The sequence below is a fragment of the Nicotiana sylvestris genome, chromosome 4, assembly GCF_000393655.2.
Source record: "Nicotiana sylvestris chromosome 4, ASM39365v2, whole genome shotgun sequence".
NCBI lineage: Eukaryota > Viridiplantae > Streptophyta > Magnoliopsida > Solanales > Solanaceae > Nicotiana > Nicotiana sylvestris.
Window position 1 is genome coordinate 117,922,012 of NC_091060.1, and position 144,179 is coordinate 118,066,190.

At 38.4% G+C, this 144,179-nt stretch overlaps 6 protein-coding genes across 12 annotated transcripts; 4 read left to right on the forward strand and 2 right to left on the reverse strand.

The window, feature by feature from the left end:
- Positions 1 to 34,282: 34,282 nt before the first annotated feature.
- Positions 34,283 to 35,679, forward strand: LOC104247571 (uncharacterized). Its single transcript, XM_009803627.2, has 3 exons — positions 34,283 to 34,432; positions 34,496 to 35,243; positions 35,384 to 35,679. The coding sequence occupies exons 1-3, from the start codon at positions 34,283 to 34,285 to the stop codon at positions 35,677 to 35,679; spliced, it is 1,194 nt and encodes a 397-aa protein (XP_009801929.2).
- A 4,393-nt stretch (positions 35,680 to 40,072) lies between these two features.
- Positions 40,073 to 41,025, forward strand: LOC104247570 (protein DETOXIFICATION 56-like). The gene is made up of 2 exons (XM_009803626.1): positions 40,073 to 40,291; positions 40,483 to 41,025. Exons 1-2 carry the CDS (start codon positions 40,073 to 40,075, stop codon positions 41,023 to 41,025), a joined length of 762 nt encoding a protein of 253 aa, XP_009801928.1.
- An 18,723-nt stretch (positions 41,026 to 59,748) lies between these two features.
- On the forward strand, positions 59,749 to 77,106 carry LOC104247568 (uncharacterized). 7 transcript variants are annotated; one of them, XM_070172200.1, is made up of 5 exons: positions 59,749 to 61,992; positions 66,531 to 66,617; positions 76,121 to 76,327; positions 76,414 to 76,481; positions 76,572 to 77,106. In XM_070172200.1, the coding sequence occupies exon 1, from the start codon at positions 59,813 to 59,815 to the stop codon at positions 61,979 to 61,981; it is 2,169 nt and encodes a 722-aa protein (XP_070028301.1). In that variant the 5' UTR covers positions 59,749 to 59,812; the 3' UTR covers positions 61,982 to 61,992; positions 66,531 to 66,617; positions 76,121 to 76,327; positions 76,414 to 76,481; positions 76,572 to 77,106. The 7 variants fall into 7 exon arrangements, with proteins under 7 accessions (XP_070028301.1, XP_070028300.1, XP_070028299.1 ...); XM_070172199.1 differs by adding an exon at positions 67,130 to 67,206 and having other exon boundaries at positions 59,749 to 66,617; positions 76,121 to 76,481; XM_070172198.1 differs by having other exon boundaries at positions 59,749 to 66,617.
- Positions 68,892 to 73,106, reverse strand: LOC138889046 (uncharacterized). Its single transcript, XM_070171616.1, has 2 exons — positions 70,637 to 73,106; positions 68,892 to 70,540 (listed from the first exon to the last, which is right to left on the reverse strand). Exon 2 carries the CDS (start codon positions 70,426 to 70,428, stop codon positions 69,778 to 69,780), a length of 651 nt encoding a protein of 216 aa, XP_070027717.1. The 5' UTR covers positions 70,429 to 70,540; positions 70,637 to 73,106; the 3' UTR covers positions 68,892 to 69,777.
- LOC104247567 (protein ALP1-like) lies at positions 71,443 to 72,592 on the reverse strand. The gene is made up of 3 exons (XM_009803618.2): positions 72,305 to 72,592; positions 71,961 to 72,186; positions 71,443 to 71,879 (listed from the first exon to the last, which is right to left on the reverse strand). The coding sequence occupies exons 1-3, from the start codon at positions 72,590 to 72,592 to the stop codon at positions 71,443 to 71,445; spliced, it is 951 nt and encodes a 316-aa protein (XP_009801920.2).
- Positions 77,107 to 78,141: 1,035 nt separating the features above from the next.
- On the forward strand, positions 78,142 to 80,073 carry LOC104247569 (protein FRIGIDA-like). Its single transcript, XM_009803625.1, has one exon. It carries the CDS (start codon positions 78,142 to 78,144, stop codon positions 80,071 to 80,073), a length of 1,932 nt encoding a protein of 643 aa, XP_009801927.1.
- Positions 80,074 to 144,179: the final 64,106 nt, after the last annotated feature.

Genomic DNA, 144,179 nt, shown 5'->3' on the forward strand with positions numbered 1-144,179 from the left:
CTTTGCCACTAGTGCTGCTACTCGGGGCTGAGCCTTCCCCTATCTCAGCCTCTAGCACGGCCTCGGTCTCTCCCTCTGCCCCTCATGGGAGCTGCTGCTGGGGGCTCAGGCTGCTGAGCGGTAGATGAGGAAGCGCGTGTTCTCGCCATCTGTGAAAGAACATAGTAGAAATTCAGTTAGTATTGGGCAACAGAGCCGCACGACAAGAAAGAATAAATGTGAAGTTTTTCCTAACTTTGTAGCCTCTGGGGATAAATAAAGATGTCTCCGTACCGATCCCTCAGACTCTACTAAGCTTATTTGTGAACTGTGAGACCCATGTAACCTAGAGCTCTGATACCAACTTGTCACGATCCGGATTTCCTACCCTCGGGAGTCGTGATGGCGCCTACTAGAGGAAGTTAGGCAAGCCAAACCTTAACTAATACACTTTCATTTTACTTCTTTTTAACAATTACTAGACGATAATGTGATAACAACGGAATTAAATAAATAAGCAGAAGTCAACAATGTTCATAACTCAAAACTACGTCTATTACAGCTTTCAACACCTCAATACCCAGAACCTGGTGTCACAGTGTCACAGACTATCTAAGAGTCACTACAAACAAAGTCCGAAGAAAATACAATAAACTGTTTCTGCACAAAAGAAAATGAAACAGGGAATAAAGACAGAGGGAGACGCCAGGGCCCACAAACGACTGCAGGTCTACCTTGGGTCTTCGGGACTGAAGGAAGCCCTCCTACTACTGTCCATAAGCTGCTCCGGGACCTGCACACAGTGCAAAGTGTAGTATCAGCACAACCGACCCCATGTGATGGTAAGTGTCTAGCCTAACCTCGACGAAGTAGTGACGAGGCTAGGACCATACTACCAAATAAACATGTGCAGTTCAAATATATATATATAATATACACACACACACACACACAACGAAAAAAGAAATACAGATAATAACCAATTAATGTGGGAGGGGGAAACATGTTGTGGGGGAGATAACAGTTCCGAATAGAAAACATTAAGTAAGGAGAGAAGCAACAAAACTGGAATATCAACAAGAATCAGAAATTAACAATGTGCATGGCATCACCCTTCGTGCTTTTACTCTCGTCTTCACCCAAACAATATTTATGATAAAATGTGCACGGCATCACCCTTCGTGCTTTTACTCTCTTTCCTCGCCATATAATCAATGATAATCAGTGCGGAATGGTACATCGTACGACGCGACATCACCCTTTGTGCTTTACACTCTTTCCTCACAATAGTAAACAATGCACGGCATCATCCTTCGTGCTTTTACACACTTACTCACCCAAACAACAATCACAAACAGAGGGGCAAAGGAGTAAACAAATGATGATGGAAATCCCGGCAAGGGAACACAATTAAACATTTAAATCTCGGCAAGGAAACAATATCAATAACTCTTTCTCTTTGTTTCACTTTTACTTCACAACTCACTTTACCGTTTGAGCCAATGCTCCCAAGGGTTCAATCATCTCATGTACTTTCACACTTCATAATATCACTCAGCCAATGCTCCTCGAAGTTCAAAGATCACAATTTCTTTCACAAGCTATTTTTACAACATATAGAAATCATCATTTAGGCATGAAAGTTACAACAAAATCAGGATATCCGCAATATAAAGACTCACGGTCATGCTAGACACTAACGTATAGATACTCGTCACCATGCCTATACGTCGTACCCGACAATTAGCACATAGCAAATAGGACTCAACTCCTAATCCCTCAAGCTAAGGTTAGACCAAACACTTACCTCAAACTTCCACGGCCAAATCAATCCTCAATTACCGCTTTTCCTCTCGAATTCGGCTCCAAATCAATTGCATCTATACATAAATCACTTCATAACATCAATACATGCTAAACAATTCGAATCCAATGCCTAATTATAGCTTTCCAAGCATTATTCCCAAAATCCCAAAAATCGACCCTGGACCTGCTTGGTCAAAACACGAGGTTCGGACCAAAATCAAATAACCCATTCACCCACGAGCCCGAATATATAATTTGTTTTCAAATTCGAATCCAAAACGGGGTCTAAATCAAGAAAAATCAAAAAGCCCTAACTCTACCCAATTCCCTAATTTATAACCTTAATTACATATTTTAGGCCTAGAGTTTCAATAGATGTTGATGGAAAATGAAGAAAACGAGTTAAAGATTACTAACCCAAGAGTTAATGGTGAAAGGATGCTTCAATAGTCTCCCTAGAACTTTGGTGAAGAAAGAGTTTGTGAAGTTTTATGAAAATCCCGTAATGGTTCTGTTTTGGAACTTTAAAATAACTGGGCAAAAATAACTCTACGCGTTCGCGATAGATCTCTCGCGTTCGCGATGGGTCAGGATTTTGGCCTTCGCGTTTGCGGATAGGGGGCTCGCGTTCACAAAGCTATAGCTACTCGAGCCCTCGCGTTCGCATCCTCAGGGTCGCGTTCGCGTAAGGTGTTCTACCCATTCCCCCTGCCCAGGAACTTGGCCTTCGCGTTCGCATAGCCAGGAACGCGTTCGCGAAGGTCTAGCCTCCCGCTGCCTCACATTCGCGATCTGGTCTACGCGTTTGCCTGGAAAGAAATTTCCTTCAGTAAATTCACTCATCGCGTTTGCGAGGGTCCTCCCGCGAACGCGAAGAAGACCATACCGGAACTGGAAACCTGCAACTTTCATAAGTCTAAAACCACTCTGAAACACCTCTGAAACACTCCCGAGCCCTCAAGGCTCCTAACCAAACACATGTGCTAACTCAACATCATCATACAAACCTATCCATGCAATCAAATTGCCAAACTAACCTCAAAAACAATGAATCAAACCTCAAAATTAAGAGTTTTTCCAAAAACTTTATCAAGTTTCAAATTTAGAACTTCAAGTACGAAACACGTCAAACGACGTCCGATTTTAACCAAACTTTACAGAAACATCTTAAATCATATATAAGACCTGTACCGAGCGCTGGAACCAAAATATGGGTCAGATACCAATACGTTCTAGTCAAATTTCATTTCAATTTTCCTTAATAATTTCAGAAAAACAATTTCTTTTAAAAATTCATTTCTTGGGCAAGGGACCTCAGAATTCGATTCCGGGCATACGCCTGAGTCCCATATTTTCCTACGGATCCTCCGGGACCGTCAAATCATGGGTTCGGGTCCGTTTACCCAAAATATTGACCGAAGTCAAATTTATTTATTTTAAACTCAAAACTTAGCGTTTTTCACAGAATTTCATATTTAAGCTTTCCGGCTACGTGCTCGGACTGTGCACGCAAATCGAAGCAACTTTAAATGAGGTTTTCAAGGCCTCGGAAGTACATAATGGATAAAAAAATAGGTGATGACCCTTTGGGTCGTCACAATTTCTATCTTGTTATAACCAGAATATGCATCTAAAAAACATAAAAGCTCGTGACCTGCAATAGAATCAATTAATTGATCTATATGCGGTAAAGGAAATGACTCACTAGGACAAGTCTTATTAATTAGTATAATCTATACAAACTCGCCATTTTCCATTCTTTTTTGGAACCACAACGGTATTAGCTAACCAGTTAGGGTACTTTACATTTCATATTTAACCAAATTTCAAAAGTTTTTGTACCTCATCCTGGATCACTTAAGTTTTGAAGGCCCCTTGCTTCCTTTTCGTTTGCTTGATAGGTGGTGTAATGGGTCCTCATTTAGCTTATGAGTCATCACCTTTAGTGGTATACCTGTCATAATTGAATCCGACCAAGCAAAGCAATATGCGTTAGCACATAAAAATTCAATCAACTTACCTTCATTTCTAGGTTCAAATTTGCTCCGATGTAAACTTTTTTGTCTAGCCAGTAGACAAATAGTATTACAGCTTTGAGCTCTGATAACTAGGGATTTGACGCATTTTATACTCCTTCTTGCTTATGCTTTGATTAAATATTCATACAAAATAGTCCCAAAAGGCTCACAAGTTGTGCCTATTGCAGGTTTGATCAGCAAAGTGACAAAATGTCAAAGATCGGCTCAAAAGGAATGAAACTTGCACAAGTGCCAAAGACAAGGCAAGCTCAGGAAGAACAAGCCCAGTGCGTCCGCACACCACTTTGTGCGGTCCGCACTAGGAGATTCAGAGAGGTCAAACTCAAGGCGCAGAGGCAGTGCAGCCGCACTGTCTTCGAAGGAAAGAAGAACAATACACAAAACTAACTAAATAGATAGCCAAAACCGTTAGGTCCCCGGCAATGACGACAAAAAGTGACTGCAGCCTACTCTGCACTACTAATAATTAGCGAGAGAGGGTCGCAATAGCTTTTACCCGATTTTGGATCGGGATCGATATATACAGAGAGCTAGAATTGGAGTCGAGTGTCTATTTAGTTCAGGATTGCGTATATGTTCCAAATTGCATTTCTAATCATTTTTGGGGTTTTATTTATAATTCTACTTTTATCAACTACAAATTGTAAGTTAAGCTAAGAGTTAAATGCTACGGATTGTTCAAATAGTATAAAAGGCACTAGGGTAGTGACATCTGTAGACGTGTAGTTTTTGACCCTCCCCATGATTTTTTTATATTTTAGCGTGTAAATATTTAATTTAGGCCTAATATAGCTATTTCAACTCATTTTAACTCTTTTATGTTAATTTCTTACAAGAAAAATAAAAATTACAAACAAGTATTTTAGTTTATGTACTTTTCATAAAAAACAATTTTGAAAAAATAGTACCTTATTTTTATCTTTATATAATTTCGAAAACACAAAAATAGTTTATATTTAGTTTAATTAATTAGGATTAATTTTGGTATTGTGCAATATTTCTATCTTATTTTAAAATGCATTATGTATATTTCAGATTATGAAAAAATACAAAAAATATATATATATATTGCATCTGCATTTTGGATTTTATTTTACATTTAATTAAGTAAGTTGTTGTTGAAAAAAATAGAAAAAGATCATAAAAAATAGTCATGTTACATTTTACTCTTTAATTTTCAAATTTTGGCAATTTTCTTTTAATTTGGTTTTTAATTAGTTGTAATAATTATTAGAGTTAATTAATTTAATTGTCTAAGATAATTTGGGGATAGAAATTAATTTAGGTTTTATTTAAAAAAATGAAAAAAGAGTCTTACCTAACTAATTAGGAAGCTTCTATATTGGTAGGGTAAAACTAACACTAATGAAAATTAAATAATAACATTAACTAGTGAATAATTAAAGAAGTTAAAAGTATAATTTGTAATGGAAGATGCACTAATTTGATGCCTATTTAGAGATTAGAGAGCTGGAGAAAGAGGGAGAGGGGAAGTTCAAAAGATAGAGAGGAAAAAAAGATGGCTTCTTCTTAACGGAGACAGGGGGTATACACTAGATATACAGTCAGTATATATTCTATATACACTAGAGATACTCTCGATATACACTGGATATACACTGACAGCCAATGAAAAGAGGGTCTTCTTCCTCCTAAAAATTCTACATCTAGAGCTTAACATCCACCATGAAAGATCCATGAGAGCTCATCTTCTCCACCTGAAAAACACCCCATAAAACGCCCCAAATAGTCCACTTCCAAAACTGTTCCGGCGAGTTTCGAGGTCGTCGAAGAACGTAGTTCTGAGGTTTCCGGTTCGAGGTCTCGATTTTGCTTGCGGTTCCTGTTTGACTTGCCGCTGTTGTTTTGTTTGAATTTGGAAGATAAGGTCAGCTCCTATTTTCTAGCACTTTGATAATACTACTGTATCAGTGTTGATCTTCTCAGCTAGTTTGGTTATTGTCGATTTTGCATCCCTGTATTTGTTTGACGTAAAATATTTTATTATCTTTGGTTAGTTGGAAACGTGAGTTTAAGTTGAAGGCCTTTTGATTTATTTGAAGGTTGCTGAAGAAGTACATGATTTCCCTTTGAATTTAAAACTCATTATTTAGAAAGTAAACAACAAAAGCTATGGAAATTGTTAGCTAAAGTTGAAAAGTATTGCTATTTATATCATTGTGTCCTTTAGATGTGTTTTAACGATGTGTTTTATGTAGTTGTCAAATTAGTGCCTTTATTTATTATATTAGCGATTAACTTTAAAGATGCCTGAATGATGTGTTGTATCGTATATCTACTTGTGAAATGGCCATGTTTCATATTATTAAATCCTATGAATATTCTCACGATATTTTGTCAATAAAGAATTTAATATCTTTTGATCTCTTCTATTTTGGTTTCACCTGAACCTATGTCAAACAATTTTGATATGCTTGTTTTCTGCACATATTGGAGCAAATGTTTACTTTAGCAGTAATGTACCGCAGATGTATCCACAATAGTTCTCCTATTGAAGATGGTTTTCCACAATATATTTTGTTCATAATCCATAGCCCGCATATAACTAATTTTAACCCTTTAGAAATCGAGGCGTGCCATTAGTTGAATTTTTCATGGCCCTCGCAAATTTAAAAGTGTTTAGTTGCTTTAAGCGTGTTATTTTAATAATTTATCTTCCTAAACTCGGGTGCGCATTTATGTGACCCAAATCTAAATCTCAACAATGTTGGATAAAATACGTCACGGACCGCGGGTGCATTTATGTGACGGGGTTCAAGACGTGTTTTAGATGACGTTGAATTTTTCTTAAAAAATTAAATAAAGAAAAGCGGTTTAAGTTAAAATTTGCACATAGGTTTAAACATGTACTAAAATCAGATAATAGGCCAATTATAACAGTTGAGCGACCGTGCTAGAATCATGGAACTCGGGAATGCCTAACACCTTCTCCCGGGTTAACAGAATTCCTTACCCGGATTTATGTGTTCGCAGACTGTAATACAGAGTCAATCTTTTCCTCGATTCGGGATTTGAACTGGTGACTTGGGACACCATTAATTATCCTAAGTGGCGACTCTGAATTTTAATTAAAATAATCCTGTTTCGATTGTCACTTAAATTGGAAAAAACTCCCTTTATTATACCCTCCCTAGGGTGTAGGTGAAAAAGGAGGTGTGACAGCTCTGGCGACTCTGCTGGGGACATTAACCCAGAACCACTGGTTCAGGGTTAGAAATTTGAGCTTGGAATAATTGTTATATTGGCTTTATTTATTATCTGATTTTATTACATTTTTTTCATCTAATGTGCTAAATGTTGCTTTTACCGCTTTGTTATTCTGTGAATTGTATATAAATTGTTACGAAACCCATCTTCTCTCTGAGTCTTCTAAATCACGAAGAAGGGTGCACTTCGTGTGACTTCTTTTATATTTAGAGTCAATCCCATTTTTTAGAACGAGGTTCAGATAAGTTGCTAAGCCGGTGAAGCTTCCGTATTCCCGGTACGCTGTCTCCTCCTCGGCTCGAGTTGTCCTCTCAGGTAAGCCAGGTTTAGAACAATACACTCAGGTTTTAAACCTAGTATGACAAAACCACATGCCGGATCCCTAGTAGGAACATTTGTTTGCATCATGTGCATTTGACTTTGGAGACTCAACACATGGGTCTGTCTAAGACAGGTGTACCTGAAATAAAGTTTGCTAACCAAACAAAGTATTAAGATGATATTAAATTTTTATACCACCCTTATACCTTCTTATACCTCTTACCAAACGACCCCTAATTGTAATATTTATTTATCCCTATGGAAGGTGAGATAACTTATCCCGAAATAACTAATCTCAGAATAATTTGTTTTCGAACAAAGCCATCCTTAAGAGTAAAATCTAAACTACTTAAGACAGAGATATTTTGCCTTGCAATAAAAATAAAAATAAAAATAGCCAATGAGAAATTTATATTACATGAGAAGTCAAACCCCCTTCTCCTCCAAGGAGGATCATTGCACTACTTTAATAATATGTGAACATGTATGCACATGGTTACAGGGGAAAAAATACACTCTGAACTTGTCTTCAAGTTACAAATTTATATTTTGTGGATGACCTTTTATCCTCTGTACTTATCCAAAATATATCTAATTTGGTGATTGAAGAGAAATTTGAGATGGATGAAGAAAGAGAGAAAGTCAATATTCAATTATCGACCAAGATTTTGGGTAAGTTGGCCAACACTTTTTTCAAGTTTAAAGAGTAGAGTGTGAGAAAGTGGATGTGAGTGAGAGGAGATATATATATATATATATATATATATATATATATATATATATATTGCTCCAACAAGGAATTGGGAATTGGGACGTACTCAAGAAATTGATAGCCCCAATTAAAGGGTTAAACCTCGAGAGAGTAATACCCGATTTGAACTCTAAGTTGCTTGTGCAAATTTACATACCCATTGGTCTTAAGAAAGTCAATTGGGCAAAATCACTTGAACCACCGAGAGGTGTAGAGTGGATAAAATAGTGCAACGGTTATATCATACTCCCCCATCATGTCAATTGTGCCTTAGACTCAAGTACCCATCAGTTGACCACCTAGGCGGATGTTGTCACACCTCCTTTTTCACCTACACCCCGGGGAGGGTATAATAAAGGGAGTTTTTTCCAATTTAAGTGACAATCGAAACGGGATTATTTTAATTAAAATTCAGAGTCGCCACTTGGGATAATTAATGGTTTCCCAAGTCACCGGTTCAAATCCCGAATCGAGGAAAAGATTGACTCTGTATTACAGTCTGCGAACACAGAAATCCGAGTAAGGAATTCTGTTAACCCGGGAGAAGGTGTTAGGCATTCCCGAGTTCCGTGATTCTAGCACGATCGCTCAACGGTTATAATTGGCCTATTATCTGATTTTAGTACATGTTTAAACCTATGTGCAAATTTTAACTTAAACCTTTTTTCTTTATTTAATTTTTTAAGAAAAATTCAACGTCATCTAAAACACGTCTTGAACCCCGTCATATAAATGCACCCGCGGTCCGTGACGTATTTTATCCAACATTGTTGAGATTTATATTTGGGTCACATAAATGCGCACCCGAGTTTAGGAAGATAAATTATTAAAATAACGCGCCTAAAGCAACTACGCACTTTCAAATTTGCGAGGGCCATGGAAAATTCAACTAATGGCACGCCTCGATTTCTAAAGGATTAAAATTAGTTATATGCGGGCTATGGATTATGAACAAAATATATTGTGGAAAACCATCTTCAATAGGAGAACTATTGTGGATACATCTGCGGTACATTACTGCTAAAGTAAACATTTGCTCCAATATGTGCAGAAAACAAGCATATCAAAATTGTTTGACATAGGTTCAGGTGAAACCAAAATAGAAGAGATCAAAAGATATTAAATTCTTTATCGACAAAATATCGTGAGAATATTCATAGGATTTAATAATATGAAACATGACCATTTCACAAGTAGATATACGATACAACACATCATTCAGGCATCTTTAAAGTTAACCGCTAATATAATAAATAAAGGCACTAATTTGACAACTACATACAACACATCGTTAAAACACATCTAAAGGACACAATGATATAAATAGCAATACTTTTCAACTTTAGCTAACAATTTCCATAGCTTTTGTTGTTTACTTTCTAAATAATGAGTTTTAAATTCAAAGGGAAATCATGTACTTCTTCAGCAACCTTCAAATAAATCAAAAGGCCTTCAACTTAAACTCACGTTTCCAACTAACCAAAGATAATAAAATATTTTACGTCAAACAAATACAGGGATGCAAAATCGACAATAACCAAACTAGCTGAGAAGATCAACATTGATACAATAGTATTATCAAAGTGCTAGAAAATAGGAGCTGACCTTATCTTCCAAATTCAAACAAAACCATAGCGGCAAAGTCAAACAGGAACTGCAAGCAAAATCGAGACCTCGAACCGGAAACCTCAGAACTACGTTCTTCGACGACCTCGAAACTCGCCGAAACAGTTTTGGAAGTGGACTATTTGGGGCGTTTTATGGGCTGTTTTTCAGGTGGAGAAGATGAGCTCTCATGGCTCTTTTATGGTGGATGTTAAGCTCTAGATGTAGAATATTTAGGAGGAAGAAGACCCTCTTTTCATTGGCTGTCCGTGTATATTCAGTGTATATCAAGAGTATCTCTAGTGTATATAGAATGTATACTGACTGTATATCTAGTGTATACTCCCTGTCTCCGTTAAGAAGAAGCCATCTTTGTTTCCTCTCTATCTTTTGAACTTTCCCTCTCCCTCTTTCTCCATCTCTCTAATATCTAAATAGGCATCAAATTAGTGCATCTTCCATTACAAATTATACTTTTAACTTCTTTAATTATCCACCAGTTAGTGTTATTATTTAATTTTCATTAGTGTTAGTTTTACTCTAGCAATATAGAAGCTTCCTAATTAGTTAGGTAAGACTCTTTTTTTATTTTTTTAAAATAAAACCTAAATTAATTTTTATCCCCAAATTATCTTAGACAATTAAATTAATTAATCCTAATAATTATTACAACTAATTAAAAACCAAATTAAAATAAAATTGCCAAAATTTGAAAATTAAAGAGTAAAATGTAACATGACTATTTTTTATGATCTTTTTCTATTTTTTCAACAACAACTTACTTAATTAATCTAAAATGTAAAATAAAATCCAAAATGCAGATGCAATATATATATATTTTTTTGTATTTTTTCATAATCTGAAATACTACATAATGCATTTTAAAATAAGATAGAAATATTGCACAATACCAAAGCTAATCCTAATTAATTAAACTAAATATAAACTATTTTTGTGTTTTCGAAATTATATAAAGATAAAATAAGGTACTATTTTTTAAAAATTATTTTTTATGAAAAGTACATAAACTAAAATATTTGTTTGTAATTTTTATTTTTCTTGTAAGAAAATAAAATAAAAGAGTTAAAATAGCTATATTAGGCCTAAATTAAATATTTACACGCTAAAATATGAAAAAATCCTGGGGAAGGTCAAAAACTACACGTCTACAGCTGCCCCTCTTTGACTAGAAACAAGAAGAGTTTTTCGACAAAGAACGACTAGACATGTTTTGACCCGACCCTTATTCGGAGAGACTAAAACTAAAGGAAAGAGAGAGATTGTGACCGAGTCCGGGTATCTGAGCTGCCTACATATCCTTGGCTATAAAGGAATCAGGTCACGTGTAGTTCAGAAGTGAGTAAGGTGATGGAGTATACCGAGGTGAAGAGCCGATCGAGGTTCCGTTCCGTCGAGGTTCCGGTCCGCGGTCCTGCTATTCCATCAAAATCAAAAACATGAAAAAGACTAACTAAGCCTATGAGCTACTAGTTACAAGATTTCTATCTATGAGTCTTCTGAAGCTTGATCTTGAGTCTTGGTTGGTGCTTCATGCGTACTCTGATCTGAATCTTGATGCTTGTTAGCTACATGTGTTGGTTCAATCTTCTTCAGCTTTTTCATATCAGGACGGGACATGCGGAGCTCGTGACTTCAATTATGTCTTGAACATACCACATCTTTTCTCCACTTCTGCACTTTGGATTCATTTTTTTTATTTATTTTTTATTTTTTATTGTGACTAGCTTTTGTTGATCATTGTTGTCTTCCTCTCGATTTCTGAACTTGAATTTATGCTGGGGATTTTTGTAGTAACCCTCCGCTCTCCGGGAGGGCTCATGACTTTAACAACTTAAAAAGTAACGCCTCCGTTTTACGGGTGGGCTCCCGAATGCAACAACCTAAAAGTAACACCTCCGTTCTACGGGCGGGCTCCCGACTGCAACAGCTTTAAAAAAGTAATGCCTCCGTTCTACGGGCGGGCTCCCGACTTCATCAACTTAAAATTTAACAACCTCCATTCTACATGCGGGCTCCTGACTTCTTCAACTTAAAATTTAACAACTTCCATTCTACAGGCGGGCTCCTGACTTCTTCGACTTAAAATTATAACAACCTCCGTTCTACAGGCGGGCTCCTGACTTCAACAACTTAAAATTTAACAACCTCCATTCTACAGGCGGGCTCCTGACTTCATCAACTTAAAATTTAACAACTTCCATTCTACAGGCAGGCTCCTGACTTCTTCAACTTAAAATTTAACAACATCCATTCTACAAGCGGGCTCCTGACTTCTTCGACTTAAAATTATAACAACCTCCGTTCTACAGGCGGACTCCTGTCTTTTTCAACTTTTAAAATAAACAACCTCCATTCTACAGGCGGGCTCCTGACTCTAACTTAAAATTTAACAACCTCCATTCTCCAGGCGGGCTCCTGACTCCAACTTAAAATTTAACAACCTCCATTCTACAGGCGGGCTCCTGACTTCTTCAACTTAAAATTTAACAACCTCCATTCTACAGACGGGCTCCTAACTTCTTCGACTTAAAATTATAACAACCTTCATTCTACTGGCGGGCTCCTGACTTCATCAACTTAAAATTTAACAACCTCCATTCTACAGGCGGGCTCCTGACTTCATCAACTTAAAATTTAACAACCTCCATTCTGCAGGCGGGCTCCTGACTTCTTCAACTTAAAATTTAACAACCTCCATTCTACAGGCGGGCTCCTGACTTCTTCGACTTAAAATTATAACAACCTCTGTTCTACAGGCGGGCTCCTGACTTCTTCAGCAATTACTTCCCTCAAACTAGTGTTTTCACTTCTCTGAAACCTGCCGGGGATAACACTGCTGGGGAATTATCTTCCTTCTTTACGACTAGTTACTTTCCTCCTTTTAACAATGGTGGGGATGATACTGATTCAAAGACCACTACCCTTAAAACTTGGGTTATCTTGCTTCTTCCAAGATTGCTTTCTTTAAAACTTGTATTGCCTTCTCCCGTAAACTGTTGGGGATTCCACTTCCTTCAAAACTTGTGTTATCTTCCATCTTCCCCAAGTGGGTATCTGATTTCAAGAGAATTTTCGCAATGAGAGAAAATTTTCTGCCCCAGTTTGATAATCTTCTTTGTGGCCATGTCTTCCCGCTGTCAATAACATTTTCTTTCCTTGCTTCAAATCAAAGAAAAAATTGTTAGTTTAAAACGTGGTGAGTGGTCGTGCCACTCCTGCTGGGGATGGTTTTTCCCTTTTTCCTTTCCCTGCTTTGCCTTTTATTACAAAACTTGCTGGGGATGATATTATTTGCTGGGGATGATATTCCTGCTGGGGATGGTTTTTCTTTTCTCTTCCTTCCCCGCTCTGTGTTGTCCGACCATCGCGGAATTTGGTCGATAATCTGTCAGAATTGTTCCTGCATCTCGCAAATCTGCTGGGGATCTTCTTGGATTTTTATCCATAACTTTTCAACTGTTGTTTTTTCTGTTTTTCTCCAACTTCCCCTGGAAATTTGGTCCTCTTGGAATCTAGACCCATTCATCATTTGGTCTTGCGATAAACTTCTTTTCGCTTTATCGCCTTATGTTTGGCCTGTCCTATTCGCATTTTGCTTTGCACCGTTTTGGCAACTGGTAGTAAGCTTTGAAAAATCTTTCTCAAAACAAACTGCTGGAGGAAAAATTCTTAAAACAAAAGAAATGAAAAGTGATGATTTCAAAAGATGGAAAAAGAAGAAGTCTTTCTGAACGAATGCTGGGGAGAAGAAAAGGAAAAGGACTTATTTGAATGATATAACCAATCCAACGATCATGTCGTACATTCCGAATTAATCAACCCAGTCTATTTGTATCAATCAATCTTTCTGGTGGCCTCATTTTGCTGGGGGATATGCAGGCGCCGAACTCTTTTTGCCAAATCAACACTTTTGCATTACTTGATGCCTCGACGGATCCTTTCCGCCAATCTTATCTTGTCACCTCATAGTGCCCTTCGAGGTGTTTTCACTAATAAGACTCTCTCATTTCTCTCAACTCCCGTCACCTTCTGGTGCCTATGAAGGTTTTCACCATAAGACTCTCTCATTTTGTTTCTCTCAGCTTTCGTCGCCTTACGGTGCCTGTGAAGGTTTTCACCATAAGACTCTCTCATTTTATTTTCTCTTTCTCATCTGGGGATTGGAGTGTTGCCGATAAGATTCTCTCTACTAGGGATTCCTTTGACTATCAATTCCGTCGGTTCATAATCCTTTTTCAGTCGGGGATCAGTGTGTTATTCTCGGCTTTCATTTGCCTGGTCGGTATCTCTCGGATACTGATCGGGAGGTCTCTTTGGACATCAAATATGGGTTTTTGTGTGGGTCTAAAAGGAAAAGGATATCAAAAGATTCCAAATAACTTTAATGGGTAAAACATTACAACTCTCGGAATCAAACCTTTTTTCACAATTTAAAACGTAAATTCTGCCCCAGTTTTCTTGTTTGGGGGATTTTTTGATTTTTGTTATACTATGACCGAGTCGTGAGGCTCCTACGTATCCTCTTTGAGGAATCAGGTCGAACGTAGTTCATTCGATTCCTTTGTATTTCTTTTTCTTGTAGCTTTCCTTTTTGTTTTGTTATTATTTTTTCTTCCTTTTTTTTTTTATTTTCATTAGTGATTCCAAGAAAGGGTATGAAAGAATAAATAAGGCTCAAAGGGGGAAGCAAAGGTTAAAGTGTTTGGATAGAAGAAAGAATTGTCTCCGTCATTTCATTCTCCGATAAATGCCAAGTACAAACAGACAAACATCAATTGCAATCAAAGGAATTACACATAATATCTCTTGACTGCGTCAGAATTGATAGCCATGTCGATGCATCTTCCCTCGACATCTGTCAGACATAAGGCGCCATTGGATAACACTCTGGTCACAATAAACGGCCCTTGCCAATTCGGGGCAAACTTGCCCTTTGCTTCGGCCTGATGTGGCAAGATTCATTTCAGCACCTGCTGTCCTACTTCAAATTTCCTGGGACGCACCTTCTTATTATATGCTCTTGCCATCCTCTTTTGATACAACTGGCCATGACATACTGCTGCCAATCTCTTTTCATCAATCAAGCTCAACTGCTCCAATCGGGCTTTGACCCATTCATCATCATCAATCCCAGCCTCAGCGATAATCCGGAGGGATGGAATTTCTACTTCTGCCGGTATCACTGCTCCAGTTCCGTATACCAACCAATAAGGAGTTGCACCTACTGAAGTGCGGACAGTAGTGCGATATCCCAACAATGCAAATGACAACTTTTCGTGCCATTGCCTGGACCCTTCTACCATCTTCCTCAATATCTTCTTTATGTTCTTGTTGGCTGCCTCAACCGCGCCATTCGCCTTGGGACGATACGGGGTGGAATTACGGTGTATAATCTTGAACTGTTGACATACTTCTTTCATCAAACTGCTGTTAAGATTAGCGCCATTGTCCATAATGATCACTTTGGGGATCCCAAATTTACAAATGATATGGGAATGAACGAAATCCACCACTGCCTTCTTGGTTATCGACTTGAAAGTTTTAGCCTCAACCCACTTGGTGAAATAATCGGTGGTGACCAGAATGAACCTATGACCGTTGGAAGCTGCCAGCTCAATCGGTCCAATGACATCCATGCCCCATGCAACAAATGGCCATGGTGCTGACATTGTATGCAATTCTGTTGGCGAAGAATGAATCAAATCTCTGTGTATCTGACACTAATGGCATTTTCGCACGAAATTGATACAATCACGCTCCATAGTAAGGCAATAATACCCTGCTCGAAGAATCTTCTTCGCCAATACATATCCGCTCATATGTGGCCCACAAACTCCCGCATGTACCTCTGTCATCACTGTCGTGGCTTGACCAGCATCTATACATCTCAGCAATCCCAAATCTGGTGTTCTTTTGTATAACACTCCTCCACTGAGGAAAAATCCATTTTCCAATCTCCGAATGGCTCTCTTTTGATCTCCGGTGGCCTGATCTGGGTATATCCCCATCCTGAGGTATTCCTTGACATCATAAAACCATGGCTCGCCATCCATTTCTTCATCTATCATGTTGCGATAAGCATGCTGATCACGAACCTGGATATGCAACGGATCAACATGAATTTTGTTTGGGTGGTGCAACATCGATGCTAAAGTGGCCAAAGCATCGGCAACCTCATTGTGAACTCTTGGGATGTGTCTGAACTCCACTAATCGAAATTGCTTGCTCAGATCGTGTAAACATTGTCGATATGGTATAAACTTCAAATCCCGTGTTTCCCATTCACCCCGGATTTGATGCACCAGGAGGTCCGAGTCTCCCAAGACCAAGACGTCCTGGACATCCATGTCTGTAGCTAACTGTAAGCCCAAAATGCATGCCTCATATTCAGACATGTTATTGGTACAATAGAAACGTAGTTGTGCCGTAACAGGATAATGATGTCCTGTTTCAGAAATAAGTACCGCTCATATTCCAACTCCTTTCGCATTTGTGGCTCCATCAAAGAAGAGCTTCCAACCTGGTTCCTCAGATAATTCCAACTCATCTACATGCATCACTTCTTCATCAGGAAAATACGTCCTCAATGGCTCATATTCTTCATCAATAGGATTCTCAGTCAAGTGATCGGCCAATGCTTGGGCTTTTATGGTCGTCCTCGTCACATAGACGATGTCGAACTCCGTGAGTAATATTTGCCATTTCGCTAACCTCCATGTGGGCATAGGCTTCTGGAAAATATACTTCAGTAGATCCAAGCGTGAAATGAGATAAGTAGTATATGATGACAGATAATGTTTAAACTTTTGTGCCACCCAAGTTAGGGCGCAACACGTCTTCTCAAGTTGAGTGTACTTAACCTCATAGACCGTAAACTTCTTACTGAGATAATAGATGGCTTGCTCCTTCCTTCCTGTGATATCATGTTGCCCCAGTACGCAACCAAATGAATTCTCCAGTACCGTTAGATAGAGAATCAACGGTCTTCCTGGTTCAGGTGGGACCAACACAGGTGGGTTTGATAGATACCCCTTGATTTGGTCGAAGGCTTCCTGACATTCTGTCGTCCATTCTACCGCAGCATCTTTCTTCAGTAGCCGAAAATGGGTTCACAAGTCACTGTGAGTTGAGCAATGAACCTGTTGATATAATTCAACCTTCCCAACAGACTCATTACTTCTGTTTTGTTCTTCGGCGGTGGCAATTCCTGGATGGATTTGATTTTTGACGGGTCCAACTCAATGCCTCGCCGACTGGTGATGAATCCCAATAGCTTTCCAGATGGAACACCAAATGCACATTTGGTCGGGATGAGCTTAATATCATACCTTCGAAGTCTTTGGAAAAACTTCCTTAGGTCTGCCACGTGGTCTTCCTGACGCTTAGATTTTATGATCACATCATCTACGTACACCTCAATCTCTTTGTGTATCATGTCATGAAACACCGTAGTCATTGCTTTCATGTACGTTTCCCCAGCGTTCTTCAAGCCAAAAGGCATTACCCGGTAGCAATAAGTCCCCCACGGCATAATGAATGTCGTCTTTTCCGCATCTTCTTCATCCATCAGAATCTGATGATACCCAGCATAGCAATCTACAAAAGACCCGATCTCACGTCCGGCACAATTATAGTTCAAGATATGGATGTTGGGTAATGGAAAGTTGTCTTTGGGGCTTGCCCTGTTCAAATTGCGGTAATTGACACACACTCTGATCTTCCCATCTTTCTTCGGCACTGGCACTACATTAGCCAACCAATCAGGATACCGAGTGACCCGAATAACCTTTGCCTGCAGCTGCTTGGTTACTTCTTCTTTAATCTTCACACTCATATCTATCTTGAACTTCCTCAATTTCTGCTTGACGGGAGGGCACGCCGGGTCAGTGGGCAATTTGTGAACCACTAGATCGGTGCTTAAGCACGGCATGTTATCGTACGACCATGCAAAAACATCTTTGAATTCAATGAGTGCTTTGATTAGTTCCTTCCTGATGTTCGGGTCAATGTGGATGCTTATTTTGGTTTCCCTGACATCGTCTGCATCCCCTAAATTGACAGATTCAGTGTCGTTCAAATTGGGCTTGGGTTTCTCTTCGAACTAGCTTAATTCTCTGTTTATCTCTTCAAAGGCTTCATCCTCATCGTATTCCGATTCATCATCATAATCGACCTTTTGTACAATTAGTTCAGAATCAAATTGATTTTTTAGACTAGGCTGAAGATCCGTTGTGCATGCCATGTCATTAGAACCAGTATAAAGAGAACTGTTCAGAAAGAGAAAAGAAGAAAACAGAATTAAAACAAAAAAAAGAGAGAAAACTTTCACTTTATTAAAATGCGGGATAACAGAGTTTCACGCTTTTGTCGAATACAAAAATAAAACAAAACTGGATTACAACTCTGGAATAATCCAGAAAATAAGAAAGAAAATCCAGAGCCTACTACCAAGACTCCCCCCGGGTAGGAAGAGGAGTAGCTGTCTAATTGTTGATATTGGCCCTAGGCCCCACAAATTGTATATCTGCCCTACTGGAACCTTCTCCAGCTTCTATCACGTTGACATCGGCGAACAGCCTTCAAAACCCTGATTCAAATCTCCATCTGACCCAATCAGAGGTCCGAGAATTTTGGGGACTGACAACCTTCTGATACCTGCTCTGACAAAGGATCTGGAAAGATGTGGAACTGGCTTGGGAAGAACCCAAACTTTTTTCTTCAACTTTCGGGCCCACCTTACATCTACTGCCGTAGGCTTGAATCCTAGCCCAAAAGTGTCCAGGTTCTTGGGCAAAGAAACTGGCTGGACCATACCTTGCAGATCAACCCCCAAACCTTTTCCTGGTACAAACCCGCTGTTTAGCATTTCCGAGGCTACCATGAAGATCGCAGCTGCGATCCTAGGAAGTGGAAGGTCCTCGCCTTCAGAAATTTTATCCACTGAAACCGCGTCGAAAACCTGGTACACCCATGGACCTTTGTCGTCATCAGTTTCTATGAATGGCACAATGGCATCACTCACAATGCATGTACCGTCATCCCCGTGCACCACGACTTTGGCGGCATGGATCCAGGGTCGCCCCAATAGAAGATTTTATGATACTTCCACGTCTACCACTTGGAATTCCATGGTGAATTCTACTGGACCAATGGTCAATCCCAGTATGATATCACCCACCGTGTCGGTACCATCTCCATCGAAACCTCGGACGCAGACGTTGTTCCTGTGAATTCGGTCATGATCAACTTTCAGCTTGTTCAGAGTAGTCAAAGTACAGATGTTGGCGCTTGATCCATTATCAATCAATACTCGGGTGACCATTGAGTCTTCGCATTTCACGGTCAAGTATAGGGCTTTGTTATGTTCTGTACCCTCTGCTGGCAATTCATCATCAAAAAACGTCACTCGGTTTACCTCGAAGATTTTGTGCACTATCCTCTCCAAGTGATTTACAGAGATTTTATCCAGAACATGGGCCTCGTTCAGTATTTTCATCAGTGCCAGGCAATGATCGCTGGAATGGATCAGCAGTGATAGTAACGAAATCTGCGCTGGGGTCTTTCTTAACTGCTCCACAATAGAGTAGTCTTGTGCCTTCATTTTCTTTAAAAACTCCTCAGCCTCTTCCTCCGTCAATGGCTTCTTTACCACCGCTGGGTTGGATCTTCTTAACTTTACGGGAGCAAAACACCTTCCCGAACGAGTTAAGCCCTGGGCCTCACATACTTCTTCCACAACCTCCTTCCCTTTGTACATTACCATCGCTTTACTGTAGCTCCATGGCACGGCTTTCTCGCTGGTTATCGGCATCTGCATTACTGGCTTGATGACAACTGGCCCTATGCATGCTGGCTTGCTTGGTACCCCTCGCCCTGTTACTTTGACCGGCTCTGGATTCTTTGCAACAACAGGCGAACTCTTTCCTATCACCATTACTGGCTTGACGTCTACCTTTTCCAACTGTACCACCTCTTCTCCACCTGTCGACTTTTCTTTTGGACTGGCACGGATCATCATCACCGTCTGTGAGGGTTTCTTTAGCTCCCCTCCTTCATGTACAAGCTCGATCATATGGGTTTCGTGGTGTGCTGGCAACGAGTTCTGATTGATGTTGGGTGCCTCCGGTGTTTGAACCTCGATCTTGTTGGTGTCAATAAGATCTTGCACTACACGTTTCAACTTCCAGCACTTCTCGGTATCATGTTTGGGAGCCCCCGAACAATACTCACAGCTTACTGAGTGGTCCATATTTTGGGGAAGGGGATTCGGCAATCTGGGCTCAACAGAACTCAACAAACATAACGGCCTTAATTTGTGGAACAAAGCAGTATAGGTTTCTCCCAAATTAGTGAATGTTCTTTGTCTCTGCACCCTTTCATTTTTGAAAGCTTGATTCCCCTGGAAACCTGGCCCTACGGGATTCCTGTAGGCCCTTGGTGGTGGATATATGTTTTGTGGAGGTGGATATGTATTCTGTGGAGGTGGATAGGTATTTTGGGGAGCCGGCGCGCGCCACTGTGGGCGAGCCGGAGGTTGGGTATATGTCTGGGCTTGATGGACGGAGAAATGTGGTTCTTGTGGTGGGTAGTAGGGCTGTGGGGGTAATTTGGAGTGTGTGGGTAATTTGGGTGATGGGGTCTGGCTTGGTAGCAGGGGAAAGGCCTCTCGATCTGGACCAATTACCTGCCTCTATTGTTGCGACCTCTTCTCTTTTCTTCTTCCCGAGCGCACCTCCCGTGCCGCTCTGAATGGCCTGAGTTGTTGCTTTAATTGCCGAATAGCTCAGGATTTTGTTGGACTTAAGTCCCTCTTTAATCATACCACCCATTTTCACCACCTCGTTGAAAGATTTGCCAATTGACGTCACCAAGTGACCAAAGTAAGTTGGCTCTAGAGTCTGCAGAAAGTAGTCCACCATTTCCCCCTCTCTCATCGGAGGATCAACTCTTGCTGCCTGTTCTCTCCACCGGAACCCAAATTCTCTAAAGCTCTCTCCTGGCTTCTTCTCAAGTTTCAGCAATGTGAGACGGTCAGGGACGATCTCAAGGTTGTAATGGAAGTGACCTGCGAATGCTTGTGCTAGATCGTCCCAGGTGTACTACCTGTTCGGATCCTGTCGTGTGTACCATTCCAGTGCAGACCCACTTAGACTTTGACCAAAGTAAGCTATTAGCAACTCATCTTTACCACCTGCTCCTCTCATCTTGCAGCAAAACCCTCGCAGATTTGCCATTGGATCACTGTGCCCCTCGTATAAATCAAACTTTGGCATCTTGAACCCTGCCGGTAATTAAACATCAGGGAAAGGACATAGATCTTTGTAAGCTAAACTGACCTGATTTCCTAACCCATGTATATTCCTGAAGGAGTGCTCCAGGCTTTTAAATTTTCGAAGCACTTCGTCCTGCTCCGGGCCCTTAGCCGGCTTTTCAGCCTCTACCAGGATTTCGAAGTGAGGATTATAAGTATATGGCTCGGGTGCTTTGAGGGTAGGTTCAGGGGGTAATATTAGTTATCGTGAGCCTGAAACAACAGCCCACTGGATGATCTTTGTAACGTGGCTGGTGGGGGTGCCACGAAAACAGGAACATTTGGTGGGGGGAGGTTCTGATTGGGTGGTGGAGCTTGGGGATCATAGGGTTTCTTCCCTGATAGTAGTGGTGACTTGGGAAGTTTGTCGAAGGGTCGGGTGAAGGGTATTCCGGCGTGTGTCCTAGTGGGAGAGTAGGAGTAACGGGTGGTTCAGGCCCCTTTTGTACCCTAGCCAGGGCTAGCTGCATTTCGTTCATCTCCAGTCTCATTTTTTCCATTTTTTCCATTGCCTCTTTCAGCATCTGACTTTCCGTCCTTTCCTCTTCAACACTGTTTTCTGAGTTAGTTATGTTTTTCGGTATGGGCCCTTTGGATCTTGTTTGGTAATGGTAATCTGCCAGAACGTTCTAACAAACTAACTGGTGTGAAATCTCTGGAAAATAACAAACTTGTTAGCGTTAGAGTTTAACACATATTGCAATTGCACGTTGGGGAATGCAATGTTCCTAGGCAGTTTAACCATTTCTAACATGTCTTTACTCCGTATGCATCATCCCGGCTTATTTTACTTGTTTCCTTTAGGTGTTTCTGAAACTTTCCTTTATTTGATTTCTCTTTCTCTCTTTTTCTTTCTTTCTTTTCCTTTCTTTTATTCACTTTTTCTTTTAGCGGTGGTCGAATCTTATGTGGATTGCCTACGTATTATGTCCCCGCATGAATCAGACCGTGCATAGTTCTACCACAAATAAAGACACCAATTTTTGGAAAATTTATTTCATTACTAAAACTTCTATTACAAACTACCCATTTGGAAAAGGAAAACAAAATACAGACTCCGAAGTACTAACATAATTTGATGCCAAAAGGAAACACACGGACAGACAACAGACTTTTGAAAATAGAAAAATACAGATTTGAACTAGGAGTACATTAACGCTTTGAATTTTGGTGCCCATGGGGCATCGTTCGGCCTTTCCGCGAGCTTTGGTGCAAGGCCCCTTTGCAATATTTTCAATTCTTCCATGATTCGGCGGAAGTAACCCATGACTGAAGCAAAAAGGGTATCACGGGGTATTTCCTCACATGCTAGGCACCTCATAGTGACGTAATGCCCAATCTCCTCAATTCTACCCCTGATTCTATCCCTTTCCATGAACAGTTGCTCTATTCGTTGATTCTTTGCTCCCAGTACTTGAGTGTTGTCAGCGAGTTGATCTTGGAACCTCTCCATTTGTTCTTCCATTCGGGCCATTAAATCATAGCAGTGCCTCCTGTCCGTTCTGGCATCTCGGGCTTGTTTAAAGACCCGATCTTTGAGAGTGGAATTTGTTTCTCTTAATATTTCAATGCTCGCTTAATAATCCCTTCTCACTTTCCGTAAGTGCTTTGCTCGCGCTGTTGTACCTTTTGCCCATCTGGCCCAAATTCTTGCTATGCAGGCCTCTGATCTTGCCAAACCCTCTCGGCTTTCAATGACTTGGTTTCTCAACCCAGTTATCAGACTTTCGTCAGACCGGCTCCTTTGTTGGTTGTCGGCATCCATTCTGACTCGTTGGATTTGGGCTTTCAAGGCCTTATTTGCTTGAGTCAATCTATTCTTTTTTCCTGTGTCAGCATCGACTTGCACGCTATTTTCATATTTTAGAACCTCAATTTGCTGTTTCAGCTTGCCAATTTCAACCCGATAGCCTTCTTCTCTTGCCAGCCAGCCCCATTGTTCTTGCGAGTCATTCGTGAATTGCTAGACATGGGCTCTTTTAGCAGGCCTTTGACGAATCCGGAACCTTTTCCCAAACCATGCATCATACTTCGGGTCCACCTCACCTTTAGCTAAATCTCGCACCATAGTTTTGGGCTCAAGGAATCTGCCTTCATGCCACAATTTGCGAATTGTATCTTCCGGGACTGTGGCATTCAGTCTTAGCTTGATGGTATGCTTGCTCAAATCTTCATCATGAGGGATAATCTGGAACCTTCCCAATTGACTCAACACCCGATGGGGAGCGTATGGTTGGATACTACGGACACCCATCAGAAGAACATAACATTCTTTGGTCGACATGTATATTGCTTCAGTAGCAGGAAACCACCCAAACGCCCATTCAATTTGGTCCGCCGTTAGTGATCTCAGTCGTATAAACCAATCTCCAGTACCCTAAGGGAACGCAACACCTATTACCCGCTTCTCAAACTTTTCAATGCAGTTTAAACCAGTCAGTCCGAAGTTCATATACCCCACTCGATGGCAGAGATGTTCTTGTATCCACAACTGAAGTAATAGATTGCAACCTTGGAAAAAACTTCCTCCCTCCTTACACATGGTCAATGCTCGGTATATTTTTGATAAGATCAGGGGAACTATAGTGCTGTCAGCCCTTTTCATTGCGACATCAACCATCCCCACGAGACCTATCTCTATTTTGTTGCCATCTCGTGGGCAAACCATGATTACCAAGAATGCCGTTATGAATGCCAAGGTTCGTTTGAATTCCCACTTACCTCTATTTCCGGCGTGAGTCAGTCCCAAATTTGGCTCGTCAAAACCCCGCGGATTACCATAACACTGATATAAGAACTGAAGAGCGCAGCATCCTTTTGATAAATCATTATTTTACACAGTCCGACTGATATTTAACAAGTCTAGAAATCGGTGTGGTGATACCGGCCTTGGTGACAACAAATACTGACTTCTCAGATTCCCATTCATACCCGCATAACTTGCTACTTCCTCCAGTGTGGGTGTAAGCTCAAAATCCGCAAAGCGAAATACATTTCGGGCCGGGTCCCAAAATGGTATCAAAGCCTCGATGACATCCGTCCTTGCCTTGACATTTAGTAGACTGATGAGACCCCCAAGACTCTGAACACTATTTCTTTGCTGCTTTTTCCCAAATCGTCCCACCACATATGGAGCTGGAGAGGGACCTCGCTAAAGTCGGTGAAGGGTTTGTTTTCACTTGTTCTCATCCTGCACATTTATTAAGGTGATTTAAACAAAAGCAAAAAATTATTTGACTCAAAAAAATGATTTGACTATATTTTCAGAAAGAAAGATCCGATTTTTCGAACACGGCCTTTCAGCACTTCGGGGATGAAGATTTTAAGGCTGTGAGGATCAACCGATCAAAACTCTAAAGGATGATCAAAAGTGACCGTTTATGCAAAGTCAGCCTTCCGGCGTCCCTTTCGGGAACATTTGACTATTTTTTACAAAAACAGCATCACTTGATTTATTTAAGACCCTTTTCTTGTTTTTCCAAAATAGTAACCCGACATTGAGAACACGGCCTTACAGAGCCTCGGGGACGAGGATTCTAAGGCTGTGTGGGCTAATTGGTCAAAATTCAAAAAAAAAGACCAAAAGTGGCCGTTTATGCAAAGTCAGCTCTCCGGCGTCCTTTTCAGGAACATTTGGCTATTTTTGACAACAACGGCACCGCCCGACTTATAATAAATTTTTTGACATTTTCTAGGTATTTTTGCAAAAAGGGGAAGTTGGACCCGATGAGGGTTGCCTACGTATCTCACATCCGGTGAGAATCAAACCGATGTAGTTCGGACAAATAAAATAGACTATTTTTTTTCCTAAATAAACTATTTGAAAACAAGACAAACTTAAAATAAAGACTTTTTTTTGCTTTTTGAATAAAACAAACTATTTAAAATAAAAACTTTTTTTTTCATTTTCTAAAAAATTTGGCAGAATTTCGACACTATTCGGGCATTGGTATTTTCAAAACTAGTGATTAACTCTCTTAACCCTCTACACTGCTATTTCTCTTCTTTTTTTTCATTTTTCCCAATATTTAAAAGCCGGTCAGCATGCGAGTCCGAAGCATATAAATGCACATGTAGCAAGTAAGATGCATCATGATGGTCTTTTAGGTATAAGTTATTTCGGTGTTAATTTTAACACTGGGATAACTTATACCTTATAGAAGGTGAGGTAATTAGCACCGGTATAACTTATACCTTCTTCTTAGAAATTGTGCAATTGTCATTCTTAATACAGCATACCAAACAATGAATAAACAACAATCCCAGCATAACTATTCTCAGCATAACTTATCCCAATATAACTTATACCGGTATAAATCATATTCCAACCAAATGACCCCTTACGGGATAACTAATTCCGGGATTAGTTATATCACGATTTTATACCAACCAAATATGAAATAAACTCATCTCAAATTTAATTCCGGAATTAATTTTTTCTTATCTCTCGTACCAAACGAGCCCTCAAGGGGAAAAAACTGAGCCTAACTTATCAATCTCTTTCTCTTTTGCACAATGACTATTCAAGTAGAACGGAACAATAAATTCGAAAATAGATTTTAAAACAAAAAAGAAGGAAAATATCACATGAAACCCACAAAGCAAAGAAAAAAAAGCTTTTGGTCAATACCTCCATAATAAGGAAATGAAAAGTGTCTAACTATCTTAGGTTTTACACAATTCTTTCATTTGGATCTTTTCCTTAAAATAATGAAATTAATAATATTAATATTTGTTATAAAATAAAAACTGTAAAGTAAAGACAAGTATAGAGAGAAACTGTTATATTATTCGAATTTAAACTAACGTACATAATGAACTGAAATCTCTTCTATTTATAGAAGAAAGGAAGTTGTTGTGTAAGCTGTTACTATACCAGATATGGATAATCTTCTACTGAGAGCAATGTTTATCCATAACGGAGTACTGAAAGGATAAGCTTATTATACCCGATATGGATAATCTTCTACTAGGGGTAATGTTTATCCATAACTGGGCACTGAAAGGATAAGCTTATTATACACGGTATGGATAATCTTCTACTCAATGGGTGTACTCAATGGGTGTGCTTTGTCCATGTAAAAGCATTTTAAGACCCTTTCTGTATAGACAGATTGATGGATAAAGATCCCGTCTGCTAAATGTTCAATTTACAGACCAAGACAAAATTTTGTCTTTCCAAGATCTTTCATCTCAAATTCTTTCTTAAGATATACAATTGCCTTTTGGAGCTCTTCTGAAGTTCCAACAAGATTTATGTCATCAACATAAACAGCAAGTATAACAAATTCTGATGTCATTTTCTTTATAAAAATACATGGACAAATAACATCATTTATGTAACCTTCTTTCAGCAAATATTCACTAAGGCGATTATACCACATGCGCCCAGATTGCTTTAAACCGTACAAAGATCTTTGTAATCTGATTGAATACATTTCCTGAGATTTTGCTTCAGGCATTTTAAATCCTTCAGGGATTTTCATATAAATTTCATTATCAAGTGAACCGTACAGATAAGCTGTAACTACATCCATTAGATGTATTTCAAGCTTTTCATGTAGTGCTAAACTGATGAGATATCGAAATGTTATGGCATCCATAACAGGTGAATATGTTTCATCAAAATCGACTCCAGGTCGTTGTGAGAATCCTTGTGCAACAAGGCGAGCTTTGTATCTTTCAACTTCATTTTTATCATTCCTTTTTCGCACAAAAACCCATTTATGACCAACTGGTTTTATACCAGCAGGTGTTTGGACTACTGGTCCAAAGACCTCTCTTTTAGCAAGTGACTTCAATTCCGATTGAATTGCCTCTTGCCATTTTGGCCAATCAGATCTTTGTCGACATTCTTCGACAGATCGAGGTTCAAGATCCTCACTATCTTGCATAATATTAAGTGCAACATTATATGCAAAAATATTATCCACCACTATTTCAGATCGATTTAAATTAATCCCATCACCGATCGAACTTATTAAAAGTTCCTCACTCACATGAGCTTCGGGTTCATTGATTTCTTCAGGAATCTCAGAACTAATAAGATTTTGGGTCACTTCATGAGATCCCTTCATAGTATCATTTTGATCATTTGTCGATTTTCTTTTTCGAGGATTTCGATCCTTAGAACCCAAAGGCCTACCACGCTTCAGGCGTGCTTTAGGTTCACTAGTTCTCATGCTAGTAGATGGTCCTACTTGGACATCAATTCGGATAGGCACATTCTCTGCTGGGATATGTGACTTAGTTATCCTTTTCAAATCAGTAAATGCGTCTGGCATTTGATTTGCTATATTATGTAAAGGGATGATCTTCTGGACCTCCTGATTACATATAGGGTTACAGGGATCAAAGTGAGATAATGATGAAATTTTTCACACAATTTCTCTTTTGATTTCCTTTTTCTCTCCCCCTAATTGTGGAAAATTTGTTTCATCAAACAGACAATCTGCAAATCGAGCAGTAAATAAATCTCCTGTCAATGGTTCAAGATAGCGAATAATAGAGGGTGATTCAAACCCAACATATATTCTTATCCTTCTTTGTGGTCCCGTCTTACTACGTTGTGGTGGTGCTACTGGCACATATACAGCACATCCGAAAATTCGTAGATGGACAATATTTGGTTCATGACCAAAAACTAATTGTGACGGTGAATATTTATTATAATGTATCGGTCTGAGATGGATACGTGATGCTGAATGCAAGATAGCTTGGCCCCAAACAGTAGTGAGCAATTTTGTTTTCATAAGTTGTGGTCTTGCTATCAATTGCAGGCGTTTAATAAATGACTCTGCAAGGCCATTTTGAGTATGAACATAAGCTACAGGATGTTCAACTTTTATCCCAACGGATAGACAATAATCATCAAAAGCTTGAGATGAGAATTCTCCAGCATTATCAAGGCGAATAGCCTTTATAGGATAATCTGGGAATTGTGCCCTTAATCGAATTATTTGGGCTAATAGCTTTGCAAACGCCAGGTTGCGAGATGATAGTAGACACACATGAGACCATCTTGAAGATGCATCTATTAGGACCATAAAATATCTAAACAACCCACTTGGTGGGTGAATAGGTCCACATATATCCCCATGTATACGCTCTAAAAAGGCAGGGGATTCAATACCAACCTTCATTGGTGATGGTCTAGTGATCATTTTTCCTTGATAACAAGCATCACAAGAAAATTCGTCATTTGTAAGAATCTTCAAGTTCTTTAATGGATGCCCACTCGAATTTTCAGTAATTCGTCTCATCATTATTGATCCGGGATGGCCCAAACGGCCATGCCAAAGCACAAAAGTATTTGAATCCGTAAACTTCTGGTTTACGATAGAGTGTGCTTCAATTGTACTAATTTTTGAATAGTATAAGCCAGAAGATAAAGTTGGTAACTTTTCTACAATGCATTTCTGACCAGAAATATTCTTTGTAATACAAAGATATTCCTTGTTCATTTCATCTATTGTCTCAACATGATATCCATTTCGGCGGATATCTATAAAACTCAACAAGTTTCTTCGGGACTTGGAGGAGAACAATGCATTGTCTATAATAAGTTTTGTTCCCTTAGACAGAAATATTATGGCTCTTTCAGAGCCTTCAATCAAACTTATATTACCAGAAATTGTTGAAACATTTGCTTTTTCCTTATGCAAATAAGAAAAGTATTTCTAATCGTTGAATATGGCATGAATTGTTCCACTTCAATAACACAAATATCTTCATGATTTATCTTTGATCCAAACATAATTTGAGGGTTATCCATATTCTTCAAAATAACATAAATAAAATATATTATAGTAAACATCATTATCAAAACATAACTTTTATTTATGTACAACAATTACATAACCATACTATCTATTACAAACAACAAAAATTAAAATATTTACATTTCTACAGATTTACTACCGATTACATGACTTGTTTCTCCTTCTGGGAGTGCAAAGTAATCAGCTACATCCAAATGCATGAAGTCTAAATTATCTTCAGAAATAAAATTTGCTTCAGCATTTTTCTCTGTCTTCTTCAGGGAGGCTTGATAAAGCTCAACCAGGTGCTTTGGCGTACGACAAGTACGTGACCAGTGCCCTTTTCCTCCACATCTATAGCATGCATTTTCTGCATTTGGCGCTTGCACCGCTTCATGCTTTTGTTCCTTCCTTTTCCACTGCTGGTGGTGAGGAGGCTTCTTTGGTGCATTATTATTACCATGATTGGGGTTTCTTCCCCGACCACGGCCATGACCACGACTGGGGCCACGACCTCTTCCACGTTTAGCTTGGTGGAAGTTCGTCTCATTCACTTCAGGGAATGGACAAGAACCAATAGGTCGGCTTTCATGATTTTTCATTAATAGCCCATTATGTTGCTCTGCTATAAGAAGATGTGAGATAAGTTCAGAATACTTTTTAAATCCCATCTCTCGATATTGCTGCTGCAGGAGCATATTCGAGGCATGAAAAGTGGTGAAAGTTTTCTCCAACATATCATGATCAGTAATATTATCACCACATAATTTCAATTGGGAAATAATTCTGAACATAGCAGAATTATACTCACTGATAGATTTAAAATCTTGTAGCCTTAGATGAGTCCAATCATAACGTGCCTGTGGAAGAACGACCATCTTCAGGTGGTCATATCTATCTTTCAAATTATTCCACAGTATGACTGGATCTTTAATAGTGAGATATTCCATTTTCAGGCCCTCATCAAGGTGATGGCGTAGGAATATCATTGCTTTGGCACGGTCTTGGTTTGATGCCTGATTTTTATCCTTGATGGTGTCTTCCAGACCCATCGCATCAAGATGAATTTCAGCATCAAGCACCCAAGACATGTAGCTTTTGCCCGATATATCCAGGGCTACAAATTCAAGTTTAGAAAGCTTTGACATTATTTAGGAAAAGAAAGTTCTTACCTCTAATACTTTCAAAGTATTTGCTCGAGATGTCAGAGTCTCGTGCTTATAACGTGTTATAAAATAAAGACTGTAAAGTAAAGACAAGTATAGAGAGAAACTGTTATATTATTCGAATTCAAACTGATGTACATAATGAACTGAAATCTCTTCTATTTATAGAAGAAAGGAAGCTGTTGTGTAAGCTGCTACTATACCAGATATGGATAATCTTCTACTGAGAGCAATGTTTATCCATAACGGAGTACTGAAAGGATAAGCTTATTATACCCGATATGGATAATCTTCTACCGGGGGTAATGTTTATCCATAACTGGGTACTGAAAGGATAAGCTTATTATACCCGATATGGATAATCTTCTAACGGGGGTAATATTTATCTATAACCGGGTACCGAAGTGATAAGCTTCTTCAGAAAGCTTATTTCCAATAGAGTACTAAATAGATAAACATATTTACGGTGGAGTCCCATATGGATAAACTTCTTCAAAAAGCTTATTTACAACGGAGTACTAAATGAACATCCATAATATAATATATTTATAACAATACTCACATATAACGTAAATTGTAGTAATAGATTGACAATACTTGTACAAAATTACACATTTGGCCACCTCCCATGGGCATTGATGTGTATCTTTTTGCAGTCATGATGTACGGACAAAATAAATCGTGGTCACTTAAAATGGTCCCATGTGACTTTCAACTTTCAACATCCACTGAAATTCTGCATAGGAATGCTTTTACAAACAATTGAATTAAAAGAAAAAAGAAAAAACAAATGATCACCTCTTAAATAAAAAGTTGTTATAAATATATTATATTATGGATGTCCATTTAGTAGTCCGTTGTAAATAAGCTTCCTTAAAAAGCTTATCTATATGGGACTCCGCCGTAAATATGTTTATTTATTTAGTACTCTATTGGAAATAAGCCTCCTGAAGAAGCTTATCACTTCGGTGCACGGTTATGGATAAACATTACCCTCGATAGAAGATTATCCATACCGGGTATAATAAGCTTATCCTTTCAGTACCCAGTTATGGATAAATATTATCCCCGGTAGAAGATTATCCATACCGGGTATAATAAGCTTATCCTTTCAGTACCCAGTTATGGATAAACATTACCCCCGGTAGAAGATTATCCATACCGGGTATAATAAGCTTATCCTTTCAGTACCCAGTTATGGATAAACATTACCCCCGGTAGAAGATTATCCATATCGGGTATAATAAGCTTATCCTTTCAGTACTCCGTTATGGATAAACATTGCTCTCAGTAGAAGATTATCCATATCTGGTATAGTAGCAGCTTACACAACAGCTTCCTTTCTTCTATAAATAGAAGAGATTTCAGTTCATTATGTACATCAGTTTGAATTCGAATAATATATCAGTTTCTCTCTATACTTGTCTTTACTTTATAGTCTTTATTTTATAACACGTTATCAGCACGAGACTCTGCCATCTCGAGCAAATATTTTGAAAGTATCTGAGGTAAGAACTTTCTTTTCCTAAATAATGTCAAATCTTTCTAAACTTGAATTTGTAGCCCTGGATATATCGGGCAAAAGCTACATGTCTTGGGTGCTTGATGCTGAAATTCATCTTGATGCGATGGGTCTGGCAGACACCATCAAAGACAAAAATCAGGCATCAAACCAAGATCGTGCCAAAGCAATGATATTCCTACGCCATCACCTTGATGAGGGCCTGAAAATGGAATATCTTACTGTTAAAGATCCAGTCATACTGTGGAATAATTTGAAAGATAGATATGACCACCTGAAGATGGTCGTTCTTCCACATGCACGATATGATTGGACTCATCTAAGGCTACAAGATTTTAAATCTATCAGTGAGTATAATTCTGCTATGTTCAGAATTATTTCCCAATTGAAATTATGTGGTGATAATATTACTGATCATGATATGTTGGAGAAAACTTTCACCACTTTTCATGCCTCGAATATGCTCCTGCAGCAGCAATATCGAGAGATGGGATTTAAAAAGTATTCTGAACTTATCTCACATCTTCTTATAGCAGAGCAACATAATGGGCTATTAATGAAAAATCATGAAAGCCGACCTATTGGTTCTTGTCCATTCCCTGAAGTGAATGAGACGAACTTCCACCAAGCTAAACGTGGAAGAGGTCGTGGCCCCAGTCATGGTCATGGCCGTGGTCGGGGAAGAAATCTCAATCATGATAATAATAGTGCATCAAAGAACCCTCCTCTCCACCAGCAGTTGAAAAGGAAGGAACAAAAGCATGAAGCGGTGCAAGCACCAAATGCAGAGAGTGCATGCTATAGATGCGGAGGAAAAGGGCACTGGTCACGTACCTGTCGTACGCCAAAGTACCTGGTTGAGATTTATCAAGCCTCCCTGAAGAAGACAGAGAAAAATGCTGAAGAAAATTTTATTTCTGAAGATAATTTAGACTTCATGCATTTGGATGTAGCTGATTACTTTGCACTCCCAGAAGGAGAAACAAGTCATGTAATCGGTAGTAAATCTGTAGAAATATAAATATTTTAATTTTTGTTGTTTGTAATAGATAGTATGGTTATGTAATTGTTGTACATAAATAAAAGTTATGTTTTGATAATGATGTTTACTATAATATATTTTATTTATGTCATTTTGAAGAATATAGATAATCCTCAAATTATGTTTGGATCAAAGACAAATCATGAAGATATTTGTGTTATTGATAGTGGAACAACTCATGCTATATTCAGGGATCAAAAATACGTTTCTTATTTGCATAAGGAAAAAGCAAATGTTTCAATAATTTCTGGTAATATAAGTTTGATTGAAGGCTCCGGAAGAGCCATTATATTTCTGTCTAAGGGAACAAAATTTATTATAGACAATGCATTGTTCTCCTCCAAGTCCCGAAGAAACTTATTGAGTTTTATAGATATCCGCCGAAATGGGTATCATGTTGAGACAATAGATGAAATGAATGTGGAATATCTTTGTATTACAAAGACACTACAAGAAATTAGATTATTAGTGGCGACATATAGCAGCAACCCTATAGGTTGCTACAACTGTTATATTATTAGCAACGACTTTATAAGTCGCTACAGATGGTTAATGTTTAGCAGCGACTATTTTTAGATCGCCACTGATGTAGCTGAAATTTTCAGTCCCGCGAAAAATAAAATTTTGGCTTCATAGTTTTGGTGGCGACTTTTGGAAAGTCGCTGCTAAATCTCTGTTGCAGCGACTGGGTCGCTCCAATAGCACATATTTTTACTTTTAAAATAATTTGTAAAAGGCAAATACCTATTCTAATTAATTAAAATATTTCAGCTATACTGGTGGGTAGCTCAATTGGTATGAATGAAACATTACCTCTCAGCTAAATTCTTCAAACACAACCCTAGCATTCACCAAATAAATTCTCAGCGAATCGACCCTCAGCGAAAATTTCACTGCCCAGCGAATCATCCCTCAGAGATCTGGTGGCCTGATACCGTTTCGACTGCCCTCAATTGGTAAAATCCTACGCCCTCCCTTCTTCGTCTTTGTTTTAGTTGAGAATGAGTTTTGTTTTGATATAATTGATAATTCGGTCTAATATCTGATTTTGCCATTGTTTAAGTTAATCGATTTTGATTATTTTATCACTGTTAATACATTGTTAGCCTAATCGTTGAATTTTATTTTGTCTCTAATTAATTGTATTAGCATTTTGTTTAATTTTTGGAGTTTGGAATGCTAAATTTTCTGTTTTGTACTTGTTAAAGTAGTATGATGGTTTGGTATTGATAAAAAGTTGAGGTAGTAAAGGAATACTTGAGAGTAATTTGTGGGATTTTGATTTAGACCAAAGTGTTGAGTGTTTGTTTGTGAGAGAAAAACTCAGCCACAGTCATCAAAGATTATACTTTTTCTTTTTTGTTTTTGAGGTTGAATTTGATTTAGATTAATAAGACGTTTTCAGGGAATTGGGAAAATTTGTTGTTTGTTTATGTGGAAGAACTCAGCAGCAGTCATCAAAGATTTGAATTTTGTAGACTGAGGATATCTTGTTCTTAGTGATGAGCTGAAGTTATCCATCTGAAATCTTGCTCTTTGTTTGCTCTTTGTTTGCTCTTTGAAATATCATATATGCTGCTCAAGTATTAATAATGTTCTTGTTTTCTCTGTTTTTCTGGCTATTGCTTAGTTTCATTTCTGTTCCTAATCGATTTTGTGCATTTAGGGATAATTCTCTTTCAACTTCTCTGCTCTCAAATGTCGTTTACTCTCTCATATAATATAGATATGATGGATAAAAGTTGGTTGAATATTAGGAATAGAGTCGACCAAAGATATAGAGATGGAGTAGACAACTTTCTTAATTGGGCATTCAGTCAACCAACGGTGAACACTATGATTCAGTGTCCTTATAAAGGGTGTATGAATACCGCGTTCAAGGTAAGGGTTGATGTAAGAGGAGATTTATTAAGGAAGGGTTTCTGGGATTCTTATAAAGTGTAGGACTTGCATGGAGAAGTGTTAGTTAGAGTTGAAACTTCTAATATTGTAGTTAGTGATGAAGCGGAAGATGATAGCATTAAAGAGGATAATATTGCTGAAATGATTCACGATGCTTGTGGATATACGAATGTGGAGGATAATAATAATAATTCGGAGGACAATGAAGAGCCAAATGTACATGCAACAAAGTTCTACAAATTGTTAGAAGATGCTGAGACAAAACTTTATCCTGGTTGTAAAAAAGTTTCGAAGTTGTCTTTTGTTGTTAAACTACTTCAATTGAAGTGTCTTAACCATTGGAGCAACAAATCGTTGGATGCATTATTGAGCTTCTTTAAAGAAGTTCTTCCCGAGGGGTCATTTGTGCCTAATTCTTTCTATGAAGCAAAGAAAGTTCTTTGTGACCTCAGATTGGGGTACACCAAAATAGATACATGTCGGAATGATTGTATTTTATATTGGCGTGATTATGCCGATGTCCAAGCATGTCCTAAGTGTGGTAAGTCTAGATGGAAGTCCGAAGAACACGGAGGCAAAAAGGTAGCTCATAAAATTTTGCGGCATTTTCCAATCAAACTAAGGCTTCAAAGATTGTACATGGCAAGAGAAACAGCTAAAAAGATGAGGTGGCACAAGGAGGGAAATATTGATGATGGTGTCTTGCGACATCCATCTGACTCAATAACATGGAAATCCTTTGATGCACGACATCTGACCTTTTCAGTTGAGTTAAGAAATGTTCGATTAGGTTTGGCGAGTGACAGGTTCCAACATTATGGGAACATGAGTTCTAATCATAGCATTTGGCCAGTCGTACTAGCTACGTATAACTTGCCACCATGGGATTGCATGAAAATCCATATTTCATGATGACGCTTCTTATTCCAGGCCCAAAGTGTCCAGGCAATGATATCGATGTATATTTACAATCAATGATTGAAGAGTTGAAAGAATTATGGGACGAGGTGGAGACTTATGATGCATACTCAAAATCTAATTTTCTGATGCGTGTGGCTATCATGTGGACAATCAATGACTTTCCTGCATATGGAAATCTTTCAGGATGGTCAACCAAAGGCAAGCTTGCATGCCCTGGTTGCCATAAAGATACACAATCGACTTTCTTGCGTAGTAAGTTGTGTTATATGGGTCACCGCCGCTTCCTTCCCATGGACCATCCATGACGGAGAAGAAGGACGTTATTTGATGGGAAAGCTGAAATGGGAGTTGCACCTAACCCTTTAACAGGTGATGAAACACTTGTGCAATTACGAGCTTTGGGTAATGTGACTTTTGGTAAAGGACAAAAGAGAAATCGTGATGTTCATAGCAATGCTTACAATTGGAAGAAAAAAGTATCTTTTTCGAATTGCCTTATTGGAAGAGTCTTATGTTACGGCATAACCTTGATGTGATGCACATCCAAAGAAATGTGTCTGATAATATTATATCAACTGTCATGAATATGGTTGGAAAGACAAAAGACACATTGAAAAGTATATATGACTTGATGGATCTTGGAGTTAGACAAAGGTTGCATCCTATTGAGGATGAGAATAATATTTTGTTACCAGCAACATGCTATGCATTGTCCGCAGAAGAGAAGCTGAAGGTATGCAGTTTCTTAGCTAATCTGAAGGTTCCTGATGCATTTTCCTCAAACATTTCAAGGTGTGTCAACGTACAGGAGAAAAAGATACATGGATTGAAATGTCACGATCATCATGTATTGTTGCAAGACATTTTTCCAATAGCTATACGTGGTTTACTTCCCAAGGAAGTGTGTGATCCAATTATAGCCTTAGGAAAGTTTTTCAAGAATATATACTTTAAGTGCTTGATGATTGAAGATATTGATATCCTAGAGGCAGAAATTCCTATTATTTTGACCAAACTTCAACTTGTTTTCCCTCCGGCTTTCTTTGATATCATGGTTCATTTGCCAATTCACTTGCCAAGTGAGGCAAAGCTTGGTGGACCAGCTCAATATCGGAATATGTATCCTATTGAGAGGTAATTTATTGTTTAATAATTTCGATGTTATAGTTTTAGAATGACACACATTATATTAATAAGTCATTTTATATAGGTATCTGCGAACACTTAAGTCATATGTCCGCAACAAAAATCGTCCAGAAGGTTCAATTGCAGAAGGTTATTTGGCAGAGGAAAGCCTCACATTTTGATCACGATACTTGAATAATATCTCAACAAATTTCAATAAACCAACTAGGAATGATGATGGATCTGTGTCAAATGATGAGATGTCTATCTTTAAAAAACGTGGGCAAACAAAAGATGCCTCAGAAGGCATTAGGCTATCTTATGATGAGTTTAAACAAGCATGTATGTATGTACTTCAAAATTGTGAAGAGGTTTCACATTTCATGGAGTAAGTCTCTTATTAACTCCAAGATAGTTTCACATTGAGATAATTTGAATCCAATTTATCTTAACTAACTTAAAATGTAGGGAATATACAAGAGAGATTGAAAGCCAAAGTTCAATGAGAGCTCATAAAAATGGGTTTCTTGATTGGTTTCGCGCACATGTAGGTGTCTACTCAAATGATAATATTGATATTAGTTTATTCATCCCATCATGTTATTGGTCATAACGGTATTGTTCGTCTTTGTAGATATTTGTACTATCTGCACAAGGACGCGCAAATGATGAGCTCATAAGCTTAGCCGTCGGTCCTGCACCATTAGTACATCGATATTCAACATTTGTGGTGAATGGATTTAGATTCAATACAAAAGAGCTTGCATTGAGAAGAAAAACGTAGAATAGCGGTGTTCTTGTGACATGAGATGATTTAGACTCTAATAAGGAGTATTATGGTGTATTAGAGGACATTTATGAGTTATCTTATGTGGGAAATAGAAAAGTTTACTTATTCAAGTGTCATTGGTGGGATGTGGCTCGCTTAGGAAGAGGATATAAGATTGACAAATATGGCTTCACAAGTGTGAATACTCGGCGTGCCTTGAATACAAATGAGTCATTTGTGTTGGCATCTCAGTCAGAACAAGTCTTTTACTTGGACGACATGGTCGATAATGATTGGCTTGTTGTTGTGAAGACAAATCCTCGTGACCTTTTTTAAAATTCCTGATAATGATGATAATTGTGTAGATATTGAAGATGAATAATTACATAATGAAGAAGTTTATCAGCAAGAGGAAGTTGAATTTAATACTTCGTTCACCAATGACCAAGAAAATATTGTTGAGGTGTCTCTACATAGGGAAAATGTTGAACTACAAATTATTAATAATCATAATGAGGAAGATAATTTCATAAATGACAATAGAAATATCAGAGAGTAAAGATAGCGAAGAAGAGTTATTTGATGATGATGGTGGTGGGGAGGACACTGATACATCCTCTTGAAGACTAAGAAGCAAAAGGTGATGTTTTGTTTTCTTGTTGGGATGTTAACAGAATGTGCAACTGGTTCTGACTTTGTCGATCAAGTTAAGATTCTTCTCTCAAATTTTGGGATAGTAGACTTGGAATGAGGTTCCTTCATGTCAGAAAATGTCATATATAAGATACTCTCCTATGTAATTTCATGTAAAAAAATTCCAATTGCTTCTTTTAATTTCCTCTCTTGAAATTTCAATTTTATTTGCTTGAGTCCCTTGATTACAGTATAGCATGACTTACACACTCCTACTTTTGAAAGAACATGAAAATTTGTTTTTTATACCTCCTGAAATTAACTATTAGTTCTACTGTTAAATTATCTTTGGTTGATTGTATACCTCTTGAAATCAAACACATGTTTCTTCTAGAACAGAATAAGTGGTGAAGTAATAGAAATACATGTTTATTCTCTGTATTTAATTTCATAACAGAATAAGTGGTGAAGTAAAATTAGCGAATTGATATTTTCTCTATTCTGATCAATCATTTTCTTTTAATGTTTTGTTGAGGGAATGAAAGGAATTGGACGAGAAAAATGTGGGAGAGGCAGGACGAGCTGTGGCCATGAAATTTTTTAAGGACGTGGCAATTTTGGAGCGACGTCTCAGCCACACATACAGGTCGGACGAGTATCTGATGCATCTGTAGAGATAGGACAACCAAGTAACCCGAGTCAAGGACCTTTACAGACCGGACGAGTATCTACTAACTCTCTCCAAATACCTTCTTTAGAAACATAGTCATCACGAAATGTAGCAGAAACTGTGCATTACTCTCCAGAGGCTAAAAATTGTGCAAGTTAGTTTTTGTTTTTTTATTGTTTTGTGAAAATTATTTTTACTGATTGAGTGGAGCTACTAATGAACAATAGTATCCTTTTACTTTGTAGTTTCTTCCAGCAATAAAAAAAGAGGAAGAGGAAGAGGAAAATACAAATCTAAAAGTTTAGATGTAAAAACTAAGTATGGTGGCAAAATCAAAATTATGATTCCAGATGATATTGATAGAGCAGTAGGTTCTGAGGCTAGAGATATTGTTAATTACTGTGGTTTGATCATGAGGAGCACTATCTCGTTCCAAGATGGAAATTGGCAGAAAATAGTTCTGAAACACGGAGAACTAATGTGGTTAAAGGTCAAGGTAATAAACTGCTTTCAATATTGTATTGACTTTAAGTTGCAAGGTTTATTTATGTGGTTAGGATATTGAATATAATGTTACATTTATTGTCAGGATAAATTTGAAGTTTGCAGCGGGTTGCGAGAGCATAGGTTTCAAGCCTTTGTAATTAGCACTATGCAAAGGCTTTTTAGAGCATGGAAAGCTCGACTCAGCATTCTGTACTCTAAGTATAGTACTACTGAAGAAAGATTGTCTCATCGACGTGAAGATGTTGAGTTTGAGGACTGGAAATACCTAGTACAATATTTTGGAAGTCCTGAATTTAAGGTACTAACTTAATACCTGAAGATTGTCTCTTTGAATGGTGATTTATTAAACTATTTACTTACAGGTTGTAATAAGTGAGAGGAACAAAAGAAATAGAGAAAAGCAAGTAATTAAGCATACATGTGGTACAAAGTCTTTTGCAGAAGTAGAGGAATCTACGGTAAAAATATATTTAGTCCTCTACTATCACATATGTTTCTTTATTATTTACATATTTATATATTTGCTTATATATTTTTTCTCCGTAACTATATTGCAGAGAAATCCTATTACTGGAGAATTGGACACACCAGATAAAGTTTGGGAGATCCAACATACACGCAAGGATGATAGTGGTGAACTGGTGTGGTTGGATTCATAGTCCCAACAAATTCATGTAATTATCTAAAAACACTTATAAAGTTCTCTATTTATGTAAGTTTCATTTAATATATTTTATTATGTTTTGATTTAAATGATTATGCATAAATGCAGGGTCAACTCCAGGAAGTTGTCGCTCAACAACAATCTGAGGAGATCGAGCATCCCATGACTAGAGATGAGATTTTATCCTCCGTTGTTGGTGAGAGAACATGCTATGTTCGTGGAAAAGGATACGGAAAGAAGCCTCCTAAAAAGAGTAACATTCAGCAGGCAAACATAGAGGCCAGCGTGTCTTCTGCTATTGATATTGTGCATTAAGAGATGCAAGCCGAGATGGATAGGAAGTTGCAAGAAGAACGTGAACAAATGGCTGCTGAGTTGCGGAGTAATATGGAAGTTGAATTGGAAAGGAAGTTGGCAGAGGAACGTCAACACGCAAATGAGGAACGTCAACACGCAAATGCAGAAGCAGACAAGAGGATATCTCAAGAAGTGGAGAAGAAGATGCAGGAACAATTTGCTAGTTTCTTGACCAGAATGCAACAACAACAGGTACTTGCTCCGCTCCTTCTTAACAATTCTTCTTCTTTCTCGACATTTCTTCTTCCTTCCTTCTGTAGTGACTTCATGAATAGTGTGTTGGTATCTTTGGTTTTGGATCAGACTACTGAAATTATCTGGACCATGTTGTCTTACTACTTGTCTTGAATGGTGGCGTTATGAAATCTTGGTTTTATTAACAGTATCTCCCAAATGCTAAACAAGCAATTGGAGTTAGAGCCATTGTGTTAAATTTTGATTATTTACTCTTTTCTGTTATGCTTTCGTTATCAACGTGTGCATCTATTCGTGTGTCTAATGACCTTGGTGCAGATAGTCCTGGTCCTGCTTATCGCGTAGCCTATGTATCGTTAGCTATGAGCGTTGCCTTGGGTTTTCTTGGTGGTTCTGTTATGGCTACTGCAAGAGGAATATGGGGGCCATTGTTTAGTCATAATAAATGGATTATAAATGGTGTTAAGAAAATGATGTTGTTAATGGAATTACTTAAAGTGGTTAATTTTCCATTAGCAATTTGTGGAGGAATTGTACATGGAACGGCTAGGCCATGGCTAGGAATGTATGCAAATATTAGTGGATTTTATCTGTTAACTTTGCTATTAAGTGTGGTTTTGGCTTTCAAGATTCATCTTGGTCTTACTGGATTATTGACAGGGTTTGTGGTTGGAGTTGCATTCAATAGTTTGGTAGAATCAGGGATATACATGTGTCTAGTAGAAAATTAGCATTGAATTTGACTGATGGAACTCAAACTATTATCATCGGCCTAAATGATCAGGCTTACTTGCTCAAATTTCGCTTCCTTTTCTACTGCTTACGAGCCTGAATCCTTTTTACGATCTTTGCTTTGAGCTGATTGCAACACTGCTGAATGGTTGTTTTGCAATACTAATTTGTTGTCTGGGTTTTATAGTACATGCACAAAGTTTTTGGCTTGGGCATCGTAGCCCGCTGGATTTGCTTGTATTCTCTTGTTTTGTTGTTAATTCTAGTAGGTTGCTGAAGCTATCCATGTTTTTATCATTGATCCAAGTGTTTAATTTGGCATATTTTATTTAATTTCTTCCTATCTTTTTAAGTTATCGGACAGTGTCACAAATTACAACCAGAAATGAAGGATTGTTCCTATGAAAAAACTGCTCAGAAATTTTTGAAAGGAATGACTATATGCAGAAGCTATGAAAAAACTGTTAAATGAGCAGAGTCATGAGGCTAAAAGCATTTACTAGTAATCATAACATTCAGAATAGTAATCCAGTATGTTTGTTATAGAGAACTGCTGCTGTTGCATCATAGAAAAAGTATTATCATGGAGTTGTTCTTTCTGGTGTAGATCACACGAGAACAATTGCACTTAGTAGACTTAACATGCAAGATAGGAACATTTCCATTCATAAATCAAGACAAAAATATAAAAGAAACAACTAAGGAATAAAGCCCCATAAGAATGTTGAACATAATTCCTAGTTGTCTGCAGAAGCTATCTCACTTATGTCAGCAGAAGCTATCTCACCAATCTTGTCTTGTGTCTGGTTGATCTTGTAATTGTTCCAACTAAAAGTGACATCTAAGATTCATGCAACTCTTGCTTTGTGGTCCAGACAACTTTTGGAATTGTTAAGCTGCTTTGTAGTACACAAACTTTGGTTGCAACTTCTGGCTTTCCTTTGACATAGATTGAAATTTTTTAGAATTTTGATAGTAGTTGGATATAACAAATCTCATTATGTTCCTTATATATATCACTTTTGTCTAGCAGGGACAAGGCACTTAAACAATTATATCGTTCAAGGATGGTGTCGAGCAAGGATAAATTACAAGGCACTTAATATTTTGTCTTTTTTGGGATATGTATATGCGTACAATTACAATGAAGTGTCGGTAGTACATATGTAATTGAACTTTTTAGTAATGATAATATTTATAATATTCGGCTTGATAATTTTTTTTGATGTTTGTCAAACATTATTGGTTGCTTTAATATTAATAGTCAATTGATATGAATATCTCTATATGAAATTATAGAGAATTAGGTTCCTACTGGCATGGAAATGTATATAATTTTAGTCATTATAATTGTTGAGAAAATAGCTTTTAGTGGCGACATAGCTTTGTCAAAAAATTAGTAACTGTTGCGATATATAAGTGGCCACTGAAGGTCAATTTCTGTTGCAGCGACTTTAGTCGCTACAAAAAACATGTGTCTTTCATGGTTTAAACTTTTGTGGCCACTTTAGTCGCTACTAAAGGACATTTATAGTGGCGACATAACCTTGCCACTGAACATAAATATTTTTTGTGGCGCATCTTGTCGCTGCTAAAGGTGAATATATAGCGGCAACCCATCTAATATTTGTTCTGATGGAACTATGTTTTGTGGCAATTTTTTCAACCTTTTGTGGCAATTTTTTCAACCTTTTGTGGCAACTCTGTTGCCACAAAAAATGTTCTTTTAGTGGCGACGACAAATGTTGCCACAAATAACCTTCAGTTACGCTTTTGCTTATGGCAATATAAAAGTCGCCACTAATACTCTTTAGCAACGACTTTTAGGGATTTTGTGGCGACTTTAGTCTCCACAATAAGCGTGATTTCTTGTAGTGAGAATATTTCTTGCCAGAAATGCATTGTAGAAAAGTTACCAACTTTATCTTCTGGCTTATACTATTCAAAAATTAGTACAGTTGAAGCACACTCTATCGTAAGCCAGAAGTTTACGGATTCAAATACTTTTGTGCTTTGGCATGGCCGTTTGAGCCATCCTGGATCAATAATGATGAGACGAATTACTGAAAATTCGAGTGGGCATCCATTAAAGAACCTGAAGATTCTTACAAATGATGAATTTTTTATGATGCTTGTTATCAAGGCAAAATGATCACTAGACCATCACCAATGAAGGTTGGCATTGAATCTTCTGCCTTTTTAGAGCGTATACATAGGGATATATGTGGACTTATTCACCCACCAAGTGAGCTGTTTAGATATTTTATGGTCCTAATAGATGCATCTTCAAGATTGTCTCATGTGTGCCTACTAGCATCTCGCAACCTGGCGTTTGCAAAGCTATTAGCCCAAATAATTCGATTAAGGGCACAATTCCCAGATTATCCGATAAAGGTTATTCTCCTTGATAATGCTGGAGAATTCTCATCTCAAGCTTTTGATGATTATTGTCTATCAGTTGGGATAAAAATTGAATATCCTGTAGCTTATGTTCATACTCAAAATGGCCTTGCAGAGTCATTTATTAAACGCTTGCAATTGATAGCAAGATCACTACTTATGAAAACAAAATTGCCCACTACTGTTTGGGGCCATGCTATCTTGCATGCAGCATCACTTATCCGTCTCAGACCGACACATTATAATAAATATTCTCTGTGACAATTAGTTTTTGGTCATGAACCAAATATTGCCCATCTACAAATTTTTGGATGTGATGTATATGTGTCAGTAGCACCACCACAGTGCAGTAAGATGGGACCACAGAGAAGGATATGAATATATGTTGGGTTTGAATCACCCTCTATTATTCGCTATCTTGAACCATTGACAGAAGATTTATTTACTGCTCGATTTGCAGATTGTCGGTTTGATGAAACAAATTTCCCACAATTAGGGGGAGAGAAAAAGGAAATCAAAAGAGAAATTGTGTGGAAAGTTTCATCATTATCTCACTTTGATCCCCGTACCCCTATATGTAATCAGGAGGTCCAGAAGATCATCCATTTACAGAATATAGCAAATCAAATGCCAGACGCATTTACTGATTTGAAAAGGATAACTAAGTCACATATCCCAGCAGAGAATGTGCCTATCCGAATTGATGTCCCAGTAGGACCATCTACTAACATGAAAGCTAGTGAACCTAAAGCACGCCTGAAGCGTGGTAGGCCTTTGGGTTCTAAGGATCGAAATCCTCGAAAAAGAAAATCGCCAAATGATCAAAACGATACTATGAAGGGATCTCCTGAAGAGACCCAAGATCTGATTGTTCTGAGATTCCTGAAGAAATCAATAAACCCGAAGCTCATGTGAGTAAAGAACTTTTAATAAGTTCGACTGGTGATGGGATTAATTTAAATCGATCTGAAATAGTGGTGGATAATATTTTTGCATATAATGTTGCACTTAATATTATGCAAGATAGTGAGGATCTTGAATCTCGATTTGTCGAAGAATGTCGACAAACATTTGATTGGCCAAAATGGCAAGAGGCAATTCAATCGGAATTGAAGTCACTTGCTAAAAGAGATGTGTTTGGACCAGTAGTCCAAACACCTAGTGGTATAAAACTAGTTGGTCATAAATGGGTTTTTGTGCGAAAAAGGAATGATGAAAATGAAGTTGAAATATACAAAGCTCACCTTGTTGCACAAGGATTCTCACAACGAACTGGAGTCGATTTTGATGAAACATAATCACCTGTTATGGATGCCATAACATTTCGATATCTCATCAGTTTAGCACTACATGAAAAGCTTGAAATACATCTAATGGATGTAGTTATTACGTTGGTACTCGGTTGAGTAAGGTATCGGGTGCCCATCACGGCCCATCGATTTGGGTTATAACAAGGGGTTTCATCATCTAAAATCACGCGCCTTCTGACACGTGGTTTTCTCACTAAGGAACTTTTTTCGGTATCCTCTTCATTATCCGACCAACGTGCTTCAGCAGTTTTCCTCTTGGAGGAAGAAGAACTCAAAATACGCTCTTGTGCAATACTTATAGAAAGCCTAATTGTGGGAATATATGCCGGGTTAATGGCACGAATGGCAAACCCTAATAAAAATGGGGAAAAGTTATATATGTTAAAAGCAAAGAACAAGCAAAAAGGAAAGAAACCACGAAAATAAAGGTACCGTGAGTCTTCACTTCCCATCCGAATTTTTGTGAAAGAAATTTTCAAGATCTTTTGTCCATGGGTGCAGTAGTCAACATTTTTTCTACCCAAGCGCGGAAGTCAGGAATTTCTTCGAAAACTTCCATGGTTGCTGAAAAATAAATATATGATCATGTAAAGGAACTCAAGACATCAAAGAAAGAAAGAGAGAGAAACACTTACGTGCAAAGTTTCATTTTTCAGGGAAATGCATGTATTCGTCACCCACTAATCTACTAATGGGGGAAGCAAATAATCGGGCGTACCAGCCACGATCTCGATCATAAAACCCCTTTACTTCTAGCCACGAGAGAAAAGACATCTTCACGAAATAGTTTTAGAGATTAAAGGTGAAGCAATTGATGGCAGGTAAAAGGAGCAGAAATCAAATCCTACAAATAGCAAAGGCAAGCAACTGCCCTCCACATGATGAGACCGATTTGACCTAGGCAAACATTAAAATAGCGACAAAACTCAATGATCACTGGGTCAATTGGAGGTTTAAACCCTAAAGTAAAAGGATAGGTGTAAATAAAGGAAAAGCCAGCATGGTAAGAAGTGATTCATTGATTGGCACCAGGAATCAGAACTGGGAAATATGGTTTTTAATGGCATTCACGTCGAACTAAAGAAAGAAGTCCTGGAGTGATCAAACTTGGGTAATGTTCAGCAGAATTAAGGGAAGCTATAGAAGAAACTTCATTTTTCATGGCCTCACGGTCTGACATGAAAGAAAACTCTTGAGGAAAAATCTCAAAAATTGTAGGCTCACACATGTGTTCGTTCTAGTCTCCACTCTTAGAAGAAGATCTAGGGGTTAAAGAGGCTTTAGACCTAGAAGATGATGATTTGACAGAACTACTTTAAGGAGTAGAACTGTGAGTAGATAATTGATAGGTTTTCAATGTCTTAGCCTTATGCTTCTTATGTTTTGATAATCTAACAAATTTGTTGTGAAGAACCAGATAGAGAACCTGGCCCACATGGTATACATTTTAACTAACATGGTCTAAGTCTGAAAATCGGCAAATGAATGAACAACCACAGGGAGGAAAACAACAGGGACCTGGTCCCTTAGGGTTCTCCGACACAAGTACAAGTCAGTGATTGTCCGTAATCATTATAAAGAGGAATACAACAGGGACCTGGTCCATTGGGGTTCTCTAATAGAAGTACAAGTCAACTGTACAGCTGGAACGTAGCAGCAGAAAGTGACCATCTCGCAACTGTTACAAAAGAGGAACACAACTAGGACCTGGTCCGTTAGTGTTCTCTGAGAGAAGTACAAGTAGACTATTTAGATGGAATGCAACTACACAGAAGTGGCTATGCAGACAGTACATCCATCACTTTTCATTGGGAAGAAGCGTGTACCAAGAATTGACATCACTATCTATTGTGATGTCTTTTGTGATATAACAACCTGGTGTAAGGCACAACATTTTTGTGCATTCAGTGATACTCTCTCTTAAGCATAACAATGTTTATCCGGCATTGAAGTCACTAGTGTGTCAAGAACAAGAAGACAACTCCACTAAGGATCAGTTTCTAAAAGAGTTTATGTACATCCGTAGTTGAGTTGTAATCTTGTCATTTTGCTCTTTATTGTATTTCCTAGTTTGCTTTCTTAGAAGCTTTTGTCTTAGGAAAAAATCAAAAATCCGTAAACTTTCGAGTTTATGTTGTGACTAGGAATAGTCATAAGTTTAAAGCCTTTGTAACTAAGAGAGTTATAAAGTGGCTTGTGGTGAGAGCATCACAAGTTAGTTGAAGTCTTTGTAATAGGGTTATTGCAAAGTGGCTTGTAATAGGGAGATTTCAAGTTAGTGAAGTTAAATGCCTACAAGAGTAGGTCGTGATTTTTTAATCCCCTTGTGTGGGATTTTTCCACGTAAAAATCCCTTGTCTCCTTTTCTTTCAGTTTCTATTGCATTCTCAGCATTATTTCATATAGTACTAGGTACTATACAGTTTGGTGGACTCATACAAACTAAAAATTGGCATCAACGCAGGTTCTTTCTAAAAGGTTAACACCTAGAAAGGATCTCAATGGCTGCTCTACCCAACTTTGAGGAAGGACAATCAACTTACAGACCTCCCAGATTAAATGGTCAGTACTATGACTAGTGGAAGTCCCGCATGCATGATTTTATGATGGCAAGAGATTTATAACTATGGGACATCATTTGTGATGGTCCACATGTCCCCATGAAGAAGCTTGAAGAAACATGACCAATGGTGCCGAAAGGCAAAAAAGAGTACAACGACATTGATAGAAAAGCTGTAGAAAAGAACTATCATGCCAAGAAAATCTTGATGTGTGATATATGACCTGATGAGTACAATAGAGTCTCAGCTTGTGATACTGCCAAAGAAATATGGGAAGCATTGCAAACCACACACGAAGGAACTACTCAGGTCAAACAGTCCAAGATCGACATGCTCACCACGAAATATGAGCTCTTTAGGATGAAGGATGATGAGTCTATACAAGATATGCACACCATATTCACCTCCATTATAAATGAGCTTCATTCACTTGGAGATTTCATTCCCAGAAACAAACTTGTAAGGAAAATCCTCAGTGTTCTACCTGGTTCTTGGGAAAGTAATGTAAATGTCATTACTGAAGCTAAAGATCTACAAACTCTCACTATGGATGAGTTGATTGGTAATCTGAAGACGTACGAGATGAAAAGAAAGAAAGATAGTAAAAGAAGAGAGCCTAAGAAGGAAAAGAACCTGGTACTCAAAGCTGAAAGCAACGACTCAAGTGATGAAGATAGTGACATGGCCTATCTTATTAAGAGATTTCAAAAGATGATTCGAAGAAATGGTGGTATACCAAAGTGGGGAAGTTCAAGTAAAGCAAGGAACAACGATCTCTATCACAGATGTGGAAGGCCAGGGCATTTCATCAAAAACTGCCCACTCACGAAACAGGAGCAATACAAACAAAATCCTGACAAAGCAGCAAAAAGGAACCTGGTTCCAGACAAACGATTCAATCAAAAAAGTGTTGCTGATAATATTATTAAGCAGGCTCTTGCTTCTTGGGGAGACTCCTCTAGTGAATCCGAAAGGGAACCATATACAAAAAATAGTTCCATGATGGCATTGGAAACTGAAGCAACGAAGTATGATTCACTGTTCACGGTGATGGCGCAGTCTGATGATGATGAAGAAGATGAAAACGATGAGGTAAACTTCAGGGACGTTCAGAGAAATCTGAAATCCTACTCTTCTAAGAAGCTAAGGTTGTTAGCAAATGTCCTAATTGATGCCTATTATATCCTTGTTAATGATAAGGAGATCTGACCATAGAACAGAAGAGGCTGAACAATCTAGAGATGATCTGGTGGTCTGTGTAGTGGACCTAAATGAGACCATAGCTAATCTTGAAAAAGAAAAGAAAGCCTTGAATAAAAGAATAACTAGTGTGAAAAATGAGAGAGACGGCCTGGTGGTAGTAGTTGTTGATCTAAAAGAAACAATAGAAAATCTTAGCAATGAGAAACACACCTTAGAAGGAAATATTGCAACTACGGAGGAAGAGAGGGATGACCTTTTAATGATATGCACCGATCTAGAGGAAACCATTGAGAGACTCAATAGAGAACATAGGAATGTGAGTCTTGGGAAAGGGGAGGAAGTAGCTAGTGAGACACACATCATGCTTGAAAAGGAATTAACTATTGTGAAAACCAGTCTATGTAGTGAACTCGAGAAGAATCGGCAACTTTAAGCTGAATTGGATAAAGTAAGAATTGATCTTGAGAAATCTCTGAAGTGGACCTGGTCCTCAGATGTTGTCACTGCCATGTATCTTAACAATAGTGGAAACAGGCAGGGTATCGGGTTCCAAAGGGAGAAAACTCCTTACAACCCTCACAACAAGTATATCACTATCCCTGATAACTGGCTATGTGCCCACTATGGGAACAATGTGCATTTTCAAGAAAATTGTCAGGCCAGGGTTCAGTCTACTTAGAAAAACAAAGTGTTTACTGATAAAGTGACTACAAACAAAGGACCAGGTACCACTTGCAAGAAGCGGGTGTTGCCTGCATGGACTAGGAAATCCTTTATTCATCCTTTCTATCATAACAAGAGACCCAAACTAGTTTGAGTTCCTAAATCTAACCTTTGATTTGCATGTGCAGGGAACAATGAAAGGAAGCGGACTGGAATGGACTATGGACTGTGGATGCTCAAAGCACATGACTGAAAACATCATGAATTTCTTCTCACTGAAAGCCCTGCAGGAAAGGAATGCATCCTTAAAAAGAAAGGAGAGGGCACATTCTTAGTAAATGTAAAGTTGAAAAGTTTTTTTTTTGGCACTCAGTTGGGAATGCGTACTATGTGAATTGCCTAAAGTACGGGTACCAATCTGATAACTGGCCGAGTGGTCTCAGTGGACAAAGGAAATAAGCACATCCACTCGGTCGACTATGAATCTCCAAAAGTTGGTGGTATGAGATGGGTGAAGTCGGAAATTTGGCATGAAAGATTAGTGTATGTAAGCTTCTCACCTCTAAATAAATTAACTCAGAAAGACTTGGTGCGTGGTCTGCCAAACTCAAGAGTCACCTGGACACGATTTCACAAAACAAAGGAGGAGACTCTTGAGGTGTTAATGGTTCTTGTCAAGAAGATTCAAGTGAAAGCAAAAAAAAGGGGGATCACGCACAATTTCTCTACACCAACGACTCCACAGAAAAATGGTATTGCTAAAAGAAAGATCGGAACTGGAAGATGTGGCATGGACAATGCTCATCGACTATGGAATCTCCAAGAAATTATGGGCAAAAGCAGTAAATATTGTTTTCTACTTGGTGAACAGGTATCTGATTAGGTCCTCCTGAATCAAAACCCACTATGAGCTGCCAAATGGAAGAAAATGCCTTCTTGACTGAAAGACAACTTATCTGAGAACATTCTTGACTGAAAATGCCATGTTCTCGACAATGGGAAGGATCAACTTGGGAAGTTCAATGCAAAAAGACGAACGAAGGAATCCTTCTGGGGTACTCTCCACAAAGCAAGGCCACAAAGTCTACAACAAAGGGCTCACTAAATAGAAGAAAGTGCTCATGGGGTACTCAATAAGATACCTTCTTTTAGCCAAGGAAGAAACGGTGATGATCAATATGATAAACCAACTCTGGTCCCTTGGAAATATCTGAGGCTTCAAATAGGGAGGCTGATAAAATGAGTAAGATGAATGAGACTGGTGAAAGACAATGCAACATCATTTTTCACTTCTCACAAGGAATTTGGTACTTCACTTACTACCACTAAAGCTGAAGAAAGAGTGGAGATGCATCTCATGGCACCTCTCAAGCAACAGAACACAAAGTGTGGGGAAATAAAATTCTTCCAAATCTCCCCTACCAATCAAACTTCAGTCCCAAAATTGAAACACAAAAACTCCTATCTGTGTGACAAGTTAATCACTTTCTTTTATTCTAGAGTTAGATAAGTTTTTTAAAAAAAAACATTTTTCCTTAGTTCCTTCTATATCACCACTCCAGAATAGAATCCAAAGTGAAAGCCCGTAGGAATCCTACTTGAATGATGCCCACAGAAGTTTGAGATACCTTAAGGGAACTCAGGACCTAGTCTTGTGTTACCCCTCAGATAACAGCATTTTTAATCCAATTGGGTATGATGATGTTAACTGTGCAGGTTTTTCTGTGGAAAGGAAAAGCACTTCTGGAACAGTTCACTTGCCATGATCATGCCCCATCCCTTAGGGGACAAGGAAGCAAAACTCAATGGCCTCGTCAACAACTGAAGAAAAATCTCAAAATAAGAGGACCAAGCACATTGAGGGGTGGGATTATCTTCTGATTGTCAACATGAATAAAGGGTTGGTCTGTGGAAAGTCTTGCAGAACAGAATACCAAATTCCAGATATCTTTGTCAAAGCCTTGAGTAGAGAATATTCTGGATCAAACAAGGTGAAGATGGGGTCATAAGAGTCTAATAACCTGATCCTCCATCTGCTGGCTATGCAAGACACCATCAGGTAAAGTTTGCTAAAGTGTTTTCTGACCAAGCCTAACTCACATCAATACCGTTACAGGTAGACACGCATGATGCTCATAGAAGCTAAAGGTACAATATGAACTGCGAGAGAGGAGCTGCTAAAACCTTTTTCAAAAATTAGTCTGGCATCAGGTTCTTGTACCCCAAGTTAGTAGTAATATGCTTATTCTGCATGCCTTCTCAAACAATTTTTTTTTTTACAAAATTAACTCAACTGCCACATCATCCGACTTTTCAAAGTCTGCATGTCATGTCTTGTCTTTCAAATCCCTTCATCCCCTATGCACGGTAACGCTTTCCCATAAACCTACCACCGTTTTTAGAACTATTCAGAACATGTTTCTCTCTCCTCTCATCATTTGCCCTTCTTCTAATAAAACTTTCTTTCTCTCTCGCAGCAAGTCATGGACCTTCATCTCTTTTGTGTAGCTGCGATCCTCTCTTCATCTCCCTCTCTCACTCTGCTCGTCTTCCAAGTACTCCTATAATGTCAATCGAACAATCGCCTCCTTCTTCCATCATTAACACCATTCCATCTTCCCTATCATCCCTGAAATCATCCCAGAGCTTCACTATTTCACTCCTTCTACTACTTTACCCACACCTGGCTCCTGCTCTTTTCCTATAGTCTTTCCTTTTCAGACAAACCCTGTTTTTCTCCCATATACTAAGAACTCTATGTCTCGTCACTCCTCTGATCTCATCAAAGAACACTCAGGGTGTTTTATCTCTCAAGAGTCAGAGGTCCCTAATTACGATCCTAATCAATATATGAACTCTTTCATTTTAGACTTAGTGACTCTTAAAGAGTGACCAGAAAAAGAAGCAGTGCATAACATCATGGCTAGCGCGGTTGAGAGTCTGATGAATGAAGGAGCATATCTCTCGTTAGAGTATCAGGGGGAGAAACTCCATTCCTAGGAGATGTAAGGACCACAGTACTCCTTGAGTCTTTGGCTCATGAGATGTTCTCAGAAAAACCTTCTAAAGAACCTGATTCTCTTCCACGCAAACTCACTCCTGCACCTCCTGATCACTCTAAGCTCATAGAGTCCTCCTCCAAATTATCCTCTATCAGGTCACAGCAGCAAGAGAGTTTTGAGTCTACATTGCAGAAAAGTAAGAGGAAAGTCAAGATAAGGAAAAGGAGGATAATGAATCAAAGGGAATTTGTCACTAAAAAAAATGTTCCAGTAAGTGGTATTGACAAAAATGCTTTAAGGGAACCTAGTTCCTTAGTACAACAATCTATGAAAACTCAACAGTCTGTGGATAAAGCTTCCGAAGAAACTATTAAGCAACAAAATGGTTCATCCGTGAAAGGCAACAGTAAGTCCAAAAAGAGTCAAACTGAGCAAGCCATGTCTGAAGATGATAATGTGGGGTTAGTAAGTTGGAAAGGAAAGTCTGGTGAAGGGTCTAGCAAACGAAAACGGGAAACTGTTAAAGAACCTGGTGCACTGAGGACAATCTCCTGTGATAGTGGCCTTTGGCAGCAACGATTAAGAATTCAAAAAGTCTTGTGGGGTCGTACATTTGACACAACAATTTTGGAGATGGCCGGTATGAGACAAATTCTTAAGATTGTGGAGTTTCAACAATGGGAACACTTGTTTGAAGGGAGCATACCTCTAGTATATGAAGATGCAGTACAAACTTTTTACACATCTCTCTTCACTGTTGAGGGGGATCACATTTATGCGCTAGTAAATGGAGTAGACATTGTACTTGACGCTTCAACATTGGGAAATGTTCTTAGAATTCCATGTGAAGGGATGCCCTCAATCAAGGGTGTTTGTGGTGTAAACTTCAGGAGAGCCATCATAAAGGAGCAAGCTATTCATTAGGGGGAATAGGTGCATAAGAAGGTATTGCTTCCTGAGTATCAGCTTCTCTTTGAACTGGTCAATAAGGTGTTATTACCTCGTTTTGAGAGGCGATCTATTGCTACAAAATCAAATATGGTCTTAATCGAAGCGCTTGATGAGTTTGTCCCAATCAATTTGCCAGCAATCATGATAGATCATATGCAAAAGGTGGCAAACTTTAAAGGTGGGAATCATGGGCTACCATATGACTTTCTCCCCACTCAGGTGTTCAGATTCTACAAGGTCCCTTTGGGGAATCCCAGAGTAGGCACATGCAAGCAACCCTTCTATAAGACCACTTTAGAAGAATGTGAATGTGTAGAAAGAGTTGGTGGAAGCATCTCGACCATCTCTCAGCTGATGAACGCTCAAAATGTAGCTTCTGAAGAGATCAGAAGGTTGAGGGCTCGAAATGCCATACTGGAAACTCAGTTCAGTCAAGAAGTTAAAGGACCTGATTCTGTTAATGAAGAAGTTGCATGACTAACAAAGGAAAATGATAAACTTCGGGCACAATTACTTGAAGAACAACTGTTTGCAAATGCTCGACTGGACCTGGTTCTCAAAACCATTGTTGTTTCTTCTTCCAAGCCTCCTTCTTCTAGTATCCCCTAGGATCCTCTTAGTGTCCAACTATTTTTGCTCTAATATTTTGTGGTTGCTGTTTTATTTTTGTTTTCCTTTGTTTTTGTGATAACATGCTGGAATTCACCATTACTGCTCCTGTCTTGCTCAGTCCATTGTTTAATAAAACAGCTCCCCTTTTTGCCTGTACAATGCTGTGTTCCTCTGGCTTCTCCTTTTTATTATGTTGTCTGCACATATGTGGCATGAGCTAGCTGTGTTAGACTTCTTTATGTTACATTCCTGCTTGTGCTCTTTTTAATGATTCCAAAAGGGGGAAGAATATAGGATTAAGGGGGAATGGAACGTTGTGTGGGAATATCAGATTTCAGGAGAGCTCTAAGATTAAGGGGGAACTTTGTGTAGTTTCTGGTATCTTATCTGGTTATTTTTTCTCTAAACAAATACTATCTATGCCTAAGTTTGTCATCATCAAAAAGGGAAAAATTGATGGGTTTTCAATGTTTTGGCCCTATGTTTCTTATGTTTTGATGATCTAACAAACTTGTTGTGAAGAACCAGATAGAGAACCTGCCCCCACATGGTATACATTTCAACTAACCTAGTCCAAGTCTAAAAATCAGCAAATGAATGAACGACCACAGGGAAGAACATAATATGGACATGGTGACCTAGTCCCTTAGGGTTCTCCGACACAAGTACAAGTCAGTGACTGTCCGTAATCATTATAAAGAGGAACACAACAAGGACCTGGTCCCTTGGGGTTCTCTGATAGAAGTACAAGTCAACTGTACAGCTGGAACGTAGCAGCAGAAAGTGACCATCTCACAACTGTTACAAAAGAGGAACACAACTAGGACCTAGTCCGTTAGTGTTCTCTGACAGAAGTACAATTCGACTATCCAGCTGGAATGCAACTGCACAAAAGTGGCTATGCAGATAGTACAATGGTCACTTCTCATTGGGAAGAAGCGTGTACCAAGAATTAACATCACTATCTATTGTGATGTCTTTTGTGATATAACAACCTGGTGCAAGGAACAACATTTTTGTGCATTCAGTGATACTCTCTCTCAAGCATAACAGTGTTTATCCAGCATTGAAGTCACTGGTGTGTCAAGAATAAGAAGACAACTCCACTAAGGATCAGTTTTTAAAGAGTTTATGTACATCCGTAGTTGAGTTGTAATCTTGTCATTTTTCTCTTTATTGTATTTCCTAGTTTGCTTTCTTAGAAGTTTTGTCTTAGGAAAAAACCAAAAATCTGTAAACTTCCGAGTTTATGTTGTGACTAGGAATAGTCATAAGTTTAAAGCCTTTGTAAATAGGAGAGTTATAAAGTGGCTTGTGGTGAGAGCATCATAAGTTAGTTGAAGTCTTTGTAATAGGGCTATTGCAAAGTAGCTTGTAATAGGGAGATTGCAAGTTAGTGAAGTTAAAAGCCTACAAGAGTAGGTCGTGGTTTTTTGATCCCATTGTGCGAGATTTTTCCACATAAAAATCCCTTGTCTTTTTTACTTTTAGTTTCTGTTGCATTCTCAGCATTATCTCATATAAGACCAAGTACTCTACAGTATGGTGGACTCATACAAACTAACAATGAACCAAGACTGCAGAGTCTACCACGTCTCATACTCCTAGTAAGGGTAGTAGAAGGAACATGTTCATTAATAATCACAACCTTACGAGGGTCAGGTGTTGAGAGGACATATTTAACAAAGAAAATATAGTGGAAAGATTGAGGCGTACAATGCAAGGTTAAGGAGATGAATGCAAAGAAGAAGGAAGAGGATATCAAAAACATCAAGCATGACGAAGTATTTATAAGAAGAAGCAACCGACATCCAGGTTGGCCATTATGAACTGTCATAATAGAACCGTCACTTTGTGACTGAGGCAACCGCATAAAACCCCTAAAAAGCACTGAAAAACTGCAGAACCAATCAAGATAAGCCACGTGGCTTGTGCATTAAATGGACGTGATGTATGTCACATCGATTCTGAAGAAGGCATTATGATACTCGAGAAATGGCGGCAAAGAATTTCCCCCATAAATACTTACTACTTTTCGAATATTTAGTTGAGAATATTCAGAAAGTGGGGGACTATCTGCATTAGTGAAAACAAGGCATGACAGGACCATCAATAAGGTGACATATGACATTGAGTTAAAGAATTCAAGAATGCATGGGAGAAACACCCCTAGGATTTCTCTAGAAAAGGAACCGACTCTGACAATAGGGAAAAAAGAAATAGGAGCAGAATGTATAAAGACAGTGAAAGAAGGAAGGTGTACGAATCCGTCATAAATAAGGAAGAAAAATCGACATATAAACGTGGTTACGAGAAATTCTCAGTAATAAATACTTCCGTTATAATTATATATGAAAACGGGTAATCAAGGCAATTAATGCCATTAACAAGTCCGAATTAAGTATGAAAACCGTTATAACTGTGTACTCTTATATAAGGACTTAGTCCTCAATTGTAATGGTATTCGATTATTATTGAAAATATAACCAATCATTCTTTATTTTATTCATAAGGTTCTAACCGCAATTTCGGGAGTGCTTATCAATTTTACTTTCCTTATCAATTATTTCCATTAATTATTTTGTTCTTCAAATTATTAGAAAAGTGAAGTAAATCTTGGTTATCAGTAATCGGATTTCTTCTGTTAAGCACAACGGAGGTTGATCACATCGACCAAACATTTACTCTATTTGGAATATGTGTGTAGTAACACTTTAATGTTCAAAAAAATATGGCACCTGTAACCTTCAAATTCTTGATCCGCCTCTAATTGCTTGGTTAGGAATAAGTTATTCAGGATTATAATGACATATATTATAATATTCAAATTAAATAATAATGTGATTATATTGTAAATGTACATTATTGGTAGATAATTGGTTCATTAAACTTAAAATGGGATAAACGTGGCATGTATTTAGTTTTAATTAGATAAAATGAGATAAATTTTTATTTATAATTTTAATCTTGATTTTTTAGAAGAATTTGGGTGAAAAGCTTTAGAAATGGGTAGATAGGTCATCTTGTTGTTATATATAGTGATTAGTAATCTCAACATTATTATCACACATTGAGCGTGTATAGAAATAATACCATTATTGTAGTATAAACAGTCACTATATTACTAATGAGATTTTTACATTCCTATGCCATATAGTAAACTATATTACCCTCAATGCTTAACTTTTAATATAATTACCTTTTATATACCTAATTACCATTTATGTACATTTTAGGGGTTTTACTAGTATTAATTAGTCTCCTAATTTAACTCTACCGTATATTCCCACTCCCCCCCCCCAAGTTTCTCTCTCCAAATCTCACCCCCTCACCCACGTATCAAACGACACTCCACGATTTCCTCTTCAATCACCCACTATTCCCTCTTCTAAAACTAGCGAAAGTAACCCCTCCATTATTCACAACCATTAAAAAGTTTTGAAGCTTTGAATTCGAACTTGGGTTTTCAAAAGACATTGTTTGTTTGGATTGGATGTTGTTGCAAAAAATTGAGAATTCTCTCTATGCCTCTCTCTATCTCTCAATCCCCAATTTCAGTAATATAAAGCAAATGAAAAGAGAGCAACAATTCCAACATTGACAGCCATTAAAAAGCTTTGAAGCTTTGAATTCGAATTTAGGTTTTCAAAAATCATTATTTGTTAGGATTGGGTGTTGTTGCAATTAATTGGAAATATGGTTTGGAGTTTATATCTCAATTTTGAGGGGTTTTGGTGAAGATTAGACTTGATTTTGGCTGAATTTCAGATTGAAACTCGAAGAAGCAGAAGAAGAAGACATTACATACATTATATTGCAGAAATTGTAGAAAAATTATAAAAATATTGTAGAAAAATTGTATTCTGTTGTTTATTTATTTTTCTTTTATTCATTTAACTATTGTATGAAAGTTGAACAACATTGTATAAAAATTGTATTTAAGTGGTATTATATTGTAGTTGTATATAATTGAGTAGAAATAATATACGAAAATTGTAGATAAGTTGTATAATATATAATTATTTGTATGAAATTTGTTTTTACTATGTATAAATCAGATACAAAATATACAAAAGACATATTGTATGAAGTTTGTATTTAAGTTGTATGTTATTGTAGTTGTATTTGACTGGGTAGAAATAATGTGTGAAAGTTGTAGATAAATTGTATAATATATAATTAGTTGTACAGGCCCCCTACCAACTCGCTCCCGGTGACATTAGGCACTACCTCATTTGGACTAGAAATAATATAACTGTCGATAAAATAAATCATTGTTGTGTTTTCGGTCTCGTTGAATAAAATGAAATTTGTTTTTACTATGTATAAATTAGATACAAAATATACAAAAGACATATTGTATAAAATGTGTATAAAAAGTGTATTTAAGTGGTATTATATTGTAGTTGTATATAACTGAGTAGAAATAATGTATGAAAATTGTAGGTAATTTGTACATAAGTTGTAGATAAATTGTATAATATATAATTAGTTGTATGAAATTTATTTTTACTATATATAAATCAGATACAAAATATACAAAAGATATATTGTATAAATTTTGTATAAATTTTGTATTTAAGTTATATGTTCCATCCTCAAGGCAACCCTCGTAAACTATCCCAAAACCACCTTGACCAATTTTAAGGATTGGGGAAAAGTTCCTTGTGGCCTTGTAGATTTCTCCCATGGTGAATTTAACACTCCCTGCCTCTTTTGCGTGGATTGAATTATTTTCACTAGAATAAATGCTTCGACCTCTACTGCGTCTCTTCTCACTTCCGCCATCAGATGTAACTGATTTTTTTTATCCGTGGTTTCCGGGCATCGCTTTGCGAACCTGACTAGCTATACCCACCGGGACCCGCTGTTTCAATGCATGCACCACGGTTAGTTCCACGGGGCCCTGGAGACGTGACCGATTTGTAATGCCTCTAGTGGCCTTGTTGGGGCTCGAACTGGCGACCTGAAGGACTTTGTCCTCAGGCCTTTACCAACCGAGCTACCCCTCAGGGTTGATGTAACTGATCAATTTGCAGCCAATACATTTGTTAAGCATCTGTTTAAGTATTTACTGACTTTTTCTATTAAAAAAAAAAGAATTTAAGTGGAGTTTCAGCTTTATGGAATAGCAAAAATCACAATGCAAGAATTATTGTCAATCGAGGAAGATGGATGGCCAAGTCAGAAAAGCCCTATTTCCTGTAATCAAAAAATTAGAGAAGGAAAGATCCACCGAATTGTAACATATGAGTGGAAACATGGAAAGAGAAGAGGAGGGAAAAAAAAGGAAAAGGGTGTAACTAAATCCCTTAATTGAAGGCACTAATAATGGATTGAAAGCCTTTTAAGATGAAATGTATATATTTTGTAAACAAAACTTATATAGGCAGGGTAATTTATTAAACATGAACATTTAGGGTAATATAGTTTACTATATGACATATGAATGTAAAAATCCCATTACTAATTCCAGAATAAAAGTTATACATAACATGAAATAAAATAACTTACAATTATAGTATATTTGTTCATGCTTGTAAAATTAATTTATTTTGAAAAGTATTTTTTCTTAAAAAGATTTTTCAAAAAAGTACTTTTGGCGAGAAATAGTTTATGTCTAGCTTATCAATTTAAAAAGCACTTTTGAGTAACAATTAATGTTTGGCCAAACTTTAAAAAGTACTGTTAAGGATATTCTCCTCAAAAATATTTTTCAAAAAAGTTCTTTTAGGGAGAAACTATATTTTTCTACTTCTCAAGAATTGTTTCTACTTCTACTCAATTTTTTTTTCTTCTAAAAACTGGATCAAACAACTTACTTTTTTTTTTTCTTCAGAAAAAGTACTTTTGGCTAGAGAGGTATCAGAATTATGAACCAAGCTACCCCTAGAAATGTAACTTTAATTTACAAAAGGACTATATAAGCTGTTTAAAAAGAAATGAAAGGACTATATATGGTCAGAGGTAAATGTAAAGGACAATTTTAAACACCCCCAGTAGCTAAAAGGACCCATTTTGTCATTTCCTCTCTAGTCCCTTCTTCTCTGTGGTCAATTTTTCTGGTTCTCCACTTCTACTCCGATGAATAAGATGGGAAAACCAGCGGATTTCGCCGCTGCCGCCGGTACTACGCCTCCGTCAGAACCTCCAGAGTCGGAGTTACAACCAACACATTCCCAGGAATCGATGATTGCTAATCTCCGCAAACTCTCCGACGGCCTCTCCATGTTCCAGCGATGCTTGACTGAGCTAGAACAACACATTGATTCCGTCCGGACCTCAATCGGCTCCTCTATGCTACTACTGCGAAAGAATGAACAGTCAACTAATAACACTCCGTCAGCAGCGGAACTCCCAGCCGCACAGCCAGAACCAGAACCATCTTGTGAATCTGACCCCTCTGAGGTGGAAGATGAAAATGAAGATGAAGATGACGATGAAGATGACGATGAAGAGGAAGAGGAAGAGGAAGAGAAGGAGGAGGAGGAAGAGGAAGAGGAGGAGGAGGAGGAGGTTGAGGAGGAGGAGGAAGAAGAGGAGGAGGAGGAGGAAGCGAAACCCCCTTGTCGTTCAGAGCTGGAAATCCTGTGCGAAACGATGAACAGCATTGGTCTGAAGGAATACATGATAACGCATCTCTCAGATATAAATGGACTGCGTGAACAAGTCCCTAAGGCATTGAAACTCTCGCCCAATCCTGCTAGGCTTGTATTGGAATGTATTAACAAGGGGGGAAGCGAAAGGTATGTTAATAGCTCAAGATCATTAGCTTCTGTATTGGCTTTGGAGTGCTTGTTGTTAGCTGCTGTTGAGAATGACAAAGGGGCCAAGGAAGACGCGGAGCAGGCAGCTTTAGCATGGCGGGAGAGAATGATTTACCAAGGAGGTGTAATAAAGGCTCACGAAATGGATGCCCGAGGTTTGTTGTTGCTCATTGGGTGTTTCGGGATTCCACAAGCATTTACAAATCTTGATATCAGATATTTGGTTACGGTTAGTGATGCCTGGGTGATTTCTGGTGCCCTCAGGAGATCAAGTGTTCTCATGGAAAAGATCCCAGAAATAATTGAGTGGATGTTGAAGCAAAATATAGTAGTTGAGGCCGTTGACATTGCCTATACTTTTGGAATGGAGGAGAGATTTAACCCTCGTAGACACTTGACATCATTTTTACATAACTCTGAAGTGTCATTATTGAACAAAACTAAGGGACTTGAGCAAGGTATTACTGTGCGTTCAGTTAAAAAGAAGCACTTGTCTCATCTGAAATCTGTCAGCGAATGTTTGGGACACCACAAGATTGATCCTACGAAACTCCTTCCTGGGTGGCAAATCGACATGAGAATAATGAACTCGGAGAAAGAAATTGCTGAGTTGAATAGGCATATAGGTGAGAAAGAACTTGCTGAATTGACTATGCGTATAGGTGATCAGAAGATGGCACAAAAGAGAAAAAATGATGAGATTGAGTCGTCGTCTTCTGGTAGTTTCAGCAACAAAGAAATGAGACACTCACATTTTCCGAATCCAAATCCATGGCCACCACAACAACAAAGAGTTGTTAATAATGTTGGTGATAGCAATAACACCTTATTAGGAGGTGGTGGAACTGCTGGCCACATTTATGGTTATTCTCTATCCTCATCGGTATTGCATGGAACTGTTGCAGGCTCAATACACGAAAATGTTGTTGGCTCACTGGCAGGACCCGTGGGAGGTGTTGCGGCCATGGATGGCGCTGGTGCAGGTAAATCAGTGCAAGGAGGTTCAGGTGTTGATCATACACCCGGGCAAATAGGAAGTCATATTGGTCAGTTATATGGATCGCGTGGTGATGCAGCCGTGTATGACAAACTAGCCTCCCACAGCTATGCTTATAGGCCATCATCCTACTTGGAAGGCTCAAGCTCTACGGGATTGCCAAGCACCACACCCGGCGATGCTTATTGGCCAACGCCATACACGGAAAGCTCTAAGGCGTTTCCAAACACCATATCTGGTGATGCCAATAGGCCACCACCATACTTGGGAGGCTCTGCGGGGTTGCCAAACACCATAGCTGGTGACGCTTACAGGCCTCCACCATACTTGGAAGGCTCTATAGGGTTGCCAAACACCATACCTGCACCATATCAGTTTGCTGATACTGTTCCAGCAACTGAACTACACCGAAGCAGTGGCTCACGAGCAGATCATGTCCCATCTGCTGCAGTTGCTCATCCTTCATCCTACTTGTACTTGAAGAGATAGTTTTGTGTCAGGCAGGCATTACTTTCTTACCTTAGTTTCCCTTCTTGTAGTATAGCCAGCTTAGAAGTGATTTTGTGCAGTTTTTTTTTTTTTTTTTAATTTATATTTCATATGATTTCTTTGCTGATACTAATATTGTCTCCTTTTGTTTTTTTGTTTTCTTGAGCCGATGGTCTTTCATAAACAACCTCTCTACTCCTTCGGGTAGGGGTAAGGTCTGCTTACACACTACCCTCGCCAGACCCCAGTAGTAGGATTTTACTGGGTTGTTGTTGTTGAGCTACTAAAAATCTCTGGCCAGTGTTCAAGGCTTAGCATAATGACGTCTCAATTCAACTTGGAAAAATGTCATGTCTGGAAAGATCTAAAACTTACAATATAAAAAACCAGACAAAAGCAAATAACTGATTAACTTCCCTTTACTTTCTCCTCCATTTCGTTTCCCTCTCTTCCACCAAACATGATCTTTTAACATTTCTTTGCTTTTACTTTCCCTCGTCCAGTCAAGGTGGTCACACTGGTTCCTTGGAAAATCCAAGGTCATGGATTCGATTCCTCAAACATGCATCTTCCTCTTTTTCCAAGTGCGACATTCTTGTTTTTTCTACCGAGATGAAATTAAATGGAAAACATGGTTAGTGAGGATTCATATAGCCGACCTCACTTTGTTGGGACTGAGTTGTACAACAGTTGTACTTGTTGTTTGTTGTTTTGATGTCAATTGTTGACAGTCTATGTGGGCATGCACACTTGTATATCCTGTGTGACAATGCACGGGAGAAAAGTCTATTATTAATTGATATTCTATGTTACAATAAACCCTATTTATATGTATACATAACACATAACCTACTCCTATTACATAAGGGACTAAGACTAGTTACATATATTCACATAACTATTCTAACACTCCCCCTCAAGCTGGTGATATGAATCATATATACCGAGCTTGTTACATATGTAGTTAATACGAGGACCAATGAGGGACTTGGTGAAAATATCTGCAAGTTGATCATTCGACTTCACAAACTTTGTAGCAATATCTCCCGGGAGTATCTTTTATCCAACAAAGTGACAGTCAATCTCAATGTGTTTTGTTCTCTCATGGAACACTGGATTTGACGCAATATGAAGAGCAACTTGATTATCACACACAAGTCTCATCTGACTAATCTCACCAAATTTCAACTTCTTGAGCAACAGTTTGATCCAAATTAGCTCACATGTCGCCATAGCCATTGGTCGATATTTTGTTTCTACACTAGACCGAGCAACCACATTCTGTTTCTTACTCTTCCAAGACACCAAATTTCCTCCTACTAAGACACAATATCCAGACGTGGAACGTCTATCAGAAGGTGATCCTGCCCAATCAACATCTGAGTATCCAACGATCTGCTCATGGCCTCGATCCTCAAACAACAAACCTTTGCCTGGAGAATGCACGGGAGAAATATCTATTATTAATTGATATTCTATGTTACAATGAGTCCTATTTATATGTATACATAACACATAACCTACTCCTATTACATAAGGGACTAAGACTAATTACATATATTCTCTCCATTCATATTGGTAAATGTTGGATTTGCATCTTTTTAGCTGCTCCTTTGGTGGTATAAAATTATATTTTCTTGTATTTTGTTTTCAATGTGTTGAACTTCTTGATTTTCTTGTATGGATTGTCTGCACAAGGTTGTAATTTATTGCTTGCTGCGAAATGTCTGATCTTTGGCCATTGAGCTATTCAGCCTGAGAATCTGAGCACGATTCTCATATTTATTGTCTAGAAGATACTTTTTGTAGTTGACCTTCAACTTATGAGCCAATCCTTTTGCCTTGGGATTTGGGAATTAAATTTTTATCTGTGTTTCTTTGCTTAACTAGGTGGTTGCGTGTGTTATATTCTATTGCTGTGGATGTAGAATGGCTGAATATGTAGAATGGTTGTGATGTAGAACGGTTAAAGGTGGTTGAGTGTGTTATACTCAATGTTGTTATTCTAACTTTGCTTCTTAGTTTCTGTGTTGCAGATACACATTATCTGGAAATCATATTTAGGGGTCGTTTGGTAGGATGCATTAGATAAAATAATGCATGCATTAACTTTGTGTATTCATAATACCTTGTTTGGTACACTTTTTGAACCTATGCATTAGTTATACACCCTATTTGGTGTTATCCTATGCATAATTAATGCATAAGAAACCATAGTATTAACATTGCAATGGGGTTTAATGCATACATTAGCTTAGTTAAAGATAACATTGTCCTTCAAAATTTATGCTTGATTAAAATATGCTATTATATTAATGCAAGTTTCAAATAATCCAAGAAAGTGGAAAATAAAATTATATCCCTAGTAAATAAATATATAAATAAATACTTAGCATATTTTCTTTTTTATAAATAAATATCTTGTTATATACTACAATATAGGTAGACAAATCAAATTATTTTTTTAAAATCTTTTTCATATAAAAGCATTCCTCAACATATGTCTCTTTTAAAAAGATAAAGTGATGGACTGGTTATGAGGGTATTTTTGTAAACAAATAATTTTTTTAGAAATTGTGCAATGCTTTAATACATCAAACGAAATGGATAAGAAATATGTCAGCATAACTAATGCAAGCATAACTAATACCATCAGTACTAATACACCCTATTTAGCATTATTCTTATACACCCTGCCAAACGACCCCTTATAATTTGTTTTTGGTTTTGTATTTCATACTGGAGGTAGAGTTTGACTTCATTAACATGTGTCAGTTTTTTTCTATGCAGTCCAGCTGTTGCAATGCATACAACATCTTTATTGCTCCTGAAGTCAAAATCTTTCTTAGTCATAAAAGCACCTTTTTATTTCCTGGTGGTTACAGAGGGAAGCTTCACCTGTGTGAGCTTGCTCACATTGACTGTTCCTAAGTAGACAACCAGCAAACTAGTCAATATGGTGAATCCTCACATTACAATATAAGACAGGCTAAAATGTATCGACATGGACATTGAGAATTTACATAGCCGATCTCAACTTGCCAGGGGTTGAAGTGTAGTTGTTTGTTAGTTACAGGGGGAATTGATGGGCAAAACCTTGGCCTGAAGTGTTGAAAAGCAATCTTTGACCTCAGGATTGTCCATAAACTATACCCTTGACCATCAAGCCCACCCTTTGTGATCGTACACATTCCCACTAGTAAAAATAATGTGTAGAAATCTATTCCTGTTGGTTAATTGGTTTTGGATTTTGTAGAGAAGACAGGCAAACTATATTAAATTGATGCACTATTAGATTTTTAATGGAAGTGATTGTGCTCTGTGATATTTCCTGGTTTACTCAATGGCTGGACTCTTGATAATGAATCTTATGATGTGGAGGGTAGTTACTTAAATACTATCTTGTTGGTAATTTATTTTCTTGATAATCAAGCCCACCCTTTGTGATCGTACACATTCCCACTAGTAAAAATAATGTGTAGAAATCTATTCCTGTTGGTTAATTGGTTTTGGATTGTGTAGAGAAGACATGCCAAATATATTAAATTGATGCACTTTTAGATTTTTAATGGAAGTGATTGTGCTCTGTGATATTTCCTGGTTTACTCAATGGCTGGACTCTTGATAATGAATCTTATGATAAGGAGGGTAGTTACTTAAATGGCTTGACTAGAAAGCTTCTTGCTTGTTAGAATGTTATTTGTTACTTATATAGTACTATCTTGTTGGTAATTTATTTTTTTGATAATCTATTATCTCGTTTAGTAATATATTTAATTTCTACAAAATTCGGTGCTTCTTGCGTGAGTTTAGCATATTTGTTGGACCTTTTTTTTTCCTTATCTGGTTAATGTATTGTCTGGTTTGCTAAGATCAAGAATAGTAGGTTTAGCTTGTTAGACATTTGACATTTATTATTTTTCAGTTGAGGATAAGGCAGCAGCGTGTATTTGGCATTTGATTTTTAATTTTTTTATTAATTCAGGGGAGGGGGTAAGGGAAAGTGCTACTGATGTTCATTTCTTTTCTTTTCTTTCTTTTGAGGGGTGGGGGTTCCTACTGGATTGGTTGTACACCAGTGTGTATAAATCATTTTCATCTGAATGATTCAGGTTACTAATAGGGAAAGAAATTGCGGGTGATGGTGTGATTTAAAAATCCCTTACTTATTTATTCTGTTATTGGTACGATTGATGGAACCATCATTCAAACACCAGTGTATTTATTTGATTGTCTCTATCGCTCTATTGTTAACCAGGATAACGAGTATATTAAATTTATTAATCAATTGAATAAATTTGGCATGTCACGTGTTTGTATAATATATTCCTCATTCCGTGCTGTGAAGCAGTTTTCGTTACTATTTGTTGTGTATTCGTTGGTCACCATTGATGGTTGGTTGGCGCGAATATGAATGAGAGTCTGGTTCCTTCCTTTGGTAAGTACCAATAAATACATAGTCTTCACGTGTGTGTATTTTATCGGTATTTCTCGCTTCATGCGGTGCTACAATTTTCCTGTAACATTTGTTGTTTATTTGGTGTTTCAGGTACTAAAAGTCGCTGTCTGTTGGTTAGCAGTTTATGTTTGTTGGAAAAAATACGCATGAGAGAATTCGGGTTCCTTTATATATATGGTAAAAATCAATATATTTCATCGTGCACCCGCCTCTACTCTTTATAGTTGTGTGTTGAATATACAGATCATAGAATGCCACCATTGATTTTCGTTGTGGCAAATCCATGGCATTTCAAAAGTCCTTTTTTGCAGCGATGTATTGGGTGTAATATGATAAATCTTGACTGCTTGTTTCTCCCCCACTTTTTTTTTGGTAATGGCAATGCGTGCCAATGTGCAAGGCCTTGCTCTCTTGCTTTGTCTCCCTCCGTCTGTTTTCAGGTTTGTAATAACATAGAGGATCAGAACTATCATAAATCTTATCTTCGACAACTCTAGTATAACTTCTTATTGGGTTTCCTGACCATTATCTAGTACTTCATGATCTGGCCCTCACTGAAATACTATATTCTTGGTTTATATAGTGATTCATGGGAGTATATTTGAGATTCTCACCAGATTTGATTTGGCAAAAAGCCAACAATTGTTCAGAGCTTGATCAAATGTTATTTGATGTAAATATCCCTGCAGCTTCTGAAGTTACCTGAGATTCCAACTTTTCTATTGAAGAGCCAAGTTGGTTTACCAAGGGCAAAACTGCCATTTAGGTCAGTGATGTGCTTTTTCCCCCTGTTTTATCTCCATTTCACTCCTACGGCCTACCTATATATCTCTTTCACCAGCTTCACTGAACGGCCACCTAGACCTTTCGTTTACGGTATGTCTAGTATTTTCTTTGTTACTTATCATTTTGCTATCGATCTTTTCTCTGGTATTCAATTTTGTTCAAGTTGGGCTAAAGTCTAAACCAGCCCATAGATACTGTTACATAGATATTGTCCCCTTTGGCTAAGCTCAAAGAGAGTATAGACACCATGTAAGAGTATCTTACATTCCAATAGGCTCCCAATCATTCCAGCTACCAATGTGGGACGTTGTTCGCACACCCAACAATCTTTCCCTCAAGCTTAGTTCCACTTGGCCTATTGCCACAATCTACGGACCAATTTTCAAGATTCACTGTGTGCCACTCACATTGTTAGACTATTATGGCAAGTGAAGCCCGCAACTAACTTCTTCTTGTGTGTGCGTCTCCAAGCTTGTAAGGTTAAGTAGATCGAGCCCCACACCATCACTTCGCCATCGCCATATTAGCCCCGTCAAACTTGGGCTCTAATACTAATTGTTGGGATCAACCATCTCGAACATACTTCCAAATGGTGTAATATTATCCGTATTGGGTCAAGTCCACACGATTTTTCCCCATAAGTCCTTACACCACTAAGAGGTCCCTACACCTTATATGTAGGCTCCTAATCTTTTCAGCTACCAATGTGGGACTTTGTTCGCATACCCAACAATCTCTCCGAACTAGGTTGCACGTCCCATCACGACCCACAGGTCTCCCACGAGATTCACTGTGTGCCACCCACATCGTCAAAGTACTATGGCAACCGAAGCCTGCAACTAGCTTTTTCTTGTGTGTGCATCTCCAAACTTGTAATGGTAAAGCAAATCGAGCCCCTCACCATCACTTTGCCATCCCCATGTTCGTCTCGCCGAACTTGGGCTCTGTACCAGATGTTGGGCTTAATCAACCCGCATATAGTTTTAACATGGTGTGATATTATCTGCTTTGGGCCAAACCCGCATGATTTTCTCAATCTGACAAGGACGATAATTTTTTTTTTTCAAATCTATTAGAACAATGGGTTTTCCAAACCGATAGGGATTATGAATTTTCTAAAAATAAAAATACAAGAAAATAATTCAAGCCGTAAATAATAAATCTTCCTCTTGACTTGAATTTCTCTTCGTCAATAGGAACAACGTCTCTCTGCCTTGCCCTCAACCCTCGCAAGGGCTCTACCCATTACTCCACACATCACTCTAAGGGGTCGTTTGGTAGGAGGTATAAGAATAGTGCTGAATAGAGTGTATTAGAAATGCTGGTATTAGTTATGCTGATATTATTTTTTATTCATTGTTTGGTTTGGTGTATTAAAGCATAGCATAATTTTTTAAAAATTAGGTGTTTACAAAAGTACCCTCCATAATTTTTAACTTTAGCTATAAAAATTAACTTTATACATAACAGAACAAGAAAGGCTGAGGCTTTTTAAGTGATCCATGAACTTATATGGATCAATACCAAAATAATAATGCAAAAATAAATAAATTAGTACTATCAAAGAATCAAGTTATAACAAGTTTACTTTTTTTTTTTTTTTACAAAGGGCAAACCGATAAAATTGATAGTTGATAGTCCAACCAAAATTGAAGATTTACAGGTTCCATGGTGAATCATGGCACCTGCATTTCCCAATTCCAAGCTTGGTAGCATTCTAACTAACCTAAGATTAAGATATTAAATTACTTCATGTAAGGAAAAATTCATATCACATAACCAAAACAAAGTTGATAAAGTTGATAGCAACACCCTTCCTTCCAAAATGTCCACATAACAAGTTTACTTTTGATGCTCCCTATGTTGCTCAATGAAGTGAATTTAGGTAAAGTTATGACGTTATTCAAAGTTAGATGTTTCACACTCTTGGGCTACATTCTGTGCATAATAATCACTTGTTTGGATCGATAACATGGCCTGTCACATGGAAGTTGGTGGCCTCTTGCTCTTTGACTTCCAACCTCCTCAAGCAAACGAGAATATATAGCTCTAAAATGGAGCAACCTGCATCAACAAATTGAGAATCATGTTGTTTTCAGTAATTTATTCTTGGCAGTGGCCAAGTTGTGGAGAGAAATTCATCACTTCTTCCGTCACAAACAACTTATCAAATTATAGAAAAATTACCAATGAAAAGTAAGATTGGAGAGAAACAAAAAAGAAATTAAAGATCTGTCATAACAGCTTTACATAATTACATCATAGAATCTCAAAAGTTAAACGACTACAAAGAGTTTGAAGAACTACCATAGCAGCTATATAATTACATATGCATTTAACATTTACACTGGAGTTGAGCTATTTAATAAACATTAGTTACACAAAAAATCTAGCATCCTCGTGCCCACACCAATAACCAGAGGTATCAAAAAATGACACTATCGTCAAACTTTGAAGTTGTTAGCCAAGCAAAAAACTATCAAACTAGTGCCACCACTTATATCCACAAGTTTACCATACTTTTAAAGTTTATCATTGACGAGCATCGACATCATTGTATGGCGCTCAAATTCACCCATACGTAAAACAATTCCATCTTTTTGTCACCATCACAGAGAATCATTGAAGCTTTGATACGTTGCTCTATGGTGTACAACTCAAATACGGGAGATTCAAGGATAGAATATATCTGACCACGAATATTGGATCGGTCACGATCCCCAATCCTTTCAATCAAGGCACCCATTCTTTTGTCTTGACTTTCAGTAAAGTTTTTCATAATTTCCATCATACCTTTGAGAAATGTCTCATTATCATCCTCTACTGTTTTTTTTCTTTTCTTGCTTTTCTCTTTTTCGTTTACATTAGAAGAGGACCTTTTATCATACGCACCTTGTTTATGAGTTTGTTGGGATCCAGGATATTCATTTTTTGATGCTCCGGCACTAGGTCCAGTTGCATTTTCAGCTCCAGTAAATGCGCTAGGTTCAGTGACATTTTCAGCTCCAGGAAATGAACTAGATTCAGTGGCATTTTCAGCTTCAGTAAATGCACTATATCCAGTGGCATTTTCAGCTTCTCCAGTAAATACTTTAGGGCTATGATAAGTGTCAGCTTCTTCGTCTTCATCAATATCGATAGGAAATCCCAAATTCATTACAAACTTTTGGAGCTTGACTCTTTTGAATTTCCTTAGAAGCATCTAGCGGCCCTTCTGCGAACTCTCCGGTTGCTCTATCCTTGCCAAAAATTTCCTCCCAATCCTCAAACATCGGCCATTTCTTAGTATTCATATTTTTGGCTAGTGGATCAATCTAGAAAATAATTAAAAAAATATAGCAATGTCGTATTAGAAAAATACATATATAACGTAACAAAATTTTAATAACTTAAAGCAAAGTATTAGTTACCTTTATAAAGTCATCCCAAAATTTTGGATCGTCTACTATTATAGCTCCATCACTATATTGAAATCCCAAACCACTTCGATTTTTTAGCGAAGCTATACTTCCATAACATCTCTTCCAATATCTTATTTTATTTTTGATATGTGGATCACCTTTCAATCCGCTTTTAGGATGTTGTTTGCGTATGTAGCGCTCTAACTCCATCAAGTGCCCCGGCCTAAAGGTTCCATTATCAGCTCTCCAACCCTTAACACACAACTCTTTCAACCCATCTAAAAGAGTGTGTTCTTCTTTTGGATTCCACATCCTTCTTGTTGAAGGTGTTGAGTTGCTTGGTTTTTTTGACACCTTGTTTGAAGATGTTTGACTATTCATTTTGCCCGTAAAATCTTGTGAAATACATTACCAAGAAAATCAGGAAAAAGAACAAAACATTATAGTAGCTTCAGAAAGATTTCAATATATCATAGATGCATTTTTATACTAATACACTTTACAACGATAGAAGAATGAGCAATTAAGCTCACAAACGTCAACTGATTCAACTAGTCTTCATTATAGATTAAAACATACGACATCAAGAGATGTAGACAGTACATAAGGATGTGCAATTAAGCTCACAAAAAATTAGAAGTGTCTAGTAGCTATACAATTTATACTAGGCTAATTCAAAAGAGCTAATGAAGTCGAAAAAGTTTTATATAGCTAACAGGCTGTATTTTAGACCAATAAGCACTATACAGTGAAGTAGCACATTGCCAATGCTCTCAACTTCCATTTGAAATGGATAATTTTTTTTGTGAAATTGATCAATTGTTAGATCTTGCATTCCACATTGATTGAGCCAACTCATCCCTCCAAGTGGTCCACTCCTGGGACGATTCAACAATATCAATATTTTCATGTTGGTACTCCATTTGTTCTTCCATATCAATGTCTAAGGGATCCACTTCCATCTCTCTGCGGATAAAGTTGTGAATCAAGCAACAAGCACTAATGATCCTGTTATGAACCTTAACTGAGTACCACGAAGAACTTCTAAGAATTCCCCAACGTCCTTTCAGCAGACCAAATGTCCTTTCAATAACATTACGAGCCCTAGCATGTCTCATATTGAAAAGCTCTTCTTTACATCGAGGCAATGGATTGTCACCTTGCCAATCCTTTAGCCAATATCTATATCCTCGATAAGGTGAAAGAAAACCTTTTCCGTTCGTATATCCTCCATCGCACAAATAATAATTATCTATAATATAGAAATACAATTTAGTTACTTTCATATCTAATTCTTTTTGTGATGTAACTTGAAAGCATAGACATGGCATACCCTCGTGGATTTTTAAACCATTCCTTCTTGCTACAGCATCTCGTAATACACGATCGTCGGCAGCTGAACCTTCCCAACCAGGTAACACATAAGTAAAATTGAGGTTTCTATCACAAACTCCTAATACATTAGTTGCTATCTCTCCCTTCCTTGTCCTGTATCTTGGTTTGTACTGGGATGGAACTCTAATTTGTATATAAATACCATCTAGTGCACCTAAACAACCCTATAAGATGAATTATAGTGTTATCTCAAAATATAAAAAATCTTTGTAAAACTGTAAAAACTGCATTTAGTTAGTTTTATACATAAATTAGTAGATGCCAAACTGAATTTTCACCTACCTTAAACCATTTCCATCGATCTTCAATCTCATCCTCAAGCACCGGTTTAGGATCAACAAGTAACAATGGAGTTAGTTTGAGAATAGCACTCAAACATTCATTGAAAGCCTGACTTACGCTCCATCCCGATCTAATATAATCAACCTTGATAGATCTATTCTTCTCATGATGAGCCAAGATATTTAAAAACATTGCTAACTTTTCGCTACTTGACATACTTTTACTATCGGTCAAACGTCCAATATCCTTAGTTAAGAGAACTAAAGTGTGAAAGGCATTTCTATCCATTCTTAATTTATCGATACATACACTATCATTGTCATTTATGATAGAATGTAAGTGAGAAATAATTTTCGGTACTCGAACACTCATACAATATCTAATCTCCCGCCTGTTTCGACATCGTCTTCTTAGAGAATGACCATGACTAGCCATGAAAAGGCAAATAAGGACAACAAGAAATTGCTGGCACATTATCTCCTCAAGGATAATATATTCAGTACTTGATAGTGGTTGAAGATCCATAATAACACCTAATTTTTCCATGAACAATGAAAAGAATGAATACACATAAATTTAATACTATGCTATTTGGTAGAGAAAGAACTGTACCGAACTTGTAAAATTGGGGTAGAAAGAGAAAACAATGAGTAAAGAACAAATCATTTCAAAAGGAAGCTGCAGGAATGAAATTACCAGAAAATAAGAACCAATTTTACAAATTACCTCAAATATTAGTTCTTGAATATAGAAACACACCCCAAATAAACAAAGAAACCAGTAGTTAGTGTCTTCACTCCATGAGTCGTTCAAAAGGAGGGGGGAGGGGGGGGGGGAAGAACAAAATTACTGAAAATCCTTTTACCTGTACGCGTCACTTTGATCTCTGAAGGGGAAAATGAAGAAGAATAGGATTTGGCTGCATTCAACTGTGCTTTTCCATGGCCAAAGCGGAGGAAATTTGTTTGCTAAAAATATGAGGAAAGGATTTTATTAGGGATTTGAGGGGGGCAATTAGGTCTTTAACCATGTTTATGCAAGCATTAAAAACCCTTGCATTACTAATGTCGTGGTTTCCAATGCATTGCTTATACATAGCATAATACCAAGTATAATGTATAACTAATACAAGTATTAGTTATACATAGGTTGAAAACATATACCAAATAAGATATTAATAATACACAGAGCTAATGCTTGCATTATTTTTTCTAATACCTCCTACCAAACGACCCCTAAGTCTAGGCAATGCCTAAACTTGTTAAGAGACCCAATCTCTTTAGCTATTCCACCAATCCATCGATCTGGTTCTATACTCGAAATAGCTTCTGAATAGATATTACACTCAAGCACATCAACGGTCTCTGCAACTGACAAAGCAAATCCCACATAATTTGTATATCTGAGAAGATTTTCACCAACTATTTTTTGCCTGTGTGGTCGGTTGATCACTCCTTCTCTCTGCCTATTGCAATGCTATATGGTTTATGTTGCATATATTCATTAATATTATCATCTTGATCAATATTTTGCACCTCTTCCACTTCCTCTACTTCTGAACTACTTGGTTGAGCTAGTGGAGATTCAATTTCTAGCTCTGACGCCATGATTTGTTTTTGCTATTGCTTTCTCCCTCTGACTGTCCAGTGAGGCAGATTCCTTGAATGTCAACTGTAACTTTTCACTCCAGTTGCATATCTTAGAAATATGCACTTCTTTGCCCTCGGCTCAAGTTTGCCATCCCACAATGTTCATTTGTGTTGTTTAATCCTTTGGGTTTGATACCTTTTTTCTTTTCTTTTCTGGATTTGCTTGTTATGTAAATTCCAGGTTCTTTGTGTACATGCATGACATCTATGTATACACTCTAAAAAAAAACCATTTCACATGCATCCTCTTGCTCTTCCGCGTAGGTTCGAATTCAGATGTAAAATTAAAACAAAAGTTAACCAACACATGCACCATTATATGTGGACATTTAATTTTGACACTGCAAGCTGCTGGGATATCTGAGAATTTTTCACTTCTTTTTCTCCTTCATAGCACAAAGAGAGGGAGAGAGAGTGAAAGGTTTGTGGAGTTATCGAGATGAGCAGCTTGTGTAGGGGTCTCACAATTAAAGGAATGTTCTTTTGCTTCTATTAAATACTTTCAGATGATGGATGAATTATGCACTTGTATGTATGTATACATACTTCTGCAATATGTCAATCTGTGCCTTCAAAATTTGGGAATTGGATATGGTCTTCTAACCTCTATTTTTGTAAGATGTTATATCTGAGATACAACGTATGAAATGATAAATTGATAATTGCCGAGCATGGTAACTTCAATCTCAGCAGCATTAAGTTGCCAGGTTGTTATATACTTCAATAGATACTTTATATGTTATCCTTTATGGATTAGAAGGAGGACTAATTAGGAACTTAAACCTCATTCATTTACCCCAGTAAATGATGCAATTTCCCTTGTAGATTTCATTAGTTCTCTTACTTTATTTTAACAAACAAGTTGTTTGATCTTTGGATTTAGCTCCCTGCTCCAATTGTTGTTTTTGTACTCAGGAGCTACTCCAAACTTTTTTGTAATTATCTGCATCTTCTTGATGCCATCAATATAAGACCTTACTTCATCAAAAATAAAAATAATAATAAAAAAATTAAACCTCATTCATCATGCTCTACCTTTTTTTAGTGCCACTGCATTTAACAAAAAGCATGGGAAGCAGCTGTCTACAGATGTTCATTATCTAAATTTTAAATCCCTTATTAGTTTTCAATTTGTGTCATAAACTCCAAATCTTAAACCATAATATAGCTAAGATATCTGCTTCTGTGACTTGTATCAAATTAAAGGGGTAACGATGCACATTCACATAAACCGATGCATAAAATTGCACCACTCCATCTTTAGGATACTGTCTCAATAAGGTTTTTAAATCCTATGTGTTACATTTACGCTAATCGTATTTTTGTTATTGTACAACAGTACAAGCAATTCATCACCACCTATATATTGTTAAATAACTAATCTATATAGTACTTTCATTTCAGGTCCCTATAACCTTATTTGGATGTAGTTTCGAGTAAAAATAATTTATCATATCTTAATTAACCTATTGCGGGGATACAGCACTTTAATTCCAAAGCTTCATGATTTCAATAATTGTTTCTCAACTGTATCGTTTGCTTTGTCCGTTAAAAATATGCACTATTTTGTAAAAGTAGAAGTCAAGGAAGGAAAGCAGATCAATAATAATGCTGCAACTCTAAGCTTCTGTTCAAGTAGCTGCAATTGAATATATATATATATATATATATATATATATATATATATATCTTTCTCTTGCTAGAGTTTTCAGAAAGGTCTATCAGTTTATCTTCAATTTTTGGTACATGAATGCCTCCGGCTAGTTGTGCTTCACTGTAGATATTTGTTTCAACTAAAAACCGTGTATCTGGCATTCTTATAGTGCTTTGATTGCTTAAACTTAAGCAGCCTGAAAAGAAGCTGAATGCAATATTGAGTATGAACACCTCTTGTATGTGAAGTGATTGCCATATCAAAGTTTATACCTTTTTCCTTCTTTTAATTGGAAGATAATTTTGTTGCTGTGTAAATTAGACGTCTTGATTCTTTTGTTGATGAGCATACTAAGAGGCATGTGATCTTTGTTGTAGAAGTAGTGCATATTCTGTGTGTTATATAATACTTGCATGTTGAGTTTGTGATATGACTAACCTTACATATTAGAGGTCAAACTTTCATACATCTGCTGACCTTTCTTAATTTATTACTGTATATATACCATGACAGGAGCAAAGGAAGGTCTCTTTCGCCTACGAGCATTTGTATGAAGAAAGGAGTCTCGTACAAAGGGTTGGAAAGAAGGCCTTTTCGTTTGGTTTGAACCAATCTTTCGTCGTTTGCAGTCCTCTTTTTCTTCCTTCTAACACCGCCTATATCCCGAGGAAAAAGAAAATAGAATCTTTCTGTTGATCATCTCTATTTTTGAGGCCTGAGGTAGGACCAGTGGAACCATTTTTATCTACATGAACTTCTTTCCCTCTTAATCCTGCTTACCAATTTGGATAACTCATTTATGCAAGCATCGGTATGGAAAGCTCCAGAATAAATATATCCAACGTATTGCATGTGGACGAAAGACTTGCAGCAGGTGGATAACAACAGCATTCTACAATTTAGTTAGTTTGTTGGACAACAGTGTTTTTTAATTTAATCGTATTCTTGTTACCTCTTTTTTCAGGAAATTCTCATTCTTCTAAAACATTCAACCTGTGAAGAAAGATATCTCATGGAGAGGCAGTGATGGTTTGTTTCGTGGACAATAAATTGCCTCTACTTCAGAAAGCATCATCGTATTAATTTTGTCGAGGATTCAAATTAAAGCAACACTTCCAAGTTGGATTCAGTGGCGAGCTGTTTGCAGAAATGGAAGGACTCTTGCAGTTTAGCTTTTAAACGGGTATGTTGATAACAAGAAATTTTTCACTGTGCTTGGACAAGCTGCAAATGATTTTCATTTAGCACTTGTTGATACTGCTAAGGCAATGTTTGTGGGATAAACCCCTGGTTTCAGCAAGTTGATAGGGAGAGATTATAATGCTTACTATCTTCTTCATTCGAACTTAAAACGTCGGCTTTTCAGTTTGATGAGGAAACTCTGGCTATCTCATTGTACTCTTTCCGTAACATGGGTCTGAAGATAATTTATTTTATGCAGATAGAAGAGAGTGTCTAACAAGTTCAGCTTTCAGATCTGAAAATTAGTTTTATTGTTATTTCTGGTGTTGCTTTGCCTGTGAAAATGTCGAATGTTTGTGTGAGCTAGTATTAGTTGGTGTATATTTCCACGTGTATTCAAAGCACCAAAAAGTTGATAAAATGACCCATCTAGTTAAGTAAAAGAATGATTGAGCTAAGGTCCAATATTTTGGAGAACCAAACCTTTCTCTCAACTTTCTTCTTTATTAAAACAAGAAACGGATTTTGTTCCAATCGCTTAAAAACTGATTTTGATAGCCATTTTATTTGACAAAACAATACTTAATAATTAGGCTATTGTTGCACGTTAGTAACAAGTGTTACCAAATTATGGAGAAGTGTTATCAGAAACCTAAACAATATTGGAGTAATATATATTTTGCAATATCAAAGTAAGGATGTGAGTTCGAGTCATCCCAAGAGCAAGGTAAGGAGTTCTTGGTGGGAATGATGCCGAGGGTCTATTTTGGAAACAGCCTCTCTACCCATGGTAGGAGTAATATCTGCGTACACACTATCCTCCCCAGACCCCGCTAGTGGGATTATACTGGGTTACTGTTGTTTGTTGTTGTAATATCAAAGTAGCACACATGAGCAAATCTAAAGAAAAGGTACACTTTTTAACTCTATTTATTATGCTTATTCTTTTGGTCCGGTTCTTGTACTTATACTTTATTTTAAACAGTACAATTAAAGCTCTGTGATTTGAAAATCATGAGTTTCAAATTCAAAATTCGGCGGCAGAAATATTATGTAATTTCTTCTCATCGGTCTGCATGATTATTAAAAAACAATGATAGAGCAACTTAGAAATTGACAATGAAATGTATATAATATTACATCTGCTGTTATTAGGAGGGGAAATAATTCTATTTTTGAATTAGTAAAATATATAGATCCCCAAATGTGTAGTACCAAAAATGGGACAAGCTGAAGGGGTTCGTACGTCGTAGGTAACGTATTATTCGAGAAGTTTTTTACTTTTCCTCCAGTAGGCGTTTCGATGCTTTTTCACAGTTATCAAATTTTCTCGTTCTCCACTTCTTACTCCGATGAATACTCGGGCGGATGCCGCCACCGCCACCGCCGGCAGTGCTACGCCATCATTGGCCACGCAATTAGTCAAAGCAGAACAGAAACAGTCGGAATTGCAACAATCTTCAACACATTTTACACATTCGGTTCCCATTGCGAATCTCCGCAAACTCTCCGACGCGCTCTCCGGTTTCCAACGATGTTTCGGTGAGTTACAACGGCACATCGATACCATCCGAACCTCAATAGACTCCTCTTTGCTACTACTACTGCCGCGAAACAATGAACATTCCACTACTACCACTCCGCCGGCACCGCCATTCCTAGAGCCAGAACCATATGAACTCTCTGAAGAGGAAGAGGAAGAGGAAGAGAAAGAGAAACTGAAATCCCCTCCTCGTGCAGAGCCAAAATCGTTTCGTTTAGAGCTGAAATTTCCTCCTCCTTCAGTGGTGGAAATCCTGTGCGAAACAATGAACAGTAACGGTCTGCAGAAGTACATGATAAGGCATCTCTCAAATATAAAAACACTGAAACGAAGAGTTCCAAAGGCATTGAAACTCTCGCCTAATCCTGCAAGGCTGATATTGGAATGCATCGGCGATTTTTATTCTCAAGGGAGCGACACTTATGTCCAAGGCTCATCTGAAAGGCAGGTTAAAGTATTGCTTTTGGAGTGCTTCTTGAATATGATGGGAGAGTCCGTAATTAAGAATGAGGTGAAGGAAGAGGCAGAACAAGCAGCTTTAACATGGATTAAGAGGTTGAATTTCAAAGGAGGTATACTACAGGCTCAGGAAATTGAATGTCGGGGTTTGCTGTTGCTTATTGGGTGTTTCGGGATTCCACAAGCATTTACAAATAAAGATATCAAGGATTTGCTGCACCAAAGTTACATCAAGATGATTTCTGCTTCCCTTAGGAGATCAGGTTTTCTCATGGCAAAGATTCCAGAAATAATAGAGGGTATGTTGAAACAAAATAGGGTAGTTGAAGCCGTTCATTTTGTCTATTGTTTTGGACTTGAGGAAAGATTTAACCCTCGTAGACTGTTAACATCATTTTTACAAGAGTCTGAAGTGTCATTATTGGACACAATTAAGAGTTATGAAGAAATGAAGGGATCACAAGATTCAGTTGTTGTTGCTAAGAGTATTGGTGTAAGGAGGTACGTGGCTGGTTTGAGATCTGTCATCCAATGTTTGGGACGTCACAATATTGATCATTCCAAATTTCTTCCAGGGTGGCAATTTGGAATGAAAATAACACGCTTGGAGAGAGAAATTGCTCAATTGAGGAAGAGGATGAAAATTGATCGAGAGGTGGCACGAAAGAGAAAAATTGATGAAGCTAAGTGGTTAGGCAACAAAGAAGTGAAGCACTCACACTTTCCAAATCCATGTCTGCCACAACATCGTCGAGTTGCTAATCATGTTGATGATAGCAACAACACCTTGTTAGAAGGTGGTGGGACTGCTGACCACATTTATGGTCATTCTCTGTACCCTCCGGTATTGCATGGACCTGTTACAGGTTCGATTCATGAAAATGTTGTTGGCTCGCTGGCAGGACCTGGAGCAGGTATATCAGCAAGTGCTGATGGTATTCATGCAGGTATATCAGCAGGCACGGATGTTGTTATGCAAGGAGTTTCATATGCTGGCGGTCATGAAGGAAGTCAAGTTAATTGTACAACCGGGCAAATGGGAAGTCATGCTGGTCAGTTATATGGATCACGCGGTGATGCAGCCGTATATGACAGACTGCCTTCCCACAGCTATGCTTATAGGCCATCATCCTACTTGGAATGCTCAGGCTCTATGGGGTTGCCAAACACCATACTTGGTGATGCTTATCGGCCTCCACCATACTTGGAATGCTCTATGGGGTTGCCAAGCACCATAACTGGTGATGTGTTTAGGCCTCGACCATACCAGCACCATACATAGTGATGTTAATAGGGCACTACCATGCTTAGAAGGCTCTGTGGGGTTGCCAAACACCATAACCGGCGGTGCATTTAGGCCTCCACCATACTTGGGAGGCTCTACGGGGTTGCCAAACACCATACCTACACCATATCGGTTTGTTGATACTGTTCCAGCAACTGAACTATACTGAAGCAGTAGCTCACAAGCAGTTGATGCTGTTGCATCTATTGCGCTTGTTCATCCTTCATCCTCCATGTACTGGCAGAGATAGTTTTGAGTCTTTAACAATGTCTTATCATGCATGTGGATGTGCAATTTGATACATGCGTGTGGATGTGCAAGGTGTGTATAAGTAGATAGAAACCTCCATAATCTAATCATCAGAATCAACAATAATAGAAGCAGGCATGGCAAGCCTTTTCCTCCTCTTGTTCTCTATAATTTGTTAATTTTTAAAAATGAACTGCTTCAGATGTTTGAATCATTTTTCAATAAAGTTTCTTGTCATTTTCTTATGATTGCCATTTGGTTTACTTGAAGTGAAAGTAGTTAGGATTCTCTTCTATTTAATGATCCTTTCCACGGGATTAACCTCCTAAATGTAAGTTACATTGTTTCCTTTGCATTGCCATAAATATAAGACATTTCAAACATTTACATATTAGACACGTTCTCTTGGAGAGTGGATTTCATGAAATTAAGTTCTCTGAGTTGCTTTCAGCAAGCACGTGACCGTGTGAAAATCCCTAGAATTTCTAATTATGATAGGAAACTGGAAGGAGAATAGAAAAACTATCATCCACATCTGTAGTGCTACACAATTATGGTGAAACTCCTACAACAACATGCACCAATAGATGAGATTATTGGGGAGTTGAGCCTCCTTTGCTCGTAGGCCCGCTATAAGTCCAATAAATCAGGAGGAAGGTGATTGGATTCTTTTGTTAGAGCTGACTCTAATATGGCTCTAATCGTAATATTGACTCTATCATGATACCTCCCTCTAGTGCAATAGCAATCGAGAATGGAGGTGACCTTGCTACACTTGGCCGCCCCCACCCTGATCCACAAAAGAAAAAACAAGACAGGAAAAAATAAAGGCAGAAAAAGAGATAGGAAAGGAATAACGCCAAATCGTACAAGTGAAGGAGATGGTCATGGAACTGGCTCTGTTTTTAGTTGTTTTTAACTATATCCTGAGTTTCTAATGACGGCCTCTGTATCTGTGTTTTTATGTTTGTTTTGCATCTGATGACCTTTCGCCGGTGTGATATTCCTCAACCTCTGCATGAAGTCTGTGCTATTGATTTGATAATATTTTGATCTTATGTTTAAATGTCTTAAGAGTGCCTTTATTTCCCTCTTCTTTTTTCTTTTGTTGATCTTGTGAGAACGCCTCATATCAAAATTTGGCTTTCGTTTTATAGTGTAACTTATCAGCTTTGTGGGCTTGACTTTGTACTATAGATTACTATAATCTTTTTAGGTGACTGCACGGTGATGTATAGTAACTGAGTTGTGAATGATAGGACATAGGGTCCCTAAAGCCTTTTGAATTTACAAATTCGGCAAGTTATATTTTAAAAGCTTATAGTTCAATAAACCTATGGATGTATAACAAACAGAAGCAACAAGCAGGGTCCAGTTTGTACTAGTAAATCTGACATTTCAATACTGTACTGGCCACACATTCTACAACATCCGGGTCCAGTTTGGAAGATACAACAGAATGCTAGTAAGCCAGACACTGTATCGATCTCCTACTTTGACAATTACGAGGAATGCTATTCAGTATCAGTAAGACTAGAAAAACTATTTAGATCTTCATTTCACTTCCTCGTTCTTATAGGTTAAGTCCAATACACAAATTGATTTAATGTTGCTTACTCCCGTCCACAATAAGTTACCATTTTACCATTTTATTTTGGTCCAAAATGAGTTCCATTTACATAATCAAGAAGGAATTAATTTTATTTTTTCAAAATTTACCCTTATTTACATATTTCAATGTGTCAAGGTAACAATTAATTACGGTTAATTTAGTGAATATATCTTCTTTTTCTTTAGGAGTTTGTATTTCCTTAATGGATACGCCAAAGGTAAAGTGATTATTTATTGTGGATCGAAGGGAGTATCTACAAAATGGATAAAATGGTCACTTTTTGTCTTTCTTATGCTTGCAACGCAAAATAATCATCCATCCCTTTGTTCAATAACCTATTAAGAAAATTCTTCGTTCACTCGTGAGGATATAAAATAATCGTTAGTTACTCAGACATAATGGTAAGCTTCGCCGTACTTTATCCCCCCCCCCCTCTCTCTAATCCTCTTTCTACCAATTTCACGAGGAAAATGTTCTTAGAAGGACAAAATCAAATATGGCGATGTAGTCAATCCTTTGAACGTTTAAAGATTGTATTACGGGGGATATTATATTTGTCGATGGCCATTATTGGACCTTCTTTATTCACTTCTTTACTATTGTGATGGTGCTTATCTGAGCTGAGGTCTATTGGAAATAACTTCTTTATTTACATAAAGTATGGGTAAGGTCTGGGTACATTTTACCCTTCTCAAACCTCAATTGTAAAATTTACCAGGCATGTTGTTATTGTTGTTGTTGTTGTTGTTGTTGTTGTTGTTGTTATAATAGTAATACTTCTAGCGCAAACAACTGAAAGTAACCATTTCTTTATTCATTTACTTGTTAAGAAAATACTTTCATCACTTTAATGCTTCATTTACTCACGAGGATGTATATGACATAGTGGTTACTGTCATAGGGGTGATTTATGTCACTCGAATTCACACTTAGAATAATTTTTAGGAACGTTTTGGACTTAGAACGATCTAGGCAGCAAGTAAAGTAAGTAAAGGCACACACAATTTATAGGAATTTCTTCCCAACTTGTATTAATTTATGAATACAAGAACACAATAAGCCAACCTATGGCCAAGAACAAAGAACACCCTAGTTCTCTGCCCCAAAAATGATTTCCTACCCTTAGGAATACACTTAGACGAAATTGGCTAACACTTGCCACAAGACTAAGTTTTTTCTGCCTCTTTGGGACAACTTATGCACATATTTATAGTGCTGCTGCCTAATTACACTTGGCAGGATTTAGACAATTAGTTGACAAGCTCCAACTGATGGACAAACATGCTAAGACAAAATACAAAAACGTGCCCGCACTTTTAGCCCATGATCAGCCATGTTTTGGATGTGGTTGTAACCGCCAACTGCCTCTCATGTGCCTTGCACACGTTTTGTAACTGCTACCTGTGCACTGCATGTGCCTGTTTTGCCCAGCTGCTGCGTGCCCAAGGCTGGTATTGCGCCAAGCCTTGCCTTTTGACACTGCTCCGCATCAATGTCATGTCCACAGCTTGCCGCCCACTGACTTAGCCACACACGCTCATTGCCATAGCTGCCCGCTTATGTCAAGCTACCCTCAACTTAATCTAATCTTCCCGCATCAATTGTCATTGCTTGTCCTACATTGCCTTGCCTTGCCTTGTTTTGCCATGTCTTGGCCCCTGCTTTGACATGGTTTTGCCTTGCCATTGTTATACCAACCCGCACGTCCAAGTGAAATGCGCCTTGCCTCCGTTCAAGGTGCGTTTGTCAACCCCGCATAGTCCGTCATGATGTTGCCCCATTTTTCAGGTTGTGTGCCAAGGCCATTATGAAAATCCTTGTCACAACCCACACCTGTCGAGGAACCTTGTCAAGGGGCTAACAAACCACCCTCATCCGAAGAATTCATCGTCCTTGACGAAGCAGTTTCCACATTTTTCAGCACCAACATAGGCCCTAAATATGCTGCATGTCGCTCATGTTCTTCCTCGTTCGGCTCATCTTCACCCTTTTCTTCAGCAAACAAAGTAGAAAGCCGTTCAAGTTTTGGACAGTCCCTCGCCATGTATGGTCCTTTGCAAATAAAACAACCATCAAACTTGTTGTTTTGTCCCTTCTTTGTCAAAGGTCCAACACATAGCTTTTCATTTCCATTGCCATTGCCCTCAACAACATTACCCTTGTCGTTTCCGTTTTCCTTCACTCTTTTGCCTTGTCCTTGTTCTCGTTTTTGGACTTTGAAGTAGTAGAGAAATCAGAACCATCTTGTCCCAGCCGAAAATCACCCAACACATCCGCAACAACGATGGCACTAGGAAGGTCTTTCACGTTCTGCCTTCGTAATTCCATCTACGCCCACGACTGCAACCCTGTAAAGGAAATTGTGCAGCTTGTCTTCTTCAGACATATTGCTTATATCCAGCATCAAAGAACTGAAATCTTTGACATAATCCCTAACCGTTCCAGTTTGTTTCAACTTCTTCAAACGATCTCTAGCAATCCAGCCCGCATTGCTAGGAACGAATTGATCCTTCAACTCTTTTTTCAGCCCTTCCCAAGAGTTAATTTTCGGCCTACCAGCACTTACATCATCTGCCATACGCGTCCGCCACTAAAGCTTTGCATCGTCCACCAAGTACATAGTCGTAATGGTGACCTTGTCTTCATCTCGCACATGGGCAGCCTGAAAGTACTGCTCCATATCCCACATGAAATTTTCGAGTTTCTTGGCACTCCTTGCACCATTAAAATCTTTAGGCTCCGGAATTTTGACCTTGGTACTATTTTCTCACGCTGTACTTCATCATTGCCAACAGCACGACGCAACAACACATTTTTCCACTTTCAGATATGTGCACTCTTCGCTCAACCTGTTCATTTCGGCCTCAAGATAGGCGAGAGGAGTCACAATGGTCAGAAATTGATCCCATCAACAGTTCCGATGAGTGCCTCCAATGCAATAACCTTTTCTTCTGTTCTGCGTTGCCACCAGCCATCCTTCACGAAATTCAACCAATGAACGTCGTGTCTTCGTCCCGATCCAGCCACACTCTGATACCAGTTGTCACAGGGGTGATTTATGTCACTCGAATTCTGCCCGAGGTTCACTCTTGTGCGGCAGTCAAGCCCAGCCTTGACTTCAACCTTCCAACACTTAGAATAGTTTTTAGGAACATTTTGGACTTAGAACGATTTAGGCAGCAAGTAAAGTAAGTAAAAGCACACACAATTTACAGGAATTTCTTCCCAACTTGTATTAATTTGTGAATACAAGAACAATAAGCCAACCCTATGGCCAAGAACAAAGAACACCCAAGTTCCCTGCCCCAAAAATGATTTTTCCTACCCTTAGGAATACACTTAGACGAAATTGGCTAACACTTGCCACAAGACTACTTTTTCCTGCCTCTTTGGGACAGCTTATGCACATATTTATAGTGTTGCTGCCCAATTACACTTGGCAGGATTTAGACAATCAGTTGACAAGCCCCAACTGATGGGCAAACATGCTAAGACAAATACAAAAACGTGCCCACACTTTTAGCTCATGATCATCTATGTTTTGGATGTGGTTGTAACCGCCAACTGCCTCTCATGTGCCTTGCACACGTTTTGTAACTGCTGCCTGTGTACTGCATGTGCCTATTTTGCCCAGCTGCTGCGTGCCCAAGGCTGACATTGCGCCCAGCCTTGCCTTTTGACACTGCTCCGCACCAATGTCATGGCCACAACTTGCGGCCCACTGACTTAGCCCCACACATTCATTGCCACAGCTGCTTGCTTATGTCAAGCTGCCCTCAACTTGATCAAATCTGCCCGCATCAATTGTCATTGCTTGTCCTGCAGTGCCTTGCCTTGTCTTGCCATGTCTTGGCCCCTGCTTTGACATGGTTTTGCCTTGCCATTGTTATGCCAACCCGCACATCCAAGTGAAATACGCCTTGCCTCCGTTCAAGGTGTGTTTGTCAACCCCGCATAGTACGTCATGTCGAGCTGCCCGTCATTATATTTCCCAATATTTTAGGTTGTGTGCAAGGCCATCATGAAAATCCTTGTCACAACCCACACATGCCGAGGATCCTTGTCAAGGGGCTAACAGTTACCGTGCTTTAGATGTTTTTTTCCTAGACTTTCTTTCCTCCTCTTTAACTCCTTTCCTATCAATTTCATGAGGAACCATTCTACTAGAATGCTGAAGTTTTACGTGATTGTCTTTGATACTTAAGCCCCGTATGCTAAAATTACGCGAAAAAGTGGGTACGCTTGTAATTTTTTTTGCAAAGCGGACACAAGTTAAAACGTGACCCAAAAAGCGGGTATAGATGCAAATGCCCCAAAACCTTTGGTCAATTCTTCCTGAATTAAAAAGGTCTATGATAGAATTAGTGGACGTTTGGACATAAGAATTGTAAAATTCTAAAAAAAGGTAATTTTTTTTAAAGTAAAAATTGTATCTGAAAATTAGAGTTGTATTTGGACATGAATAAAATTTTGGATTGTTTTAGAATTTTTGTGAGTGATTTGAATGAAAATTTTGAAAAATAGCTTTTTGGAGTTTTTTTAAAATTTTTTGAAAAAATTCAAAATTCATCCTGAAGTGAAAATTGAAAATTTTATGGCCAAACAATGAATTAAAAAAAAAATGGATTTTTTTCGAAAAGAGTGAAAATATTCTTCACTTCAATCTTTTATTCCCTTTGTCAATTTCTCCTTTTATTTTTCCCCCTCTTTTTATGGTCATTTCTTAATTGCAACTAGAAAAAACAGAGATATAAAAGGGATATAATAGTTCTTTAGTTGTCGATTCTTTCGCTATCAATTGATTCTATATAAATGAGAAATCTTAATAACTCAATTGGCTGACTACCTGAATATTTATCTTATTGGCGAGGATTTGATTTTTCACCTTGTAGTCTCCTCCCTGTTTCTCCTTCCCCTACTCCCAAGGTAATAAAAATTTAAAAAATAATAACTGAACACTTACAAATATTTCTCATCTTAATTTTTTGAAATTTTTTGCATTATACATATGAAATACTTAAAACTGTCTCTATATATAATAGATATTACTGATTGAAAATAATAAAAATTAAACATTAATTTAAAAATAATATAAATTTATAAGAAAAATATCAATTTTGAATAAGAAGTAGATTTTCAAAACCTATATAGTCCAACTTCAAGCTTCCATACAGATTGAGATGCGATAATAAATTGACATTACTTGCACAAAATTATACATACGCCATCGAATACACCTCCCATGGACATTTCACCATGGATATGTATCTTTTTCACCAACACCAAGGATACACAGTCTCTTTACAAACAACTCGAATAAAAGAAAGAAAGAAAGTTATCACCTCTTAAAAAGTCAAACGACACTTACCATTAAAAAAATCTCAAGTGAAAATAGGTTCCTAAAAGAAAAAAGAAAAGAAAATTAGCATGAGGTATCAAGAGTTCATTTGGCCAAATTGTCAATTTTTTTTAAAGTACTTTTGTTCAAAAATGTTTTCCGAAAAAGTATGTTAGTAAAGTAACAGTTTATGTTTGGCCAATACATTAAGTAATGCTTTTTGCAACTATATTGTGTTTGGCCAATCATTCCAAACAGTAGCGGATCTAGAGGGTAGCGTACGGGTTCCCGGGAACCCAGATACTTTTGCACAGTCCTTGTATATGTATTAAAAAATTCATTAAATATCTATAAATATTTGATTGTGAACCCAATTAATAATGTGAAATCGTTATAGGAACCTATAAACTTCAAAGTCTGGATCCGCCTCTGATTCCAAAAAGTACTTTTGAATATCAAATTATGAAATAGGACCGTAAAGATTTAGTTTGCAATTAGTATTATTTAAAAAAGATAAATATATTTAAATATTTATTATAATAAAAATATAATTTAAAGATTTCAATTAATATAAAATATAGTTATTCCAAAACGATAATATTGGAGTATCTAGAATAACTTAGTGTGTACATGATGATTTCGATATATCAAACTATAACATTCAATATAAATTAAAAATCTACTCTTATAAATTACTATATCAAAGAAGAGATCTATTTATAATAGAGAGATTCCAAAGAGAAACTGAAAAAAGAGAATAAAAATATGATAAAATAAAAAAGAGAAGAAATGTATGGTAAAAAAAGAAAAAATAGAAATGTTAAATTAGTGAGGGATAATTTAAAAATATAAACTTAATGTAAGGATATTTTTGTCTTGAATAAATTAAGTTTTTACATATTGGAAGAAACTAAAATTTTTAGCTTCTTTCGAAAAGCAAAAAAATTACTTCTATTGCTACTCAAAACTACTTTTTATTTTGGTTAAACATTTTAAGTTTTTCAAAAAGTACTTTTTAAACAAAAAAAGTTAATTTTTGTTTCCCAAAAGCTTGGCCAAACAAGGTGTAAGTCGCGCGTAACATGACATCTCAAAGTGGTAGTACACATCAAGTACATGAAAGCAGAGGCGGACCTATGGCTTAGGTTGAGGGTTTACCGGACCCAGTAAACTTCAATAGAAATCTTGTATATATATATATGTATATACCTAGAAAATGATTAATTTAAATCTCTTGTCACCCTTAATGCTAAAAACCTTTAAGTGGCACTGGTTAAATAAAATAGTGTGCCCCCATCGCATTACATTCCTGGTCTGCCTCTGCATGAAAATAGTACAAAGTGACGCGCAAAGATTAAACGTGTTATTATTAGAAATTTCTGACGAATTCAAAGACAAATTTATTTATCTCCCAAAAGAAGAAAGAAAAATGTGGAGGAGCTGAGGAAAGAAATGCTAGAATAATGGAGTATTATACTACACTAATTTAGACTTAAAGTTTTCATGGTCGCTCTAAATATACATCTTCAATAAAAAAAAAGTGGCATTTAAAAGAGGAGAAAGACTAGGTCTACTTATTGCGAGCTTATTAATTTTTTTAATTCTGAAAATTTTGACAAAAATTTATATTAGTTAAATTTTATTTGGAGGAGTGAGAAAGAGAAAGACCCAATTGGAATCGAACATTGCATTTCAAAAAATGTAAAATACCAATTCAACGAATGAATAACTCATAACTATAACCTGCCAACTATTTCAACAAAAAGGGGGAGAAATTAAAAAATAGTAAGGTTTACGGGTGATCATTTAAAAATAGTTACAATTTCAAAAGTACTCGAAATTTAGCTACTTTTTATGTAAAGATAAATTTGAACGAAAATACTATTCAAAATCCGGAAAAATACTCCAATATAATATACTGAAGTTCAAATATATTATATTGGAACTCCAGTATACAGGAACTTTTCGTGTGTTGGAGTTCCAACATAATATTTGGAAGTTCATACATAGGTGCACCGATCTTCAATATATTATGCTGGAACTTTCCGTGTTGCAGTAAAATAGTGGCTATTTTTTAATGACTTTGCATACTGACTATTTTTGAATGACCAGTCAGACTGATTAGCCCGTGCTATTTTTACCCCAAAAAAGTGAAGATACAAGATAAAATGATATACAGCTGGCAACTTACAGTTGATTGCTCTTAGTGCATGGTCAATTCTCAATTGTACAAGTTTTGTCCAATTCAAATGCATTGTAAGCAAAGAAATGTAAATGAAGATAAGTACATAACTAGTGCAAATTAAATGCATCATAAGCAAAAAAATTGAAATGAAAGATGAATATAAAATCAGGCCAAACATTTTCCTTATCATTTTATTAATACACTTTAACATTCACATACATAATTATCAGATTTATTAAGTCTAACATAGCGTACCAATCAAGATCGTAAATACCGTGAAGCTACTTCGCTAATTGGACCTCTCTATCAGAACAATATGGGCAAAATACCTTAAATCACCCCTAAACTTGACTCAGATTATTAGTATCCTCTCCGAACTATGCACGGTCTTAATTACTCCCCTCAACTTGGCCTTTTGGGAGACATTACCCCCCTAGACGCTGATGTGGCAAAAAGTGTGGGTGCACTCACATGCCACGTGGATTTTTCTGTCTATGTGGCATTGTTTTGAAAAATAAAATATTTTTTTTACCTTTTTAAGAATATTACTTTTTTACATAATTTTTTTTAAATACAATTTATAACAAAACTTGGATAGAACTACATTATTTAGGCTAAATATTTTTATTTGGCCAAAATAATAAAGTTTTAGTTAATCTTTTTTTGAATTTGACCTGAAAATAAAGATTTATACAATTGAAGTAAATAGTCAAGGCATCTTAAAAGTTATAAAAATACATAGTTGAAATAAATAGTCATTACATCAAAAGAAGAAATAAAAAGAGTGTACAATTGCACTTGTAATTTCTTGCAATTGCACACTCTTTTTATTTCTTCTTTTGACACAATGACTATTTATTTCAACTGTGTATTTTTATTTTTTTTAGGTAAAATTTGTATTAAAAAAAATAGAGCACCGTAATTTAGAGCTATATAAAAAATTATAGCCAAAATAATTAATTTCAAACTATGTATTTTTTATAACTTTTTAGATGCTTTGACTATTTATTTCAATTGTATAAATCTTTATTTTTAGGTCAAATTCAAGAAAAGATTAACTAAAATTTTATTATTTTTGGCCAAATAAAAAATATTTAGCCTAAATAACGTAGTTCTATCCAAGTTTTATATAAATTGTATTTGAAAAAAAATTATTTAAAAAGTAATATTCTTAAAAAGGTAAAAAAAAATATTTTATTTTTTCAAAAAAAATTGTCACATAGACATAAAAATTCACGTGGCAGTGAGTGCACCCATACTTTTTGCCACATCAACATCTAGGGGGTAATGACTCTCAAAAGGCCAAGTTGAGGGAGGTAATTAAGACCGGACATAGTTCGGGGAGATTACTAATAATCTGAGTCAAGTTTATGGGTGATTTAAGGTATTTTGCCTATATTCTATATAAAAAAATAAAAAATTGTGTAGAATGGTCCCGCCAATAAGAAATTAAAGATACAAGAAAAAAAGATTTTTAGAGAGATTAATAGTTTGTTCGGCCAAGTTTTCGAAATTTGAGTGTTTTTTTGTTTGTTATGGAGTACATTTTGAAAAATACTTTTTAAGAGCGAGTTGTCCAATCTTAAAAATGCTTTTCCCAATATTTAAACAGTAATTTTTATTTGATCAAAATTTTAAAGAGTATTTTCTTACCGGGGAAGCTATTTTTTCAGTTTCTTAAAATCTGTTGCTACTCTCAAAAGCACTTATTTTTCTCCTAAAAACTTGATCAAAATATCTAAAAACTATGCACATTTTTTAAATAAAAAGAATAGATGTTATTGGCTTTTGAAAACTTGACCAAACAAGCTATAAAACCCATACTAAAATAATGTTAGGTCAACTTTATTACAATTATTAAACTGCAGCCCTCGATGCCTGGAGATACATCATGTTGTCTTTATGATAAAATTTTTGTTATTTTTCTCTGCCCTTATTCTCTCTTTAAGTATGATATGAGGTTTGACTTGACTTTAGGTATATAAAAAGGTTAAAGATTCATTGTAACTTGTAGTCTACATTCCTCCCTTTGGTGTGTTCACACTAATAGTTTAACGATTTTATTTTACGCATAATACTGAATCTTGCACTCAGTGGTTATTGGTTAATGTAACTATATAATTTGCGAAGGTAACCCAATTCCAATAATTATTTGGAAATTTTAGCAATTAGAAAGTGTCAAATGAATGGATTAAATTAATAAAATTTGACATAGTCTTAGTTATAACTAAATTTAATGAAATCGCAGCGATGATTTCAAGCAGATGAATTGGATTAAGGTTTTGCTTAAATGCTTGAATAGTGAAGGATTACCAGACTCTTTACATGTTTCTATCTTAACTACCACAGTGTATTAAAATATCTTGAATTTTTTAATTTTTTATTATCGTTTTTCTTATTTATGCATTAATTAATAAGTCAAATAGAAAAGAATGTTTTATGGTCCAAGACATGACTTTAACGGAGATTTCGTGTCAGTTTCCTTCTCTCGTGCCCTCCCATAGAGTTGCCAAATAAAGAAAATCTTGATCACCTTTATATTTATGTATTTAATATTTTAATTTAAACTCTTATTAGAAATCTTGTCATTTATGACAAAGGGCACTTCAGTGTACAAAACATTATATATTCATGCAAAGTTCGGGAAATGATCGTAGCATAAGGGGTGTGGTGTAGACAATCAACCCTAATGCAAACATTAATGGTTGCTTCCAGTCTTTTATGGCTCGAATCCATAGTCTATGTTAAAAATAAAATAATCAAATTGGCTTTGAGGCGTGAAAATCGACTGTCCTTAAAGAGTTATCGCCTGTATACTAATTTAGGGAAAATACAAAACGATTCTCTTCAGGATACAACAAAGCCTGCAGTAACACTTGTGATTTTCTATTTCACTTCGTTGGAATTCTTGTGTATTTATAGGCAACCAACAGACCCTTTCAGAAGGATGTCTTGTTTCACAAACAGACACGACTATTTATTCGAATTTTGAATTTAAAATTCAAATAAATTTGATTTTACTGTTAAAAATAATTAACTCTAGGATCTCGTGCCTGTTGAGTCAATCTCGTGCCTGTTGAGACAGTCTCGTGCCTGTTGAGTCAGTCTCGTGCCTGTTGAGACAAACTCGTGCCTGTTGAGACAAACTCGTACCTGTTGAGACAAACTCGTGCCTGTTGAGACAAACTCGTACCTGTTGAGACAAACTCGTGCCTGTTGAGTGTTATTTCATAATGATCAGTTCCGAGGCTAACAGGCACGGTACGAGTAAGGTCGGTCTCGAAGGTGTTTCACATAACAGGCACGGAACTTCTTTTTTCCGATGTGGGAAGAATCCCACTTCCAACTTGCCAATAACAAACTATCTTACAATCCCCCACTAGTTTGTTATTTCGCTTCATAACACTTGTGAATAATTGAAAGTATCTTTTACAGATTTGAACTTTCCTTTAGTGTAAGTATATTAAAGTTTTGACGAAGTTAATGGTATCTTAAGATTTGAACCACAACTCCTTGTGCCAAAACCGAAAGTACCACACACACAGTGTTATCTAGTAGCTTAGAAAATCCAGTATTCGCTTTAGCACGTTTACGGCCATGTGCTCATCCTGAATTCATGAATATTTACAAGATCAACCCTTTAAATCTTGCTAGAAGCGGCACCACTTCAATATTCATATAGGTGGAATTAGTTAATATGTCCCTGTTACTCCAGACATTAATAATTCCATTAAGATTAATCAACCTCTTCATGTAACAGTATGCACTTTGGAGTTTGTCTTTATGCCCCTGTTATAACAAGCATTTAACAACTCCTTAACTCCTCATATAACAGTAAGTAGTACATTAGAATTAGGGCTCCTAAAGAGGAGATCAGTGCTTAAACAATACAAGTAACTTGTTATTACCCATTGAACTTATATTGTTAGAGTGTATACTAACTCAAAGTGGGGTTCCCATTCCTTGTATTTAATTTAAGGGTCTCAGCCCCATCTCTCCACAAGTTTGTTGTACTACATCTCTACCTAATGGCTTCGTAAGTGGATCAGCCAAATTCTTATTTGATCTCACATATATTATAGCTATAGCTCCATTTGTAATTAATTCTCTTATATAAGCATGTCTCAAGCTTATATGTCTCGATTTCCCATTATATATTTTATTGTGAGCAACACACATTGTAGTCTCACTATCACAGAATATGGAAATGGCTGGCATAGGTTGTGGCCACAACTTTATATCAAGTAACATATTCCTCAGCCATTCTGCTTCTTTTCCAGCAGCTGCTAATGCAATAAATTCAGATTCCATAGTAGAATGGGAAATACATGTTTGTTTCTTGGATGCCCAACTAATGGCTCCACCGCCTAGAGTAAATATCCATCCTGATGTGGATTTATTATCATTAACACTTGTAATCCAACTTGCATCAGAATATCCCTCTAATACATTAGGAAAACCATTATAGCAAATGCCTAAGTGCTTTGTATATTTTAAATATCCAAGTACTCTACTTATTGCTTTCCAATGATCATTACCTGGATTACTGGTAAACCTTGAAAGTTTACAAACAACAAATGCAATGTCGGGTCTAGTGCAATGCATTGCATACATCATACTACCTATCGCACTTGCATACTCCAACTGTGCTACTGCTCTTCCAGTATTTGCAGTTAGCTTAACACTAGAATCATAAGGAGTATTATACCCCTTTATTCCTAAATGACTGAATTTAGTAAGGATTTTATCTATATAATGTGCTTGTGACAAAGTCACTTGCTTGTTATCTCTTTTGACCTTGATTCCCAAAATAGTATCAACTTCATTTAAATCCTTCATTTTAAAAACTGAGGTTAGATACTTTTTGGTCTCGATAATACCTTGTAGATTCGTACCAAAAATCAGCATGTCATCGACATATAGACAAATTATTACTCCATATTCTTTTGTAAATTTAGAGTAAATGCACTTGTCTGCATTATTATGTACGAATCCGGTTGATAGTATTACACTATCAAATCTTTCATTTCACTGTTTAGGCGCTTGTTTAAGACCATAAAGAGACTTTATCAATTTGCAAACTTTCTTCTCGTTTCCCGGAAGAACAAAACCTTCAGGTTGTTGCATATATATTTCTTCACTAAGGTTCCCATTTAAAAAGGCTGTTTTAACATCCATTTGATGTACGTAAAGATCATAGATAGAGGCCAAGGATAAAAGGACTCTAATGGATGTTATTCTTGCAACAGGAGCATATGTATCAAAATAGTCTATGCCTTCCTTTTGAGTGAAACCTTTTGCAACTAATCTTGCTTTGAAGGTTTGGATGGAACCATCTGTATTGTACTTTCTCCTAAAGACCCACTTACAACCTATAGGTTTTGATCCAAGAGGAAGATCAACCAAAACCCAAGTGTTGTTGGATATAATTGAGTCCATTTCATCATTAATGGCCTCTTTCCAAAAAGCAGCGTCTCTAGAAGACATTGCTTCTTGAAACGTCTTTGGGTCTTCTTCAACATTTAATACAATTGGAATTTGATTACAAACGTTTGTCCTATCTCCTTCAACAAGAAATACTATAGATTGTGAAGAAATAAAATCAGAACCAAGATGTTTTTCCTTTCTTATTCTTTGGCTTTTCCTTGGTTCTATCTGCATATCATCACTTCTTTCCTTAGTTTTAATAATTTCAGGAAGCGACAATTTATTAGCATCAATACGTTTTCCATTTATTTCAGTCATTTCATCAACATTGTCATTTATAAATCTATTTTCAATAAATTCAACATGTATAGATTCTATAATGACATTAGATTCTAGATCTAGCAGTCTATAAGATTTGGAGTGTTGTGCATATCCTACAAAAACACTTTTAATTCCTCTAGGACCCAATTTTGTTCTTTGATGGTCAGGTACTCTATAATAGGATATACACCCCCACACTTTAAAATAATTTAAATTTGGTTTTCTACCATTCCAAAGCTCATAAGGCGAAATATGCATACTCTTTGAAGGCACTCTATTTAAAATATAACATGCAGTTAGTAGTGCTTCACCCCATAAATTATGTGGCAAATGTGCATTAAGTAACATAGCATTAACCATATCCACCAAAGTTCTATTTTTCCTTTCCGCTAACCCATTTTGTTGAGGAGTATAAGGGGCACTCATTTGATGTATTAGGCCATGCTCTTCACAGAACTTATTAAATTCGTTAGGAAAATATTCTCCGCCTCTATCACTTCGAATAATTTTAATTTTCCTACTCCTTTGATTTTCCACAACAGACTTGTATTCTTTAAACTTTTGAAAAGCTTCGTCCTTAGTTCTAAGTAGGTAAACATATGTAAATCTAGAGAAGTCATCTATAAAAGTAATAAAATATCTTTTGCCTCCTCTAGTTAATTCTCCATTTAATTCACACAAGTCTGAATGAATTAAATCTAATAGTTCTGTGGATCTTTCAACTTTACGAAATGGTTTCTTTGTCATCTTTGCTTGTATGCAAATTTCACATTTTATATGTTGAGTTTTACATGAGATATAACCATTTTTGGACATATAATTCAAAGAGCCAAAATTTAAATGTCCTAGTCTAGCATGCCATAAACAAGAATCAGACTCAACGATGTAAGCAGAAACATAATTTATTTCATTAATACTCAATTTGAACATGCCGTTACAGTTATAGCCTTTTCCAACAAAAACACCATTCTTAGACACTATTACATGATCAGACTCAATAACTATCTTGAAGCCTTTCTTTGACAGCAAAGCAGCGGACATTAAGTTTTTCTTCATATCAGGAACATGATACACATTCAGTAACGTCAACTTCTGGCCAGATGTGAAGTTAATCTCAATACTTCCTTTTCCAGCAACATCTGCCGCAACATGGTTTCCCATCAAGACTTGTTCAGAATCCTGCACTTCTGCATATGTCTTGAACATCTTCTTGTCATAACAGACATGAATAGTAGCACCCGAATCTAGCCACCAGTCTTGAGTTTTTGTAGCAGCGGTAGCCACATTCAACTCTGTGACCATACCAATTTGCATTGCGGAAACCATGACAACCAGTCCTTGGGTAGAATTTTCCACTATGTTTTCCTTTTCAGAATTTCCAGATTTTTCAATCTTTCTAGACTTTTCGGTATTGCCTGCATTGAAATTTATTCCTGCCTTTCTATATCTGCAGTCCCGAATCATATGTCCTTTCTTTCCACAATGATGATAACTAAAGTTCTTTCTCTTTTTAAAAGAAGACTTTTTGGAAACTTTCAGATGTTTGTTCCCACTTCCTGAACCATTCTGACTGACAAAATTTACTGCGGAACTCGAAGGCTGACTAATAGCATCACGAGCACGAGTCTCACTTTCAATTTGAATGTGAGTACGAAATTGTTCCACAGTCATTTTATCCATAGAATGTAGGATTTTCTTTCTATAGTCATTCCAAGAGGAAGGCAATTTCGAAAGAATAGCACCTATTTGAAGTGCATCAGGAATTTTAACTTCAAGATCACTTAGTTTTGATACTAAGATTTGCAGTTCATGAATCTGATCCATTATAGGCCTAGTATCAAATATTTTAAATTCAAAGTACTGCAGAGCCAGGAATTTGTCAATACCTCGTTTTTCATTCTGGTATGCAGTTTGTAGAGCAGTCCAAATTTCTCTTGGTGACTTCAGATTGCAGTAAAGATCATAGAGTCGATCTGTCAAAGTATTCAGAATATGGCCGCGACACAACAGTTCATCATGTTCCCGTTTCTTCCTTTCTTCCTTGACTACGTCAGAATCTTCTGCTGTGGGCTCAGGCATTGGAGGCAAGGCATAATCAAGAACATAGTAGATATTGAGAGCGGACAACAAGAATATCATCTTGTCTCTCCAACGGGTAAAGTTCGTTCCATCAAAGCGATCAAGTTTGATGAACTCCTTCGGATTCTCAACAACAGACATCAATTTCTCCATAGCAGGATAACTCTTTAAGATTGTTAAAAATAAAATAATCAAATTGGCTTTGAGGCGTGAAAATCGACTGTCTTTAAAGAGTTATCGCATGTATACTAATTTAGGAAAAATACAAAATGATTCTCTTCAGGATACAACAAAGCCTGCAGTAACACTTGTGATTTTCTATTTCACTTCGTTGGAATTCTTGTGTATTTATAGGCAACCAACAGACCCTTTCAGAAGGATGTCTTGTTTCACAAACAGACACGACTATTTATTAGAATTTTGAATTTAAAATTCAAATAAATTTGATTTTACTGTTAAAAATAATTAACTCTAGGATCTCGTGCCTGTTGAGTCAATCTCGTGCCTGTTGAGACAATCTCGTGCCTGTTGAGTCAGTCTCGTGCCTGTTGAGACAAACTCGTGCCTGTTGAGACAAACTCGTGCCTGTTGAGTGTTATTTCATAATGATCAGTTCCGAGGCTAACATGCACGGTACAAGTAAGGTCGGTCTCGAAAGTGTTTCACATAACAGGCACAGAACTTCTTTTTTCCGATGTGGGAAGAATCCCACTTCCAACTTGCCAATAACAAACTATCTTACAGTCTATAGATCACACGCAGACAACTTTACCGTTACTCCAAAACTTCCCTTTCTTTATGATTAAATAATTAATTTTCTTTACTAGCTAGCATCATATCAACTTCTGATCTTTCTGTCCCACGCAGTATTTCTTTTATTTCTTAGACTCGGTTGAATGTTTATGAAGTTTGAGACGTTTAATACATATCACATATTGCAAGGTTTAAAATAAAATTAGACATTCATTAGTATATTTAATGTGGACCTTTGACGTTTGCTTAACTTAATAGAATAAAAATTAAATCGTTGAAAAGACGAAAAGGCAAGTACTAGACCTGTTCAAAATTGTAAATATATTTAACATGTGAAAGTAAAAGACTTTTATATCACTTGGCACTATAGCTGTCGAACGGGACGAGACCAAATTAACGGGACGGGACGACATTTAAGCGGGACGGGACAAACGGGACGAAACGTTCGTCTCATCCCGTCCCGCTAACAAACGGGATGGGACGGGACGAAACGGGATGGGATGGGTTCGTGGGCATTAAGTGCATTCTTTTTTAAAAAAAAGTCTAGTTTTTTTGAAAATTACTTTGTTTTTAAAGTTTGCAACGGCTAGATTTTTGACTAATTATTTAATAAACTTAAATGTTACTATGTTAAAATGAAACTTAGAAAACTAAGTAAAGAATTATAAAATATTAAAACAAAAGACTTGTAATGAAATATTCTAGTAATTATAAATTTATAATAGAGTTATAATTTATTTAATATAATTTCAAAGTATTAACTATTAAGTAACTAAGACAATTCATAAATAAAATTCAACGCTTAGAGCCTTTTATTTTATTAATAGAACTTTCAAATCTCAAATACAAATATAATTCTTTTGAAGAGCACCTAATCTACGCAGCCACCTTCTAGGAAGGGTTCTGTTTGAACTAGGCCTCTTAGTAGCCAATTACAAATTATCATACTAATATTTGTAAGCTCCTATATAGCTTCTTTATAACTTATCAATAATATCTCTCGGACATTCTGCTGGAATTGGCAATGTTGATTGATGTTTCATGAGCTCCATGCCGTCATCGCTCCCAGTGGTTAGTGTCTCATTGTATTCTTCTTCTTCCCTAGTGGTTGATTTTTCAAAACCGAGATTTCTTCTTTTTGAATTAATCCAATCTCTGAATAATACAGAAATCTCTAGACTGTCCTCCGCTAATGTCTATGATCTCCAATTTGAAATCTTGTCGCGCTAAAAGCACTCTCCGATGCTACTGATGATGCTTGAATAGCCAGGATATCTCGTGCCATAATTGAAAGTGTTGGAAAAGCCTTGCCACGCTCCCTCCACCATGACAAAAGTTGTTCCTCGCCTTCTTCGTCTTTAATATTTTCCAATCCTTGATTAAGATAAGAATCAAGTTCTTCATCAATAGAGGAATCAAAACCTGTTATATCATCCATATCTTCCCATAAAACTTTTGCTCTAGACTTAGAAGTAGAAAGAGCAGTTTCACAACCAGTTGTATCCATAAATTTATATTTATCAAACATTGATCTAGCATAAGAATATATGCTAGCTTGGCAGTTTTCGAGAGATGGTTGTTCATTTTCTTGAATTTCTAAATTCTCATAAATTTTACGAACAAGTCCCTTTGCACCTCTTAGTTTTAAAGATGAGTTAAGTAGAATAGAAATTAAATAAACTTTGGGAATATGGAAAAAATAGTTTTTAAATTTTAAAATCATTTCTTTAATAGCCGGTGCATAAGTTGAATTTATTTTATACTTACTAAATACAACAGAAATTCCACAAATATACCATAATATTAGTGTAATAGTAGGATAATATATACCAGAAAATTGTTTTGTAGCATAATAAATTTTTTCTAAAAATCTAGTAAGCTCTCTAATCTCATCCCAATCAGTATCAACAATTTGATCAACAGGATGAGCATTATGCATATTAAATACCTTTTGGATAGGCACCCGATAATCATAAGCAACTTTAAGCATTTTATAAGTAGAATTCCACCTAGTACAAACATCTTTTGGAACTTTTCTAAATGGAAGGCTAGCACTAGCACATTGTTGAGCAAATTCACGAATTCTACTTTGTTTATGAGCACGAAAAATATAGCCACAAGCATGTTGTATTTTACTACAAGCATCAGAAAATAAATTAAGACCATCTTTTACAACCAAGTTAAAAATATGGCATGCACATCTAACATGAAAAATTGTTGGATAAATTGGACAAAGTCTAGATTTTAAGCTATTTACCGCGGTTGTGTTAGCAGAAGCATTATCTAAGGTGATAGTTAAAACTTTATTAATGAGTCCATAAAAATCAAGTATTTGTAGAACGGTAGTTGCAATATATGCTCCGGTGTGTTTTGAATCAACAAATTTATAACCAATAATATGTTTTTGCAAGTTCCAGTTATGATCAACCCAATGACATGTAACAGTTAAATAGTCACAACCATTAGGACTACGACCTATATCAGATGTGATAGACACTTTACAATCTAAGTGAAAAAATACACAACGAATATACTGAAGATATTCGGTTTGAAATTTAAAAACATCATTTCTAACCGTGATCTTAGGAAAACCTTGAAAAGTAGGGTTATAAGTTTCTTGTATATAATGCACAAAAGCAGGGTGAGAAGGAAAAGTAAAAGGTAAGCCACAAACAACCACCATTTTTGCTAAGTTCTCACGATCTCTATCTTTGTTATATTTGCGTAAAACATGATCAGAAGCAGGGCCAAGTTGTTGTTGAATTTGATTAGAACCAGATCCACTAGGAGTGCTAGAACTGATGGTAGGATCTATAATTTTTCCGGCTTCTATGTTAGCTTGTATCCATAAAGCTTTATGATCCTTTCTTAAGTGTCTAGTTAAACCCCCTGTCCCACCACTTGTTGAGTGTGCAAATTGTTGCTTACATTTTGCACATATAGCACGATGATTGACTTTATCATGTTTAAGAAATTTCCATACAAGTGATGTTTTGGGACGTTCAGCCTTAGGCTTACCCCTTACAGGGGGTACAGGGGGTAAAGCTCCAGACTGAGATTGACTCGGAGTTGGAGCTTGTATTGCGGGACTAGTGGGTGTTTCATCAAATTCTTCTTTCTCATTTTCTTCATCCTCATTTACTGTGACGACCCAAAGGGTCATCACCTGTTTATAATTGAATTATGTGCTTCCGAGCTTTGAAAACATCCTTTGGAGTCGCATCGATTTGCATGCGCAGTCCGGACGCGTAACCGAAAAGCTTAAATATGGAATTCTGTGAAAAATGCTAAGTTTTGATGTTAAAAAGAGTAAATTTGACTTCGGTCAATATTTTGGGTAAACGCACCCGGACCCGTGATTCGACGGTCCTGGAGGGTCTATAGGAAAATATGGAGCTTAGGCGTATGCCCGAAATTGAATTCTGAAGTCTCAATCCTAAGAAATGAATTTTTAAGAAAAATTATTTTCTGGAATGTTTAAGAAAAAATGAAATGAAATCTGATTAGAAAGTGGTGGTATCGGACTTGTATTTTGGTTTCGGCACCCGGTATAGGTCTTATATATGTTTTACGTCCTTCCTGTAAAATTTTGTGAAAAACGGACGTCGTTTGACGTGATTCGGACCTAAATTAAAAAAATTGATGTTTTATAAGGTTTGAAAGAATTCATGGATTTTGAGGTTTAATTCAATGTATTTGATGTTATTTTGGCGATTTGATCGCACAGATAAGTCCGTACAATGTTTTTGAGGTTGTGTGTATATTTGGTTTAGAGCCCCGAGGGCTCGGGTGAGTTTTGGATAGGCCACAAGTGCATTTTTGGACTTTGAAAGATAGTGCTGCATTTCTGATCTGTAGGCTTCGCATTTGCGAAACCAGTCTCGCAATGCGAGCTCGCAAATGCGAGCCATGCATCACAAATGTGAGAAATGGACTGTGCAGGCCTGATCGCAAATGCGACCGATTGGTTCGCAAATGTGACCAATTGGTTCGCAAATGCGAAGGGGGCCAGTCGCGAATGCGACGTTTTTGCTCGCAAATGCGAAAATTCGGGATTTTCAAAGAGTTCGCAAATACGAACCTTGTTTCACATTTCCCACATCTGCAGAGGTCAGGGTTCGCAAATGCGAACCCCTGTTCGCAAATGCGAACCCCTGTTCGCAAATGCGAACCCCTGTTCGCAAATGCGAACCCCTGTTCGCATTTCCCATAACCGAGACCTGCATTTTTCTATACTTCGCCGATTTTAAGTCATATTTTAGATCTTTTTCAAAACACAACTCCTTTGTGCGATTTTCCAAGAACAAGTCTTCATCCAAATCGATTGTAAATTAGTTTTTACTCCTTTCTTTCAATCATTAATATCTTTTAACATGATTTCAACCAAAAATCAAAGATTTTCATGGGAGAAATTGGGTGTTTTGGGTAGAACCTAGGTTTTTCAAAATTGGGGATTTTGATCTCAATTTGAGGTCCGATTTCAAAACAAATTATATATTTGAGTTCATGGGGGAATGGGTAATTGGGTTTTGGTTCGAACATCGGATTTTGACCACGTGGGTCCGGGGGCAATTTTTGACTTTTTGGACAAAACTTTGGGAAATTTATTTTTTATGCATTCAAATTGATTCATTTAGCATTTGTTGATGTAATTAAGTAACTTGTGACTAGATTTGAGCAGATTGGTGGTGGAATCAAGGGGTAAAGCTATAACTGAGACTTGAGTTGTGTTCAAAGCATCGAGGTAAGTGTTCGGTCTAACCTTAGCTTGAGGGATTAGGAGTTGAGTCCTATTTGCTATGTGGTATTGATTATGTACGACGTATAGGCATGGTGACGAGTATCTATACATTGGTGTCTAGCATGACCGTGAGTCTTATAATGATATTTTCATGATTTCGTTGAATAATTTATGCCTTAGAAGTGATTTCTATTTGTTGTGAAAAGTTAAAGAAGTATTTGTGGCTTTCGAACATCGAGGAGAAATAGCTCAAGTTATATTGCAAATTTGTGAAAGTAAGTGAGTTGATTGAACCCTTTGGAGCATTGACTCAAGTGGTAAAGCGAGTTGTGTAGTAAAAGTGAAAAGAGGAAAGGTTATTAAATTGTTCCCATACCTCGATACTATTGCTTATTTGGTTATCTCCCTTGCCGGGATGTTGATACTGTTGATGTTTTTCCCTTGCCAGAATTTAATTACTTAATTGTGCTCCCTGGCCGGGATTTCCTATCATATACTTTTTTATTCCCTCACCCCATTGTTTGTGACTGTTGTTTGGGTGAGGAAGAGTGATAAAGCACGAAGGGTGATGTCGTGCATTGTTGTTTGTGAGGAAAGAGTGTAAAGCACGAAGGGTGATGCCGTGCCGCACGATATACCATTCTATGCCGATTCTATTGATTATCTGGAGAGGACGGAGAGTAAAAGCACGAAGGGTGATGTCGTGCACGTCCCTATTATATATATATATATATATATATATATGTTATGGTGAGGACGAGAGTAAAAGCACGAAGGGTGATGCCGTGTACTTATTGATTCCTGATTTCATATTGGTATCCGGGTTATGTTGTTTCATTCCTTAAATGATGCCTTGCCATTCAGAATTGTCTCTTCCTTACAACATGTTTCCCCTTCCCATATTTATTGGTTACTTCTGTATTTTTCCTTTCGCTGTATATATTTAAATTGCACAGGTTTATTTGGTAGTCTAGTCCTAGCCTCGTCACTACCTCACCGAGGTTAGGCTAGACACTTACCAGCACATGGGGTCGGTTGTGCTGATACTACACTCTGCACTATGTGCAGATCCCGGAGCATCTTATAGACAGTAGTTGGAGGGCTTCTTTCAGTCCACCCGGAGACCCAAGGTAGACCCGCAGGCGTTCGTGGGCCCTGGCGTCTCCCTCTATCTCTATTCCCTGTTTTCATTTTCTTTTGTTCAGAAATAGTTTATTGTATTTTCTTCAGACTTTGTTTGTAGTGACTCTTAGACAGTCTGTGGCACTGTGACACCATGTTTTGGGTATTGAGGATTTGAAGGTTGTAATAGACGTAGTCTTGAGTTATATAATTATTGTCTTCCGCTTATTCATTTAAATTCCGATGTTATCGTATTATCGCCTGGTATTTGTTAAAAAGAAGTAACATGAAAATGCATTAAGTAGTTAAGGTTTGGCTTGCCTAGCTCCCACTAGTAGGCGCCATCACGACTCCCGAGGATGGGAAATCCGGCTCGTGACAAGTTGGTATCAGAGCTCTCGGTTACACAGGTCTCACGGTTCACAATTAATCTTAGTAGAGTTTGAGGGATCGGTACAGAGACGTCTGTATTTATCCCCCAGAGGCTACAGAGTTAGGAAAAACTTCACATCTGTTCTTTCTTGTCGTGCGGTTCTGTTTCCCAATACTAATTGAATTTCTACTCTGTTCTTTCGCAGTTGGAGAGAACACACGCTTCCTCATCTACCGCTCAACTGCCTAAGCCCCCAGCAGTAGCTCCCATTAGGGGCAGAGGCCGAGGCTGAGGTAGGGGCAGAGCTCAGCCCCGAGCAGCAGCACCAGTGGCGGAGCCTTAGGTTGATTTTGAGGAGGAGGTTCTGGCCCTAGCAGTTCCGGTAGGCCCAACTCAGGTCCCAGAGGGGTTCACTGCCACCCCAGTTCTTTAGGACGCTCTGGTACGATTGGTGGGCCTCATGGAGAGTTTCACCCGAGCAGGTTTACTTCCTGTAACACCAGCCACTTCTTAGGCTGGAGGAGGGGCTTAAACTCCTGCTACACGCACTCCGGAGCATGTAGCTCCCCAGGTTCAGGTTCTAGCAGTTCAGCCAGCTGTGACAGTTTAGCCGGGTGTAGTGGCTCAAACCGGCGATGGATCGGCTATGTCTGCCGATGCTTTGTGGAGGCTGGATAGGTTCACCAAGCTTTTCACTTCTACTTTCAGTGGTGCATGTACTGAGGATCCCCAGGATTATCTGGATAGTTGCCACGAGGTTCTCCGGAACATGGGTATTATTGAGACCAATGGGGTCGATTTTGCTACATTTCGCCTGTCTGGATCCACCAAGACTTGGTGGAGGGACTATTGCTTAGCTAGGCTAGTCGGGTCGCCATCCTTGACTTGGGAGCAGTTTACAGTGTTATTTCTGGAGAAGTTTCTCCCCGTGACTCAGAGGGAGGCCTATCAGAGGCAGTTTTAGTGCCTCCAGCAGGGTTCCATGACGGTCACCCAGTATGAGACCAGGTTCATCGATCTAGCTCTCCATGCTCTTATCATACTTCCTACCGAGAGAGAGAGAGAGAAAGAGAGAAAGGGTGAGGAGGTTTATCAACGGTCTTATTCAGCCGATTCGTCTCCAGATGGCTAAGGAGGATGGGAGTGAGATCATTTTTCAGGAGGCGGCCAATGTGGCCCATAAAGTTGAGATGGTTCTGTCGCAGGGAGGTGGTCATGGGTCGAATAAGAGACCCCGTCATTCAGGCAGATTCAGTGGTACCTCGTCTGGAGGTAGAGATTCATATGGTAGAGGCCATCCTTCTAGGCCCTTTCAGTCAGCTCTCCAGGTCTCTCAAGGTACTTCAGGTGGTCGTGGTTCTCAGACGCCTTATTCTGATCAGCAACCTTATATTGCACCACCAACTCCCATCAGTGCACCACCACTTCAGAGTTTCCGAGGTGGTCATTCAGGTCGACAGGGCCAGTAGTCTCAGCAGCCGAGGGCTTGTTACACTTGTGGCGATCCAAGTCACATTGCCAAGTTTTGCCCTCGAGCACCGGGTAGCTCCCAACATCAGGGTTCTTGAGCTATAGTACAGGCACCAGGTGTTCGACAGCCCACCCAGCCAGCTAGATGTGGGGGTAGAGGTGCTAGAGGTGGAGGTAGAGGTCCTAGAGGTGGAGCTCAGGCCGCCAGAGATGGAGGCCAACCAACAATAGGCCATCCCAGAGATGTGGTTCAGGGTGGTGGGGCCCAACCCCGATGTTATGCCTTTCCAGCTAGACCCAAGGCTGAGGCTTCAGATGCAGTCATTACAGGTACTATTCTGGTTTGTGATAGAGATGCATTAGTGTTATTTGATCCAGGGTCTACCTAGTCATATGTGTCATCTTATTTTGCACCGTACCTGGTCATGCCTAGTGATTCATTGAGTATTCCTATTTATGTGTCTACATCAGTGGGTGATGCTATTGTGGTAGATCGAGTTCATCGCTCTTGTGTAGTTGTGATTGGGGGTCTTGAGACTCGTGTGAATTTGTTGCTTCTAGACATGGTCGATTTCGATGTTATATTGGGGATGAACTGGTTATCACCTTACCACGCTATCTTGGACTGTCATGCCAAGACTATGACCTTAGCCTTACCGGATTTGCCCCGTTTAGAGTAGAGAGGGACTCCTGGTCATTCTACCCACAGTGTTATCTCATATGTGAAGGCTCGGCGTATGGTCGAGAAGGGGTGTTTGGCCTATCTAGCTTATGTTCGTGATTCTAGTGCTGAGGTCCCTTCTATTGATTCTGTGCCCGTTGTTCGTAAGTTTCCTGAACCCTTCAAACCTGCCGGGTATGCCACCCGACAGGGATATTGACTTTTGCATTGATTTGGCTCCGAGCACCCAGCCCATTTCTATCCCGATGTATCGTATAGCCCCGCCCGAGTTGAAGGAGCTGAAAGAGTAGTTGCAGGACTTGATTGAGAAGGGTTTCATTAGGCCTAGTGTTTTGCCTTGGGGTCCTTCGGTGTTGTTTGTTAAGAAAAAGGATGGCTCGATGAGAATGTGCATTGATTACCAGCAGTTGAACAAGGTTACAATCAAGAATAAGTATCCATTGCCGAGGATTGATGATTTGTTCGATCATCTTCGGGGTGCCAAGGTATTTTCAAAGATTTATTTGAGATCTGGCTACTATCAATTGAGGATTAGGGCATCCGATGTCCCTAAGACAGCATTCCGCACTCGGTACGAGCATTCTTGGTTATGTCATTCGGGTTGACAAATGCCCCAGCAGCTTTTATGGATTTGATAACCGAGTGTTCAGGCCTTATTTGGATTCGTTCGTGATATTCTTCATTGATGATATTATGATATATTCTCGCAGCCAGGAGGAGCACGAACAACATCTCAGAGTGGTCCTCCAAACTCTGAAGGATAGTCAGCTATATGCTAAGTTCTCAAAGTGTGAGTTTTGGTTGAGTTCAGTTGCATTTCTAGGTCATGTCGTATCAGTAAAGGGCATTCCAGTTGACCCGAAGAAGATTGAGGTAGTCAAGAACTAGCCTAGACCAGCATCGGCTATAGAGATTCGAAGTTTCTTGGGATTGGTAGACTACTATTGTCGGTTCGTGGAGGGGTTCTCATCTATTGTAGCTCCGATGACTAGGTTGACCCAGAAGGGTGCCCAGTTCAGATAGTCAAACGAGTGTGAGGTGAGCTTTCAGAGGCTCAAGACAGCTCTGACTACGACACCGGTGTTAGTGTTACCCACAGGTTCAGGGCCTTACATAGTTTATTGTGATGCTTCCCATGTTGGGCTTGGTGCAGTGTTGAGACAGTATGGCAAGGTCATTGCCTATGCTTCGAGGCAGTTGAAGATTCATGAAAAGAACTACCCGATCTATGATTTAGAGTTGACAACCATTGTTCACGCATTGAAGATTTTGAGGCATTATCTGTATGGCATGGCATGTGAGGTGTTCACTGATCACAAGAGTCTTCAGTATCTATTCAAGCAAAAAGAGTTGAATTTGAGGCAGAGGAGGTGGTTGGAGTTGTTGAATGATTATGACATCACTATCTTATATCACCTGGGAAAGGCTAATGTGGTGGTCGATGCCTTGAGTAGAAAGTCAGCCAGTATGGGCAGTCTTGCTTATATTTCGGTCGGTGAGAGGCCGTCGTCCTTGGATGTTCAGGCCTTGGCCAATCGGTTTGTGAGGTTGGACATTTTTGAGCCTAGTCGGGTATTAGCTTGCACAGTCACTCGTTCTTCATTATTGGAGCGTATCCATGATCGACAGTTTGATGATCCCCATTTGTGTGTCCTTAGAGACACAGTGCAGCATGGAGGTTCCAAGCAGGTTACCTTAGATGCTGATGGAGTTTTGAGATTTCGAGGTCGAGTTTGTGTGCCCAATGTGGATGGGTTTTGAGAGTTGATTTTAGAGGAGGCCTATAGTTCCCGGTATTCTATTCATCCGGGTGCCGCGAAGATGTATCAGGATTTGCGGCATCATTATTGGTGGCGTAGAATAAAGAAAGATATCGTTGCATATGTGGCTCAGTATTTGAATTGTCAGAAGGTTAAGTATGAGCATCAGAAGCCTGGTAGATTGTTTCAGAGGATTGAGCTTCCCGAGTGGAAGTGGGAGAGGATCACTATGGACTTCATTACTGGACTTTCGCTGACTTGGAAGAAGTTTGACGCAGTTTGGGTCATTGATGATAGGCTGACCAAGTCAGTGCACTTTATTCCTGTGGTAGTCTCTTATTCATCCGAGAGGTTAGCTGAGATCTATATCCGGGAGATTGTTCACCTTCATGCTGTGCCGGTATCTATCATTTCAGACCGAGGTACGCAGTTCACCTCGCGTTTCTGGAGAGCAGTTTAGTGAGAGTTGGGCACCCAAGTTGAGTTGAGTACAACATTTCATCCTCAGACGGACGGGCAGTCTGAGCGGACTATTCAAATATTGGAGGATATGCTTAGAACTTGTGTTATTGACTTTGGGGGTTCGTGGGATCAGTTCTTGCCTTTAACAGAGTTTGCCTACAACAACAGATACCAGTCGAGTATTCAGATAGCTCCTTATAAGGCTTTGTAAGGTAGGCGGTGTCGATCTCCGGTTGGATGGTTTGAGCTGGGAGAGGCTCGGTTGTTGAGTACGGATCTGGTTCAGGAGGCCTTGGACAAGGACAGGATCATTCAGGATAGGCTGCGTACAGCTCAGTCCAGGCAAAAGAGTTATGCAGATCGCAAGGTTCGAGATGTGGCTTTTATGGTTGGTGAGCGGGTGTTGCTCCGAGTATTGCCTATGAAGGGCGTGATGAGATTTGAAAAGAAGGGCAAGCTTAGCCCTAGGTTCATTGACCCGTTTGAGATTCTTGATCGAGTAGGAGAGGTGGCTTATAGACTTGCATTGCTACCAAGCTTATCAGTCATGCATCCAGTTTTTCATGTGTCCATGCTCCGGAAATATCACAACAATCCATCCCACGTGTTATATTTTAGCACTGTCCAGTTGGACAAGGACTTGTCTTATGAGGAGGAGCCAGTAGCTATTCTATACCGGCAGGTTCATCAGTTGAGATCTAAGAGTTTTCCTTCTATTCGTGTTCAGAGGAGATGTCAGCCTCCTGAGGCATCGACCTGGAGTCCTAGTCCGATATGCGGAGCCGTTATCCTCATCTTTTCCCCGACTCAGGTACTTCCTTCTTTTGTCCATTCGAGGACGAACGATTGTTTTAGAGGTGGAGAATGTGACGACCCAAAGGGTTATCACCTGTTTTTAATTGAATTTTGTGCTTCTGAGGCTTTGAAAACCTTATTTAGAGTCGCCTCGATTTGCATGCGCAGTCCGAGCGCGTAACCGGAAAGCTAAAATATGGAATTCTGTGAAAAATGCTAAGTTTTGATGTTAAAAAGAGTAAATTTGACTTCGGTCAATATTTTGGGTAAACGGACCCGGACCCGTGATTCGACGGTCCCGGAGGGTCCGTAAGAAAATATGGGACTTGGGCGTATACCCGAAATCGAATTCCGAGGTCCCAAGCCCGAGAAATGAATTTTTAAGAAAAATTGTTTTCTGGAAATGTTTAAGAAAAATTGAAATGAAGTCTGATTAAAAAGCGGTGGTATGAGGCCCGTATTTTGGTTGCGACGCCCGGTACAGGTCTTATATATGTTTTATGTCCTTCCTATAAAATTTTGTGAAAAATGGACGTCGTTTGACGTGATTCGGACCTAAATTGGAAAAATTGATGTTTTATGAGGTTTGAAAGAATTCATGGATTTTGAGGTTTAATTCGATTTATATGATGTTATTTTGGCGATTTGATTGCACAGATAAGTCCGTAGGATATTTTTGAGGTTGTGTGTATATTTGGTTTAGAGCCCCGAGGGCTCGGGTGAGTTTTGGATAGGCCACGGGTGCATTTTTGGACTTTGAAAGATAGCTGCTGCATTTCTGATCTGTAGGCTTCGCATTTGTGAATCCAGTCTCACAAATGCGAGCTCGTAAATGCGAGAAATGGATTGTGCAGGCCTGATCGCAAATGCGACCAATTGGTTCGCAAATGTGACCAATTGGTTCGCAAATGCGAAAGTCCGGGATTTTCAAAGGGTTCGCAAATGCGAACCCTGTTTCACATTTCCCACATCTGCAGAGGTTGCGAACCCCTGTTCGCATTTCCCATAACTGAGCTTGCATTTTTCTATACTTAGCCGATTTTAAGTCATATTTCACATCTTTTTCAAAACACAACTCCTTTGGGCGATTTTCCAAGAACAAGTCTTCATCCAAATCGATTGTAAGTTAGTTTTTACTCCTTTCTTTCAATCATTAACATCTTTTAACATGATTTCAACCAAAAATCAAAGATTTTCATGGGGGAAATTGGGTGTTTTGTGTAGAGCCTAGATTTTTCAAAACTGGAGATTTGGACCTCAATTTGAGGTCCGATTTCAAAACAAATTATATATTTGAGTTCGTGGGGAATGGGTAATTGGGTTTTGGTTCGAACCTCAGGTTTTGACCACGTGGGCCGGGGGAGATTTTTGACGTTTTGGACAAAACTTTGGGAAATTCATTTTTTATGCATTCAAATTGATTCATTTAGCGTTTATTGATGTAATTAAGTAACTTGTGACTAGATTCGAGCAGATTGGTGGTGGAATCAAGGGGTAAAGCTATAATTGAGACTTGAGTTGTGTTCAAAGCATCGAGGTAAGTGTTTGGTCTAACCTTAGCTTGATGGATTAGGAGTTGAGTCCTATTTACTATGTGGTATTGATTGTGTACGACGTATAGGCATGATGACGAGTATCTATACGTTGGTGTCTAGCATGACCGTGAGTCTATAATGATATTTTCATGATTTCGTTGAATAATTTATGCCTTAGAAGTGATTTCTATTTGTTGTGAAAAGTTAAGGAAGTATTTGTGACTTTCGAACATCGAGGAGCAATAGCTCAAGTTATATTGCAAATTTGTGAAAGTAAGTGAGTTGGTTGAACCCTTTGGAGCATTTACTCAAGTGGTAAAGCGAGTTGTGTAGTAAAAGTGAAAAGAGGAAAGGTTATTAAATTGTTCCCATACCTCGATACTATTGCTTATTTGGTTATCTCCCTTGCCGGGATGTTGATACTGTTGATGTTTTTCCCTTACCGGAATTTAATTACTTAATTGTGCTCCCTGGCCGGGATTTCCTATCATATACTTTTTTATTCCCTCACCCTATTGTTTGTGACTGTTGTTTGGGTGAGGAAGAGTGATAAAGCACGAAGGGTGATGTCGTGCATTGTTATTTGTGAGGAAAGAGTGTAAAGCACGAAGGGTGATACCGTGCCGCACGATATACCATTCTGTGCCGATTCTATTGATTATCTGGTGAGGACGGAGAGTAAAAGTACGAAGGGTGATGTCGTGCACGTCCCTATTATATATATATATGTTGTGGTGAGGACGGGAGTAAAAGCACGAAGGGTGATGCCGTGTACTTATTGATTCTTGATTTCATATTGGTATCCGGGTTATGTTGCTTCATTCCTTAAATGATGCCTTGCCATTCAGAATTGTCTCTCCCTCACAACATGTTTCCCCTTCCCATATTTATTGGTTACTTCTGTATTTTTCCTTTCGCTGTATATATTTAAATTGCACAGGTTTATTTGGTAGTCTAGTCCTAGCCTCGTCACTACCTCACCGAGGTTAGGCTAGACACTTACCAGCACATGGGGTCGCTTGTGCTGATACTACTCTCTGCACTATGTGCAGATCCCGGAGCAGCTTACAGACAGTAGTTGGAGGGCTTCTTTTAGTCCACCCGGAGACCCAAGGTAGACCCGCAGGCGTTCGTGGGCCCTGGCGTATCCCTCTATCTCTATTCCCTGTTTCATTTTCTTTTGTTCAGAAATAGTTTATTGTATTTTCTTCAGACTTTGTTTGTAGTGACTCTTAGACAGTCTGTGGCACTGTGACACCATGTTTTGGGTATTGAGGATTTGAAGGTTTTAATCGACGTAGTCTTGAGTTATATAATTATTGTCTTCCGCTTATTCATTTAAATTCCGATGTTATCATATTATCGCCTGGTATTTGTTAAAAAGAAGTAATATGAAAATGCATTAAGTAGTTAAGGTTTGGCTTGCCTAGCTCCCACTAGTAGGCGCCATCACGACTCCCGAGGATGGGAAATACGGGTCGTGACATTTACTTCATCCTCAAATAAAATATCCTTGCCAAATTGTCTTTGTAAAGTTTCATGATCTAATTGTTCTCCGATATGAACATCATAAAATGTGGGGGTTGAGAAAATGAAGTTTCATCAACATGAGTCATTTCATCAATATGCTTTCTAACTCTAGGTCTAGGAGAAGGGTTAGGATTAGGATTACTACTACTTTTACCTTTACTATTTTTTTTACTACTTTTTTTAAAAATACCAAATACATTTTTAGGTGCCATAATTTAAATACGAAATTAAATTAAAAAACTAACACAAATATTAAACACATAAATGAAATACGAAAATATAACACGTAAAGTAAACACAATAACTAAGCACTAAAATGATACGCAAAAATTATATATTAAAATTAGGAAGATAGAACAAGTGCACCGTGATTAAATATTGAAACTTGATGAAATTGACAAAATTGTTGCTCCAAATACTTGACGAATTAATTTGAAGCTTGAAGGTTGCTCCAAAAAATTTGCCCAAATACTTGAAAGTTGAAACTTGAAAGATATCACTTGATACTTGATAGTAACAAAATTGAGAGAATAATATAGAATATTAGAATGTAAGTGCTTTGAGAGAGGAAATTGATTTTTTGTGAAAAAAAATAAAGAAGAATGGGGGTATTTATAGTAAAAATAGGGCCAAAGTATAATTTAATAAACTTAGGGGTTATATTAAAAGTTTGGGGAGGGGGGTGTGTTTGGGGGGGGGGGGGTGTAGGGGCTGTTTGGACTGTTGGCAACGACTATTTTTGCCATTTAAGCCGTTGCCTAACGACTAATTTTTTTTAAAAAAATAATTTAATTTCTGGTGGGACGCGGGACGGGACGGGTTGAAACGGGACGAAATGGCCGTCCGCCGTCCCGTGTCCCGTTTAACATTGGCTCATTTAATTTAACTTGAACCGGGACGGGACGGGATTGAATCGGGATGGGACGTGAGATGAGACGGGCCGGTCCGGCCCGTTGGACAGCCATACTTGGCAGTTGGCACTACGACAGTGATGGAAAAAAGTAAAAAACTCAAGCAATTATTACTTCTTTCCCCTTTTGGGTCTATTGTTAAAGGAGAGAGGAGAGTTAGACCGATAAATCAAGCTCCTATCTCTTTTTCTTCTGATACATTAAAGAAACAAATGAAATTTTAATATCTTTTATAAATTGTATGGCTTAAATTAAATTAGTCAGAGGAGAATGACAATATTTCCAATCATTAAACAGTTTACTTGTACTAATGTCGGCTTCTCCACTACAATCGACTTGTAGTCTTTTTTTGCCAGCTTCTCCAAAATTAAAGGAGCTTTTATTCTTTTCAAAAGTTAAAATGTCTAATCAAGCTTTTAGATGAAATAAAAAGCCTTTTGAATAAAAGCAAACACAATTTTTAAGAAATAAAAAATAGCTTCGCATCAAAAGAACTTTTAGAAAAAATACTTTTAAATAGAGCATTTCATTGATTTTAAAAGTTTGATCAAACAAGCATTTCATTCATTTTAAAAGTTTGATCAAACAAGCTACTGATTGTAGTTGGTGTTAGGGATATAGTAGATATATCATATATCTAATCTCATATTTGATGATTTGAATATATTTTTGTGAACGTTATTCGATATAAAAATATATGGCATTCTTTTATCATAGTTATTATTAATTGTTTGATTAATTTGATAAGGTCCTTGATTAAATTTTGAGATTTGTCATCGTGATAGAGATCATGATAATGAGAGCAAAGTCTCTTACAATTTAATCTATATTTGTTCTTGATCATATGATTATTAATTTGGACATTAGTAATCCGGTTAGATAAATATTTATGTGATTGTCTTTATGTGATGGCCCTTTCCTATTTTCTTATCCATTCTATACTTCCGAGACCTTGAAAACCTCATTTAGAGTTGCCTCAATTTGCGTGCGCAGTCCGGGCGCTTGACCGGAAAGCTTAAGTATGAAATTCTGTGAAAAATGTTATGTTTTGAGTTTAACATGAATAAAATTGACTTCGGTCAATATTTTGGGTAAACGGATCCAGACCCGTGATTTGAAGGTCCCGAAGGGTCCGTAGGAAAATATGGAACTCGGGCGTATGCCCGGAATCAAATTCCGAGGTCCCGAGCCCGAGAAATAAATTTTTTAAAGGAAATTGTTTTTCTGAAATTGTTAAGGAAAATTGAAATGAAATTGGATTAGAACGTGTTGGTATCAGGCCCGTATTTTGGTTCCGGCGCCCGGTACAGGTCTTATATATGATTTAAGACGTTTTTGTAAAGTTTGATTAAAATCGGACGTCGTTTGACGTGTTTCGGACTTGAAATCCTAAATTTGAAACTTGATGAAGTTTTTGGAAAACTCTTGATTTTTGAGGTTTGATTCATTGTTTTTGAGGTTAGTTTGGCGATTTGATCGCATGGATAGGTTCGTATGATGATGTTGAGTTAGTGCATGTGTTTAGTTAGGAGCCTTGAGGGCTCGGGAGTGTTTCGGAGTGGTTTTAGACTTATGAAAAATTGCAGGTTACCAGTTCTGGTATGGACTTCTTCGCGTTCGCGGGAGAACCCTCACGAACGCAATGAGTAAATTTGCTTAAAAAAATTTCCTTCTATGCGAACGCGTAGACCAAGTCGCGAACGCGAGGTAGTGGGGGGCTAGACCTTCGCGAACGCGTTCCTGGCTATGCGAACGCGAAGGCCAATTGCCTGGGCAGGGGAATGGGTAGAGTACCTTACGCGAACGCGACCCTAAGGACGCGAACGCGAGGGCTCGAGGAGCTACAGCTTCGCTTACGTGATCCCCTATCCGCGAACGTGAAGGCCAAAAAGCCTGACCCATCGCAAATGCGAGAGATCTATCGCGAACGCGAAGGGCAATTTTGCCCAGTTATTTTAAAACCCCAAAACAGAACCATTACGGGATTTTCATAAAACTTCTCAAACTCTTTCTTCTCCAAAGTTCTAGGACGAATTTTGAAGCATCTTTTTACCATTAACTCATGGGTTAGTAATCTTTAACTCATTTCCTTCATTTTTCATCAACATCTATTGAAATTCTAGGCCTAAAACATGTATTAAGGATAGAAATTAAGGAATTGGGTAGAGTTAGGGCTTTTTGATTTTTCTTGATTTAGACCTCGTTTGGGTCGAATTTGAAAACAAATTAGATATTCGGGCTCGGGGGTGAATGAGTGATTTGATTTTGGTCCGAACCTCGTGTTTTGACCAAGCGGGCCCGGGGTCGATTTTTGGAATTTTGGGAAGAATGCTTGGAAAGTTATAATTAGGCATTGGGTTCGCATTGTTTAGCATTTATTGATGGATTGAAGTCATTATTGTATAGATACAAGCATTTTGGAGCCAAATTCGAGAGGAAAGGCGGTAATTGAGGATTGATTTGGCCGTGGAAGTTTGAGGTAAGTGTTTGGTCTAACCTTAGCTTGAGGAATTAGGAGTTGAGTCTTATTTGCTACGTGATAATTGTCGAGTACGACGTATAGGTGTAACACCCCGGAAATTTTTTGAAGTACTTAAGCGCTATTAAGAAAGTTGACGTGCGCTAATTATATTATTTTGTCTGCGAACGAGGACGATTAATATGATAGATATTAATTGGATATGATAATAAGTGTACGAGGCATATTATATGTGATTTGGGGTCTAAAGAGAGGCCTAAGTCCAAGCCAAGTTGAAAATTTTCATTATAGACGAAAGTTTCGAATGAGCACGCACAAGACCAAACTTTGGACAAGAATATCTGAATAAATACAAGGATTTATATAATGAACAACCTATCAAATGAAAGATTTTCGAATCTAGTTTCTAACGCTTCAAATCGTTCGTCATTTGGACACTCCTACAAGAAGTTATGACCAAATTACCAAATACTGCCGAAAACTGTACTACCGCGCCGCCCCATGCGGGCCCAGCGCACCGCGCTTGTAGGGAATTCCAGAATGATCTGAAATTTCATTTCCAAACACATTTTGCACAACCGCCCCGTGCCTCGCGGCGTCCCTCGTGCCGCGAATGTACAAAAATGGGTTTTTAAGACCCTAACTCCATTTCATTTAACTCGTTTGGGGTTTGTTTTTTTGGGATATTCTGGTACTTTTAGAGAGAGGGAAGAGAAATTCTAGAGAGAGGATGAAGCTCAAGTGCTTTGTTCATCAAAAATCTTGTCCAATCCTTGAAATCCAACAAGAAATCCCTCAAGTTCTTCATCAAAGAGGTAAGGTTCTATACCCTAGTCTTCAATTTCATTTTGGGTGATTGTTTAGTAAGAATTCATGTGAAAACTAGAGATAAGTCACTTGTGGTCATTGTTAGCCAATAATATGGGATTATCATCGAATATCCTGACTAGATTACTTGTTTTTGGGGTGAAATCCGAAGGTTTGGGCCTAGGGATTTGAAATTTTGATTTGAGGATTTGGAGGTCGAATTGATATCGGAATTTTGTGAAATTTGTATGGTCGGACTCGTGGTTGGATGGGTATTCATATTTCGTAACTTTTGTCGAGTTCTGAGACATGGGCCCCGCTGATGATTTTTGGGTGTAATTTCGGATTTTGTTGGAAAGATGTAGAATTTTATATGGAATTAATTCATATAATTGTATTGACTGAATCAAATTATTGTGGATAGATTTGAGACATTTGGAGACCAATTTGAGGGGCAAAGGCGTCGCGAGCTAGATATTTCGCCGGTTCGAGGTAAGTAATGATTGTAAATACTGTTTTGAGGGTTTGAAACCCCGGATTACACATCGTTGTGTTAATTTGAGGTGACTTACATGCCAGATGACGAGCGTGGGGTAGAGCACCGCTAGGAATTGTGACCTAGTTCATCCCGAACGAATATTTTAATGTGTATTTGATAGTTAATTGTTTGACATTATTATATTTTGGGTTGTATTCCATGTTTGGGGCCTTGTGCCGACTTGTTGAGACCGTTAGGGGCATTTTTACTATCTTTCCTCACTCTATTTGTTTGAAAGCATATTTCAGTCATGTTTTACATGTTTACTGCTCAAATCTGGCTTTATCACTATATTCTTAACATGTGGAAATTGTTTTGGGTTGAGTTCCCTGTTTTACTGAGATAGACCGAGGGTCTGATTGTGAGATTGATGACTGAGATAGACTGAGAGTCTGATGGTGAGGTTAATGACTGAGAAAAGATGAGGGCCTAGTTGTGAGGATTATATATCTATGGATCGGGTTGCACGCCGCAGCAATGTATATATATATATATATATATGTATATGGATCGGGCTACACGCCGTGACAGTACTTATATGGATCGGGTTGCGCGCCGCAGCAATATAGCGCTTGGGCTGTAGGATCCCCTCCGGAGTCTGCACACCCCCAGTGAGCGCAGTCGACTATTTATATGGATCGGGCTGTGCGCCACAACGATGCATGGATCGGGCTGCACGTCGCAGCGGTTACTTTGATTTCAGTTATTGTGAGAGGTATACGGATCGGGTTGCACGCCGCAGCGATTATTATATGGTACCTATTGAGCGTGAGTACTGAGCACAAGTATTGATTGATAAGAGTTGAGTCACGAGGGATAGAGAGGCTAGCCCGAGGGGCGATATATATATATATATATATATATATATATATATATATATATATATATATATATATATATATATATATATACATGCATATGAGTGATGCTTTGCCTGAGAGGCCTGTTTATGAACTTATTGATTTCACTCTTCTTTAAAGTGAGTTTCTATCGAATATGTTGATTTAGTGACTGTTTTCACTCATTTTTTATATTGAGCCTTTGTCGAAATGTTGAACAAATATTTTAAAACAACTTTTATTTAAACTAGGTTTTATGAGACGTTTAGAATTTTATCGCTGATTTGGCATTGGTTATTTCCAGTGAAAATTTCAAGTTATGAGGTGTTTATGATTGCGATGTTGCCCGAGGGGCCGATTATAGTTTTCATCTTTTTATTACAAATGATATTGAACCCCTACTGAAATTGCTGGGAGGTATTTTAAATGATTTTTACCAAAAAGCTGAATTTAAAATGAGACGATTGACTCGTATTATGATTTGAAAGTCTGTTGTGCTTATTGAGCCTAATGTAAAAATGTGTATTCATTGTTTCCTACTGCTCAGTCTTTATTTACTCTTATTACTCACTGGGTTGGAGTACTCACATTACTCCCTGCACCTCGTGTGCAGATTCAGGTATTTCGGAATTCGGTAGCGGATGTTGATTGCTCAAAGGCAGAGTTATCAGAGTTTAGTGAGGTGGTTGCATGACGTTCGCAGCACTGCTTTCTTCTTATCATTTTAATTTTGTATTTAGTATACTTTTGACTAGTTTTGTTGTATTCAGATCTTGGTAGATGCTCATTACTAGTGACACCCCGATGTTGGGCTTGTATATTATTTCCGCACTATTCATTCAGACTCATGTTATGAGATATTGTTTTGTTAAAGGCTTACAAATAACTCTTAATGATTAAAGGGTTAATATGGGTGTTGTATTGGCTGGCCTTGTCTTCACGAGAGGTGCCATCACGACCAGGCCGGTTGGGGTCGTGACAATAGGCATGGTGACGAGTATCTCTACGTTGGTGTCTAGCATGACCGTGAGAATTTATATTGTGGATATTCTAATTCTGTTGTATCTTTCATACCTTAATGATGATTTCTATATGTTGTAAAAAGCATGTGAAAGAAATTATGATCTTTGAACTTCGAGGAACATTGGCTCGAGTTATAATACGAATTGTGAAAGTATATGAGATAATCGAACCCTTTGGAGCATTGGCTCAAGTGGTAAAGTGAGTTATAAAGTAAGAAGTGAAAGAAAGAGAAAGAGTTATTGAATTATTCCTTTGCCGGGATGTTTGTTGCTTTGTTGATTATCTTCCTTGCCGGGATGTTGAGATTTATTGATATTGTTCCCTTGCCGGGACTTAGTTGTTTAATTGTATTCCCTTGCCGAGATTTCTACCATTATTTGTCTACTCTCTTGCCCCTTTGTTTGTGATTGTTATTTGGGTGAGGAAGAGTGTTAAAGCACGAAGGGTGATGTCATGCATTGTTTGCTATTGTGAGGAAAGAGTGTAAAGCACGAAGGATGATGTCGTGTCGTACGATGTACCATTCTGTACTGATATTCATTGACTATATGGTGAGGAAAGAGAGTAAAAGCACGAAGGGTGATGTCGTGCACATTATTATGATACGATTGATTTGGTGAGAACGAGAGTAAAAGCACGAAGGGTGATGTCATGCAAATTGTTGATTTTTTATTATTGTTGACATTCTGGCTTTGCTGCTTCTTTCTTTTATTGAGGTTTTCTATTTGGAATTGTTACCTCCCCACAGTATGTTTCCCCTTCCCACATTGACTTGTTATTTCTTGTATTTTTTTTCCGCTGTACATATATATATTTGAACTGCACAGGTTATTTGGTAGTCTAGTCCTAGCCTCGTCACTACTTCGCCGAGGTTAGGCTAGGCACTTACCAGCACATGGGTTGGTTGTGCTGATACTACACTCTATGCTCTTTTGCACAGATCCAGGTATTGGACAGCAGCAGTAGCGCGGGAGCCAGCCTTCAGTCCGCCGAGACACCGAGGTAGCCTTTCAGGCATCCGCAGGCCCGGTGTCTCCTCTATCTAATATTTCCTTCTGTTATCTCATGTATTCAAGACAAACAGTATTACATTTCTTTCAAACAGTTGTATTTAGTACTCTTAGTAGTTCGTGAGTGATGTGACACCAGTTCTTGGGTAGAGGCACATGTTGATTTTCCGCATTATTGTTCAGCTTATTTAATTTAAGTCTTCCTCTTTAATTCCATATTTCCGCTGTTAATTAAGTATTTAACGCTTGATGTCATGCTTGATAAAAAGGATTTGAAACAAAGGAGTTAGGAGTTTATGATTTGTGGCTCGCCTAGCTTCTATGAGTAGGCGCCATCACGACTCCCGAGGGTGGGATATTCCTGGTCGTGACATTTTATGGGATAAAGATTAGTTGATCTCATTAACTGAGTCACATAGATAGATTATGCATATAGAGATATGATCATTGAACCGACTCATTGGATAATTCCTAATGGTTAGAATTACCATAAACTGTCAATAGGATATTCTCTTGAAGAATGTGATGTAAGAGTTTCCTTTGACATGAGATCGTCATAGTAATTGACAAGTTATTTGTTATGCTTTAATACTAGACACATATGGCCCTAGGGCGATAGTTGAAAGGATATTGGGTACGATTGAATACTTGTAGAATTAGTGATTGATCAAGATGGAATCTGTCAACTCTTGGTAATGAGTTTAAGATCCATGTTGTCATGAATTATAAATGACCAAATTAAGACCTTGGTCAGGGCAATTGAATTAAAGAAGAAAAGAGTTTCTTAGGTCATTCAATGGTCGATTATATTTGACATGAACACATAGTTGGTCGCCTATTATGATTTGACAGTTGAACCATATCCTAGGTGATCTAGAGCTATAAGGACAGAAGGAATTACTACATTATTCTTTTACTGTTTCTTGAGAGTAAATTGTATACTTTATGCTATCCCGTCGTTAAGGAGTGTTGCTAGACGCAACCCTTGATTAGTATATTGAAGTGATCAATTTATTACCGGTTTAATATTAAACCTATGGGGTCGCACACTAACGAGTGTTCTTATCTTTGCTAAAGGATTAATTACTTTATTATTTGTTAATTAAATTAAAGAATTTAATTAGTCAAATAAATTTAGTTAGTTAGTCTAAATGAATATTATTATATTCTTGCTAGCACGGAGGATATAATTAATATTGTGAATAAATTGAAGTTTTCTATTTGGAATAGAAAATTAAATTATTTCTCTTGGTTGGAATATATATATATATATTAGTCATAAATGATATTTATTTATATATATAGAATATATATTTATAAATATTGTTTAAAGAGTTAGCCGTGAAATCCAATTTAGAATTGGATTGTTATACTACACCGCAACTTGCCTACTTATGGATTTGCAATTTTTAATTACAAAATTATTAATATAAAAAGTTTATAGCATAGAATCCAATTTAGAATTGGATATGAAAGGTCTATAGAGTTCTCGGCAATCACGTTACCATGTGAATGGTAATTCCGATTTTCTTCATAAATTCCATAAAGTTTATTTTTGGAATAAAGCTTTTACCCTAAGTAAATCATTACCTCACCCAAATAGGAAAGGATGTGCACGGTTCGGTTTGGTCAGTTTTTGATTAAAACCAAAACCAAACCAATTTAATCGGTTTTTAAAATTTTAAAACCAAAATCAAACCAAATTACATACAAACCATCGGTTTGGTTGTTGTTTGTTTGATACGGTTTTTCGGTTTCTAGTAAGCTAATGATAAGTCGATAATAGTAAAACAACACTAGACAACAATCTGAAAATAATTTATTAAATTTATGCTTTTTTATATATTTATTTCGGGACTGAAAGTTTATTTACATGTTTATACGAAAAAAATGAACAAAAAACAAACTAAAAGTTTACTTTCTCAAGCTTTAGCTACTATAGTCTTGCAATTTGAGTTTGCTTTCTTTACTCTTGTCGTAGGTTTTTTTTTTCTAAATCTTTTATTAGGAAAAAGTATGTCTGTAGGTTAGAGAATTAGATTCTCTTAAGGAAAAGAAAATTGGCCCGATTCCTATTCTTTTGGGCTTAGGCAATCTTTTAAGATATAAGTAGGATAAATTAAAATTCAAAATAATAATTAAAATGCATAAAGTATTTAAAATTATTTGCGAAAGATATTATATTATATATCAATAATTATTAATATTTTTATATAATTAATTGGTTCAGTTCAGTTTTTTCGGTTTCTTATAATAGAACCAAAACCAAACCAAATATTATCGGTTTTTAAAATTTAAAATCAAAACTAATCCAATTCAAGAAAAATATCGGTTTGGTTCGGTTTTCGGTTTGGATCGGTTTTCTGTCAAACCGTGAACAGCCCCGAAAGGGATTTATAGGTGATGTTATATAAAGGGTAATGGAGAAAATTTGCCGGAATATAATTAATTTTTGAGAAGAAAAACACTTTGTGAAAGTGAGAGAACAACACAAGCCAAGAGAGAAAATACAGTTACAAGAAAAGTGTTTCTTGTTCTAATAACATTGAGTTGAGATTTTTGAGAAAAATTTCAACACAATATTTTGTTCAATTTCATTCACGGGTTTCATTGATCAAAGAGTTGATATCGATCTCGGTGTGGATATGCATAGAGTCTTCGCACTATTGAAGAAATTTTGAAACGAGACTCTCTTCACCAGGTACGTCTCAGATCCGATCTTTGACATGTAAATAAATTTTAAACACGAAAAGATCTGCCTAGGATTGTTATTATCTTCCACTGCGTGTTACGAACACCTATACGCAATCCTTCAGTAGTATCAGAGCCGTGATTTATTGTGTCTAAAATTTATTTACGAAATATTTTAAAATTATATTTGAAGAGTTCAAATCATAACACATATTTATTATGCAATAGTTAAATTGTTTGAATGCATATGAATTGGTATTATTATTGTGAATAAAATATGTATACATATAAGTTAAACTATTGAGATAGTTTATTAGATACGATGGTAATCTATAATAGGTTATTAGATTCTACTGTTATGATAATTATTATTAGTTCATGAGATGTTAATTAATAAAAATATTCTGGCATGAGTTATTTTTGTGATATATGTGATATATAGAACAAACATGTTAGAAGAATGTTGAATTTCATTTTTATGTCACATGCTTGTTCGTTACATAATTTTGAATTATTTATTACATGTGATGTAAATCAATTTAGGACTAAGCATGTAGACAATTTGAACTAAATTCACATGCTATAAAAGATTTGATCTTCATGTTATTAAAAACTGTTTTAGTAACAATTCCCTCTTACTAAAATTTGAGTTCTAAAATAATAAAATATAAGATATTTTATTATAGAGCTATCCATCAAAGTAAATAATTTTACTTATTTCTTGTTTATAAGGAGCGGCCTAACTACCATGAGACTTATAGTTCGAGAATATGTTAAAATTATTTATTGCATTAGATGCATGGATTGAAAGAATTATTTAATTTTTTACTAGACGCTTGGACTACCCGGAGAGTATAAAATTTAATAAGTTCTTTGCTATCATGATGGTTGAACTTAAATATGCCAATAGGATCGACCTGACTACCAGGGGACTATTTGACATAGAGCTAATTAAGAAAATTGTATGGGGATACAATTGGTAAGAGTACCTACCTTTAAAGTATATGTGAGAACGACTTGACTTCCAAGGGGCTCATACATATTGTTAAAGGATTTCTTTACTCCACTAACAGAAATAAAGATTTCGTAAACTATAATGAGGGTAAATAATTTAAAATAATTAGTGGAAATATCATTTAGATAAAAGTCTATGTCTTTATGATATATGCAAATATGTTCTTATATCATTGCCTTTTCTTTTCTATATTTTAGATTTCTCAATATGTCTGTTATACCACTGCGTGGAATACTTGAGACCAACAAGTTGGTAACCAAACTTTGATGATTGGAATAGAAATTTGATAATTGTTATCATGCATGAAAAGCTCATTGATGTGATCGATAAGCCTGCAAAGATAATCCCACCAGAGAATGATGTTCAAGGCACCAAGGTTTATCAGAAACACTTGGAAGAATGCCTTGTTATTAAACACATCATTCTCGCTTCTATGAGTTCTAAACTCCAGAGGAAACATCAGAATATGGATCCAACTGCAATCATTGAATATCTTAAGAATATGGTTGATACACAGTTGGACATTGAAAACTCTCCAGTTGGATCCCTTATCAATCATATGATTGTTCTTACCGAAGAACATGATAGGTTGGGGTACAAGCTTGGTAAAGAGCTTTTTGAAGATCTGATCTTGCAGTTAGTATATGATGCTGAATGTTTTCACTGTAAGAAGAAAAGGCATTGGAAGAGAAACTACAAGGAGTATCTTGCAACTCTAAAGGACAAGAAACAAGGTGAGACATTAATGAAAAATATTTTCAAGGTTTCTTTAGCTACTACTAATTCTTCACTATGGGTATTAGATACTGGCAGTAGTTATAACATCTGCAATATGTTGCAAGGGTTCAAGATAAGTAGGAGACTAAAGAAAGGAAAAGTTAATCTACAAGTTGGAAATGGTGCAAAAGTTGCGGCCGTAGCTGTAGGATCAATTTCTTGAATAATGCCTACGGGAAAAGTACTTATGTTGGATGATTGTTGTTACATTCCTAAATTAGTTTCGAACATAATTTCAGCTCCTATGCTAGACAAATATGGTTTTCTAATTAATATATGCAATGGTATTTGCTCTATTTATTATAGTGATAATTTATATATGAATGGCTATCTCAACATGATGTTTATGTCTTGCCTAATGTGAATGCTAATTCGATTATGCATGTTTCAAGTCTTAAAAGAAAAGAGACGATCAAATAAAGCAATGTTATATCAAAGCAGCAAAATCACTTAAAGCAGTAAATCAATGAAGAAGTCAATTAAAATCTCTTTAAATCAAGTAAAACAGGTAGTTTAGCAGGTAAATGACAAGTAGAAATTCACTCCTCGGGCACAATATTAATCGCTTAGTACTCATTCTCAGCACTCGACTCATATATCTCTCACAATAACATAAATCAGAATAATCGTTGCGGCGTGCAGCCCGATCCGTACATCACTGCGGCGTGCAGCCCGATCCGTGTAGATAGTCGACTGCGCTCACTAGGGGTGTGCAGACTCCGGAGGGGCTCCTACAACCCAAGCGCTATATTGTTGCGGCATGCAGCCCGATCCATATAAGTATTGTTGCAGCGTGCAGCCCGATCCATAACATATATAATATCCTCACCATTGGGTTCTCAACCCCTCTCAGTCATTAACCTCACAACCTCTCGGGCATAATAATATAAGGTAGGGATCTCAGCCCACAAATTCCTTTCATTTAGGAATAATATGATAAAACCGGCTCAAATCGTTTAAAACAGATAGAAACATGACTGAGAATATGATTTTTAACAAGTAAAGTGAGGAAAATCAGTCAAAATCCCCGAAGGGTTCAAATAGTTGGTACGAAGCCCAAATATGGCAATTAGCCCGAATTATGATGATAACAGATAAGTTTCAGTCAAAAACGCGGTAAAATCATCAGTCGGGACGGACCAAGTCACAATCCCCAGTAGTAAAAGACCTCACGCTCATCATCCAGCGCGTGTCTCACCTCAATTTAGCACTACGATGTGCAATCCGGAGTTTCAAACCCTCAGGACATCATTTACAATCATTACTCACCACGAACCGACTACAACTCTAGCTTGCGACGCCCTTGCCCCTTGAATCGGCCTCCACGTGCGTCGAATTTATCCAAAGTTAGAACAAATACGTCACAATATGTTAAGGGAACAAAACCCAAGCAAAAACAATCGAAAAATATCAAAAATCCCGAAATTAGCAAAACTCGAGCCCCGGGCCCACTTTTTGAAACTCAGAAATTTTCACATCAACGGGTTCCTTATCCTTCCACGAGTTCATACATATTAAAAGTTCTCAAATCCGACCTCAAATGCTCCTTCAAATCCCAATTTAAAAGTTCAAAATTCCAAGCCCTAGTTCTTCCATTTTTAGCTTAGGTTCCATGAATTTCTAGGTAAATTTCACAATAAAATCACGTTTTAGGTTCATAAATCTTACCTCCAATCAATTCTCCTTGAATCCCTCTTCAATTTCCCTAAAAGAGCTCTCAAAATACTCGGCTATGGTGGAAAAATAGTTCAAAATTGCGGATGAAATATTTTATAAACTATATGCCCAGTTCTGATATTCCTTCATCGCGATCGCGAAGAGAAAAATTCCAAGACTCCAAAACTTCACTATGCGAACGCGATGCCTTAACTGCGAATGGGATGCTTGATTTCCTAGACCTATGCGAACGTAATCCAACTGGTGTGAACGCGAAGAACAAAACTAGCGGACCCCCAAATACTTATACGCGGACGCGAAACACTGCATGCGAACGCGAAGCACAAGATCAAAGCCCTCCGCGAACGCGAGACCTCAGACGCGAAGGCTAAACTCAGGCCAACTAAAAATCCTTCTACGTGATCGCAACTAGCCCCACGCGATCGCGAAGGCCAAAATCATCTGCAACTGCTATTGCAATTTCTCAACATAGAAAGTGGTCCGATTGACCACCCGAAACTCACCCGAGGCCCCTGGGACCTCAACCAAAAGTACCAACACATCCTAAAACCTCATTCAAACTTGTTTCAATCATCAAAATGCCTCAAACAACACTGAAACCATCAATTCACATCGAATTCAAGCCTAAGTTTCCTAAAAACTTCCAAAATACGCTTTCGATCAAAACCCAACCAAACCACGTCGGAATGACTTGAAATTTTGCACACATATCCCAAATCGCATAACGAAGCTGCAGCAACTCTCGGAATTCCATTCCGACCCCCGAATCAAAATCTTACCTATCAGCCGGAAATCGCCAAAATACTAGCTCCTCCAATTCAAGCCTAATTCTACACCGGGCCTCCAAAACCAATTCCGATCACACTCCTAAGTCATAAATCACTTCCTAAAGTTAACTGAACTGTCGGAACTCACATCCGAGCCATCTAACACATAAACCAACATCCGATTGACTTTCCCAACTTAAACCTTCTTTAAAGAGACTAAGTGTCTCATTTGTTACCAAATCCACTCCGAACACAAACCAATCAACTCGACCACATAAAACGCGGATAACGAAGCATAAAGAAGCAGAAATGGGGGAAATGGAGCGGTAACTCATGAGACGACTGGCTGGGTCGTCACATCCTCCCCAACTTAAACAAACATTCGTCCTCGAATGAGTCAAGAAACATACCTAAAGCCTCGAATAGGTGAGGATATATGCTCCGCATCTCCCGCTCGATCTCCTAGGTAGCCTCCTCCACAGGCCGACCTCTCCACTTACTGAAGCTATATCCTTTGACCTCTACTTCCGAACCTGACGACCCAAAATATCTACTGGCTCCACATCAAAGGTCAAATCATCATCCAACCGAATCGTGCTGAAGTCCAAAACATGAGACGGATCCGCAATATACTTCCTGAGTATAGAAACATGAAATATCGGATGCACTCTAGACAAGCTGGGTGGCAAAGCAAGCTCATAAGCCACCTCCCCGATCCTCCGAAGCACCTCGAAAGGCCTAATGAACCGCAGATCAACTTCCCTTTCTTCCCAAATCTCATAACACCCTTCATGGGTGAAACCTTTACCAAGACCTTCTCAACAACCATGTAGGACACATCTCGAACCTTCCAGTCTGCATAACTCTTCTGACGCGACTGCGCTGTACGAAGCCTCTCCTGAATCACCTTCACCTTCTCTAAGGCATCCTGAACCAAATCTGCCCCTAATAGCCTAGCCTCGCCGAGCTTGAACCAACCAACTGGAGATCTACACTACCTCCCATACAAAGCCTCATATAGAGCCATCTAAATACCCGACTGGTAGCTGTTGTTATAAGCAAACTCTGCAAGCGGTAGAAACTCATCCCATAAACCTCCGAAATCAATAACACAAGCACACAATATGTCCTCCGATATCTAAATAGTACGCTCGGACTGCCCGTACGTTTGAGGATGAAATGATGTGCTCAACTCCACCTGAGTACCCAACTCCCTCTGCACGGCTCTCCAAAACTGCGAAGTAAACTGAGTACCTCTATCTGAGATGATGGAAACCGGAACACCATGCAACCGAACAATCTCCCGGATATAAATCCTTGCCAACCGCTCTGAAGAATATGTAGCATTGAACTTCTTCAAAGTCCATGGAAGTCCAACAACAAAGTCCATATTGATCCTCTCCCACTTCCACTCGGGAATAACCATCTGCTGAAGCAAGCCACCTGGTCTCTGATGCTCATATTTCACCTGCTGACAATTGAGACACCGAGCTACAAATCCCATAATATCTTTCTTCATTCTTCTCCGCCAATAGTGCTACCTCAAATCCTAATACATTTTTGCGGCACCCGAATGAATAGAATACCGCGAGCATAGGCCTCCTCCAGAATCAACTCTCTAAATCTATTCACATTGGGCACACAAATCCGGCCCTGCATCCTCAACGCCCCATCATCACCGATGGTCACATCTCTGGCATCATCATGCTGAACTCCATCCTTAAGGACAAGCAAATGTGGATCATCATACTGGCGCTCTCTGATGCGATCATATAAGGAAGGCCGAGAAACCACACAAGCCAACACCCGACTGGGCTCCGAAATATCTAATCTCACAAACCGATTGGCCAAGGCCTGAACATCAACTGCAAAGGGTCTCTCTCCAATTGGAATACATGTCAAACTCCCCATGCTCACTACCTTTCGGCTCAAGGCATCAACCACCACATTGTCCTTTCCCGGATGGTACAATATTGTGATATCATAGCCCTTAATCAACTCTAATCATCTCCGCTACCTCAAATTAAGATCCTTTTGCTTGAACAAATGCTGAAAACTGCAATGATCAGTGAATACCTCACAATATACGCCATACAAGTAGTGCCTCCAAATCTTCAATGCATGAACTATGATAGCCAACTCCAAATCATGAATAGGGTAGTTCTTCTCATGGGGCTTCAACTGACGAGAAGCATAAGCAATAACTCTACACTCTTGCATCAACACACAACCAATCCCAACTCTGGAAGCATCACAATATATGATATATAAACCTGAAGCTGATGACAAAACCAACACTAGAGTTATGGTCAAAGCTGTCTTGAGCTGCTAAAAGCTCTCCTCACACTCGTCCGACCATACAAATGGAGCACCCTTCTGAGTCAATTTGGTCAAGGGCGATGTAATGGATGAGAATCCCTGCACAAACTGGCGATAATGTCCTGCCAACCCAAGAAAGCTACGAATCTCTGTGGCTGAGAACGGTCTAGGCCAACTCTTAACCGCCTCTATCTTCTTCGGATCAACCTGAATACCCTTGCTGGACACCACATGTCGCAAGAAAGCCACTAAACTGAGCCAAAACTCACACTTGGAGATCTTTGCATAAAGTTTCTCCTCCCTCAATCTCTGCAATACAACTCGCAAATGTTCCGTGTGCTCCTCCTAACTACACGAGTACACCAGAATATCATCAATGAATACAATAACGAATGAATCCAAATAAGGCTTAAATATGTTGTTCATCAAATGCATGAACGTTGTTGGGGCATTGGTAAACCCGAAAGACATAACAAGAAACTCATAATGGCCATATCTAGTCCTGAAAGCAGTCTTAAGAATATCTGAATCCCTGATCTTCAACTGGTGATAGCTTGAACGGAGATCAATCTTGGAAAACACTCTCTCTCCCTGAAGCTGGTCAAATAAATCATCAATGAGAGGGAAAGGATACTTGCTCTTAATTGTTACCTTGTTCAATTGCCTATAATCGATGCACATTCTCATTGTGCCATCCTTCTTCTTCACAAACCGGCGCACGCCAAGGTGACACACTAGGCCAAATGACTCCCTTATCCAGGAGTTCCTAAAGCTTCTCCTTCAATTCTTTCAACTCTGTTGGTGCCATACGATACAGTGGAATGGAAATGGGCTGAGTTCCCGGCACCAGGTCAATACCAAAATCAATATCCCTGTCCGATGGCATGCCCGGCAAGTCTGCAGAAAACACATCAGGAAAATCCCTCACAACTGGGAAAGAATCAATGCTAGGAGTCTCAGCTCCAACATCCCGCACAAACGCTAGATATGAAAGACAACCCTTCCCTGCCATATGCTAGGCCTTTAAGAAAGAAATCACTCTACTAGAAACATAATCAGTCACACCACGCCACTCGATCCGCGGTACACTTGGCATAGCCAAAGTGACTGTCTTAGCATGACAGTCTAGAATAGCACGACATGGAGATAACCAATCCATGCCCAAAATGACATCAAAATCCATCATGCTCAATAGCAATAGATCCACTCAGGTCCCCAGACCCCCAATAGTCACCACATATGACCGGTACACATGGTCTACAACAATAGTATCGCCTATTAGGGTAGATACATGAATAGGTAAAGCAAGAAACTCTCGGGACGTACACAAATGATGAGCAAATACGAGGACACATAAGAATAGGTGGAACCGTGATCAAATAATACAGAGGCATATCTGTGGCAGACTGAAACAATACCTGTAATGACAACATCTGAAGCAATAACATCTGTCTGGCCTGGAATAGCATAGAAACGAGCTTGGCCATCGCTTGATCGACCTCCCCCTTTGGGGCGACCCCGAGATGCCTGACCTCCACCCCTAGCTGGCTGGGCGAGTGGTGATGTAACTGGAGCAAAAGTCGAGGGCTGACCCCTCTGCTGAAGCTGACTATCACGAAGTCGAGGGCACTGCCTCCTCATATGTCCAAACTCTCCGCACTCATAACAACTCCCCGGTGTTGGCGATGGGGACTGAAGGGAACCCATGGCACCGGAATGACCAGTAGAAGGACCTGGCATGGAAGAACCCTGGACTGATGGGGAACGATATGAACTCTGGGCTAGAAGAGCGCTGAGTGATGACTGGCCCTGCTGAGACCCATGATACCCACGACCTAAAGATTCCCCACGATACTCTTGACGGGCCGACTGAGCAGGCCTTAAGGAACGACCTCTACCATGCTGGAACTAGCCCCTCGAAGGAGTACCACTGTAACTGCCAAAACCTCGAGGCCTCTTGGCCTCCCTCTCCTATCGATCCTAACGGCGAACCGACTCAATCTCACGAGCGATATCAACCACCTCCTCGAACGTAGCACCCAATACTCTCTCTCTCCAGTCATAAGAATACGGAGATGGTAATTAAGGCTATCAACAAATCTCCTGATCCTCTTACGATCTGTCGGAACCATCTAGACGGCATGAGCGAGCCAACTTAGAATACCTCGCCTCATACTGTGACACAGTCATATCCCCCTGCTTCAGCCACTCAAACTACCTACGCATCTCCTCTCTGTGGGACTGCGGTACATACTTCTCCAAGAAGAGAGTGGAGAATTCCTACCAAGTAAGGGGCGTTGCACCAACCGGTCTACGCTTCTCATACGCCTCCCACCAAGTGAAGGCAGCCCTAGTAAACTGAAAGGTGGTAAATGCCACACCACTAGTCTCAACAATCCATGTTGTACGGAGCATCCGCTGACACGTATCAAGAAAACCCTAGGTGTCCTTGCCCTCAGCACCACTGAATGACGGAGGCTGGAGTCTACCAAACCTCTCCAGATGACGTTGCTCATAATCCGGCATAACTGGTACCATGAACTCCTGTCCTGGTGCAACTGGCTGGGCTGGAGGTGCCCCCGGCGTCTATAGTCCCTGCACTATCTACTCAGGTGTGCGAGCAGCGGGGGTCAGATTGCCTCCCCCGGCCTGTGAAGTAGCTGCTGCGGTAGTGGCTAAAATTGCCTAAGCCAGACCGGTGCAAACTGATAAGATCCGTGCCAAGGTCTCCTGAAGACCCGGAATCATGATGGGCACAGCTGGTGCCTGAACTGGTGCTGCTGGAGCCTGATCCGGAGCTGGGGCAGCTGGTGGATCAACAAGTGCTGCCCTCGCTGCTCTGCCTCTGCCACGACCACGACCGCGTCCTCGACCTCTGGTGGTCTTAGTGGGTGGAACTTGTGGTCGTCCACCTCATCCGGTAGGTCGTGTCCACACCATCTGTGAGAGAATAGAATAACAGAAGTTTAGTTCTCGGATTAACAAAGTCGCACGACAAGAATTTCAAGAATATGAAGTTTTTTTTGCTAAAGGTTCTGCAGCCTCTCGAGGATAAATATAGACGTCTCTGTACCGATCCCCGAGACTCTACGAAACCGGCTCATGACTTGCGAGACCTATGTAACCTAGGCTCTGATACCAACTTGTCACGACCCCGACCCCGGTCGTGATGGCGCTCAACACACTGCTAGGCAAGCCTGACCAACTATCAACCTCAACCTGTTTCTTATAAAATTCATTACCAGCTAACATAGTTTAAATACCAATTTAGCATAATAAAAGTCTGAAACAGTAAGTTAAATATGCGGAAGTTAAAGATAATACCACTACATAGCCCACCAATCCGGTGTCACAAGTCAAGAGCCTCTAATACAATTTTGAACAACCTAATACATAAATAGTCTAGGAATACGGAAAGTATTAAGATAGGAGGAGAAATCGGGTCTGCGAACGCCATGCAGCTACCTCGATGGCTCCGACAAATGCTGATCAACGGGAAAGCTCTCACTCAACCTCTGGAACACCTAGATCTGCACGCAAGGTGCATGGAGTAATGTGAGTACTCCAACCCAGTGAGTAATAATTATAAACAATGGCTGAAAGCATGAAATCACATAAAGGCACAAAGCAATGCTATATCAAAGCAGCAAAATCACTTAAAGCAGTAAACCAGTGAAGAAGTCAATTGAAATCTCTTTAAATCAAGTAAAACAGGTAGTTTAGCAGGTAAATGACAAGTAGAAATCTGCTCCTCGGACACAGTATTAATCATTTAGTACTCATTCTCAGCACTTGACTCATATATCTCTCACAATAACAGAAATTAGAATAACCGTTGCGTGCAGCCCGATCCGTACATCACTGCGGCGTGCAGCCCGATCCGTACATCACTGCGGCGTGCAGCCCGATCTGTGTAGATAGTCGACTGAGCTCACTGGGGGTGTGCAGACTCCGGAGGGGCTCCTAGAACCCAAGCGCTATATTGTTGCGGCATGTAGCCCGATCCATATAAGTATTGCTGCGGCGTGCAGCCCGATCCATAACATATATAATATCCTCACCATTGGGTTCTCAACCCCTCTCAGTCATTAACCTCATAGCCTCTCGGGCATAATAATAGAAGGTAGGGATCTCAGCCCATAAATTCCTCTCATTTAGGAATAGTATGATAAAACCGGCTCAAATCGTTTAAAACAGATAGAAACATGACTAAGGATATGATTTTTAACAAGTAAAGTGAGGAAAATCAGTCAAAATCCCTGAAGGGTTCAAATAGTTGGCACGAAGTCCAAATATGGCAATTAGCCCAAATCATAATGATAACAGATAAGTTTCAGTCAAAAACTCAGTAAAATTGTCGTGATGGACCAAGTCACAATCCCCAGTAGTAAAAGACTCCACGCTTATCATCCAGCGCGTGTCTCACCTCAATTTAGCACTACGATGTGCAATCTGGGGTTTCAAACCCTCAGGACATCATTTACAATCATTACTTACCACGTGCGTCGAATCTATCCAAAGTCAGAACAAATTCGTCACAATATGCTAAGGGAACAAAACCCAAGCGAAAACAATCAAAAAATATCAAAAATCCCGAAATTAGCAAAACTCGAGTCCCGGGCCCACTACTTGAAACTCGGAAATTTTTACATCAACGGGTTCCTTATCCTTCCATGAGTTCATACATATCAAAAGTTCTCAAATCTGACCTCAAATGCTCCTTCAAATCTCTATTTAAAAGTTCAAAATCCCAAGTCCTAGTTCTTCCATTTTTAACTTAGGTTCCATGAATTTCTAGGTAAATTTCACAATAGAATCACGTTTTAGGTTCATAAATCTTACCTCCAATCAATTCTCCTTGAATCCCTCTTCAATTTCCCTCAAAGAGCTCTCAAAATACTTATCTATGGTGGAAAAATGGCTCAAAATCGCGGATGAAATATTTTATAAACTCATTTCCCAGTTCTAATATTCCTTCATCGCGATCGCGGCCCAAGCCTCGCGATCGCGAAGAGAAAAATTCCAAGACTCCAAAAATTCACTATGCGAACGTGATGCCTTAACTGCGAACGTGATGCTTGATTTCCCAAACCTATGCGAACGCGACCCAACTGATGTGAACGCGAAGAACAGAACAACTGGACCCCCAAATACTTATACGCGGACGCGAAACACTACATGTGAACGCGACGCACAAGATCAAAGCCCTCCGCGAATGCGAGACCTCAGACGCGAACGTGAAGGCTAAACTCAGGCCAAAATCCTTCTATGCGATCGCAACTAGTCCTACGCGATCGCGAAGGCCAAAATCATCTGCAACTGCTGTTGCAATTTCTGCAACTTCTCAACATAGAAAGTGGTCCGATTGACCACCCGAAACTCACCCGAGGCCCCCGGGACCTCAACCAAAATTACCAACACATCCTAAAACCTCATTCAAACTTGTTCCAATCATCAAAACGCCTCAAACAATACCGAAACCATCAATTCACATCGAATTCAAGCCTAAGTTTCCTAAAAATTTCCAAAATACGCTTTTGATCAAAAACCCAACCAAACCACGTCCGAATGACCTGAAATTTTGCACACTCATCCCAAATCGTATAGCGAAGCTACAACAACTCTTGGAATTCCATTCCGACCCCCAGATCAAAATCTCACCTATCAGCCGGAAGTCGCCAAAATACTAGCTCCGCCAATTCAAGCCTAATTCTACATCGGGCCTCCAAAACCAATTCCGATCACACTCCTAAGTCATAAATCACTTCCCGAAGCTAATCAAACTATCGGAACTCACATCCGAGTCATCTAACACATAAGTCAACATCTGGTTGACTTTCCCAACTTAAACCTTCTTTAAAGAGACTAAGTGTCTCATTTCTTACCAAATCCACTCCGAATGCAAACCAATCAACTTGACCACATAAAACGCGGATAACGAAGCATAAAAAGTAGAGATGGGGGAAACGGGGCGGTAACTCATGAGACGACTGGCCGGGTCGTTACAAAATTTTTGTCAAAGTGCATACATATAATTTTTATACTGAATTTATCCTGCTTTTAGAGATTAAATAATATTTTTTGATGGCGTTAAATATAGTATTTGGCTGATTGATGCTGGGGTAAGAAAAATTTGTATAAAGTGGGCGTTTGGACATAAAACTTGTGAAATTCCGAAAAAAGTAAAATATTTTTTTAAGTAAAAATAATATTTGAAAATTAAAGTTGCGTTTGGATATGAATATAATTTGGAGTTATTTTTAAATTTTTGTGAGTGATTTGAAGTAAAAAAATTTAAAAAATAGCTTTTTGGAATTTTTTTAAATTTTCGAAAAATTCTGAAATTCAACTTCAAATGAAATTTAAAATTTTCATGGCTAAACATTGATTCCGAAAAAAAATTAAAATTTTTCAAAAAAAAATTAAAAGAAATATGACCAAACTGGCCCGAAATGATACAAATGAAGGAGGTGAGGGTTGACCATAGAAAATAGGGGAGGGAGAGAAAAGAGAAGTATTGTAAGCCAAAAAATGCTAAAAATTTATGTTGAAAGAAAAAAAAGGCACACGTGACATAGGTTCATAGCTCTATCAAGTAGAGGTGACTCAATACTAGCTTGCAAAGTTGAAACATCTTTTTATCAGTTAGTGACAAGTTAAAGGGATTGTCTACAAATTTTGCCTTTTATATAATTTGAATATTTTTTGTCTCTTGTGTACTTTTTAAGGAGAATAAAAATTTAACATTACATTTTTTCTTTTGTTAGAATGCTGAGCAAAGAATGGTTCAAAACTTTAAATTAAGATCGAAATTGTGATGACCTGATAAGTCATATTATGATTTAAAATTAAATTCTGTGTTCCGAGGCCTTTAGAACCTCATTTTATTCTTTCTTGATTTGAATGCGCAGTCCGACATATTTTCGGAAAACTTTTGTATTGAAAGTTGATAAAAATAAGGATTTTTTATTAAAAACTTCACTTGAGTTGACTTCGGTCAACATTTTTGGTTAACGGACCCGGATTTGTACTTTGGCAGTCCCGGTAGGTCCATATCGAAATATGAGACCTGGACATATGCCCGGAATTGGATTCGGATGTCCCTAGCCCGAGTTATGAATTTTTGCTAAAAATTAAAATCTGAAAAATTATTGGTTTTTAAGAAAAATATTGATGTTTGATCTTATTGGTATTGGGTACGTAAGCCCGGTACAGGTTCAATATAGTATTTAAGACATGTCTGTGAAATTTGGTGAGAAATGCAGTTGGTTTGGCGTGATTCGGACGTTCGGTTGAGAAAATAGGAATTTCAAAGTGTTCTTGAGAATTTCATTTGATTTGATGCTAAATTCGTGGTTTTAAGTATTATTTTGGCGATTTGATCGCACGAGCAAGTTCGTATGATGTTTTTAGACTTGTGTGCATGTTTGATTTGGAGCCCCAAGGGCTCGGGTGAGTTTCAGATAGGCTATAGAGTGATTTGAACTTGGAAAAATTTGCAGGTGTAACTGAGGTTGTTGTAGGCCTCTGATCTCGCAATTGCGAGATCAGGAATCGCAATTGCAACCTCTGAGGGGTTCGTATTTGCGAGCTTCTTATCGCAAATACGAAGAGAAGCTGGGCCATACAGTCTTCGCAATTGCGAAGAATTCTTCGCATTGCGAAGTAAAGCTGGGAGAGGCAGTGATGGCAAATGCGATCATTTTGTCGCATTTGCAGAGATTCAAGTTCGCAATTGCGAACTTATCTTCGCAGTGAAATGTTAGGTGCCATCACGATTCTGACGGTGAAAATTCTGGGTCGTGACAAGTTTGTATTAGAATACTAAGTTAAATAGGTCTCACGAGTTATGAGCAAACTTAGTAGAATCTAGAGGATCGGTACAGAGACGTCTATACTTATCTTCCGGAGGCTATGAAGTTAGGAACAGTTTCCCTTCTATTCTTCTCTGTCGTGCAATTTTATTCTATCAGTGTTGATTGAACTCTTCTATTTTGTTCTCTCACAGATGGCGAGAACATGCATCACATCTTCAGTTGAGCAGTAGCGAGAGCCCCAAGTGGCAGCTCCAATGATGGGCAGAGGTAGAGGTTGAGGTCGTGCCAGAAGCCGAGAAAAGGGCAGGGCTCAGCATAGAGCTCGAGCAGCAGCACCAGTAGAGGAGCCTCAGATGGAATTTTATGATGAGGTTCCAGCCCAGACTGTTCCTTCCAAAACAGCTCAGGTCCCGGAGGGGTTCATCGCCACCCCAATGCTTCATGATGCTTTGGTTGGTCTAGTGGGCCTTACGGAGAGTGTGCTCATACCAGCATATTTCCTGTAGCACCAACCATCTCTCAGGTTGGGAGAGGAGTACAGACTCCTGCTACTCACACTCCAAAGTAGATGGTTCCTTAGTTTCAGACTCCAGCAGCTCACCCCGTTGGGGTAGTTCAGCCGGGTGTTGCGGCACTGACCGATGATGGATCGGCTATGTCTTCAGAGGCTTTGTGGAGATTGGATAGGTTTACCAAGATTTTCCCAGTTCACTTCAGCGGGGCATCTTCAGAGGATCCCCAGGACTATCTAGACAGTTGTCATTAGGTGTTACGGAACATGGGGATCATTCCGCCAAGAGATAGTGGAGGGATTATATGTTGACCAGACCAGCTGGTTCTCCTGCTCTTACTAGGGACCAGTTCTCTCAGTTATTTCTTGAGAAGTTCCTTCCTATCACTTAGAGGGAGGGCTATCGGAGGCAGTTCGAGCGTCTGCAGCAGGGTTCTATGGATGTCACTCAGTACGAGACTCGATTTGTAGATTTAGCCTGTCATGCTATTCTTTTGCTTCCTACCGAGAGAGAGAAAGAGAGAGAGAGAGAGAGAGAGAGAGAGAGAGTGAGAAGGAGATTTATTGAGGGACTTGTTCAACCTATCAAATTGCAAATGGTTAAGGAGACTAGGAGTGAGATTTCTTTCCAGGCGACTGCCAATGTCGTCAGGCGAGTCGAGATAGTTCTATCCCAAGGAGAGGTCAGGGATCTCACAAGAGACCTCGTCATTCAGGTGGTTTTAGTGGTGCCTCGTCTGGAGGCAGGGGTACTCTTGGTAGGGGCCATCCTCCCAGGCCATATCATTCAGCGCTTCAGACATACCATAGGGCTTCAGGGAGTCGCGGTCCTTATGTGCCTCATTCTGGGCACCAGCCTACAGTGCACCGCCAGCTCATGCACCTCCTATTTAGAGTTATTACCGTGGTCAGCCAGCCCTTTTGGGTCAGTCTCACTTTCAACAGCCACAGTACTAGGATGGATGTTTTGAGTGTGGTTTTTATGGGCATATTAGGAGGACTTGTCCGAGATTATTGGGCGGCAAGCCACAACAAGGTTCTCGTGCCATGATTTTGGCACAGGTTGCATCACCGCCCGCTCAGCTAGCCTGCGGTAAGGATCAGGGAGCCAGAGGTAGAGGTCTTGCCGCTAGAGGTGGAGGCTAGGCCGCTAGAGGTGGAGGCCAACCAACAAAAGGCCATCATAGAGATATGATTCAGAGTGGTGGGGCCCAGCCCCGATGTTATACTATTCCAACCAAGCCTAAGGCCGAGTCTTCTGACGCAGTTATCACAGGGACAATTTTAGTTTGCAGTAGTGATGCCTCAGTTCTATTTGATCCGGGTTCTACATATTCATACGTATCGTCCTACGTTTCTTCATATTTGATTATGCCTCGTGATTCTGTGAGTGCTCCTATATATGTGTCCAACCCTATAGGAGATTTTATTGTTGTAGATCGTGTCTATCATTCATGTGTGGTTACTATTGGAGGTTTGAGACTAGCGTAGATCTTTTGTTTCTCGATATGGTTGATTCTGATGTCATTTTGGGTATGGATTGGTTGTCACTTTATCATGCTATATTGGATTGTCACGCCAAGACAGTGACCTTAGCCTTGCAGGGAATAAATCGATTAGAGTTGAGGGGAATCCCTGACCATTCTACCAGCAGGATGATGTCCTATATAAAGGCTCGATACAAGATCGAGAAGGGGTGTCTAGCTTATTTGGCTTATGTCCATGATTTTAGTGCGGAGGTTCCTCCTATGGATTCTGTGCTAGTTGTTCGAGAGTTCCCACAGGTATTTCCTGCAGACCTGCCAGGGATGCTACCCGATAGAGATATTTACTTCTGTATTGATTTGGCTCCGGACACTCAGCCCATTTCTATTCTGCCATACCTTATAGCCCCGCTAGAGTTTAAAGAATTGAAGGAGAAGTTGCAAGATTTGCTTGATAATGGCTTTATTAGACCTAGTGTCTCGCTCTAGGGTGCACCTGTGTTATTTGTGAAGAAGAAGGATCAATCGATGAGGATGTGCATAGATTATTAACAGTTAAACAAAGTCACTATCAAGAACAAGTATCCATTGTCGAGGATTGACGGCTTATTTGATCAGCTTTATGGTGCCAAAGTGTTTTCGAAAATTGATTTTAGGTATGGCTACCATCAGTTGAGGATTAGGGAATCTGATATCCCTAAGATAGCTTTTCGGACTCGTTATGGGCATGAGTTTCTAGTGATGTCATTTGGGCTGACTAGTAGCATTCATGGATTTGATGAACCGGATGTTCAAGCCCTATCTGGATTCCTTTGTGATTGTTTTTATTGATAATATCTTGATCTACTCCCGTAGTCTAGAGGAGCATGAGCAGCATCTTCGGGTCGTTCTTCAGACTCTGAGAGACAGCTAGTTATATGCTAAATTTTCAAAATGCGAGTTTTGCTTAAGTTCAGTTGCTTTCTTGGGTCACGTTGTATCAGCATAGGGTATTCAGGTGGATCCTAAGAAGATTGAGGTAGTTAATAACTGGCATATACCCACATTAGCTACGAAGATTCGGAGTTTCTTGGGATTGGCAGGCTATTACCGTCGGTTTGTGAAGGGTTCTTATCTATAACAACCTCGTTGACTAGGTTGACCCAAAAGGGTGCCCCGTTCAGATGGTCGGACGAGTGTGAGGCAAGCTTTTAGAAGCTCAAGACTACTTTGACTACGCGCCAATGTTGGTGTTGGCCTCATGATCAGTGCCTTATATGGTATATTGTGATGCATCTCGTATTGGACTTGGTGCGGTATTGATGCAAGGTGGCAGGATTTCGCGGCAGCTGAAGGTTCACGAGAAGAATTACCGTTTTCACTACTTAGAGTTGGAAGCCATTGTTCATGCGCTGAAGATTTGGAGGCACTATCGTTATGCCATGTCGTGTGTGGTGTTCACGGATCATCAATATTTAGGTATTTATTCAAGAAAAAGGAACTCAATTTGAGGTAGAGGAGGTGGTTAGAGTTATTGAAAGACTATGATATCACCATATTGTATCATCTGGGAAGGCCAATGTGATGGTCGATGCTTTGAGTAGGAAGTCAACTAGTATGGGCAGCCTTGCGTACATTTCAGTCGGTGAGAGACCGCTTGCGTTAGATGTTCAGGATTTGGCTAATAAGTTCGTGTGGTTGGATGTTTCTGAGCCTAGTTGTATTTTAGCTTGTACGGTCACTAGATCTTCATTGTTTGAGCACATCAGGGAGTGGCAGTATGATGACCCTTATTTGCTTGTCCTTAGGGACACAGTGCGGCACAGAGATGCCAAGCAGGTTACTGTTGAAAATGATGGGATGTTGAGGATGCAGGGTCGTGTTTGTGTGCCTAATGTGGATGGACTTCGTGACTCGATTATAGAGGAGGCCCACAGTTCCCAGTATTCTAATAATCCGGGCGCCGCCAAGATGAATCAGGACCTGCGAAAGCATTATTGGTGGAGGAGAATGAAGAAAGACATAGTGACATATGTGTCTCGGTGTCTAAATTGCCAGCAATTAAAGTACGAGCATCAGAGACATGGTGGTTTGCTTCAGAAGATAGAGATTCCTGAGTGGAAGTGGGAGCATATCACTATGGATTTTGTTATTGGACTCCCATGGACTCAAAGGAAGTTTGATGCAGTTTGGGTCATTGTGGATAGTGATAACTAGGGATTCTAGTCTATTTATGCTCCTTTTTTGCTTGAGTTCTGTATTAAAGGTGTGTACAAGTATTCCAGAAAGCTAACTTGTTGTGTTGTTTGCAGTGTTTGGTCAAAAAGAGACAAGGATGTCATAACCAGCTCAAAAAGGAGTGAAATCTGCACAAGTTCAAAGCCAAGTCAATTGAGAGCTACAATGAAAAACCAACCGCGGACGCGGAGGATCCACCACCGAGGCGGTCCTTTTATCGCGGTTTGCGGTGGCAAGGTTTAGAGAGATGCAATTTTTGGGATTTCAAGTCACCGCTGACCGCGGTGCTTTTATGCAGCAGCGGTGCCTCCGCCACGACAGCGGTCCTTTTTTTGCGGTCCGTAGAGAAGAGATCCAGAGAGCCTCAAGATTGATCTAAAGTTGAAGACCGCGGTTCGCGCTTGATTTTATGCAGTAACGATAGCCTCACTGCTGCAGTGGTCCATTTTTTGCTGTCAGCGGTACCTCCGTCAGGAGCATTTTTATTCAAAAACTTTAGCTGAGTATAAATACTTCTTTTTCAGATTTTTAGGTCATTTTACCTTAGCTGAGCACGTGAACGCCATATTTTACCTATTTTGAGTAATTTTGTAGCTTGTTTAGCAATTGATCTTAGTTTCTTATCTTGTAATTACATTTTATGGGTTATTCTTCATCTCAATCTATGACTTCATCTTTAGTTATGAGTAGCTAAACTCATTAGCTAGGGTTGTGGCTCAACCCTAGTGTGGGTATTTAATGGGTCTCTTATTTTAGGGCTTAGATGTTTATGGGTGATTGATATTTGGCTTGATTTATGCTTTCTATGTTGAATTGTTGGTTGCAAACACTAATTTGTGCCTTTTTGACTTAGGATCCTCTTGAGAAAGAGAGCTTGAGTCTAGGAAATTCAGGCCAACAAGGAATTGGGGTGCATTCAAGAGATTGATATCCCCAATTAAAGGGTTAAGCCTAGAGATAGTAATACCTGGCTTGAGCCAACTTTGCTTGCACAAATTGAACACCCAATTGGGCTTGAGAAAGCCAACTAGGGCAAAGTCACTCAAACTACCGAGAGGTATAGAGTGAGTAGCTTCGTGCATTGGCTATATCACGATCCCAACTATAATATTATTGCCCTAAGGTGAGATCCCGTTAGATACTCACCTAGGAGTAAGTCACTTCCCTAGTGCCTTTTACCCATTTAGAAAACCCTGCAAAAATATCTACTTATCTTAATTTCGTGCATCACTAGTATAAAATTAGAAATAGAAAACAAACAAAAGAATAATTGGAAGTGAAATCAAGAACACTACACATTGCTAGATTATATAGGAATCCAACTCCAAACATTAGCTCCTTGTGGATTCGATCCCGACCTTCTCGGGTAAAAGCTGCATCGACCGCTCTTGCCACTCTATAGTGGTGTAGGGTTGGACCCGATCACTTTTTGGTGCCGTTGCCGGGGAGCTAAACAGTTTGTGCTATCTATCTGACTAGTTTTGTGTTTTATTTTTCTTTCCTTCTGTGTTACTAACTTGTGTGTGTCATCAATTCAGGTACAAAATGGCGAACAACGATAATCTTGGAAATGCTATTCCGGGGGAGGAGGTAGATGATAATATAGATGATGAGGTATCTATAGTGCCTTAAGCTCTAAGGAGAGGCCACCGGGCCAATGATAATGTTCGAGACCCTCCCCCGCCTCTTCCAAGAGTAGCTCCTCGGGTGCTTCCAAACGAAGGATATACTAGTGCAATTGTCCCACCACGAATTCGGGCGGGGAATTTTCAAATTACAAATGTGATGTTGACATTATTGGAGCAGCGAGGGTATTTTACAGATGCTCCCCATCAGAATGCATATAAACATCTTAAGGGCTTTGTGGATACCTGTTGGGGAAGCAAGCAAACAAATGTGTCAGAAGATGCTTTGCGGTGGAGATTATTCCCTTTCTCACTTAGAGGGAAAGCTTTGGACTGGCATGAAAGACTTCTCATCCATTCCATCACTATATGGGATAAGTTGACGGACAAGTTTATAGACCAGTTTTTCTCGCCAGGGCATATGGCGACTTTGAGAGATGAGATTTTGGCCTTCAAACAGGAACCTAATGAACCACTTCATGAGATTTGGGAGAGATATCAGACAATGGTGAAAGAATGTCCGAATAATGATATGACCGAAGCAATGATTCAGCAGACATTCTACCATGGCATTAACACGACCAATCAGTGTGTAGTGAAACAGCTAGCAGAGGAAAATTTTATGAACACACCTTACAATAAGGCGTGTGAGATATTGGATGAGATGGCAGATACTTCCTCAGCTTGGCAAAGTCGAGCCAATGTGCCACAGGGTGACCCCACTATCATCCACTTGCACAAAGAGCTCCATGATCATGGCCATACAATAGCAGAGTTTACTACAACAATGAACCAGTTGGCAAAAGCTCAATTGCAACAAGTTCAAGCTCCTAGACAAGTAAATGCTATAGAAGGTGTCAATATATTGGTCAATAAGAGGCGACAAAGAGGCTAACAAGGTCAAGGTAGTCCGGATCAATATGAACAAGGTAGTGGTGGTTTCAATCAAGATGAGGGGTATGATGAGCAAAGTGAAGAAGTGCAGTACATGAACAATTACCAAGGACAAAGTGGCAATGCTCCTAACCAACAACAACAGTAGAAATCCCAAGGAAATTGGGGGAATCAAAACCAACAAGGCAATAGCAATTGGGGGAATCAAAACCAACAAGGCAATAGCAACTAGGAGAACAACAATCAGAATTGGGGCAACCAGAACAAC

Bases quoted from the DNA above. Each gene is read 5' to 3' on its own strand.
- LOC104247569 (XM_009803625.1), top strand. From the start codon at position 78,142: ATGAATACTCGGGCGGATGCCGCCACCGCCACCGCCGGCAGTGCTACG.
- LOC104247570 (XM_009803626.1), top strand. From the start codon at position 40,073: ATGGATAGGAAGTTGCAAGAAGAACGTGAACAAATGGCTGCTGAGTTG. The intron at 40,292-40,482 runs GTACTTGCTCCG...TTTTATTAACAG, and splicing joins CCAGAATGCAACAACAACAG to TATCTCCCAAATGCTAAACA.
- LOC104247571 (XM_009803627.2), top strand. From the start codon at position 34,283: ATGGATAAAAGTTGGTTGAATATTAGGAATAGAGTCGACCAAAGATAT. The intron at 34,433-34,495 runs GTAAGGGTTGAT...TATAAAGTGTAG, and splicing joins GTATGAATACCGCGTTCAAG to GACTTGCATGGAGAAGTGTT. The intron at 35,244-35,383 runs GTTTGGCGAGTG...TTCTTATTCCAG, and splicing joins GTTAAGAAATGTTCGATTAG to GCCCAAAGTGTCCAGGCAAT.
- LOC138889046 (XM_070171616.1), bottom strand. From the start codon at position 70,428: ATGCTTCTAAGGAAATTCAAAAGAGTCAAGCTCCAAAAGTTTGTAATG.
- LOC104247568 (XM_070172199.1), top strand. From the start codon at position 59,813: ATGAATAAGATGGGAAAACCAGCGGATTTCGCCGCTGCCGCCGGTACT.
- LOC104247567 (XM_009803618.2), bottom strand. From the start codon at position 72,592: ATGGATAGAAATGCCTTTCACACTTTAGTTCTCTTAACTAAGGATATT. The intron at 72,187-72,304 runs GTAGGTGAAAAT...TTCATCTTATAG, and splicing joins ATCGATGGAAATGGTTTAAG to GGTTGTTTAGGTGCACTAGA. The intron at 71,880-71,960 runs GTATGCCATGTC...TCTATATTATAG, and splicing joins TGGTTTAAAAATCCACGAGG to ATAATTATTATTTGTGCGAT.